Raw genomic sequence first — 144,179 nt, forward strand, 5'->3', positions numbered from 1 at the left:
GTTGCATTGCAGGTTGTTAGAGGACTCTGTTAAAAAGATCGGAAATAAAAAAAAGTAGGTAGTTGTAGGTTACAATGAACCATTATGTTTGGTCTAAGCTTAGTCATTGCCTCATGCGTCCTTGTCATTTGGCCTTGGATACATTCACTTTCTGAATTACTTGCCTTAAGTGAGGCAGTGATTTTTTTTCATTAATAACTCAGAAAAGAAGAGGAAGAAGAAGAAAGTGGGACTGTTATGTCATAAAAGAGCATAAATTGTCCTGATGTTTTCGTCTTCTAAGCTGCACACAGCCTTAAGAAAGATACAGCCAGCAGTTAATTAATAAACATTTAGTCGCTCACTCGCCTCCTTCCTCTTTTTCTTTTCCCTTCTTTTTTCCTTTTAAAAACACAATGGATTTTTACAGATGAATAAGGGACCAGCTCATTAACATTGTCTATGCCATGAGACAGTGAAACACACACAGACCCTTTGTCTAACCTTTTATTATTTTAGGTTTACATTGACATGAACTGGCTGCTCCTCTGTGAAAGAAGCACGTCCTCCTTCGGTGTTTCAGTGTTTGACATATCGAAGTTTTCATCCGGTGCTCTGTGGTTGTGTCTGAGTGTCGCGGTCTTGGTGCCAGACTCCTTTACCGTGTTGGTCAGAATGTAAACAAGCTCATGTTGAATTCAGAGTAAGTGGACTGACTCATAGAAGGTCAAACACTCTATGTGCCAGAGGAATGATGGTGTGCTGAGTGTATATGTGTGTGTATGTGTAGCTGATACTTACAGGCTCCATCAGATTAGATGTCTGTGAACTGACATCCTTAGGCGCCTGAGGCCTTTGGGGTCATAAGAGAGTTATCCTGATGTCTTTCCCCCACCGTGTATGCTTCAGGCCATTGTCAAGCCTGAATGTGAACTGCCAGCAGTGTCAGGAACTTCTCTGTGTATTACTGCATTGATCCTTTTATCACTCCATTCACTTATGCCTATGTAGTCAAGCGCCCCTCTGTGGTCTTATGGATAAGTGCATGTACAATTCCATGTCTTTCTGTCCTGATCAACAGGTCTAAACATCCATTTATTGAATGACTGTTGCAACATATAATGAGGATTTCGATGATAACCTGTGTTTGTTCTTCTGTTTCAAAATAAAAGCTCACAAAAATAAACTTTATATTGTACTGTGGAAGGATCTGCCTGCCCTGAGGCCATCTGACCTCATCACCCGTCAACAGACATCACAAATGCTTAATATGCTCAACAGAAAACAAGAGAAGTCAATGTAGGTGTCTACATACTTTTGACCATAGCAGGTACCTATCATTGGAGGTTTTCATCTTCATCATGTGCATAACCACGTGTATACGCTTTGTTGTACTGGAAGCACACATACACATACTTAGGCTGCATTAATAACACACAATATTGATCCCAAAGGCTACACAGTGTTTTCTCTCAGTCATTAAAAAGGGGCCATCTTTATGACACTGACATTTTTACATTTCTCCCTTTGGTTACTCTTGTAGTTGAACAACACAGCTATACAATGAGGTTGTGGTAGATGGACAGGTTGTCCACATATTTTTTCCATACAGTGTAAACACCTTTCATCAATGATTATTGTTAAAGGCGTGTGACCTTTTATCAAAGGGCACCAGCCTTATATATTGTGGTGCTTGTTTTATTTTAACAGTAGTTTTATTTCCTGTTTTATTTTGAAAAGTCACTTTCCTCATGTTTTCATGGTATTTTTTCCTCTGCCAAACCTGTCTGTTTCTGTTCCACTGTTGCTGTCCACAGTGTTTCTGTGTATATACTTTGGTCTATTCCAAGCTATGTGCACATTGTAAGCCCCCATCAGTTGACTGGTAGGGTGTCAGTTATTTAACTGACCAATCACCTAATTGGCTATATAGTTTCTGTGAGTTCTGAGGGTAGCTGTGGCTCAGGAGGTAAGAGGTTTCCCATTTACCTTGTGTCTGTGGGATTGCCACAGTAAAATTGCATTTGGAGGATTATAAAGTCAATAAAAAAATGTTTGAAATTCTCCTGATGTCTGTGCTAACTCATGCTCAGTTCAAATTTGAAAATTCTGGACAGTTTATTCAGCCACAGTGAGGTCTTCTAAGACTCTGCAGGATCACAATGATTGTTATGCTCTCCATATCTCTCTATAATAATCCCTTCCTCCTGAATAAAGTTCCACAGATGCACTGAGCCTGAAGCAGAAACCCTGGGTTAACAGAGAAAATTCATATCAGCTGTCATCTACTGATATCTCAGCTATTATAATATATCAGCTAAACCCATTAAACCTATTTCTGGTGCTGGAGAATAAGCTCTTAACATCAGTTTATTAAAACTCCTGTTCAAACACTGATCCTGGGTCAAGCCAAGTCTCTTAGTGCCCACAATACCATTGTGCATTAGGAAAATAACCAGTCCAGCTTCTTGTACATGAAATTAGTTTCACTTGACTTCATAAATCCTTGCTTTTTCTGGGCTGCATGCCTAGAACAGGCCGAAAGGGTCCTGCAGCGAGCTGCTGGTCTGGTGTCTCGTTTACTCTTCGAAATTCCGTGAGAGGAATTTCAAATTACAGTGTATGGAATCATTTGGATTGGATGTTTATTTATAACAGTGAGCTAGCATGTGATTCCCACTGGGTTTAATTACTACACACACAGAACTTTCACATTCACATAATCTTTCCCTCGTTCAAAGGTGTTAATTCTAAAGCGGGGACTTGCAGCTTCACACACATACAGTGGGAAGGATCCTTCATTTTATCTATTTGTAATTTGCACTGTTTGACTGCTCTCCTGATTTATATCAGTAGACAACATTATTCCCAATATTACCATGGCAACAAGTGCTTTCCTGATTGATGTATGCTATTTCCTGTTGCTGATAATTCGTGTAATATGTTGTGTGAAGGAGGAGGAGAAGGAGACCTGATGAAATAATTATTAGTATGATGTGATTAAATTAAAAGATAAAGCAAAACACCTTCTAACAAAGGGTTCCATGACCTTTATGTGTAGGTAAGATTAAAAAACCCTTTATTTCTCCCACAATGGGGAAGTTGCATAAAGGCACTGCTGGGATTCGAACCCAGGATCTCCTGTTTACTAGACAGGCGCTTTAACCAACTAAGCCACAGCGCCCTATGTTCAATGCTGGGATAGCATGCTGAGTTAGCACCATCTGGTGGTCCAAAGTGGGCTATAAAAAACCTTTGTTGAAAGATGCCACTAGTTAAAAAATCAAAAACATACTTAATATTTATTAATACACTACTCAAAAATAGGAAAACTAAAATAACACATCCTACATCACAATGAATGAAATATTCCAGTTGGAAATCTTTGATTACATAGTGGAATACGTTGAGAACAAAATAACATAAAAATGATCAATGTAAATCAAAATTATTCACCCATGGAGGCCTGGATTTGGAACCATACTCAAAATAAAAGTGGAAAATCACATTACAGGCTGATCCAACTTGAGCGGAAGTTCCTCAAGACAAGTCTGAATGAGGCTCAGTAGTGTGTGTGGCCTCCACGTGCCTGTATGACCCCCCTACAATGCTGGGCATGCTCCTGATGAGGTGGTGGATGTTCTCCTGAGGGATCTCCTCGCAGATCTGGATTAAAGCATCAGTCAACTCCTGGACAGTCTGACATCACAGGCATGATGTCCCAGATGTGCCAGATTGGATTCAGGTCTTGGGAACGGGCAGGCCAGTCCATAGCATCAATGCCTTCATCATGCAGGAACTGCTGACACACTTCAGCCACATGCGGCCTAGCATTGTCATGCATCAAAGGAACCCAGGGCCCACTGCACCAGCATATGGTCTCACAATGATTGTTATGCTCTCCATATCTCTCTATAATAATCCCTTCCTCCTGGATAAAGTTCCACAGATCCACTGAGCCTGAAGCAAAAACCCTGGGTTAAAAGAGAAAATTCATATCCGCTGTCTACTACTGATATCTCAGCTATTATAATATATCATATCATCATAAGTTTTTATCAGCTAAACCCATTTCTGATGCTGGAGAAGAAGCTCTTAACATCAGTTTATTTATTAAATACGTTTTTAACTTTAAGCCTTCATCAGTAAGCATGCGATCCAAAACGTCCTTCTCCTGTTTAAACACTGATCCTGGGTCAAAACAAGTCTCTTAGTGCCCACACTACCATTATGCATTATTTCTGGGCTGCATGCCGAGAACAGGCCGAAAGGGTCCTGCAGCGAGCTGCTGGTCTGGTGTCTCCTTTACTCTTCAAAATTCCATGAGCAGAATTTCAAATAAAGCATTACATGTGATTACAGTGTATGAAATCATTTGGAGTGGATGTTTATTTATAGAAGTGAGCTATCATGTGATTCGGGCCTCCACGTCTCCTGGTGTCTCCTCCATGCTCTGGACACTGTGCTGACAGACACAGCAAACCTTCTTGACACAGCTCTCATTGATGTGCTATCCTGGATGAGCTGCACTACCTGAGCAACTTGTATGGGTTGTAGACACTGCCTCATGCTACCTCTAGGGGTGAGAGCACTGACAAAATACAAAAGTGAGCAAAACATCAGGCAGAAAGGATGAGAGCAGAGAAATGGTCTGTGGTCAGCACCTGCAGAACTACTTCTGTTCTGTGTATTGTCTGCTCCACACTCATTAGTTTTACCTGTGTCTTGTTTTCCAGTTAGTTCAGCTTCATGTCAATTCTACACTCAACAAAAATATAAACGCAACACTTTTGTTTTTGCTCCCATGTTTCATGAGATGGACTTGAAGATCTAAACTTCATTCCAGATACACAATATTACCATTCCTCTCAAACATTGTTCACAATCTGTCTAAATGTGTGATAGTGAGCACTTCTGCTTTGCTGAGATAATCCATCCCACCTCACAGGTGTGCCACATCAAGATGCTGATCTGACATCATGATTAGTGCACAGGTGTACCTCAAACTGCCCACAATAAAAGGCCACCCTGAAATGTGCATTTTGTTTCTGCTTTATTGGCGGTCTGGGGACTCAGAACCAGTCAGTATCTGGTGTGACCACCATTTGCCTCATGCAGTGCAACACATCTTCTTCGCATAGAGTTTATCAGATTACCAGTTGAGAGGAATGGTAATATTGTGTATCTGGAATGAAGTTTAGATCTTCAAGTCCATCTCATGAAACATGGGAGCAAAAACAAAAGTGTTGCGTTTATATTTTTGTTGAGTGTAATAAGAGCTGTCCAAAAACGAAACTGAAGTTTTAAATTAGAGTTTTGGTCGTATCTCAGTACTTCTTCCACAAGTGACCTCAGCATTTTGTATGGTGGAAGCAGAAGTGAAAAAACACCTAATAATAATATTATGTATATACTGTATATATAATTACATTTTCAGTAGTTTGTGGTATTTATTTTTTTTGTACCTTCCCATCTTCATTTGCACACCCTTGTGTTTGTATTTCCTTTTAATTACTATAATTATGGTCTACTGTTAATGTAATTAGACATGATACTCTGTCATCCTTGTCATGTATTGTATGTGTTGATGATGTGCTTTGATAAAAATACACCAGTACATCGTGTCCCTCCTCTAATGGTTAGTGTTGTTTTCTGATGAGCGTCTGGGTTAATGATCCCCGTGTGCTTTATGAAACACGTCTGCAGCACAATACCTGGGGGAAAGACAGTTCTTCAGTGGTGACTGAACTGTAGTCATGGTAACACAATCCCCAGCATCTAGCCTTATTCAGCTGTACTGTGCTCCAGAGCAATGATCGACACAACAGGGGAGGAAATAACCAACGGTAACAATATCACAACCAGTTTGAACTTTGTCACCTTATTGACCTTATTCTTCATATCCTCTGTTTTTTATTTATTTGTTTATGTACGTTTTAAAAATTGTTTCCCTACAGTTGCATGACAGCCTTATTTATTCTGCTATATTTGAGGAAGAAGGAACTCAAAATATGTAAACACATTTGTGTGCGCTTAAACAATGGCCAGTTTTTTTTTGTATGTTGTCACACAGTAATAGAACAATGTGGACAAACTCTCTCACACACACAAATTAGTTTCCACTTCAGCTTTTAGAAAACACTTTGTTGTATCATTCCATAAAAACATCATTGATTTCAAGTCCATTGTTTCCATCTTTTGAAAAAACACAGTACCAAAAAACGAAATAATAAAAAAACACATGAATAAAAAAAACTAAAATCCATTTACAGAATGTTTTGAAATGCACAACTAGGATGACTGCATATATACATTCATGGGGAAACTCAGCTAAAGAGCGTTTTGGTCAGTCCATATACGTGACAATAACAATAACAACATACAGCAGGTTGTTTCACTATCACAAACACAAAGAGGGATTCGTGGCTTAAAGGGCAGCCAGGGCAATGTAACAATTGCACAATCAAATACAGGTGCTGAAACTTTATACATAAATAATTTGCATAAATACGGTCAACGATTAAAAAAATGAAAGTATAAGAGTTGTTAGGCAAAGCAGCTTTGGCACGTTTGCAGACTTACAGTACTGCGTTAGGTCCAAATGACAGTTCTGATTTCTTATACTGCGATGCATGCCCATTGTGCATCGCCCCTTGGCAGGCCTCTGTGTCAACCAGCGTTAAACACAACCAAGTATTATGTCCCTTCATTCCAATGAATCACTGCAAATATGTCATGGCAATTCTTCAAGTCGCCACTTGAGGGTGGTTCCAAAAATGAGTCCATAGACCTCTATGTTGTTTATGTAAATACAAGCTTAAATAGTTAAAGTGGTAGAGGGCGAGCAGCGCTAAGGTGCATTAGATCATAGATGTCCAAGGACTGAGACAGCCTCAAGTGGCCGCTAGAAGAACTGCATCAATTTAATTCTCATCCCTGGATGTTGCTGCTTTGTCCTCTGCTCATATGGTCTTCTGACTACATTTGTGTGTACAAATCTGGATTTCCCAGAGTTTAGGTGCACTCCAACTATGGCTGATATCACAGGGTGATCATCGATCTTTACATACAGTCATAACAATGAGTTGGACATATAGCACAGTTGGCCGATGAGCCTGTATCTAAGCTCCTAAAACTCTTGGATGTAACATTATATAATATGATCCCCATGACTGAGAGTCTTCACAGACCAATGATGTATGCACACAAAAGTGCCAGTGTTTTGTCCATTTGATTAAACCAACATACCTTTAAGGAAGGGTTAGGAATGATCACTGGTAAGAGGACCTTGAAAGTCTTTACTGACTGTTTTGTGACTGGGATACATTTTCTGCCTGTTGAACAACGCTTAAACTTGAAATGGACGAGCAAAAACCAGCTCAGATTTATGCAGCAGCTATGTAGGAAAAAACATCTAAAAATCCCGTTTGTATCAACAAATTATTTCTAAACCTCTTTAAAGTGCAGCAATGCAATGTCTACAGACAGGAAGCATCAGGTTACTAAAGACAGAGCAATTTGAATTCTGATTGTGATACTACCTTTAAGTATGTTTAGAAATATCTTGTACATTTGCCCAAGTCAAATATCAAAAAATACACATGTACTCTTCTTACTGGAAATACATTTGTGCTGCAGTGCTCGGACTAATACTTCACATTATAAGGACTCAAACCACTTCACTTTTTGCATTTATTTCTTTTAAATTGTGGATTTTAAATTTAACAGTAAAATTATGGTAGATGTCATCAATAATCTTAAACTGAAATCTTTGACTTTCCAGACAGGTGCTTCCTGTTTGTGTAATCACCTCCGATGAGGTAAAACTGGTTGATTGTGCCACGCCTCTGTGTGGTGAACAAAAACCATCAGAAATGTTGTGTCTGAAATCACCCACACACTCACTGATACCTGATCATGATATGAGGAGTTTGTTGTGGAGGTTGTTGTTGCGCAATTAAAATATGCTGCATAGTGACACCTATTGGCCAGACTGCATGATGGTACATGATGCTAAAATGCATTGACCCTTTTGTACACTTACTGGAAAGACTACACTCATTTCATTCAGATACAAAGGATCTGATGACCACCTATGGAAAATTTTGCATTTTTTTTAGAATAGAATATACATTATTAATCCCTTTGGGAAGGTCCCTCAGGAAAATTTGGGAAATTTTATCCTTCAAGACAAAATACTGTAGTAAATAAACACCAACATGTAGATTTCTTTTATTCTGGTGATATTCAAAGGTCATGTTCCTTCATTATCTTCGTCTTGCTGAACACAATATTAAATTTTTTTTTAGCAATCATGGAGAGCAGGGTGATGCTAATGTCGAGCTTGGCCTACAAAGATATCATTCCTTTAGCGAAGCATGGTGGTGGTAGCATCATGTTGGTTGATTGATTTATCCAAATGAAGACTTGATGTTTTCACTGATTTTCAATAAGTTAGGGGAAAAAGTACCATATGGCTTATTAGATGTAGATTGATGAGCTATAAAGGCCTATACTGTCCATTCGAATTTAAAATGTCTAAAATGTGAAGTTTGACCGGACTGTGAGTGCCTTTCTAGGCATGAAATTAAGATTTGGCTTTATTATTAATGGCCTCAAGATTTAGTACAGCATATTAGAGCATGGCTTTATTTGTGGGTGTTATATAAAGCAGGGTAGATGTCCCAGCGATGGGGAAGGAACAGAAGAAGAGGATGCATATAAATGCTTTTTTCTCTCTTATATACCACATACAATCAGATGTTCCACTGGCTTTTGAACGAAACTCACATTTCTTAAAAACCATATGATCCTTTATGAAAAACAAAACAAAACAAAAGAACTGTGGATTGGCACTGTCAATCAAACACACGTGCAGGATTTACGTCCAACAGAGCAGCATGTAAGAAGTCACCATGTGCTATAGAAAGTTGTGTGTTTAAATGTGCATAAAGGCATTCTGGGGCTGTCTGTCTCTCTCACACACACACACACACACAAATACACTCAGTGTTTATTGCGTGTCTGACGTCATAACCTGGCATGCTCATTGACGATGACGCCGTCTTCCGGCAGTTCTTTGATGGGAAGGTCACTCATGTGTCCTCCTCCGTGGTCGGTGCTTTCGCAGCTGCTTTGTGGTGACTCCGGTGGAGGCTGATACAGAATGCTGGCTAGCAGGAAGAAAATCGTCCCCAAAGCCTGAAACACAAGAGGACAGGGATACTTGGAACACATTTAAACCAAGATCTAGGGTCTAGTAGGGTCCCACAATGCTATTCTAGCTACAGCTACATCATTATGCTAGTAGCAGCTAAAACCACATGTTCCACAGGTATCTGGAACATGGATCTGCAATCAAAGCTCAGTGCCATTACCAGTACTTCCTGTTAGCTTTCCACATGCAAGAAGTGGATGTATTGAAAGTCTTGGAGGACTTGCACGTATATAGATCTTCTACTACCTAAATGTGATGTTTTAAATAGTGTTAGTTTATGTCATATCCCATGTGTTACCTTAAAGATGATTCCAGCCACTAGTGTGTACTGGCTCATGGCTGAGTTGTGATAGAGGTAGCAGGAGCCCTGCTCACCACACTGATCCTGCCACAGCAAGCAGGAGATGTCAATCACAGAGCCGAATGCTATGGGTCCTGGAATACCACCTGTGGGGAAAGACAGCCATGCAGATCAGTCAGAATAAAACACTTTGGTTTGGTCCAGAGTTTGAAAGTAATCTCAATGAAAGAACACCTACCAAGTGTGCGCACCACAATCCACTGGATGCCAAGTCCAAAGGATCTCTGGCTGTCTGGTACACACCTATGGAAGACAGTGATGGTCAAATATTCTGACTTTATTCCATGTGTTTGATGCTTTTATAAGCTCCACCTGTTGTGGTCTTTCCCTCCCTTGGCAACAATTTGCTGTTACAGACACTCTAATGAAGCTCTGTGTTTATCTATAGCAAATGGGCTTATAATCCACCATGAAAAGTTACAACAGGAACACCAGAGCAATGATTTGCTTGGTAAAGAGAATAAATTGTGTGTAGCGGTGTTTAACAGGGTGTAGGTGTAGGTGTAGTCTGCATTTTAGTGTTAAAGGTTTCATTGTGGCCACCCACCTGAGTGTGGCAGTGAGTGCTGGGATGCTACAAAGGAAGGTAAAGCAGATGATGACAAAGAACAAGGACAGGAAGACCGGCATGTGGTAGCAGGAACTGCCACACTTTCCTGCTATAGCGAAGCCCTCCTGGCCCCAGGACACATTACCCACCACACAGCTGCATCCCGAGTACACCTGAAACACACAGACACACACATATAATTCACAACTCAGAGCAGGACAGACTATTAATGCCATATCCTGAAATGTAAATCAACTGTAGTGGCCCTATTGTTAGAATAAAACGGCTGGAGGAGAGTGGGTGCAGTACCTGTTTGCCTGTGGAGGACTCAGTGTGGTTGATGGAGGTGCAGCCAGCGTGGCAGGGGGAATAATACATCACGCCGTCTGCCCCGCACACTGGGTTGTAGAACTCCCTGACACAACTACAGCGTGCATTACAGCCCACAATCAGATTCTCATCCAGAGCAGAGCTACAGACAAGGCAGAAGAAAAAAACAGATGCAGAGATGAAGATTGTTAAGGCATTTGTGTCACACTTCATCATAATTAACATAAGAATTCTGAAATATGAATGACACTGTAACAAAATCCATCATCTCCTCATTATGAACACATGTAGACCCATGCAGAAACGACTTCATCTCAAAGTTAGCCACAGTACAAAGCTGTAGCTACAACAGAGGCCCTCAAGGATGCTACGACATTTTTGTGTGCAGGTGCATATAACAAAAGTTATGTAATAATTAATTATCACTTGTGTAACACCACAATGTTTCACTTTCTCCCGATCATTGCCATCATTGCCTGTTTGGTCTATGGGTCGGTTCCAGATCCAGATTTCAGTAACTATTTATTAGGCTTAAAAAATTAATATTACTATAAAATACACTACCGTTCAAAAGTTGGGGTCACCAGACCAGTTCTACAGCTTCTCTGATCAGCATAACAGTTCAGCTGTGCTAACATAATGTCACAGGAGGTTTCTAATCATCAATTAGCCTTTTTAACATGATTAGCTAACACAATGTACCATTAGAACACAGGAGGGATGGTAGCCTTTGTATATATTCCATTAATCAGCCTTTTCTAACTAGAATAGTTATTTGCCACATTAACAGTGTCTAGACTGTATGTCTGATTACTTTAATGTTATCTTCATTGAAAATATTTAAAAAAGTCTGTTTCCAACTGACCCCAAACTTTTGAACAGTAGTGTATATTTAATTTATTTATTTTTTTTATGTATATGTATTAATAAACAAATGTCAGATGTTAGGTTGTACTGTACTAAATATTATATATATCATTTAAATTGTTGTGTGCCAACAACCCTTCAGTGGTGATGGGAAACTTTGAATTGCTATGACAATTTTTTTTTACAATTTTTTGGAAAGCAATTAATATGGCAAGTCAGCTCAAAATCTTTCCATAATACGTTATTTTTATTATAGCATGTTTACTTTTTGAACCTCAGCATTTCTAAAATCCTGGCTATGGCCTTGCCATAGTATAAACAAAAACAGTGAATATCATAGATTCATTATTTGATCATTGAACATTTTAAACTTGCAGCTTTGGTGGACTCGTTCTAAAGAGTGGTACCTTATAGGGGCGGTGAGAGTTTCTTTTTATTGCTTCATGATTACATTATTTCTAAGACAAGGTATATGACAATTCGACTAATCTGACAAACATTTCTGTTTCTGCTACTTGTAGCCTTTTTGCTGGTGTTGTGAGTATTTACAGTGTGTTGAGCTTTCTTAGCCACCATATAAATATCTCTAATATTTCTAATCTACAAGTGATCTGACAAGAGAATAAACTTCACATTCTCTACTCAAATGAACCACTTACATACCCGTTTCTAGGTTTGGGCCTGTCGTACAGTTGTCTGTACTGCTCCCTCTGCTTTCCGTCCAGCAGACCGTAATGGTATGGCGCCGTGACGCCGGCCATGGGTACGTTAGGACAGTGGATGAGGAAGATGAAGATGGCGAGGAGGCTGACCATGGCGCACATCATGCAGAAACGGATGATACCTCGACAGCGCAGGTTCAACCTCTTCACTATGTAGCCCCCCAGAAAGGTGCCCCCACCTCCTGCTGGTACCACCATGTATCCTTGGATGGAGGAGAACAATAGCACAAGTCAGGGCATGATTTTGAGTTTTTTTTATTATTAGTATCTTTGAAGTTGTTGTGGATGTTTTTTTAGTGATTTTTGTCTGTTTTGTGTCATTACTCACCAAACCACGTGGCAGCCTCTGACGCACTGAGACTGAACTGTGACTCTAAGAACTTAGGACCAAAAGTGGACATGCCAGCGATGAGGGTGGCCTCGGTAGCTCCGGCCAAACACAGAAAGAGGAAGGTGGGATTCTTTAAGAGAAGCAGCACAGACCTGCGTAGAGGGAGAGAGCGTGTGATGTTATTGCAACCTTTTCTTTTTCATTAAACACACTGATGTAATCTCAGCATTCCTAATAAGTTACAGATAAACACTGCAGCAGATCCAAAGGCATATCATCGCGTTACATAATGTGGCATATAATCCTCTGTAATCCCACAGAGTAAAAGATTACATCACACTGAGGCTGCTGAGAGCATAGTAAACACAGTAGTGAGCTGAACAGAGACATGGATTACCCAATACTCTGTTTATTTGAACTAAAATATAACAATAGCTCCACATGGTGGCACTCTCATTCTGGGATGTTTTGCAGCCGTGGTTTGGTCACACACACCTCATGATGACTTCATTCAAAAACACTTGTGAATGAATGTGTTCAAGTCTAATGAAAGAGAGTGCACTACCGTGGCATGTCTTTGACTGATTTGCCAAACTGAGGATCTGAGGCTGTAGTGTGGCTTCCATCCTTTAGCTGGTGAGCCTCAGACACCCGCATGGCTGCGTACTCCTGAGAGCCTGCAGGTAGACACAGATGAGCGATATTTTATATTCCTCTATCTAAAATAAATAAATGTGTGTGTGTGTGAGAGAGTGTGTACCTGGCAGCTGTCGTGGGTAGCCCAGTATAGGGAGCGCTATCAACAGAGCTGCTGCTCCTCCTGCTAGAAAACCGATCCACCAAGCTCCGACCCAGTGAGGGTTGTCTGGAGTCATCTCTGTCCTGTGACATCACACACACACACACACACACTGTTTGAACCACTTAACCCTCACAGATACTACCAACACATTTCACACTGTGGTGAGACAGCCTAGTTTTGTAGCCTAGTTTTGTTAATGTATGTTTAATTTTGTTTTAATAATCTGTAGATTGTTCATATGATTACAGTCCTGTTGTTTTTGACTTCCAGTTCTACCCTATTGAGTCAGTCCTACTGTTGTCAGTTTTGGTCTGCTATACTGTAGTCATTACTGTTCCAATCTCTTCTTTACAGTCAGTTCTTGTCTAATATATTAAATATCTCTTCTCTTCTAGTTGGTTCTACTCTTCTTAGCTCTATTCTACTATACTGTGCTGTCAGTTCTAGTGAGTTCTATTTCATTACACTATGATCAGTTTTATTCTATTATGTTTAGTCTCTAGTCAGTCCAATTCTATTATTCTGGGGTCAGTTCTATTTTAGTCAGGTCTTTTCTATTATGTTTTTCTCCATTCAGTCCTCCTGTTGTCAGTTCTGGTCCATCACATTCTATTTTTAATTGTTCCAGTGAGTCTACAGTTCTATTCAAGTCAGTATAATTCTATTCTGTTCCATTCCAGTCCATTCAGCTAGCCAAAAGGGACTCACTTCAGGTGGATCTCAGTGTAGATGTTGAGGAAGTATCCTCCCAGCAGGTAGCCTGCTGCTGGTCCCACAATGGCTGCTGTGTAGAAGATCCCTAGGGAGGGAGAGAGAGAGAGAGAGAGAGAGAGCCAGGGTGTGTGAGTCCAACGGCTGCTTCCTGCTTCCTATTCCTGTCCTACAGGTTAAAAGGGCCCCATTGTTCTTTATATGGGCTCTGTGTCTAGAAAGTTCACGTTTCATAAGAAAGAGGCAAGCGTGTGTGCATGTTGTGCTTTCTTAGATTGTGCTGCTCTCTGCTGCCATTTGAAACGGGCATGACTGAATGATGACAGGAGCCTAAGAGGGTCAAAATGATGCAGTTAAGACTAACAATAATGGCAGTAATCACTGCATGGATGTGTGAGAGGCAATTTGGTTAAACCAATAAGCTTCTTCATCTGTATTCAACTCAGTCTTAACTGTGCTACTAGGATTTCTAATTGGAGTCATCTCATTAGGCCATTATTGAATAATCACTTTATCTTATTCTAAAGGGAGCCATTACACTTAAACACAATTAAAAGAAGAAGAGGGCTGACAGAAGGTGATCAACATTTTGTCACTTTTGATGAACAAATGTCAATAAATATCTTCACAGTTGGTGAAAAACATCTAAGGAATCATTGTGAAAGTGTATGCGGCCCCCATGGTGACACACTGTAACGTAATGAATGGAAAATGTTTACAAGCTCTGAGACAAGCCTTATTTGCAATATATATGCATATCATACCAATGACTAAGCATGATTTAAAACTGAAGTAGCATCTGTCGATGCTGTTCCATATCCGACACTTGACCCGTGTAAAACAAAGCTTATGTAACTTGATAATGTTGACAGTACAATGAGGAACATCACATGTGACATGTTTGACCCCATTTAGTTCCTGCAACCAAAGTGCCCAAGAAGAAGCGGAACAGTGTATTGTTTGTGTAAACAACAAATGAAGAAGTGGATGACAACCCTGGCAAATTTCTTGCTAAGTAGTACTCTTGCATATCTATGATGACCATGAAAAGAATATTTCCAAGAAGAAACACATAAGTGATAATTACACGTGGCTCTAACACTGATCCTTGAGGATCCTCATAGCCTTTACACTTAATGTATACAGGAAACGTGGCTGATTTTGAGTTAGTGGAGTGTGCCAACAACGTCAGTGATTGCTACCTGCCCCAGCAATTCTTTGTCATCCAGAATCTGTCACCTTCAAACAGGCTGAGGAGGAGACCTAACAAGCTGCTGAGGATCTTTCAAAGTTAGCAAGTATTAGAAAGCATGTTGGTAGATGTTTTCATTTAAATGAAGTATCTTCATAAAAAGCAACAAGCTGTCAACATGTGCCTAAAACATTCATAGGACTGCCACAATTTCCTGTGAAAGTCATCACAGGAAAGGGTGTTTTATATTTTGGCTGATAGCATTCCTAGCTTGACAAACAAATCAGGTATGTTTTTGGATCATCTACAGCTTTAGTCATATGAGGTGTACAGGGGAACCACCTGGACTCCCTATTGACATCAACACAAGTCCAAATGACTGAGGACCCTTACAGTGTTTTGTAGCAAGATACCAGAGAGTGCAAAGAATGTGTACTGTACTCTAACATGTGACTTACCTATATAAACAGGCGCATAGTTGGAGTGGACATTCTCATCCAGGTATGTGACCCCTAATGTGTAGAGAGGTGTGGCACCAACGCCATGCAGAAACTGTCCCAGCATAAACACAAAGCGATAGTTGGAGAGTCCCCCACCTTCCCTGTCCCGACACGGGCTTGTGCTGTTGGTAGAACACATTCCTGTTTGCTTGGACAAACCGCCCTGGTAGGAGGGCGTGGTGAAGTGAGGCAAGGTGAACACCAGAGAACCCACCGCCATGATTAGCACCCCCCATCCCAGCCAGCGAGGTTTGTGTCCAGTTCCGCCGAAGTAACTGACAAAGGCAAGGCAGACGCAGGCGGCGATGTCGTAGGAGCTGGCGATGAGGCCGGCCTGGTAGCTGCGCAGGTCGAAGCGCCGCTCGATGGAGGTGACTACTGTGTTAATCAAGCCGTTGACAATCATCCCTTGGAGGAAAGAGGCCACGCAAAGAAAGAACAACACCCAGCGAGGGGTGTTGAAAAATTGGATGGCTTTTGGTGTCAGAGCCCCCCAACCACACAGCTGATCTGAGTCAGAACTTTGTGTCCCCATCAGAATCCCCGTATGAGCATGTGGGTCCCCCCCATGTATGTGCCCAGGGAGTGTTGATGCCCTGGTGAAAATGCTGTGCTGGATGGAGCCATCAGCAGCAAGGCTGCATGGGCTGCCGTGGCTTCCATGCCCGGAGCCTAAAGGGCTGTTTGCCGGGGAATCCACAGGACTAGGGGTGTCCAGTGAATGACCCCCATTGAGAGGGCAGTCCTGCAGGTCCAGGAGCTCCTGTTTGGAGCTGAAAGAGGCATCGGCATTTAGCAAGACAGGCATCGCCCCTGTTAGGGGCGCTGTGAGGAGGATTCTGCGTGAGTCAGGCTCTACAGGTTTACCACCAGTGAAGTAGTTAAAATGTAAATTAACAGAGATTCAAGGCGACCTTGTTGCCGGTGCTACTCTACTCTTGGGATGTATTGCACAGTTCATGAGTCCACGGTGCTGAATGTGTTAGGGCTCCTCAAGTGTCCCTGCTTATCTGCACATGGTTCCAACGGCAGTGAGTAATGGCATCCTGTGGAGAGAAAAGATAAAAAAAAATATTGATATTTAATTGATTTATAAAAATATTTTTAAGAAGCACCAAAGCTTTTAATAGTTACATGGATGATGCATTTTCCCCTCTGTCCTCACCCAGTGAGTGTAACCATAGGTATATTATTTACAGAGCACTAGGAAAATCCATCCATCCATGGATGTTTAAACCATGAGCCTTACGTTTAATGTGTAAACCTACCCAAGTAGGTTTAATGACTAAAGAGTACTTTTAATGCTTAAACCTAACCTAACAATTTTAATACACGGCAAAGCAAGAAAGTGGAAACTGATGCTTGTAACTTGGCTGGCCATGTTGTGGGAGAGGAACTGGACTCTCTGAGAGGAGGATGTTGTCCAAAATAAAGACTGCCGGACTGTCCCTCTCACCCTCTCTACAACATGGTGATCAACTACAGGAGTTCAGCAACAGACTCCGACTCCCACGATGCACCACTGAGAGACACAGGAAGTCATTCCTGTCTGTCGCATTCAAACTACTGAACTCTGAACTTTAATTGTCACACACATGGCAGCACAGCTAATATATACTTGTTCTGTATGTTCTTGTATACCATGCTCTTTACTATGTAAAGGTGTATACAGTGGTAAATGTTTCTTTTGGATAAAACCAAAGGATTGGGATGTTATTTAGATATTTAGATATTTTTTTATATTTTAATTCTATGCCATCATTCACTCCTTGTCTGTAACAAAAAAAAATTCCCCTCAGGTATATCGGGGATAAATAAAGGAAATCTGATCCTATGGATCGTAAAGGTGTGTTTACTTTTCCGGGAGAGTACTTCTCTACTTAACAGCCATTCACCAACTCAGAATGAAATGTTGTGTTTGGTCATTTACATAAATGTGTGTTTGCATGTTAGACAGATGGATGCAATAATCTAAACAACTTGACCTTTGCATTCCATTCCACAAATACATGTCTGTTGCAGCTTGTTACGCACACATGGCACACATTTTCTGTAAATAAGCAGAAAGGGAGAGTACTTCTCTCTGAACTGAGGGTTTTACACAATTTCAGCTTGAGCAGAGTAGCTTTGATAGCCCTTCACTTTCATTACATATCAGGTAATATCATACAATAACCCAGAAGTGAGCTTCATCGCAAACACATATATATTTACATAAAACTTTAGCTTCCTACCTCCATTTGTGTATCTGAGAACCAACAGTCCTGCTAACATTTAGACGTGCTGACAAATGAACCCTGGCGATGGACAGCACCAGACACAGAGTGAAATAAAGATGAAGCGTTACAGAGAGGTATCCATGCTGGGTCCTAAGCCCATCTCTCAAATCCTCTTATAGTTGAGCACTGAGGCAGCACATCAGCTGTTTTACAAACAGCCCCATACACACACACACACAAACACACACACACACTCTCACACAGACATCCCATGGCCTGCAGGGAGGGAGGTGTCTTACTGCAGAGGCTGTAGTCAGAACCGGTTTTGCTGGTTTTGTAAATTTGGAATCAAATTTTCATATTAAAATTTATATTTGTAATACTTCTATAAATGTAAAATTATATGTATAAGCATGTGTTTGTGTCACATTCGGTCATCATCCTCAACTGGGTGCAGCAAAGAAAAGCAAAGAACTATTAGGGAAAAATATTGCCATGGGCAACATACACGGCCCTAACGCTAATCTCTGAGGAATGCCATGCATAAGTATTAGCCCATATAGTTTATACTCAAGGGAATCTTTGCCGAAATTAAACCAGCTCTGTGTCACTACATCAGCATCTGTTATCCTGTTAACTGCCCCATTTGTTATCCAGGATTGCTATTAAAGTTTAGCCAAATGCTATTGCCTCTAACTGATAAGGATGAAGAATGCTTAGCCAGTAATTGAATGAACCATCTGTCAGTCACCGTCTTTCAGCTTCAACCAGTCAATAACAAGAAGACTGAAGAGGTAACTCAACAAGCTGCTTAGGATCTTTGAAAGTTAGCATATAGCACTTAGCATGTCAGTAAAATATGACAATATGCCCATAAAATGCACATGGTTCAACATAACCATGGGACTTTGTTACATCTAAAATATGGCCTATAACTAGAAATAGATTTGTGTGACCAGCTGCCATGAAAAGACCTTTTAAACAATAGAACAGCCCTTTAAATTTCACATACATATTGTCTTTAACAATGGACTTCAGCATATAAGTTAGATGTAATACCCATAGGCGTAGCTACCATTATATCAGAGGGGGACGTGTCCCCCCCACATTTTAAAATGGCCCGTTAGGAAAATCCACCTAACGCTGTTTCGATTGCTCATGAAAAAACGCTGTTCCACTTGGTTCATAAGAGAACAACCTCACCGCTGAAATCCACTACATGTTTTCCTGGTTACCACAGCGCTGCAATACCGTTACTATAGTAACGGAGCTAACAAAGCCAGTGGCTTTTTTCGGGCGAGCATAAAACTAACATAAGTACTAATGTACTTTTTTCACCACCCGCCCACAGAAGGTGCCCACCCCCCACATTTTTAATGCTTCCTACGCCACTGGTTAGACCTTTCAAAACACAAAATACAGTAGACCTGCTGCTGAACTGGTTCATTTCTGCAGTGGACCAAGCGGTAATGCAAACATTTACTATGGATGTGAAAGGGCATGCATTTTTTTTATTAGTAACTCATTACTCTGCAGAACAGTGAACACCAGAAGGTCCTTACAAGCAGACCTGTTTGCTGAACAACACATAATGAATAGGGCTATCCAACCATGCCGCTGTGAGCTATTGTCTGCTCAGCTGATCACTCATGACAAGTAGGAATAATAAGTTTTGGGATGGAAGCCAGGGTGTAAACCCAATTAAAGTCTTAATAATGTTTAACTGACGCTTTGAAATTAGGCTTCAGTTCTTGTCCTCAGTGGTCTGTGGTTAGAAGTGGTGGGGGAGGGATTTATGAGGCATTATCGTTGTCAGGTGAGTGTGGGATGACCCAATGTGGGAGTGTCTTAAAAGGGTTAAACCAGGCCACTCTGTTACACAATGCAGCAACACCTTCCTTTGCTGTTGGTTTGTTTTTCTGGGGCCAGAAAATAAAAAAAAAATAGTTCTCACAAAAAATCTTATTTCATTCCTGTCCAATTCTCCATCTCTTTTCATTTCTGTTTTCAAAGTGAGATCAGAAGGAGGAGCTGTAATATTAATAGGCAGTGGGCCCCCTACCTACCGGGTTCTTTATCTTCTAAGAGAGACTTATTTGCTTTGGAATGGAGAGTCTTTCCTCCTCTTTGGTACACAAAGGCTTTGATGTATCAAGAGGAAGGTCTGTCATGTGATTATTTAACTAGATACTTTTTTTTTTGCTGTGAGTTAGGTGTCACTATAATGGAAACAACACTCACAACCTCACCAAGTCAACTGTGAGAACGAGTATTTCAGAATTTTAGAGACGATGCAAAAATTCCAGGAACTAGCGGTTTGATTCCACCCACATAAATGAAGCTGCAGCGGCTTTGTGTGTGACGCTGGGCAGGTTTACAGGTTCATGTTACATTTGACCATTGTTTGGTATGATATTGTTGGGTGGCTCTGTTTTGTTCGTATCAATGCCTCAAACCACAGTCAGAGCTGGTCTCTTGTTTCAGCTTGATAAACCTGATTTTCATTCGCGCATGTTTGGCATATTAGCATAAATTAGCACTGTCATGAGGAAAACCAGCAGACAACAGCAGCAAGTATGTACATGCTGTTACCTCATCTGGGACTATCCCCGAAGAGGATCTAGTGTTGGGAAGTTCAACTTTTTTTTTACTGTCTCAGGCCTTTTACTCTCGAACAATAAATTGAACAAATCTTTTTGTGAGTCATTTAGTTCATTTTTACAGTAGGTGGCGCTGTATCCCTCACATGGTTTGCTTCAGCTGACAAAGTATAATACACAACTACCACAAGCAGTTCAAACCATGTGAAAACCTAGGACAGCAAATACACACCACAATAAAGTGACTTCTGTCCTGCATCCTCGCTGCCATTGTTGTTTAACAGCGCAACATAACAAATGAACAAAATGATCACCACACAGCCTGTGAACGAGAACGATGAACGAGAAGGAAAACTGCTTCTTACACAGCCTGAGTGGCGTGGCTGTCACATGACCAAAGAACGAAGAGTCGTGAAATAATCATTTCTGTTTTCTGTCCTGCCGACTGAGCTTATGCAGCCGCCTGCCGTGTGACGAGAGAACAAATCACTCACTGATATGACTCATTACTCCCGAGTCATATAAAAGATTAGTTCATATTGAACGAAATGTTCGCGGCCGACACATCACTGGATCAAACCATGATCTTTTCCTAAACCTAACCAGGGGCTCTCGGTAAAAAGACATTAAGTATAATTCAAACTAAATAAGCAGAAAAAGGTAATACAGTTAAGATTCAGTCTGTAACCTACTTTGAAACATAAAAAGAGAGATCAATAGACACTTTTGCATGGCCTTCATATATCAGCCCTGAAGTCTGCTGCTTGGGCTTGGCACTTCCTTCGTTCCTTCATTACCAATGAGTGATAATGGCCCTACTGAACCAACTAGTGACTAACCCTAACCCAGATTCATTTGTCCATGATGCTGCATCATCTGTTGATATGAGATACTCATTGATATAAAGTGTTCTTTACTAGAACTGACATGGTCCTTCACAGTGATCAGGATGTCCACAATGTCCATAGCAACAGTCTGCTTTACATAGCAACAGTCAGATATAACATTCCCATTCTCTCAATACGGTAGGCAGCCGTCTTACAACATGTAGGGTACTCTAACCAAGAGACCCAGTGTGGGGAATTAATAGGATGGGACAAAGTAGGCACTGACCCAATAATGCTCTTCTGCCTGGCTGCAGCTTACAGAGCAAACACCAAGCAGCCCCACAGGCAACAGACAGACAGCACTGCTCATTTACCCCTCACCTCGACAGCAGTCAAGCATCACTGCTGTCTGCTCCCTTTTCTACTCTAGAACTTGTGCTTAAAAAACAAAATAACATAAAAAAACAAGAATCCTTCTCCACACACCACCTTTTCTGTGATAGGAGGCAGAAAGGACATTTGGATTTGTTTAGAGTAAACATTCACTAGAGGAACTGTGGCAAAAATCAAAACAACCTGATATTGGTTGCCTGTGAAAAATAAGACATAAGAATAAATAAATTATTGACTGACACTGTCTTGTCTTAGACACACAAAAGTCCAAAAGCCAAAGTCAAAGTGAAGGGTTTAAACTGCAACAGCTGATTCTGCTGCTAATTTCACATATTTGAACATTGGCTGTGGCTCCTCCCCTTTTTACTATTTGGCCAAGATGGCAACTATAGAGAGTTAAGTGTCCACCATGCCAGGCTATGTCTTAGCAACATCCCCCCAAGTCAAAACATAGGTCACACACTGACTATTCCTTACTATAATGCACAATGGAGTATTGTTATACTAGAAAGGTGGTTGACAATTTGACAATATTAGCATTAGCATAGCATTTGACTAGGTGATTTTACCATAGCATTTATATACTTAGTGTGAACATGTCATGTATTTATAAAGGAGGTAATCCTTATTGAGCAACTCCTATATAGACACAAGTACAAAAGGTGATAGGGTGGTTGGTAGGGGCCCAGACCCTAATATGTCCCCTGGGCCTGTCCATGTGTGGCCCTGTTTTTAAAATGATATGTTTTATATATAGCTATTGGAATGTGGTGGAGCACAGTACATCAATAAATTAGATGTACTGTAACCTTCCAGTGTTATTACTGTGCAGTTGTTTCATGTTGGAATAAGTCATGTGGACACACACTCATCATCATATATGCATCAACCTCCTGGCCTACATCTCACAGATATACCAGCACATGTGTCCTTGCTGCCTCCTGTTGGTGGTAAAATCAACTGGAAGAAGTGACCTAGAGAGCCAGCCAATTGGGAGGGTGGGGCCTGACATTTCTGCATACTCTAAACAGGCCACAGCTGCCAGCAGCAGTGCTTTACAATGGCCCTGCAGTGAATCATGGGAGGGATGTGATTAGCTAAAAATGTGACAAAAACATAACTATCAACTCAAAACATAAGCACATGTTGTGAAGTGCAAAAAAAAGCTCTGTAGGCGGTTTGAAGGATGAAGGGTGGGGGGGGGCTCAATAAACCACGCAATTTCCATTAAACATGAGAACAAAATAACAGCAGTGTTACTGTTTTCACCTTGTTGAAACAATGGTTCTTTATCAGCATGATGTAATCTGCCACTTTCTTATTACAAATATATATAATATAATAATATATATAATATTAAATGAGCTTACAGGTGGAATTATCAAAGTCAAAGTCAGCTTTATTGTCAAATCTGCTATATGTGCTGGACATACAGAGAATCGAAATTGCATTACTCACCACTCCGCAACATATCACATATAACTATGGGATGGTATTTTTGAGGGGCCTGTGTCCAGCCTTTGACTGACACCACTTCAGATAGACAGGCAGTGGTGAGTGCCTACTGGGGTGGAACCGAACACAAAATCCATGTTTCAGTTTGCATCATGGTTCTGAGGTCATGGTTTTAGGTTCGGTCATTTCTGAGTCTGCATGTTCGTGGGTTTACAATTCACTACTGCTGCACACAGAGGCATGATGCGTGTGCACACAAACACACACAAGGTATTTTCCGCACGGAGGTACCACACTCCGCGAGACGTGTGTGTGGCCCTCCTACGCGCACGTCACACTAGGGCGACAACGCAGTTCTCTTTCATAGCATTCGTTTCGTGTCTCACTATGGGAGAACGCCCCCTGCGTGATCCCGACAGAAGCTTTAATTACACTACACCAGCCCTTGGGGCTGGTATCAGTGACGTCTATGGCTGTGTCCCAATTCAGGGTCTGCATCCTTCGGAGTGCGCATTTTAAGGCCGCTTACGTCACAAAGCTGCGCGAAGGCTGTCCCAATTCGCCAAAAGTCGAAGGGTCCTTCAAATGCGTCCTCCAAATGCGTCCTCCTTTTGCCTGAATTTGGAGGACGCATCGCTACCATCCTTCGTGGCCTTAAATATCCCACAATGCTTTGCGGACCTACTTTTTGTCCAATAGTACGATGACGGACCAAGCGAGCGGCAGCGGCAGCGGCAGGAGTGCCGAATTCACATTTAAATGTAAGTACAGAGCAGTAGTTCGAGAGTTTTAAAATGCTAGTAGTGATAGCGGCATTAAAAAAATGAGTTTTATATTTACAAACATGACGTCCTGTTGATACGAGGCGCTGTGAAGTAAACGCTTTGATTGAATGTTTCTGGACTGTTTACTATAGTATAAAGTATAGTTCACGTGAGGAGCAATATTATCGTTATTATATCAAACGGTCATTCTGCCTGTTGTCATTTTGTTGAAGGAGGAGCAGAGAGAAACAGAAGAAATCTGACAATTGATAACGGAGGAGATGAGACTGGAGAGGGAGGGAGAGAGAGAGAGAGAGAGAGGGGGAGAGAGAGAGAGAGAGAGAGAGAGAGAGAGAGAGAGAGAGAGGGAGAGAGAGGGGGAGAGCAGAGAAAGAACGGACAGACCTCAGCTCATTGAGAGGATGGTGGACAGCAGTGATTTTATGTTCTGTGTTATTTAAATGTTACTTATTAAATTAAAGGATGATATTAAATTGTTCTTGTCTCTGTGTTCTTAAACTCTTCTAACCTTGTTACATTATGTGTTTCATCACCTATTTATAATTGAAGTAAACTTTTGAACAACTTCTCAGTGACCACAGTAAATCATTTATTGTGTGTGTGTTGTGTTATGTACAATATTTACAAAGACACAGTTTGAACATTTCTAACTATTTACCAGTGGGCATTATGAAAATGTACAGTTTATTATTTATAAAGATCAGCAGAAAATACTATTCACAAAGAACATATATATAAATGTTTGGCTGAGCAGGAGTCCTTGGTGCTTCTGGACTGGATGATGCCACGATGAAGACCTTGGAGTCCTCTGGCTGTGAGTGGGACATCATCTGGGGGAGGGGGGTGCCTGTCTCCTCTGTCCACCACATCGTCCATCAGGGTTTGCAGAGCTGACGATCGGCGGCTGCCATGTTACTAAAGATGTTTTTAAAAAGGGCAAAAATAAAAATAATAACTTCCACAGAGCGGCTTCCAAAGCAGCTTAAAATATGAAAAGCTATAAAATATGTATCCTCACCTTCCAAAGGTGATGATGGTCAGTACACCTCCTCCAGGACAGACAGCTGGTCCTGCAGGGAGCCCCACTCTCCTCCACCCAGCAGTAATTCTCTGGTGCAGTGACAGACCTGATGCTTAATGACACATTAAAGCAGTGGTTTCAGGGTTATTTGCAGGGTTCTTACACATTTAGCTATTTATTTAAAGTATTAAAATTACAGACCCTGTATCAAGTCTTACGATTGAATCAAATATAAATTACATTTAATCATATTTGTCTATCTACTGGTTATATATCTAGCGTTTGCTCAGTAACCGGTATATTAATTATGATCAATAATATGGTTAAACAGCAGCTTACCGTCACCTCCCCACTGCGCTCTCCCAGCCTGAAGAAAATGAGCCGTCACCGGTTTTGCTGCTGCTGGAGCCGCCTCTCCTCTTCCTCCAACAACAAATAAATATATTAAAATATTCCAAATGTCTAAATCCACACTGTTGTCCCGTTTGTTGTGTAGTCCGTGTTGTGTCGCTGTCGCTGCTTTTGTTTTTCCCGGGGCAAAATTTATGACGTCGCGCCACAATCAGGAAGTGCTTTGAAGGCCAGACCGTCCCATTTACCAACGGTGGAGGATCCTCCGGAGGATCCTCAGGAGGACGCGGCCTCCTGAGACCGCGTAGGCTGCGTCCTCCGAAGGATGCAGACCCTGAATTGGGACACAGCCCGCGTCAGGAGGGACCGCCCTATGTCAGGAGGGACCGCCCTCCTCCTATATAATAGGCTGACATAGCTTCAGTCGCCATTCAAACACCTCTTCTCGCTTCTCACAGAAGCCTGATGACAACTGTGTTACTGGATGCCTAGCTAAACTGCCCACTGATTCGAGTGAAAACTCGGTCACCGGGCGCTTGGTCCCACACGACACGGTTGCTTCACAGCTGAAGAATAGTAGAAATACTATTCCACGCTATCGGTGAAAGTAGAAATACTCTTGCCTCAAGTAGCAATACTTGTCACAACCGAAGTAGCGATACTTCTGCTAACAGCGGGTGCGTTAGCATCGTCTGTAGGTAGCAATACCACTATACAGCTCACGCTAATAATACCCACAGCAGGTAGCGATACCTCACCACACGCTAGCCAGGAAAATAGCCATATTTCCCTGAACACAACCAGTAGCTGCACAAGCTAACGCTAGCGCCCTTGAACCCTATGCTAGTCATGGCCACGGCTAACAACCCCGCTGAAGACGGGAAAAGCCCAAAGCTTTGCCCCTGCGGCAATAAAATGTCTAGCTGGGACACTCACCCCGTGTGTGCAGCATGTCTGGGCGTACCTCACGCGCAGACGGCTGTGTCCTCCACGGACGATTGTATCCACTGCGCTGCTTTCCCACGCAAGTTGCTCCGCCGACGGCTAGCTCGCCAGGCTAGTTTGTCCGGCGGTGACCCACTGCTGTCGGAGACAGCCTCGCCGCAAGGCGGGGTGGATATGTCGGGTGGGGCGGCTGAAGCGCTGCCGCCCGGGCTGAGTTGGGCAGACGCAGTTCCCCAGGCTGCAGACTCCTGTTTCCCGTCAGAGGAGGGATGGGAGAGCCTTATCCGTGTCGACCCGAGACGAGACGCTGATGACGAGGAGGGAGAGTCTGCCGACTCCGAGCTCCTGTTATCAGACGGTGACGAAGAAGAAACTAACTTCAGCGTCACCGGCGGGGCTGCAAAGCCGGGCGTCGCGATGGGAGAAATCCCTTCGGCGCTTTCTCCCCTGGATCTCGACATGCAGGACATGTGCAAACGTGCCGCTGTAAGGCTCAACATCCCGTGGCCCACGGTTCAAGCCGAGGAAGTCAGGTCTCGCTTTGATGGCAAGAAGCTGCCCAAAGCAAAGAAGACGGGGAAACAAGTGCTGCCAATTTCCCCAGAGCTGCTTGATGAGATAGCGGCTACGTGGAAAGCTAAACCATACAGCGAGAAACACCCCATCTCGGGGAGCTCCCTGTTGGATTGCGAGGGGATGGAGGCTAACGGCATCCGCCAAATACCTCCCATTGAGCCGCTGGTAGCGACACACCTTCACCCGAAGACGTCCCTGTCCTCCTCGGTTTCATCTTTTCCCTCCAAGACAGACCGCTTTCAGTCCAGCCTCACTGACAAGTGTTATAAGGCGGCGGCTCTGTCGACCAGAGCTCTCAACGCCTCCTCTATCCTGACGGCCTACCAGGCGGAATTAGAGGAGGACATGACGGCTAAACCAGATAACTCCCTGTGGGAAGAAATCTGCGTCATTACGGACCACGTCCTTCGCCTCCACAAGGTGGCTATCCAAGCCACGGGAAGAGCCATGGGTCTTATGGTCCTGCAAGAGAGAGCGCGCTGGCTGGGGCTCACCAACCTCACGACTAAGGAGAAAGAGGAGCTCCTCGACACTCCGGTCGTCCCTCATGGGCTCTTCGGCTCGGCTGTTGCCTCCATGCAGAAGAGATGTGAGGAGAAAAAGAGAGATGATGAGGCGCTGAAACTTTGCCTGCCGAGGAGGGCTCCACCGGTTACTCCCGGCACTTCGCGTCAGTCATATGCTCAGGCTGTCTCTCACCCGGCTCCTGCTTATCGGATCCCCAAGGTGTCCAAGACGCAGGCAGCCCCTCCAGCCCCTAAAAGCGCCGGCAACCCATGGGCTAGGAAGCAGTCTCCCCATGCTCGGCAAGCCGCTCCACCACCTCAACCCGCTACCGCGACGGTGAGGAAGAAGAAGCGGCTGGCCTGACCGCTTCTCCCCAGGTGGAGGGCCGACCCAGGCTGCCCCCCCAACGGGTCGCCCTGCCCTTCTCCAGCTCAGTTCCAGAGCGGGTTCTGCGGGACGTTGCCCGCATAGAGTGCAGCACTTGGGCCGGTGTTCATGTTCGAGTGCCCAACAAACACAGACAGCATTCTCAGTGTTGCACAAGCACTTCTGTCTTGCACTCTGTAATAAAACAGTCCAATGCGCATCCAGGCAGAGAGCCGAGGGCGCTGTTGACTATGACAAAAAAAAAAAATGCAGAAAAAAGATATGTTAAGACACACAACTATCTTCTCTGCTATAACACAGCCCGCGGGGACCAACATCCCCGCGGCTGTGACGCAGACCGCCCGGGCACCTCCATGCAGCAGGCAGGAGTCACCGGGGCGGATGGGCGTTGGGTGTTACGCACCTCGACCTCAAGAGGGCGCCAACGTACCACATATGACAGAGTTGCCGGTCAGCCCGCTTTCTCTGCACACAGAGAATTGGGCGGCCTGCACACGGTCAGAATGGGTGTTGAGAACCGTTCAGAAGGGTTACAGACTTCAATTCAGAGCCGTTCCACCTCATTTCAAAGGGATGATTTTTTTCTCATGCTCAGGGAGAATCCGCAAACATTCTCCTAGAGGAAATTTCCACTCTGAGGGAGAAAGGAGCAATAAGAGTTGTCCCGCCCGAGGAGGCCCACAGCGGGTTCTACTCGAGGTATTTCCTGGTTCCAAAAAAGGGGGGGCAGGGGATGAGGGCCATCCTGGACCTCAGAGCCCTGAACCACTATTTAAGGAAATACAAATTCAGGATGCTGACACACGCCTCTCTGCTGCGTTTCGTGCGGGCAGGCGATTGGTTCACATCTGTCGACCTGAGGGATGCATATTTCCACATTCCAGTGTATCCTCCACACTGGAAGTTTCTCAGGTTTGCCTTCCGAGGGACAGCATACGAGTTCATGGTGCTGCCGTTCGGCCTGTCATTGAGTCCCAGAGTGTTTGTGAAATGCACAGAGGCAGCTGTAGCCCCACTCAGGGAGAGAGGCATCCGCATGGCCACTTACATAGACGACTGGCTTGTCGCAGCCTCTACACCCCGAGAGGCGGCCCACCATACAGATGTTCTCAGGGAACATCTGGTGAGTTTGGGGTTTCGCCTGAATATGGAAAAAAGCATGTTGACACCTTCTCAGTGCATCACCTTCATAGGCCTGACTTTGGACTCTCTCCAAGGCAGAGTTTTCCTGTCTCAGGACAGGGTGGTGGCAATGAAAGGATGCCTTGCACTGTTTCACAGGGGCAACACAGTCACACTCAGACAGTGTCAGAGGCTGTTAGGCCTGATGGCCTCGTCTGTGGTGGTGATACCCCTGGGACGCCTGTACATGAGAGGGCCTCAGCGTTGGGTAGCCTCCCTTGGCCTAGATCCTCTCCGAGATGGTCATCGACGGGTGAGGGTTGCTCTTCCACTGGCTCTGCGCCAGTGGAAGAGCCCAGGGTTTCTGACCCAGGGGGCTACCATGGGAACTGTTTCGGCCAGGAAGGTGATCTCTACAGATGCCTCTCTCACAGGCTGGGGTGCTACACATGAAGGGAGGACAGTGAACGGGAAGTGGGGCCCTCACATGCGCTTCACCCACATAAACTGTCTGGAGCTGATTGCTGTTCATTTGGCTCTGAAACATTTCCTCCCCTGGCTGCGGGGACACCATGTCCTAGTGAGGACAGACAACTCCACCGTGGTAGCCTACATCAACAGGCAGGGAGGCTTGAGATCTCTGCGGTTGCATGCGCTGGCACACAGACTGATAGTCTGGAGCAATGTGCACTTTCAGTCACTGAGAGCGACTCATGTTCCAGGCGTACTGAATTGCGGGGCGGACCTACTCTCCAGGGGGATCCCTCTATATGCAGACTGGAGACTTCACCCAGAAGTGGTGAAGCAGATTTGGCTGCGGTATGGACGGGCGGCAGTGGACCTTTACGCGTCAGCGGAGAATGCCCAGTGTCCGCTGTTCTTCTCCTTGCACGACCGAGTGGCTCCGCTGGGGATCGATGCACTGGCACACGAGTGGCCACGTGCTCTCCTGTATGCTTTTCCCCCAGTGGCTCTCATCTCTCCAACTCTGGCCAGAGTGAGGGAGAAGGGGCTGGTCGTAATCCTGGTGGCTCCGCACTGGCCAGCGAAACACTGGATGGCGGAGATTTACCAGCTTCTGGCGGGCACGCCTTGGCAGCTGCCATTACGCAGGGACCTGCTATCCCAGGCACGAGGGGAAATATTTCACCCTCACCCAGAGAGGCTGGCTCTGTGGGCCTGGCCCGTGAGTGGTTTAACCTGAACTCAACAGGACTCCCAAACAGTGTCATTGAGACTATTCAATGTGCTAGGGCCTCATCGGCTAGGATGTTGTATGGGCTTAAGTGGCAAGTGTTTGAGAGCTGGTGCTCGGAGTCCCAGGCCATTCCTTTTCAGTGTTCTGTGGGGGTGATTTTATCCTTTCTGCAGGACCTCATTGAGAAGGGAAAATCTTTTTCAACCATCAAGGTGTACCTGGCGGCAATCTCTGCTTGCCATGTTGGTTTTGATGGTAAATCTGTGGGTCGACACCCTCTGGTGTGTCAGTTCATGAAAGGTGCACGACGTAAATTGCCGGTATCTAGGTCTCTTACGCCGTCATGGGACCTGCCCACGGTGCTGGATGCTCTTTCTGGTCCACCTTTTGAACCACTGGATCAGGTGGACTTGAAGGTGGTATCTCTTAAGACAGCGCTGCTCCTGGCCTTGGCCTCGGCTAAGCGCGTCGGTGATGTTCATGCCCTGTCTGTGCACGAGGCTTGTACCCATTTTTCACCAGGGGGCGAGAGGGTCAGTATGCAGCCTAACCCAGCCTTTATCCCAAAGGTGGTTGGGTCTCTCTCCCCAATAGAGCTGGTTGCTTTTTATCCACCGCCTTACTCCTCTGAGGAGCATCGGCGTCTGCATACGCTGTGTCCGGTCCGTGCACTTACTACCTATCTGGACAGGACTCAGGGTGCTAGGCAGAGTGACCAGTTGTTTGTGTCCTGGGCTAAGCCATGTGTGGGCAAGCCAGTCTCAAAACAGCGGTTTTCCCACTGGATTGTGGAGGCTATTGCTCTGGCTTACACGACCAAAGGTCTTCCGCCTCCTGCTGGTCTGCGTGCGCACTCCACTAGGGGCCTTGCTGCTTCCTGGGCTCTCTTTAAGGGGGTTTCAGCCCAGGAAATTTGTGCAGCTGCAAGTTGGGCTTCACCCCACACTTTTGCTAGGTTTTACAAGTTGGATGTTACGGTTCCAACCCTGGCACATTCAGTTCTTGGGGTAGGGTTTTCACGGGGTACAACCCACTCTTCGTGAGGCCCCTCTGGGACAGTTGTCATTTTTACAGGCATGTCTGGCAATCCGGGAGTCAGTATTTCTCCCATAGTGAGACACGAAACGAATGCTATGAAAGAGAACTGGAGGTTATGGCTATAACCATGGTTCTCTGATTAGCATGAGTGAGTGTCTCACCAGACCACCCTCCTTGCTATGGAAGCGAGGAAGAGGTGAGCTTGTTTGAATGGCGACTGAAGCTATGTCAGCCTATTATATAGGAGGAGGGCGGTCCCTCCTGACATAGACGTCACTGATACCAGCCCCAAGGGCTGGTGTAGTGTAATTAAAGCTTCTGTCGGGATCACGCAGGGGGCGTTCTCCCATAGTGAGACACTCACTCATGCTAATCAGAGAACCATGGTTATAGCCATAACCTCCAGTTGTGTTGTAAATTGTGTGCACAGTCCTGGCCTAACGAGCTGATAATGTTCAGGGAAGAGGGCGCACAGCATGACAATAGATAGAAGATCAGTGTAGCTGACTGTAGCAGACCTCTGGTCTGTGTGAGTTTAACTCTGTGAACGTGTGGATGACTGTCTGCAATAATACATCCCGTCTCCCGGTGTTTAATGTGCGCGAGAAGAACACTGCTGCGCTTCAGAGAACCAGATCTGAGATGGTATTTAGTTTCTGAGCGGTGTAGGCACGAGCCAACAGTTTGGTGCCGTCTACATTTATCATTTTTAATGTTTCAATCAGAAAAACTTGGCAGCGGAAATCATGACCGGCAGGTTTTCAGTTTACCGGACAAGTGTTTTTTTTTTTACCATGCGTAACTTCTAACATAAATACTGCACAAGGCTCTTAACATGATAAAATTACAGAAACAAACAGAAACACATCGGCACGGGCTCATACCAGTTTAATACCGCGGTGTGCTGCCAGCATGAAATTTAAAAAAAGTCCGTTCACTATATGCGTTTATAAATGGCCTCAATAAAAACTAAAAAAGATCGCTTGTCATGTTTCAGGCAGTTTATAATGCGTTTTACCTGCCGTGAATTGTAGGCTACAGCAGCTGAATTCAAATTAGACATGCGCGGTGTCTCTGCAACTTGCAATGCGTATATGTGCTGTTTTGATGGGGCTCTGCAGACACCCCCCCTCTCTCTCTCTCAATGGAAGTTCAAGCCAAGTCCGGGAGAAGTGATGGCAAATTGCGCACTTGTGGCATCTATGAGCGGGGCTGTAGCTGCAGCGCACTTGTCTTTGCCTGTAATGTATTTGGATACCGCCCAACCCTACTACTCATGCTCAATCTTTCTGTCATTCATATCCCATAGTGTGCTTAGTAGTGCAGCAGAGCCAGATTAAGCTGCAGGTCAGTAAATCTGTCAGCCAGTTAGATTATGAGATTTGAGACATTCTAAATTGTACAGTAGTCAGTGAACTGTGGTGTGTTACCTTATCTCAAAGCAGCTTAAATATTTTCTCTCTAAGCATTGCACCATAACATACTTATGGCTCTGCAAAGACAAAAAAAGAAATGTGACTAACATAAAGAAAAGAGAACCATGCAGATTTAAAACGAAGTAAATGTATCCAGAAAATGAACTTAGACGACATGTGTGTCTTGAAGAATTTTTTTTCCACATTTCACAAACAGATAAGCTGCAGTAATTATCGGCCATCTAGAGAAACATGTCATAGTGTGCAATAGTTTGTAGGTTTAATATTACAAAGGTTGAATTTAAGCTTGTCAGCATGCAGTGAACCCATCTCAGACAGGAGTGGGTTGGGATTTTTCTACCAATATCTCATCTAAAACAAGACAAACACTGATAATAAAGGTCAGGAAAATCATGGCAATTTGTCCATTTGTCACACACAATGTCTGAATGTTATTAGAGATATGTAAAAGTTCCCTTTGACAAAATACAAAGATCCAATTCATGTGAGGTCAATCTGAATATTACGCAGGCTGTAAGTGGGAGGCATCCAACTGTTATGCCCTGGAACAGTGAATAACAGGCCCATAGAGGGGCCAAGTCCTCTGCTCTGTTTAGCCAGTGTCCAGGCAGGACCTGTGCAGCACAACAGGCTGCTGTGGACAACACCAGTGTTATATAACACACATAAAAAACCAATGTCTGCTATACAGATATTAGAACAGTTAGGTGTAATGATGTCCAAACCGTGTTTCACAATATTCATAACTTTCCATTAAGAAGCATTTGCTGGTATTTATTTACGTCAGTGCGTTGGCTTTGGTGTGGTAACAAAGGCGACCGATTATTCCCTGTTCCCTGGATGTTAGCCATTTTGTCTGCTTTAGCCCTGTGAGGCAGAAAGTATCCACAAGATAAAACATCCCAGTATTCAAACATGCACTAGCTCAATGCCAGGGCAAGCTTGATGGGTCTTTCCTCTGGAGTTATTACATGGAGTGGGTAGAGATCTTTGAATGACTGCCTTTATCTTACACAGAGGATCCTAGTGGGTTTTTTGAGTGCAGCCAAATTATACATTCTCCTATATGAAGACAGCCTTGCTGTCTGTGGGGATCATTTTCAAGGAGAAAACACCATGCTGAACTCTCTTTCCTGAGGCCCATGTGATTTATGTACCTTGACTTTTGTCACCGTGTTTCCACACGCACACATTCTTCTTCAAAGTTGGATTAGTCCATCCTTGCTTTAATTTACATCTGTACGCTCATGTGAGCAGCTGTGCCCTCTGTGGGGCTCTGCAGACATACCCCTCTCTCTCTCTCAATGGAAGTTCAAGCCAAGTCCGGGAGAAGTGATGGCAAATTGTTGCGCACTTGTGGCATCTATGAGCGGGGCTGTAGCTGCAGCGCACTTGTCTTTGCCTGTAATTTATTTGACCGTCGGCTCACCGTTGATGACAGTTGAATAGCCTGGACTTCATTGATTACACCAAGCTAAGCTAACAGTATGGATGCTTTTTTGGATTTGCTATTGAAATATGCTATTTACATCTCGCTCTGTAAGCTATGATAGGACCAGCGGCAGCTTTGCACATGGCTGGACACACTGACCGCCTGTGAGTGCTTTGGGGTGGCTCCTCTAGGTTACTAACATCCTCAACCAGGTCTAGTATGCCTATAAAAACTAGATCCTAAATCAATCACTAATGTTCTCAAAAAGTCTCTCAAAAGTTATACTGTAAGTTATAAAAACCACAAATGAATATTGAAATATTTTGAATTTCTGTGCACTTGAAGAGCATCACTATTGGAAACTAATTGTACTTATGTACTGTTGCAGTCCTCCAAACAAAACCAGGCTGTATAGTTATCCCCATAATACTGCGCTATAATTATTTTCAATACAGCCCCTTTATTATTGTCTCTTCAACACCTCTAAACGAGGCTCATATAACAGTCCTGGTGAGTTGGCAGATTAAATAATGAGACCTTATGGCTTAAAAGTTACATAACTCAAGTGCCACTTTACTGCATGCAGACAGAGAGCTTTCATTCTACTGCGACCCCATCTGTTTCTGTTAACTGGGTCGGACAATCTCTTCAAATTAAACTGCATTAGTTCTGCACAGTGCTTATCTCCGGGGGAGGCTGAAGCTCCCTGTGAAATCACCGCGCCATCATTAAGAGAAATGTGTTCTTCCACGTTAGGCACACCCATCGATTTTTACAATGTGCTTATTCACACTTTTACTTAAGCCAGGTGCTAATTAGCCCAGCTTAGCACACAAATTGGAAACATGGGTAAATAGCTAGCCTAGCACATGTGAAAAGAAAATATCTATATAATATCTGTTTTTTTGTACCAGACTGTTGGACATTTTAGCATGAAGGTCTTCAGGGACTAAGTTGCATTTGGAACCAGAAGTGCTCGCTCGAAAAACTGCATCTTCTAGTGTCATAATAATATATGCAAGTGCAAAAAGGTGAGGAGACTTAGAAGACTGACCTTGGAGAGGACATGACAGAGGATCCCTTCTCCCTCTGTTCCAGGCGCAGCTTGATACAACACTAAACAGTTTTGAGAGCTCATCGGACCACGGAGGACAAGATACAGATCCCATATGCCATTGCTGTAAAGGTCAAAGGGTCGACTACACCCTCTGATCCTGCCCCAAACTTCCAGTTCCTTCTCTAGAAACCCTTCCCTTACTTGTCTTCTGTAAAAACTCACAGACTTGGAGTCTTATCACTACCTCTGTGATTGCCAGGCGTCTCATTCAGACACCTCTGGGCTTCACAAAGTTGATTATGGATTTCTGAAATTTGAGAAAATTACCCTTAAATGCTCTCAGCAAAACATTCAAATGATCTGAACCCTTTTGTTAGTATAAAAGCCCATTGGCTTCAGTATAGAATAGAACAGTATGATACAACTAGAAAAGCAATTCCTGAAGAAAATGCAAGTTTGGTTGCTGCAGCTGAAGCATTGCTTTGAACGCTGGTGTGAAGGATTGCTCTGAATTGCTGGAGAATCTGTAATCTGAATTTAATTTGCTGAAACACGCTTAAGAATTTAGAAAGATGAAGCTCTTATTTTGAAAAGTAGAAAATATTTTAATATTATGAAGATATGAAAAAGAAACAGCTGAAGACAAGAACAGTATGAAGTCATGACCTTAAAGACAGCCTGTGAATATAACATATGAAAGGTCTGAGGCTGGAATAATACCATAAGATTATAAGAAGCACAGGCTGTGTAATTTTAATGTGGAAAAGCTTCTTGTGTGTCAGCCTGTCATGATTCTAACAGCCCTGCCTGCCTGCATCCATGGCAACCTGAATGTTTATCACTGCCCCTAACTGCAGCTCTCTCTGTCCCCCTCCTAATGCGTTTCCAATGTAAAAACACCCTCTAAACAACTTCTGTTTAAGTCCAAACCGAAGCCTTCAGACAAAAAAGTATGGCCACCGTCAGAATCACAAGATGTTGCTCTACAACACAGTATAATTTCGATGTCTATGATGTCAAACATACAGAAGTAAATGCTTATTTTCCAATTCTGGTATCAGATCTACTAAATCCAGCCTGTAACCCTTCTCCTTATGTCCATCACAGATATGGCAAACAACAGATCATCAGCCAAATAATACCATCTACTGTAACTTTAAGTAGACAATAGCTTCCACCCAGCGTTTTCTTTGAGTCTAACATCAATTTAACGTCACCAAGAGCTCTACCGTCTCTACAGTCCCTGGGTTTACATGGAGTTTGGCGCAATACGCGCAGACACAGACACACTTAAACACACACGGCATGTTCGTAAATACGCACGACTCTCTCTCCCTCTCTCTCTTTGAATTAATGCGATGAAGTTGCATTTATCACTCACTACTGTTGGTACTCACCACGAATTTGACTGTATGAAGAAATATGCTGTTAAGATGTTAGCCTCTTCTGCAGCTGTGTTTCTCGTTCATTATTGCTCAGATCAAAGATCAAAGGTATACCTTTGATCTTTGAAAATAACTTCCTGTGTCGTCTGTCACCATGGTAACCGCCCTGCCTGCCTGCCTGTCTAATTACCCTGGAGACTCAGGTGTGTCAGCCCCCTTTCACTCCTCTCATGGCAGATCCCATGTATTTTAATGGGGGTTGCACCCTCTGAACAACTTCTCTTTTTGTCCAAACCGAAGCCTTCAGACAAAAAAATAAGGACACCGTTAGAATCACAAGAAGTTGCTCTACAACAGTATAATTTTTATGTCTATGATGTCAAACATGTGGAGATGGCGGTGAGTTTGCTTCTCTGTTTTTGGTTTTACATTATGTCTTAATGGAAGAATGACCGGCACTCTCCCCAAACAGCTGGCTGTCAGGGCAAAAACGGTTTGGTGTTCAGTTCTAAGAGTCACACCGTCAGAAAGCTAACAAGTGTTCCTTCAAACTGATATAAAAATGATCCCAGTTAGATGGAAGGTGCAGGCCTGAGTGCAGGTTAGAGAGATTTTTTTAGGCATCTCCTCAGCCTCTCTCCACTCTGAGTGATGACATCATCCACTCTGGCTCCCAACATTCCGTGCAATACACACTAATGTTAAACTCAGAGGAGACCTCAAAAACCACTCCAACTTTGAGAGCCTGGTGTGCGCAAATGATTCAGAATTAAAATTAAAAGAAAATTCTGAATACAAGTTTGATAGAGCAGCATCTTGTGAGCGTTTTAAGACTAAAATGGATTGAAAATTTTTGAAATTGAAATTTGTAGGAGAGGTTACAGTTGGCAGATGACCCTCGTTGAAGGGCTCTCTCATAGATGTTAAATGGCTTTTGAATTTTTATTAATATTTTAAAAACGAAACATATTTGAACAAATCCAAATACAAGTTTATTAGCCCTTGAAGAGCTGAACAGAATGATGTTTGAACGGTTTCTGTAGCTGAAAGCATGTGGAAGTAGTTACATGTCAAAGTTAAAGGCGGTTTTGAAGGCTCTTCCATGTATTCCTATGAGAAAAAAAAAATCAGAAAATGATATTTTGAATATTATAATATTTAAAAGAAAAAAGAAATGACCCGGAATGTCCTCAATAAGCTGAACATTTTAATATTTGAATGGCTGAAATCGTAACATTATTATATATAACAAATTTAGCCAAAGAATTTATTGTTGTTTTTTTTTTAAAAAAAAAAAAATGTTTTAACCTGATAAATGAAGAGTGTGTCTATAGTTATTATTAATCGATGGATTCGATTAATTATTAATTAATTGTAATTGTCACATTAATTATTAATAGTTAATTTAAATTAACATCTCAAAATAGTGTTTTCATACAGCGCATTCTATGATCGTGCTGCAAAGAAACACACCATGCATGTTTCTCTAACACTCTCCCTCTCTCACACACACACACACACACACACACACACACACACAAAACCCGCGTGTAGTTCGGTTTCTCTGATCGGGGAGTGCCCCTTGAGAAACATTTCCGCATCACGTAGTATACGGCTCTCGGGCGCAGGTGTGGGCGTCTGGCCGCAGCGACGCGCATTGATCGAATGGCTCATTATGTATTTATATGATAGGAAACAAAGCGCGCGGCGGGAGGTTAGTGCTGATGAGATGACGCGTATAGGACGGTGCTGCGGTTTTTGCACATGCTGACACATATATCAAGCAGCAACAACGCAACACGCTTCTTCTCAGAAAAGAAAGGGTCCAGCCCACTATGGACATGATAACCCAACACTGCTCCTTTGGGGGTTTCCTCTGTGTGCCAGTATAGCCCACTGTATCCAGAACAATAGACCAGAATCGAGCAGTTTGACTCTAAACAAATTAAATGCGTAGCCGCAACTGCGTTATATGATTTTTATGAATGAAATAAAAACATATTAATCAACCATAATTGTGAACTATAGCCCGCATGGGCGTAGAATCCTCTGTGAATGGCATCACTGGCCTCAGTGCGGTGTACTGTATGGCTGCACATGGATTACAGTGTGCAGGATCATTGCCAGAGATGCGGCTGATGAACAAGCCTTTTGTTCATATTTGCCTCTGAAACGCATTAAAGACATCCACATGATGGAGAAAGAGAGAGAGAGAGGGAGAGAGAGAAGTGATGTCTCTATGACCAAACATTCATTTCCTGCACGGAGCTGCAGATCACACGCTGAATGCGGGCGATCACTCTCAGTCCAGACATGTGGATACATGGATGTCCACGCTGCTGATGCTGCTGAGCGCACAGCATCCTCCCTCCACAGTGTGACCGCCATATAAAGGAAAAAGAATAGAAACAGGCTTACCTCGAGCTCGTCAGTCCGCTTTCTCTCACATAGCCTCATGTTCTGTCACTGGAAGTGGGGGAAACGCTGCAAAATGTTTGAAACGCCACCGCATCTATGGAGGGAGCGGGTTAACGCAGTGTAGCCGGTTTGTATGGAGGATAAATGATGCCACTACAACACACGTCTCTTTAGGAGCTGGAGGGAGGGGGATGATTTTAAAGGCTTTGTATAGCCCTAAAGAGACTCAGCCTATTCTGGCCTCTTCTGATTTTGTCTGCATATACCACATTGAAAATGTTTACCATACATATGTTTTTTTTTTAGCACAACCTCACCTATATGATCTTTTGATGATGATTTTTAACTTTAACCTACTTTTTTAACATATTAAAAAAATCACAAAAATGCTTAACTGCTTTGGAAAAAGTAAACATAGGTAGCAAATATGAACAATGAAAGGTAAAATTCAACAACAAATATTTATCATAAAACATGTATTTACAGGCGTTTTTAAAGAATTCAGAATCAGAATCTGCACTTTCCAATGATGTGATCAGCAGCACTTAAGATGGCGTAGTTTCTTGTTACAGCGTGTTGAAAATGTCACGTGATCTGATCATGCCGGAGTGAGATAGAGGTGTCATACTCGCAAACTATACTTTTTTTCTTCAGTGGTGATTCAAGAGCCTGTTAGGGCCTTGGGCAAACATTTATTAATTATGTCACAAATAAGCTGACACCAGAGGCTGTACACCTTTGTAACTGTATACACTTATATAAAAGGTGGCTGTTAATCACCTTGTAACCATTTATATGGAAGGTAATTGATGCCACTAGAAGAAATCAAGTAGCACATTAACAGACAAATTGTGTAAATAAAAATAAAAATGATACTATCGATAGGCTGGGAGCAAAGAAGAAGACTAACTTTTCTGGTTGAACCTTTTTAAGGTTTTCTATACTGACAGACCACTACCACTATAAAAGCTAACAAAATGTCTTGCCTGCTACTTATTTACAGACTTTAAATGCAGTTTATTTAGGAAAAATAGCCAAAACAAAATCATTAAAAACAACAACAAACAGCAACAACAACAGGTTAGAGAGTGAACCATCTTGAGATCCATCCATTATGAATTAATCCACTCTATCCTGCAGTGCAGGGTCATGGGGGGCTGGAGCCTATCCAGCTAACTACAGGTGAGAGGCGGGGTACACCCTGGACAGGTCCCCCATGCAAACAACCATTCACACTCACACCTATGGAGAACATGCAAACTCCACACAGAAAGGCTTCAGACAGGTGACATCAATCCCTCAGTGAGGAAAAGGAGCCAAGACCAACCTGGAGAGAAGCAGAAAGCAAACAAGCTTATGATGCATAATTGTATTCTTTGCTTTAATAACATATGAACACTGTAAGGCACCATGCTGCTTCATTTTGGGCCACTTTATTTATTTCTCTGAAGCACTGGACCAAATCAGGAAACAATATTCCAAATGTGACATAACTAAGGCATTTAAAAGGTGTTTAATTACACTGGGTGAAGAGCTTTGAGTAACACTGAGTAGATAGAAATGTGCTATATAATGCTACATGATGCAACCATATCCCACTCACAGCCAAGTATCTGTTTAAAATATAGACAAAGGCACACTTACAGTGAATATACTGTTAACAAATATTAAGGTGGTTGATTCTCCCATATACCTCATCCATATAAAACCAAATTACAATATGTTAAATTGCATGTGTTTTCCTAGCACTAATCACCTTCTATACTTAGGATTCAATTCATTCAGAGGAGATTCTCTTATCCAATGACGTGTGAGGCCTGTGGCGCTATCAGCTCTGGACCAATTGCTGAGCTGAGCAGTCAGGCTGAGCCAGCAGTCCTTAGACAGGCTACCACTATGACTGGTGTGTGGCTTTGTGGCTTAGCCGTGACCTTAAAACAGTACATGATTCATATTGTGTCACAGGCGTACAGTAATAATACTACAGCGGTTCATACAGAGTGGGGAACATAAGATTATTTAATAATAATAATTTCATTTAATACGGTCTCCACCATCACGTATTTTCACCTTGAAGGATAATTTGTCGGCATTGTGTAGATATAAAGTGTGTGGTTATTAAGATAAACACAGATTTTTTTAACACTTAAAGCATGGAGTTAAATCAGAACTTAGGTACTGTTGATTATTGTGTATTAAAAACACACACAAAAAATAAATGAACACTGGCATGGGTCTGACAGCAAATAACTGCAGATGTAAATGCTGTAAATGACTGAACACAAATTAAATCAACACAAAAAGCACAATCCATGGGTTTATTTAGTATTGCTTAGCATTTCACTTCCTTTGTGTGTTTCTCCTTTGTGATTGGCTGCACCATCCTCATTGTTGTCACCTGTTTCTTGTTAATGTCATGGGTATCCTGTGTCTTTCCACTGTTAATTGTGTCATTGTAGTTAAAATGTGCACAATACGGACAGGTGCGTCCATTTCTACTGATCATCCTTCAGATGATCCTTGATAAGGAAAGACACACACCTGTCTGGCTGGCTGTGTCTGGTGTGTCTAATGACTGGCTAACGACTATGAGCCTGCCGGAGAGGGACTGGTGACGGCCCTTTGTTCTTGCTGTGATTATGTAGCTTGGAGTAAAACTTCTCGGGAATGGATGGAAGCTGCATTGTATGTGGTAGAAAGATGATATCTGAGGCCACCACCTCTGTTAAGGGAAGGTTTTTCCAGCTTAACATACACTCAACAAAAATATAAACGCAACACTTTTGTTTTTGCTCCCATGTTTCATGAGATGGACTTGAAGATCTAAACTTCATTCCAGATACACAATATTACCATTCCTCTCAAACATTGTTCACAAATCTGTCTAAATGTGTGATAGTGAGCACTTCTGCTTTGCTGAGGTAATCCATCCCACCTCACAGGTGTGCCACATCAAGATGCTGATCTGACATCATGATTAGTGCACAGGTGTACCTCAAACTGCCCACAATAAAAGGCCACCCTGAAATGTGCATTTTGTTTCTGCTTTATTGGCGGTCTGGGGACTCAGAACCAGTCAGTATCTGGTGTGACCACCATTTGCCTCATGCAGTGCAACACATCTTCTTCGCATAGAGTTTATCAGATTGTCTATTGTGGCCTGTGGAATGTTGGTCCACTCCTCTTCAATGGCTGTGCGAAGTTGCTGGATATTAGTGGGAACTGGTGCACGCTGTCGTATACGCCGGTCAAGCACATCCCAAACATGTTCAATGGGTGACATGTCCGGTGAGTATGCTGGCCATGCAAGAACTGGGACATTTTCAGCTTCCAAGAATTGTGTACAGATCCTTGCAACATGGGGCCGTGCATTATCTTGCTGAAACATGAGGTGATGTTCATGGATGTATGGCACAACAATGGGCCTCAGGATCTCATCACGGTATCTCTGTGCATTCAAAATGCCATCAATAAAATGCACCTGTGTTCTTCGTCCATAACAGATGCCTGCCCATACCATGACCCCACCACCACCATGGGCCACTCGATCCACAACATTGACATCAGCAAAGCGCTCACCCACACGATGCCACACACGCTGTCTGCCATCTGCCCTGAACAATGTAAACCGAGATTCATCCGTGAAGAGAACACCTCTCCAACGTGCTAGACGCCATCGAATGTGAGCATTTGCCCACTCAAGTCTGTTACGGCGACGATCTGGAGTCAGGTTAAGACCCCGATGAGGACGACGAGCATGCAGTTGAGCTTCCCTGAGACGGTTTCTGACAGTTTGTGCAGAAATTGTTTGGTTATGCAAACCAATTGTTTCAGCAGCTGTCTGAGTGGCTGGTCTCAGACGATCTCGGAGGTGAACCTGCTGGATGTGGAGGTCCTGGGCTGGTGTGGTTACTCGTGGTCTGCGGTTGTGAGGCCGGTTGGATGTACTGCCATATTCTCTGAAACGCCTTTGGAGACGGCTTATGGTGGAGAAATGAACATTCAATGCACGAGCAACAGATCTGGTTGACATTCCTGCTGTCAGCATGCCAATTGCACGCTCCCTCAATGCTTGTGGCATCTGTGGCATTTTGCTGTGAGACAAAACTGCACATTTCAGGGTGGCCTTTTATTGTGGGCAGTTTGAGGTACACCTGTGCACTAATCATGATGTCAGATCAGCATCTTGATGTGGCACACCTGTGAGGTGGGATGGATTATCTCAGCAAAGCAGAAGTGCTCACTATCACACATTTAGACAGATTTGTGAACAATGTTTGAGAGGAATGGTAATATTGTGTATCTGGAATGAAGTTTAGATCTTCAAGTCCATCTCATGAAACATGGGAGCAAAAACAAAAGTGTTGCGTTTATATTTTTGTTGAGTGTAGATGGCTTCCTTGCCTCCTCTTCCAACCATCCTTCAAGCTGTGAACATGTTGTCCTCAATAGTGTCCTTTTTCTTTCAGGTAAAGATGAACAACTAAGACCCAAGAGCCGTCATGACTATGCCAGGCCTGTGGGTGGCAGTGTAGGAAGAAGGAGAAAGCTGTGCAAGCCAATCAGAAGCCTCCTTGATGCATTCTGGCTCTTTGTGTCAGAAGTTGTTCCAAAATTGCTGAAACTTGAGACCTAACATGTCTCTGCTCCTCTGCACAGTAAGAGGAGCTGTATTTGCAAATGCAAACATGTAAAATGTGCTTACACCAACAGAAATGCAAACGCTACCTGGGATGCTTCCATTACTAGACTACAGCCTGCTCTGGCAGCCGTACTACACAAAAAAGGTCTCAGTTTTTACAGTTCACATTGAACAGCGTTTTCCAAAAAGTTTTTAGAAAGATTCGTTTTCAGATAATAAGTCCCCTTCTAGTGTCAATTGTACAGGGGTGAATTTTTTTTATAACTCGTGTAGACGTCACAGTTTGGTTGTAGTCAAAGTGGCTCAGCTGCCTGTTATTCCAGCTTCTGAAGTGAAAATCAAAGAAAATGTCAACTCACTGACAGTTGCTATGGTAACCAGATAATCAGTCGTATTTATTCCACCTGTGATTTAACCTGCACATAAAGTGTACACTTTTTAAAAGGATCAATAATATAACTTAACAACATTATCACACATATTAGGCAGCAGTGCTTTAAAAAACTTTTCTTAAACAGCAAAAGGTTGTTTAGAAAACAATTATGATTTAACAATCAGAAACTGTAGTCACTATCATCATAACCATATTTCAACCACTCAGCTGGGTGCAGGAGAAGTTGTCCTTCCACACTCTGAAGTTCCCATGAATGAATGAATCGTTCCAAGTACAGTGCTCTTAGGGTGAGGTTCCCATTTATTGTTAACCGTCATTAATAAGCATGTTTGACGAAGCCATGATTCCTAAACAAACAAACAGGTCAGTGGTAAAAACCTGTCTGAATCACCTGAATCACCTGTGTCAGACGGTTGTTGTCCTTCTTCTTGTTGTTAGGGGGTCTTGTTTTTGTGGCTTTGGTAAGTGCCCACTTGGGGTAGCCACAGGTTTGCAGGGCCTTCCTGATGTGGTGTTGCTCCTTCTTCTTCCCCTCTGAGCTGGTTGGTACAGTTTGTGCTCTGTGTAACAGGGTCCTGATGACTCCCAGCTTATGTTCCAGTGGGTGGTGAGAATCAAACCGTAAGTACTTGTCTGTGTGTGTGGGTTTCCTGTACACCTCCAGATAGAAGCACGGCTGTGCTATGGGATCACCTGTGTCTCCAACTGTGGCCAACTTCTACACCCCCACCCACTGAAAACTCCAGCAGAACAACATGAGGGAGGTCTGGAGGGCGATGAGGACCATCACTAGCAGAGGAGGTGATGATAGCGTGGAAAGGGCAGATGAATTAAACCTATTCTTTAACAGACCGGGACCAGTCCCGGTCCTTGCTGACTCTCCTGTGGGCTGTTATATTATACTTGCTTGTGGTATTCCAGTTATATATGACCACCATTTTTTACTTGACGTTTTGTTATTGTTTAGAATTTTAATTTATTTTATTTACTTGAATATTTATATATTTGACAGCAAATATTAAACAAACTTCAGTTTCAGTTTTGCACTTAACTAGATTAAATGGGTATAAATAATGTGGGGTTTCAGGTAATCCAGAGATAAATAAATAACATCATAAATAACATCAATGTTTTAATCAGCCGTTTGAAGTACACTGTTGGAGTCAGTGAAGTGGCACTAGAATGGTTCACCTCATACCTGTCAAACAGGTCCTTTTCTGTGATACTGGGTAACACATCCTCAGTGTCCGCCCCCCTGTCATGTGGTGTGCCCCAGGGATCCATACTGGGTCCTCTTCTCTTCACTATCTACATGCTACCCCTCAGTGATATCCTGCACAGACACAATATTAACTTCCACTGCTATGCTGATGACATCCAACTCAATATACCACTCACACCCGGTAGCTCTGACGGCTCACATATCCTGTCCTGTTTAACAGAAATTAAGAAGTGGATGTCCAGCAATTTCCTACAGTTAAACGATGCTAAATCAGAAATTATTATCATTACACCTTCCACCCCCAACCCCAGCTATGTTGCCCACCTTTCCACCTGTCTTGGCACCTGGTCTAAAAATATATGCACTGAGGCCCGCAACCTGGGTATCATCTTTGACTCCAGACTTTCTTATGACACTCAAGTTACCAAGGTTGTTCAATCCTGTTTCGCACAGCTAAGGCAATTAAGAAAAATTCGACAATTCCTCTCCCCACCTCTGTTTGAAACAGTTATACATGCACTAATCTCCTCCAGGCTAGACTACTGCAACGCCCTCTACTCTGGTATTGGTAAACATAACATTCACAGACTACAATTAATACAGAATGCCGCTGCAAGGCTTCTCACTCATACAAGGAGAAGTGACCATATAACACCAGTTCTAGCTGCCCTTCACTGGCTCCCTGTGAGTTTTAGAATTGATTTTAAGATTTTACTGATGGTTTTTAAAGCAATAAATGGCCTCGCCCCCTCCTATATGCAGGAACTTTTAACCCCTCACGAGCCTGAACTCCGCCTGAGATCCTCTGGAAAACTCCTCCTATCAGTCCCCAAAACCCGGCTAATTACAAAAGGCATTTGCTGCATATGCGCCCAAAATCTGGAACTCCTTGCCAGAGGATATCAGGCAGGCAAACTCAGTGACCTCTTTTAAATCTCTTCTTAAAACTCACTTTTATTGTTTAGCGTTTTCATAAACTGGTTCATTTATCCATTCATTTATTGTTTTACTTTATTGGTTTTTAATTGTTTTTATGCTTTATTCTTATTTTTATCATTATTTTGTATTTTATTCTACTTTTAATATTTTAAATTGTTTTATGTCTTATTATTGGTATTGGTATTGGTATTTTAACCAAGTTCTGCTGTTCCTGCTTGGATTTTATTGTACAGCACTTTGAAGCTGAGTGTTTAAAAAAGTGCTTTATAAATAAAGTTATTATTATTATTATTATTATTATTATAACTGCAGCTTCAGCATTTGACCACAAGAGTGTACTGTTACACTAACTATTATGTGTTCCTTTGGCAAAGTTTTAAAACACACCACATGTGTTCTAGTCAGTGTTCATAAACACTCTTTGTTCCTGTTTCACAGTAGTGAGTGTAAATCATTTTGAGGGAACTAAAGTGTTATTTAGGCAAATGTTAACCCATAAAAACAAGGACTGGCTCACAAATGCATGACACACAGGGGCGTGGCTTTTCAAGGGAGGTTAATTGTGCAGAGTCAGTGTGGCTGGCAGAGCAGCAAGCAGGCAGAAAGATAAACAGCAGCCATGGCGTCTGCTAGTTATGAAGACCTGACTTGTTCGGTTTGCCTGACGCTCTTCACAGACCCAGTGACTCTTCTCTGTGGACATGCTTTGTGCAGACAGTGTATTACAGAGGTGCTGCGCTCACAGCATGAGTGTCCACTGTGTAAGACTTCTGTTTCAGCAGAGGCCACGAGCCTTCCGACCAGCCTGATTCTAAAAAACCTTGTTGAAAAGGCCAAAGGAGCAGAGAAGATAAAGTCTCAGGTAAGCACTATGCAGTCATACTTATTTTGTTTACTTATTCATTAATTAAACCAGACAAAGGCCTGTACAGTAAATGAGCCAGGGGTGTGTCCCAGTTTGTGTTTACTCTGTATGAGTACAATACAGAAGTCCATTAGGGCCAAAAAATATAAAAGGGTTCTTAACCTTGAACTCAGAAATCTGACTTTAAAAGACCAGAAAGACTTTTTCTGATTTTAATCTCTTTCTATGACTATAGTAAGGACACAATCTAGATACATTTACAAGTAGTTACATGCTATCTTTTTGTAGCTACACATATTGTAATTAATTTGCAAAAAATATTTGCAAAATATTAGTTTTGTGCGATTCCAGGATGCTAATAAGCAAATGCTAACAAGCTGTACTGATGACATGACTGGCTGTTATATTTATTAATAGATTACACATTTTCTTACAGAAGGCTGAGTTGTGCCCTGAACATGAGGAAAAGCTGAAATTATTCTGCGTAACCGACCGGCAGTTAGCTTGCATCATATGCAGAGATGGGGAGAAGCATGAAGGACACAAGTTTAAACCGATCAAAGAAGCAGCTGTGTCACTGAGGAAGGAGTTGGACACTTTTGTGCAACATGTTTCCGGTCATATTAAGGCCACAGAGAGGCAGTCCGATGCTCAGAGTAAAGAAATAACTAAGAGCAAAGTGAGGTCTCAGCAGCTGATGGCACAGATCAGCAGCCAGTTTAAACAGATGCACTTGTTCCTGAGAAAGAGAGAAAAAGAGATAAAGAATGAGCTGAAGCTCAAAAGGGAAGATGACGTTAAAAGAATGAGCGAGATGCAAAATGCTATAGAAGCAGCTTTGTCCGAGAGCAGAGAGCTGGAGGACAAAGCAACCACAGTCCTGAAAATGACAGACCCAGAGAGGTTTTTAAAGAGCTGGACTGAAGGTAACACCGCAAAGACCCCAGTAGATTCACTGAGGCTCAGATTAAATGAGCTCCAAGTGGTGGAGACCTCCCTGTCTTTGGAGCCTTATGAAAGCCACCTGCAGTTCTTTGTGTGGAAGGAGATGCTTCAGGTGATCCAGCCACGAGAAGACCGGATCTCACTGAAAAGCAACAGTGAAGGTGTAATAATACTGTCTAATGATGGGCGAAGTTTGATCTGTAATCCACAAATCAGCCAACCTCCATCAAATCCTTTTGGAACTAAAATGAAGTATACATATGGTACATATAAAAGCTATGATGGTTCCATTATTGATGCATTCAGTGTCAATGAGCTCACTTCAGGGCAGCATTACTGGGAAATAGAGGTTGGAAGCAGAGACTACTGGAAACTTGGGGTAAAAGATAATTTCCTTACATATAATGATCAAACATATTTTGCCAATGGTGCAGTTGTACCAACAGATCTTGAAAAGAGGCTGCAAAAGGTTGGCATCTACCTAAACTGCTCTTCCAAGAATCTGTCCTTCTATGATGCTGACAACATGACACTCATCCACACTATGAACTGTGATCACATGACTGGGCCCGTGTCAGCGTACATTAGCATTCAATACAATCAGTCAGATCGCAACCCTGTGACAGTGTGCTGGTACTGATCCAGCAATACTTTATGTTATATTTTCCAGATCTTGATATTAAATCAAGGCAACTGAAACGTTCTCAGTTTTTTTCTGAAAATAGTCCTAAATTCTTGGATGTATGTTGAGACGCAGCTAAAATACATGCCACATTTTAGAAGTTTAGAATGTTGACAGAAAATATACCTTATGATGTCATAATGGAACATGAATATCTTACACTTTCAAAATAAGAAAGAATGCTTCCATCAGTGTTTAGATGTTTTTAGTTGCCACAAAAATTGCCACCCCTTTGACCACGTCGATGTAAATAATGTATTTCTATTATGGAAAGTAACAAGTCTTACCATAGGTACGTAACAGAAAACTCATTTCTCAAGTCTCTCAAGCAGAGCAAACAATAGATAAGACATATTTCTTTAGTTTTTGCAAATGTATTCAATTAAATAGAGCTCAGCTCCTTATAAGCATAAAAAGTATATGTATTTTTTCTTCATTGTGTCATTGGTTTTTAATTTCCTTTTTTTCTTTATAAGTGTGAATGTTGTTTATCATTATAGTGTCATTCTTTTTCATATAAATCATTAAAAATAGCTAAGAAAGTAAATTGGGGTAATTATGGGGCTTTAAAAGTAGCAAATTCTTTTTATCAGCTGTATGACATCACACACAACTGACCAATCAGTATCAGGATTGTATTGCCAAAATTGAGGTATAATCCATACTGTATTTGGCAAAACATGAATAAAATAATAGGGAGTGAGAGAGCCCTCTGGATATGTTTCAGAAACTCACTTTACACTGACAGGAAGTGGGCAGAAATCAGTCCAAAACAACAAACAGGTGGAGAGTAGGTTAAGATGTATAGTTGTTATTATTGGGAAGATTATCTATATAAAGCGTTTATTTCCGCTGTAAAGAGTTTTTTATATGTCATCCTTGTTTTTTAATAATGTGTTTTTGTGACAGTGAGTTTATCATTTGTGATTCTGTGAGTCTACAGGAGATATTCCTCCACTGCACTTGGTGTGAAGCACTTGCATTGTGGCTGAAATAAACTATATAAATAAACTTTCCTTTTCCTTGTTGATAGACAAGGTGAATGTCTATAGAGTTATGCAGTAACTTGGATTTTGGGGAATAATGTAGTAAATCTAAATAATGTCAGTTATTGTTGTTAATGTGTTTTAATCAGACACTAAGAAAAAATACGTTGAAAAAATGTCAACAAATTATTTCATTACAAACTTAAGTGATTAAAACATTTAAGTCACAGATGCTGCTTGAAGACAGAAATACCTGGAGAATGCATGCATTTGATTAAATTCGACCATGTGTTCACACACACACACACACACCTTATCCACGTGAGAATCAATGGAACAGATCATTTTCTTCTGTTTCTTGTGTAGACATTTGGTTGTAGTTAAAGTGGCTCAGCTGCACATAAAGTATACACTTTTTAAAAGGATCAATAATATAACTTACAACAAGAATAAATCACACATATTAGGCAGCACTGTTGTGAAATGACTTTTCTTAAACCAGCAAAAGGGTGTTTAGAAAAAGACATAAATGACCATGTTGGATACCCCCAGTACACAATGATGATATTTCAACCACTCAGCTGGGTGCAGGAGAAGTTGTCCTTCCACACTCTGAAGTTCCCAGAATGAATCGTTCCAAGTACAGTGCTCTTAGGGAGAGGTTCCCATTTATTGTTAACAGTCATTAATAAGCATGTTTGATGAAGCCATGATTCCTAAACAAACAAACAGGTCAGTCGTAAAAACCTGTCTGAATCACCCGAATCACTTGTGTCCATTTAAACCCTACCCAACCACACTGCTCAAAAAATAAAAGGAACACTTAAAGAACACAATGTAAGTCCAGGTCAGTCACTCTTCTGTGAAATCAGTCTGTCCAGTTAGGAAGCAACACTGATTGTGAATCAGTTGCAGCTGCTGTTGTGCAAATGGAACAGACAACAGGTGAAAATGAGAGGCAGTGATCAAGAAAACCCCTATAAAGGAGAGGTTCTGCAGGTGCTGACCACAGCCCTCCATGTGCTAGCCAGAGGGACCCTCACTGCCATTAGGTACCAGGATGAGATCCTCAGACCCATTGTGAGACCATATGCTGGTGCAGTGGGCCCTGGGTTCCTTCTGATGATGACAATGCTAGGCCGCATGTGGCTGAAGTGTGTCAGCAGTTCCTGCATGATGAAGGCATTGATGCTATGGACTGGCCTGACCGTTCCCCAGACCTGAATCCAATCCAGCACATCTGGGACATCATGTCTCTGATGCTTTAATCCAGGTCTGGGAGGAGGTCCCTCAGGAGAACATCCACCGCCTCATCAGGAGCATGTCCAGGCGTTGTAGGGAGGTCATACAGGCACGTGGAGGTCACACACACTACTGAGCCTCATTCTGACTTGTCTTGAGGAACTTCACACAAGTTGGATCAGCCTGTAATGTGATTTTCCACTTTCATTTTGAGTATGGTTGCAAATCCAGACAAACTTCAGTTTCAGTTTTGCACTTAATTAGATTACATGGGTATAAATAATGTGGGGTTTCAGGTTTCCCCACTTGGTAATCTAGAGATAAATAGTTTTTTTCAGTCGCTAACAAGCATTTGTCCAAACAATTGTCACATTTTCAGAACTCTTAATACAACGTGCACAGCATCGGTGTGTTGTGACCATACCCTTCACAAATTTCATGTCGTTTTCACACAATATGCAGTCTGTAAACACATTTCTACAATGCTTAAATTTTCCTTACAGAGCCTCTTTGTTGTTTTGTGTTTGCATATTCAGAATGCTCTTTCATGTTTCATGAATATTTGGTTCACTCTAAGCAATAAAACTTTTTCTTTTCTATCATAAACAATATGACCATCACCAACCACATATGTGTTCTAGTCAGTGTTAATAAATAAACACTCTTTGTTCCTGTTTCACAGTGGTGAGTGTAAATCATTTTGAGGGAACTAAAGTGTTATTTAGGCAAATGTTAACCCTTAAAAACAAGGACTGGCTCAAAAATGCATGACACACAGGGGCGTGGCTTTTCAAGGGAGGTTAATTGTGCAGAGTCAGTGTGGCTGGCAGAGCAGCAAGCAGGCGGAAAGATAAACAGCAGCCATGGCGTCTGCTAGTTATGAAGATCTTACTTGTTCGGTTTGCCTGACGCTCTTCACAGACCCAGTGACTCTTCTCTGTGGACATGCTTTCTGCAGACAGTGTATTACAGAGGTGCTGCGCTCACAGCATGAGTGTCCACTGTGTAAGACTTCTGTTTCAGCAGAGGCCACGAGCCTTCCGACCTGCCTGATTCTAAAAAACCTTGTTGAAAAGGCCAAAGGAGCAGAGAAGATAAAGTCTCAGGTAAGCACTATGCAGTCATACTTATTTTGTTTACTTATTCATTAATTAAACCAGACAAAGGCCTGTACAGTAAATGAGCCAGGGGTGTGTCCCAGTTTGTGTTTACTCTGTACGAGTAAAATACAGAAGTCCATTAGGGCCAAAATATATAAAAGGGTTCTTAACCTTGAACTCAGAAATCTGACTTTAAAAGACCAGAAAGACTTTTTCTGATTTTAATCTCTTTCTATGACTATAGTAAGGACACAATCTAGATACATTTACATGTAGTTACATGCTATCTTTTTGTAGCTACACATATTGTAATTAATTTGCAAAAAATATTTGCAAAATATTAGTTTTGTGCCATTCCAGGATGCTAATAAGCAAATGCTAACAAGCTGTACTGATGACGTGACTGGCTGTTATATTTATTAATAGATTACACATTTTCTTACAGAAGGCTGAGTTGTGCCCTGAACATGAGGAAAAGCTGAAATTATTCTGCGTCACCGACCAGCAGTTAGCTTGCATCATATGCAGAGATGGGGAGAAGCATGAAGGACACAAGTTTAAACCGATCAAAGAAGCAGCTGCGTCACTGAGGAAGGAGTTGGACACTTTTGTGCAACATGTTTCAGACTATATCCAGGTCATTGAGAGCCAGGCCGATGCTCAGAGTAAAGAAATAACTAAGAGCAAAGTGAGGTCTCAGCAGCTGATGGCACAGATCAGCAGCCAGTTTGAAGAGATGCACTTGTTCCTGAGAAAGAGAGAAGAAGAGATAAAGAATGATCTGAAGCTCAAAAGGGAAGATGACGTTAAAAGAATGAGCGAGATGCAAAATGCTATAGAAGCAGCTTTGTCAGAGAGCAGAGAGCTGGAGGACAAAGCAACCACAGTCCTGGAAATGACAGACCCAGAGAGGTTTTTAAAGAGCTGGACTGAAGGTAACACCCCGAAGACCCCAGTAGATTCACTGAGGCTCAGATTAAATGAGCTCCAAGTGGTGGAGACCTCCCTGTCTTTGGAGCCTTATGAAAGCCACCTGCAGTTCTTTGTGTGGAAGGAGATGCTTCAGGTGATCCAGCCACGAGAAGACCGGATCTCACTGAAAAGCAACAGTGAAGGTGTAATAATACTGTCTAATGATGGGCGAAGTTTGATCTGTAATCCACAAATTAGGCAAGATCGATTTCCTGACCAAGGGCCTATATTTGGCTCAGGATCTCAGTATTTTGGTTATAATCCAGTCAGTGTCTATGTAAAAACTATTGATGCATTCAGTGTCAATGAGCTCACTTCAGGGCAGCATTACTGGGAAATAGAGGTTGGAAGCAGAGACTATTGGAAACTTGGGGTAAAAGATAATTTCCTTACATATAATGATCAAACATATTTTGCCAATGGTGCAGTTGTACCAACAGATCTTGAAAAGAGGCTGCAAAAGGTTGGCATCTACCTAAACTGCTCTTCCAAGAATCTGTCCTTCTATGATGCTGACAACATGACACTCATCCACACTATGAACTGTGATCACATGACTGGGCCCGTGTCAGCCTACATTAGCATTCAATACAATCAGTCAGATCGCAACCCTGTGACAGTGTGCTGGTACTGATCCAGCAATACTTTATGTTATATTTTCCAGATCTTGATATTAAATCAAGGCAACTGAAACGTTCTCAGTTTTTTTCTGAAAATAGTCCTAAATTCTTGGATGTATGTTGAGACGCAGCTAAAATACATGCCACATTTTAGAAGGAATGTTGACAGAAAATATACCTTATGATGTCATAATGGAACATGAATATCTTACACTTTCAAAATAAGAAAGAATGCTTCCATCAGTGTTTAGATGTTTTTAGTTGCCACAAAAATTGCTGCCTCTTTGACCACCTTGATGTAAATAATGTATTTCTATTATGGAAAGTAACAAGTCTTACCATAGGTACGTAACAGAAAACTCATTTCTCAAGTCTCTCAAGCAGAGCAAACAATAGATAAGACATATTTCTTTAGTTTTTGCAAATGTATTCAATTAAATAGAGCTCAGCTCCTTATAAGCGTAAAAAGTATATGTATTTTTTCTTCATTGTGTCATTGGTTTTTAATTTCCTTTTTTTCTTTATAAGTGTGAATGTTGTTTATCATTATAGTGTCATTCTTTTTCATATAAATCATTAAAAATAGCTAAGAAAGTAAATTGGGGTAATTATGGGGCTTTAAAAGTAGCAAATTCTTTGTATCAGCTGTATGACATCACACACAACTGACCAATCAGTATCAGGATTGTATTGCCAAAATTGAGGTGTAATCCATACTGTATTTGGCAAAACAAGAATAAAATAATAGGGAGTGAGAGAGCCCTCTGGATATGTTTCAGAAACTCACTTTACACTGACAGGAAGTGGGCAGAAATCAGTCCAAAACAACAAACAGGTGGAGAGTAGGTTAAGATGTATAGTATAGTATATTTCCGCTGTAAACTGTTTTTTATATGTCATCCTTGTTTTTTAATAATGTGTTTTCGTGACAGTGAGTTTATCATTTGTGATTCTGTGAGTCTACAGGAGATATTCCTCCACTGCACTTGGTGTGAAGCACTTGCATTGTGGCTGAAATAAACCATATAAATAAGCTTTCCTTTTCCTTGTTGATAGACAAGGTGAATGTCTATAAAGTTATGTGGTAACTTGGATTTTGGGGAATATTGTAGTAAATCTAAATAATGTGAGTTATTGTTGTTAATGTGTTTTAATCAGACACGAATAAATCCATTGAAAAATGTCAACAAATTGTTTTATTACAAACTTAAGTGATAAAAACATTTAAGTCACAGATGCTGCTTGAAGACAGAGATCCCTGGAGAATGCATGCATTTGATTATATTCTACCATGTGTTCACACACACGCACACACACACACACACACACACACACACACCTTATCCACATGATGTTAAAGAATCAATGGACCAGATCATTTTCTTCTATTTCTTGTGTAGACGTCACAGTTTCGTTGTTTCGCTGTAGTCAAAGTGCCTCAGCTGCTGGTTATTCCAGCTTCTGAAGTGAAAATCAAAGAAAATGTCAACTCTCTGACAGTTGCTATGGTAACCAGATAATCAGTTGTATTTATTCCACCTGTGATTTAACCTTCACATAAAGTATACACTTTTTAAAAGGATCAATAATATAACTTAACAACAATAAATCACACATATTAGGCAGCACTGTTGTGAAACAACTTTTCTTAAACCAGCAAAAGGGTGTTTAGAAAAAGAAATAAATGACCATGTTGGATACCCCCAGTACACAATGATGAACTGTAGTCACTATCATCATAACCATATTTCAACCACTCAGCTGGGTGCAGGAGAAGTTGTCCTTCCACACTCTGAAGTTCCCAGAATGAATAGTTCCAAGTACAGTGCTCTTAGCATGAGGTTCCCATTTATTGTTAACAGTCATTAATAAGCATGATGAAGCCATGATTCCTAAACAAACAAACAGGTCAGTGGTAAAAACCTGCCTGAATCACTTGTGTGCATTTAAACCCTACCAACCACACTGCTCAAAAAATAAAAGGAACACTTAAAGAACACAATGTAAGTCCAAGTCAGTCACACTTCTGTGAAACCAGCCTGTCCAGTTAGGATCAACACTGATTGTGAATCAGTTTCAGCTGCTGTTGTGCAAATGGAACAGTCAACAGGTGGAAATGAGAGCCAGTTATCAAGACAAGCCCTATAAAGGAGAGGTTCTGCAGGTGCTGACCACAGACCATTTCTCTGCTCTCATCCTTTCTGCCTTATGTTTGATCACTTTTGCATTTTGTCAGTGCTCTGACCCCTAGAGGTAGCATGAGGCGGTGTCTACAACCCACACAAGTTGCTCAGGTAGTGCAGCTCATCCAGGATGGCACAGCAATGAGAGCTGTGGCCTCAGACCCATTGTGAGACCATATTCTGGTGCAGTGGTCCCTGGGTTCCTTCTGGTGCATGACAATGCTAGGCCTCATGTGGCTGAAGTGTGTCAGCAGTTCCTGCATGATGAAGGCATTGTTGCTTCATGCATTGTTGCATCTATTGATTAGTTTTATAATGTTGCCTTGCTAATTTTAATGACTAGTGTACACTGTTGCCTTGCTGATTTTATGTAGCACTTTGAGATTTGCTCGCAAATGTAAAGTGCATTACAAATAAAATGTATTATTATTATTGTTGCTATGGACTGGCCTGGTCCTAGCGAAGACGTTGGGTATGCTGGTGTAGAAGTCTGGCAGAAGCTGGCATTGGACCTGTTACTTTACTGATGCACTGCTGCTAAATGCTAACAACTCATTGAGTCTGTACACCTCATCTGAAGGTGGAGAGACGATGGAGTCATTGTCAAAGCTGTCACTGCTTGTTAGCCTATACCAGCTGTTGTCAATGCCAATCAAACCAGTGATATCACAGTCTCTACTAAACCAAGATAGTACTCTATAGCCTTGTCTGTTTTGAAATGTGTAAATAAAATTGTGAATATTTTAGTCCACTGACAGTGTTAAACCTTTTGTTATTTTTTATATGGATAACATATCTTTTAATTGTGCTAACTGCAGTCAGAGTGACTGTTAGTCAAGATGGCGGCACGCAAGGATGCAGCGGCTTACGGCTCTCCATTTTAATGCTCTTTTCATTTTCTTTTTTGTTGTTTTTCTTCCTTTTGTGCATGACCGGTACTATGAGCATCCAGTACAACCACCAGCTGCTTTTGGATATCGGGAACCAACCCCAGATATCTGTTTCGAGTGACTTTGACCACACGCACAACATTGTAGTGTAGCTCCAGGCCCACCACAAAAACTGTCACAACCTTATTTGAACATCAGGAGCTGAAGACACTCACAGGAATGGTACTGCAGTTCTGCATCGGGAATGTGACTGTGGACAAAACTATCCAGGCTTTCCCTAACCAGAAACCCTGGATGACCAGCCATGTCCGCACACTCCTCAGAGCCCTCGACACTGCCTTCAGGCCAGGGGATACAGCACTGTACCGAGCTGCTCGAGCTGACCTCAAAAGAGGCATAAAAAGAACCAAGGCTGACCACAGGATGCCACAGGAGTCCCACCTGTCCAGCAACAACTCTCGGGAGGTGTGGCAGGCTGACATACTGCATCACAGTTTGGTACGGCAGCTGCAATCTAGCAGACAGGGAGAGGTTAGAAAGTGTTGTTAAGACAGCACAGAAGACCATCAGAATCAGAAATTACTTTATTTATCCCCGAGGGGAAATTCTTGATCGGCTGCCCCTCCCTGATGGACATTTACACCTCCCGCTGCCTCAGCAGAGCCAAAAACTTCATCAAGGACAGTTCCCACCCTGGCTCTGATCTGTTTGCCCTGCTACCCTCTGGGAGGAGCTACAGGTTGCATCAGGACAAAGACAAACAGATTCAAAAACAGCTTCTTTCCAAAAGCTGTAACCACCCTGAACTCTCACATACAGTTTTAATGTGCAATTTTACATATCCAGATGGACAATACACAACATGTGCAATATATTTATAATTCTACAATGTATATCATGTGCAATATCTTCATACTTGAATACTATATTGTAAATATTTTTTTAAATATCTTTTTAATATCTTTGAGATATCTCTTATCAATATATTGCTTTTTTGCACTGAAATTGGGTGACAGCTTTAATCTCATTGTAGTTGGGTATAGTGACAATAAAAAGCATTCTATTCTATTCTATTCTCTTCAAAGAAGAGCTAAATACTGGAGCTTTTGTATCTGCATTCCATACTACAACACTCAAACCAGAATTTGACAGCAAATATTATAAATATACACTTCACTTTCAGTTTTGCACGTATGTAATTGCACCATGTAATTAGATTACATGGGTATAAATAATGTTGGGTTTAGTTTATCAGGTTTTAAAACACACCACATGTGTTCTAGTCAGTGTTCATAAACACTCTTTGTTCCTGTTTCGCAGTAGTGAGTGTAAATCATTTTGAGGGAACTAAAATGTTGTTTAGGCAAAGGTTAAGGTTAAGGTTAACCCATAAAAACAAGGACTGACTCACAAATGCATGACACACAGGGGTGTGGCTTTTCAATGAAAGTGAAACTTATGAATTGTGCAGAGTCAGTGTGGCTGGCAGAGCAGCAAGCAGGCAGAAAGATAAACAGCAGCCATGGCGTCTGCTATTTATGAAGATCTTACTTGTTCGGTTTGCCTGACGCTCTTCACAGACCCAGTGACTCTTCTCTGTGGACATGCTTTCTGCAGACAGTGTATTACAGAGGTGCTGCGCTCACAGCATGAGTGTCCACTGTGTAAGACTTCTGTTTCAGCAGAGGCCACGAGCCTTCCGACCAGCCTGATTCTAAAAAACCTTGTTGAAAAGGCCAAAGGAGCAGAGAAGATAAAGTCTCAGGTAAGCACTATGCAGTCATACTTATTTTGTTTACTTATTCATTAATTAAACCAGACAAAGGCCTGTACAGTAAATGAGCCAGGGGTGTGTCCCAGTTTGTGTTTACTCTGTACGAGTAAAATACAGAAGTCCATTAGGGCCAAAATATATAAAAGGGTTCTTAACCTTGAACTCAGAAATCTGACTTTAAAAGACCAGAAAGACTTTTTCTGATTTTAATCTCTTTCTATGACTATAGTAAGGACACAATCTAGATACATTTACATGTAGTTACATGCTATCTTTTTGTAGCTACACATATTGTAATTAATTTGCAAAAAATATTTGCAAAATATTAGTTTTGTGCCATTCCAGGATGCTAATAAGCAAATGCTAACAAGCTGTACTGATGACGTGACTGGCTGTTATATTTATTAATAGATTACACATTTTCTTACAGAAGGCTGAGTTGTGCCCTGAACATGACGAAAAGCTGAAATTATTCTGCGTCACCGACCAGCAGTTAGCTTGCATCATATGCAGAGATGGGGAGAAGCATGAAGGACACAAGTTTAAACCGATCAAAGAAGCAGCTGCGTCACTGAGGAAGGAGTTGGACACTTTTGTGCAACATGTTTCAGACTATATCCAGGTCATTGAGAGCCAGGCCGATGCTCAGAGTAAAGAAATAACTAAGAGCAAAGTGAGGTCTCAGCAGCTGATGGCACAGATCAGCAGCCAGTTTGAAGAGATGCACTTGTTCCTGAGAAAGAGAGAAGAAGAGATAAAGAATGAGCTGAAGCTCAAAAGGGAAGATGACGTTAAAAGAATGAGCGAGATGCAAAATGCTATAGAAGCAGCTTTGTCAGAGAGCAGAGAGCTGGAGGACAAAGCAACCATAGTCCTGAAAATGACAGACCCAGAGAGGTTTTTAAAGAGCTGGACTGAAGGTAACACCGCAAAGACCCCAGTAGATTCACTGAGGCTCAGATTAAATGAGCTCCAAGTGGTGGAGACCTCCCTGTTTTTGGAGCCTTATGAAAGCCACCTGCAGTTCTTTGTGTGGAAGGAGATGCTTCAGGTGATCCAGCCACGAGAAGACCGGATCTCACTCTCTAGCAGAAGTCGGGATGTACTAGTGTCTAATGATGGGCGAAGTTTGATCTGTAATCCACAAATCAGCCAACCTCCATCAAATGCTTTTGGAACTAAAATGAAGTATACATATGGTACATATAAAAGCTATGATGGTTCCATTATTGATGCATTCAGTGTCAATGAGCTCACTTCAGGGCAGCATTACTGGGAAATAGAGGTTGGAAGCAGAAACTACTGGAAACTTGGGGTAAAGGATAATTTCCTTACATATAATGATCAAACATATTTTGCCAATGGTGCAGTTCTACCAACAGATCTTGAAAAGAGGCTGCAAAAGGTTGGCATCTACCTAAACTGCTCTTCCAAGAATCTGTCCTTCTATGATGCTGACACCATGACACTCATCCACACTATGAGCTGTGATCACATGACTGGGCCCGTGTCAGCGTACGTTAGCATTCAATACAATCAGTCAGATCGCAACCCTGTGACAGTGTGCTGGTACTGATCCAGCAATACTTTATGTTATATTTTCCAGGTCTTGATATTAAATCAAGGCAACTGAAACGTTCTCAGTTTTTTTCTGAAAATAGTCCTAAATTCTTGGATGTATGTTGAGACGCAGCTAAAATACATGCCACATTTTAGAAGTTTAGAATGTTGACAGAAAATATACCTTATGATGTCATAATGGAACATGAATATCTTACATTTTCAAAATAAAAACAAGAAAGAATGCTTCCATCAGTGTTTAGATGTTTTTAGTTGCCACAAAAATTGCTGCCTCTTTGACCACCTCGATGTAAATAATGTATTTCTATTATGGAAAGTAACAAGTCTTACCATAGGTACGTAACAGAAAACTCATTTCTCAAGTCTCTCAAGCAGAGCAAACAATAGATAAGACATATTTCTTTAGTTTTTGCAAATGTATTCAATTAAATAGAGCTCAGCTCCTTATAAGCGTAAAAAGTATATGTATTTTTTCTTCATTGTGTCATTGGTTTTTAATTTCCTTTTTTTCTTTATAAGTGTGAATGTTGTTTATCATTATAGTGTCATTCTTTTTCATATAAATCATTAAAAATAGCTAAGAAAGTAAATTGGGGTAATTATGGGGCTTTAAAAGTAGCAAATTCTTTGTATCAGCTGTATGACATCACACACAACTGACAAATCAGTATCAGGATTGTATTGCCAAAATTGAGGTGTAATCCATACTGTATTTGGCAAAACAAGAATAAAATAATAGGGAGTGAGAGAGCCCTCTGGATATGTTTCAGAAACTCACTTTACACTGACAGGAAGTGGGCAGAAATCAGTCCAAAACAACAAACAGGTGGAGAGTAGGTTAAGATGTATAGTATAGTATATTTCCGCTGTAAACTGTTTTTTATATGTCATCCTTGTTTTTTAATAATGTGTTTTCGTGACAGTGAGTTTATCATTTGTGATTCTGTGAGTCTACAGGAGATATTCCTCCACTGCACTTGGTGTGAAGCACTTGCATTGTGGCTGAAATAAACCATATAAACAAGCTTTCCTTTTCCTTGTTGATAGACAAGGTGAATGTCTATAGAGTTATGTGGTAACTTGGATTTTGGGGAATATTGTAGTAAATCTAAATAATGTGAGTTATTGTTGTTAATGTGTTTTAATCAGACACTAAGAAAAAAATATGTTGAAAAAATGTCAACAAATTATTTCATTACAAACTTAAGTGATTAAAACATTTAAGTCACAGATGCTGCTTGAAGACAGAGATCCCTGGAGAATGCATGCATTTGATTATATTCTACCATGTGTTCACACACACGCACACACACTCAGTTGTATTTATTCCACCTGTGATTTAACCTGCACATAAAGTATACACTTTTTAAAAGGATAATAATATAACTTAACAACAATAAATCACACATATTAGGCAGCACTGTTGTGCTGCAGAATGAATAGTTCCAAGTACAGTGCTCTTAGCATGAGGTTCCCATTTATTGTTAACAGTCATTAATAAGCATGATGAAGCCATGATTCCTAAACAAACAAACAGGTCAGTGGTAAAAACCTGCCTGAATCACTTGTGTCCATTTAAACCCTACCAACCACACTGCTCAAAAAATAAAAGGAACACTTAAAGAACATGTAAAGTCAGTCACTCTTCTGTGAAACCAGCCTGTCCAGTTAGGATCAACACTGACTGTGAATCAGTTTCAGCTGCTGTTGTGCAAATGGAACAGACAACAGGTGGAAATGAGTCAGTTATCAAGACAAGCCCTATAAAGGAGAGGTTCTGCAGGTGCTGACCACAGACCATTTCTCTGCTCTCATCCTTTCTGCCTGATGTTTGATCACTTTTGCATTTTGTCAGTGCTCTCAGCCTTAGAGGTAGCATGAGGCGGTGTCTACAACCCACACAAGTTGCTCAGGTAGTGCAGCTCCTCCAGGATGGCACAGCAATGAGAGCTGTGGCCTCAGACCCATTGTGAGACCATATTCTGGTGCAGTGGTCCTTGGGTTCCTTCTGGTGCATGACAATGCTAGGCCTCATGTGGCTGAAGTGTGTCAGCAGTTCCTGCATGATGAAGGCATTGATGCATGATGAAGGAAAGCTTGTTTATATGGTTTATTTCAGTTTATTTTATGGTTTATTTCAGCCACAATGCAAGTGCTTCACACCAAGTGCAGTGGAAGAATATCTCCTGTAGACTCACAGAATCACAAATGATAAACTCACTGTCACGAAAACACATTATTAAAAAACAAGGATGACATATAAAAAACAGTTTACAGCGGAAATATACTATACTATACATCTTAACCTACTCTCCACCTGTTTGTTGTTTTGGACTGATTTCTGCCCACTTCCTGTCAGTGTAAAGTGAGTTTCTGAAACATATCCAGAGGGCTCTCTCACTCCCTATTATTTTATTCTTGTTTTGCCAAATACAGTATGGATTACACCTCAATTTTGGCAATACAATCCTGATACTGATTTGTCAGTTGTGTGTGATGTCATACAGCTGATACAAAGAATTTGCTACATTTAAAGCCCCATAATTACCCCAATTTACTTTCTTAGCTATTTTTAATGATTTATATGAAAAAGAATGACACTATAATGATAAACAACATTCACACTTATAAAGAAAAAAAGGAAATTAAAAACCAATGACACAATGAAGAAAAAATACATATACTTTTTACGCTTATAAGGAGCTGAGCTCTATTTAATTGAATACATTTGCAAAAACTAAAGAAATATGTCTTATCTATTGTTTGCTCTGCTTGAGAGACTTGAGAAATGAGTTTTCTGTTACGTACCTATGGTAAGACTTGTTACTTTCCATAATAGAAATACATTATTTACATCGACGTGGTCAAAGAGGCAGCAATTTTTGTGGCAACTAAAAACATCTAAACACTGATGGAAGCATTCTTTCTTGTTTTTATTTTGAAAATGTAAGATATTCATGTTCCATTATGACATCATAAGGTATATTTTCTGTCAACATTCTAAACTTCTAAAATGTGGCATGTATTTTAGCTGCGTCTCAACATACATCCAAGAATTTAGGACTATTTTCTGGCCTGGTCCTAGCGAAGACGTTGGGTATGCTGGTGTAGAAGTCTGGCAGAAGCTGGCATTGGACCTGTTACTTTACTGATGCCCTGCTGCTAAATGCTAACAACTCATTGAGTCTGTACAACTCATCTGAAGGTGGAGAGACGATGGAGTCATTGTCAAAGCTGTCACTGCTTGTTAGCCTATGCCAGCTGTTGTCAATGCCAATCAAACCAGTGATATCACAGTCTCTACTAAACCAAGATAGTACTCTATAGCCTTGTCTGTTTTGAAATGTGTAAATAAAATTGTGAATATTTTAGTCCACTGACAGTGTTAAACCTTTTGTTATTTTTTATATGGATAACATATATTTTAATTGTGCTAACTGCAGTCAGAGTGACTGTTAGTCAAGATGGCGGCACGCAAGGATGCAGCGGCTTACGGCTCTCCATTTTAATGCTCTTTTCATTTTCTTTTTTGTTGTTTTTCTTCCTTTTGTGCACGACCGGTACTATGAGCATCCAGTACAACCACCAGCTGCTTTTGGATATCGGGAACCAACCCCAGATATCTGTTTCGAGTGACTTTGACCACACGCACAACATTGTAGTGTAGCTCCAGGCCCACCACAAAAACTGTCACAACCTTATTTGAACATCAGGAGCTGAAGACACTCACAGGAATGGTACTGCAGTTCTGCATCGGGAATGTGACTGTGGACAAAACTATCCAGGCTTTCCCTAACCAGAAACCCTGGATGACCAGCCATGTCCGCACACTCCTCAGAGCCCTCGACACTGCCTTCAGGCCAGGGGATACAGCACTGTACCGAGCTGCTCGAGCTGACCTCAAAAGAGGCATAAAAAGAACCAAGGCTGACCACAGGATGCCACAGGAGTCCCACCTGTCCAGCAACAACTCTCGGGAGGTGTGGCAGGCTGACATACTGCATCACAGTTTGGTACAGCAGCTGCAATCTAGCAGACAGGGAGAGGTTAGAAAGAGTTGTTAAGACAGCACAGAAGACCATCAGAATCAGAAATTACTTTATTTATCCCCGAGGGGAAATTCTTGATCGGCTGCCCCTCCCTGATGGACATTTACACCTCCCGCTGCCTAAGCAGAGCCAAAAACATCATCAAGGACAGTTCCCACCCTGGCTCTGATCTGTTTGCCCTGCTACCCTCTGGGAGGAGCTACAGGTTGCATCAGGACAAAGACAAACAGATTCAAAAACAGCTTCTTTCCAAAGGCTGTAACCACCCTGAACTCTCACATACACTGTTTTAATGTGCAATTTTACATATCCAGATGGACAATACACAACATGTGCAATATCTTCATACTTGAATACTATATTGTAAATATTTTTTTAAATATCTTTTAATATCTTTTAGATATTTCTTTCAATATATTGCTTTTTTGCACTGAAATTGGGTGACAGCTTTAATCTCATTGTACTTGTGTATAGTGACAATAAAAAGCATTCTATTCTATTCTATTCTATTCTATTCTATTCTATTAAAAGAAGAGCTAAATACTGGAGCTTTTGTATCTGCATTCCATACTACAACACTCGAACCAAAATGTGACAGCAAATGTTATAAATATACACTTCACTTTCAGTTTTGCACCATGTAATTAGATTACATGGGTATAAATAATGTTGGGTTTAGTTTATCAGGTTTTAACACACCACATGTGTTCTAGTCAGTGTTCATAAACACTCTTTGTTCCTGTTTCGCAGTAGTGAGTGTAAATCATTTTGAGGGAACTAAAATGTTGTTTAGGCAAATGTTAACCCATGAAAACAAGGACTGACTCACAAATGCATGACACACAGGGGCGTGGCTTTTCAATGAAAGTGAAACTTATGAATTGTGCAGAGTCAGTGTGGCTGGCAGAGCAGCAAGCAGGCAGAAAGATAAACAGCAGCCATGGCGTCTGCTAGTTATGAAGATCTTACTTGTTCGGTTTGCCTGGCGCTCTTCACAGACCCAGTGACTCTTCTCTGTGGACATGCTTTCTGCAGACAGTGTATTACAGAGGTGCTGCGCTCACAGCATGAGTGTCCACTGTGTTTTTCATCTGTTTCAGCAGAGGCCACGAGCCTTTCAACCAGCCTGATTCTAAAAAACCTTGTTGAAAAGGCCAAAGGAGCAAAGAAGATAAAGAAAGAACATAACGAGGAAACACAGGTAAGAACTATGCAGTGATACTTATTTTGTTTGCTTATACTTCATTATTTAAACCAGACAAAGGCCTGTACAGTAAATGAGTGATTCAGGGGTGTGTCCCAGTTTGTGTTTACTCTGTATGAGTACAATACAGAAGTCCATTAGGGCCAAAAAATATAAAAGTGTTCTTAACTAACTCAGAAATCTGGCTTTAAAAGACTTTTTCTGACTTTAATCTCTTTCTATGACTATAGTAAGGACACAATCTAGATACATTTATATTTAGTTACATGCTATCTTTTTGTATCTTTTTGTTTAGTGCCATTCTAGGATGCTAATAAGCAAATGCTAACAATCTGTACTGATGACGTGACTGGCTGTTATATTTACTAATAGATAACACATTTTCTTACAGAAGGCTGAGTTGTGCCCTGAACATGAGGAAAAGCTGAAATTATTCTGCGTCACCGACCAGCAGTTAACTTGCATCATATGCAGAGATGGGGAGAAGCATGAAGGACACAAGTTTAAACCGATCAAAGAAGCAGCTGCGTCACTGAGGAAGGAGTTGGACACTTTTGTGCAACATGTTTCCGATCATATTAAGGCCACAGAGAGCCAGGCCGATGATCAGAGTAAAGAAATAACAAAGAGCAAAGTGAGGTCTCAGCAGCTGATGGCACAGATCAGCAGCCAGTTTGAAGAGATGCACTTGTTCCTGAGAAAGAGAGAAGAAGAGATAAAGAATGATCTGAAGCTCAAAGGGGAAGATGACGTTAAAAGAATGAGCGAGATGCAAAAAGCTATAGAAGCAGCTTTGTCAGAGAGCAGGGAGCTGGAGGACAAAGCAACCACAGTCCTGAAAATGACAGACCCAGAGAGGTTTTTGAAGAGCTGGACTGAAGGTAACACCCCGAAGACCCCAGTAGATTCACTGAGGCTCAGATTAAATGAGCTCCAAGTGGTGGAGACCTCCCTGTCTTTGGAGCCTTATGAAAGCCACCTGCAGTTCTTTGTGTGGAAGGAGATGCTTCAGGTGATCCAGCCACGAGAAGACCGGATCTCACTGAAAAGCAACAGTGAAGGTGTAATAATACTGTCTAATGATGGGCGAAGTTTGATCTGTAATCCACAAATCAGGCAAGATCGATTTCCTTACCAAGAGCCTATGTTTGGCTCAGGATCTCAGGATTTTGGTTATAATCCAGTCAGTGTCTATGTAAAAACTAGTGATGCATTCAGCGTCAATGAGTTCACTTCAGGGCAGCATTACTGGGAAATAGAGGTTGGAAGCAGAGACTATTGGAAACTTGGGGTAAAAGATAATTTCCTTACATATAATAAGAAAAAATATTCTGCCAATGGCCGACAAAAAACACAGCTTGCACATATAAAAAAGCTGCAAAAGGTTGGCATCTACCTAAACTGCTCTTCCAAGAATCTGTCCTTCTATGATGCTGACACCATGACGCTCATCCACACTATGAGCTGTAAACACATGCCCGTGTCAGCGTACGTTAGCATTAAATACAATCAGTCAGATTGCAACCCTGTGACAGTGTGCTGGTACTGATCCAGCAATACTTTATGTTATATTTTCCAGATCTTGAAAAAAGTTTTTTCTGAAAACAGTCCTAAATTCTTGGATGTATGTTGTGACGGACAGCTAAAATACATGCCACATTCTAGAAGGGAAATTTACAGAAAATATAATATCTTATTATGTCATATAATGGAACATGGATATCTGTATTCAATTAAATAGAGCTCATCTCCTTATAACCCCTTCCACCCCAAGCCCATTTTAAGGCATCAGCTTGAAAATGGCATGCCCAAAATGAATTGAGTATATCTCAGGAACCACTAGGTGTTTTTGGATACTTTTGGTGTCATAATAAATGGGACACCTGGGGGATTAGCACGGTTGTGTAAGTATTAATTTGTATGCCTCTGGATCTTTGTAAATTAGGATAGCACAAAGCAGAAATGATAGAAAATGTCCTTGTCTGTTGAAAATTTACACTTTTACAATGAATATCTCCTTACAAATGATGTAGATGAAGCGATCTAGTTATCTCAATCTGTAGCTAAGTTTGTGGACATTATGTCTGCCAAGTTTTTATTTCATTCTAATTAAGGAAACATGTGCGGCCATCTTGGAAATTTTTAAAGGTCTTGAAATTTAATGAACCAAACTATATATTTCATTTTAAAGTCACTATTGTCTTTCATCACTTCTATTTACATCAGTTTTTACTTGTATACATACATTATTACACATCTATAGGTTATAATAGATGTATAAAGCAGATAGGCCACGCCCACCTAATGCTAAGCTAATACCTTGACAAATATGCAGGCTCATAACTTCGCAATGGACGGGTTGATTAGGGTGATTGACACCTCTATCAAAAGGTGAGAACCATAATGTAGGTCATAGTGATATTAGTGCTAGACTCACCAATGACCAGCCACATGGAAGAAAATGCATTTTATGCGAAAGGACCGTTGCCACCCCCCCCCCCCCCCCCAAAACAAAAGTCCTCCACAAACATAATAAATGTCTAATCCTAATATTTTTAGTCTTGAGTAAACACAGACATGTTGGTCTTTCTGAACCAAGCATTTGTTGCCCTCAAATATGACTGATTATTGCAAATTTACAGAAGAAAGACAGAATTTTTTGTTACTCACTCTAAACTAGTGATTTTTTATTTTTATATTCTTTAGATTCTAATTTACCAAATGTTTATAATATAGCAAAACAACTGTAACAGTGTCAATTGGTAAAGTCTCAGCTTTCATATAACACCTTGTTTGTTTGTGTGACTTGAAGTATCACAGAGCTAGCAATAACCATGTGGTGCTGAAGTTATGTTTGATGTGTGTAAATATGGCTTATAAGTGCTTGTAGTAAAGTTTCTCCTGTTTAATTTGATATGCAATATGATTATTTTTTTACATGGTTAGTACAGTGTTATATGGCTTTTATTTTTTAGGTGCATGAAAAAGCCCCCAAAATTGGGGGCCATGGGGAAGATAGGGTGCACAAAAACTACATGTATTTTTTCTTCATTTTGTGATAAAAAAAAAAAGTAAAAATGGGGGTAATTATGTAGCAAATTCTTTGTATCAGCTGTATGACATCACACACAACTGACCAATCAGTATCGGGATTGTATTGCCAAATTTGAGGCATAATCCATACTGTATTTGGCAAAATGTGGTAATAGGGAGTGAGAGAGCCCTCTGGATGTGTTTTAGAAATGTACGATACACTGACGGGAAGTGGGCAGACTGATTTCACTCAAATCAGATTTGGGTAATCCAAAACAACAAACAGGTGGAGGGTTTTACGCTTACTACTTTACCTTATTTTATATTTCTAACCTGTCTTTTTTGAATATACATGGAGCGCCTGGAATGAAAGCAATTTCCCCCTGGGATCAATAAAGTATTTCTGATTGTGATTCTGGTAGGTTAAGATGTATAGTTGTTATTATTGGGAAGATTATCTATATAAAGTGTTTATTTCCGCTGTAAAGTTGCATATTACATGTTTTTATGTGCCATCCTTGTTTTTTAATAATGTGTTTTTGTGACAGTGAGTTTGTGAGTTGTGAGTTTATCATTTGTGATTCTGTGAGTCTACAGGAGATATTCCTCCACTGCACTTGACGTGAAGCACTTGCATCGTAGCTGAAACAAACTATATAAATAAACTTTCCTTTTCCTTGTTGATATACATTGTGAATGTCTATAGAGTTATGTGTTAACTTGGATTTTGGGGAATAATGTAGTAAATGTAAACATTGTGAGTTTGTCTATTGTTGTTAATGTGTTAATCAGACACAAAGAAAAGATCTGTTGAAAAATGTCAACAAATTGTTTCATTACAAACTTAAGTGATTAAAACATTTAAGTCACAGATGCTGCTTCAAGACAGAAATCCCTGGAGAATGCATGCATTTAGTTAAATTCTACTATGTGTTCACACACACACACACACACACACCTTATCCACATAATGTTAAAGAATCAATGGACCAGATCATTTTCTTCTATTTCTTGTGTAGACGTCACAGTTTGGTTGTAGTCAAAGTGGCTCAGCTGCCTGTTATTTCAGCCTCTGGAATGAAATTTCAAAGAAAATGTCAACTCTCTGACAGTTGCTATGGTAACCAGATAATCAGTTGTATTTATTCCACCTGTGATTTAACCTTCACATAAAGTATACACTTTTTAAAAGGATCAATAATATAACTTAACAACAATAAATCACATGTATTAGGCAGCACTGTTGTGAAACAACTTTTCTTAAACAGCAAAAGGGTGTTTAGAAAAAGAAATAAATGACCATGTTGGATACCCCCAGTACACAATGATGATTTAACAATCACAAACTGTAGTCACTATCATCATAACCATATTTCAACCACTCAGCTGGGTGCAGGAGAAGTTGTCCTTCCACACTCTGAAGTTCCCAGAATGAATCGTTCCCAGTACAGGGTGAGGTTCCCATTTATTGTTAACAGTCATTAATAAGCTAAGTTTGATGAAGCCATGATTCACCTGTGTGAATCACCTGTGTCCATTTAAACCCTACCAACCACACTGCTCAAAAAAATAAAGGGAACACTTAAAGAACACAATGTAGCTCCAAGGCAGTCACACTTCTGTGAAATCAGCCTGTCCAGTTAGGATCAACACTGACTGTGAATCAGTTTCAGCTGCTGTTGTGCAAATGGAACAGACAACAGGTGGAAATGAGTGGCGATTATCAAGACAGCCCTATAAAGGAGAGGTTCTGCAGGTGCTGACCACAGACCATTTCTCTGCTCTCATCCTTTCTGCCTGATGTTTGATCACTTTTGCATTTTGTCAGTGCTCTCACCCCTAGAGGTAGCATGAGGCGGTGTCTACAACCCACACAAGTTGCTCAGATAGCAGCTCATCCAGGATGGCACATCAATAAGAGATGTGGCAAGAAGGTTTGCTGTGTCTTTCAGCAGAGTGTCCAGAGCATGGAGGAGATACCAGGAGACAGGCCAGTACACCAGGAGATGTGGGGGGGGGGGCGTAGGAGGGCAACAACCCAGCAGCAGGACTGCTACCTCCTCCTTTGTGCAACAAGGAACAGGAGGACCACTGCCAGAGCCCTGCAACATGACCTCCAGCAGACAACTAATATGCATGTTTCTGCTCAAACTGTCAGAAACAGACTCCATGAGGGTGGTATGAGGGCCTGATGTCAAGAAGTGGGGCTTGTGCTTACAGCCCAACACCGTGCAGGGTAATTGGCATTTGCAAGAGAACACATTAAGATTGGTAGATTCACCATTGGCGCCCTGTGCTCTTCACAGATGAGAGCGGGTTCACACTCAGCACATGTGAAAGACGTGACAGTCTGGAGACACCGTGGAGGACGTTCTGCTGCCCTTGACATCCTCCAGCATGACCAGTTTGGTGGTGGGTCAGTAATGGTGTGGGGAGACATTTCTTTGGAGGGCTGCACAGCTCTCCATGTGCTAGCCAGAGGTACCCTGACTGCCATTAGGTACTGGGATGAGATCCTCAGACCCATTGTGAGACCATATGCTGGTGCAGTGGGCCCTGGGTTACTTCTGATGCATGACAATGCTAGGCCTCATGTGGATGAAGTGTGTCAACAGTTCCTGCATGATGAAGGCATTGATGCTATGGACTAGCCTGAACATTCCCCAGACCGGAATCCAATCCAGCACATCTGGGACATCATGTCTCATTCCATCCACCAACACCACGTTGCACCACAGACTGTCCAGGAGTTGACTGATGCTTTAAAGGAGATCCCTCAGGAGAACATCCACCGCCTCATCAGGAGCACGCCCAGGCGTTGTAGGGAGGTCATACAGGCACGTGGAGGCCACACACACTACTGAGCCTCATTCTGACTTGTTTTGAGGAATTTCCACTCAAGTTGGATCAGCCTGTAATGTGATTTTTCACTTTTATTTTGGGTATGGTTTAAAATCCAGACCTCCATGGGTTAATAATTTTGATTTACATTGATCATTTCTATGTTATTTTGTTCTCAACATTTTCCACTATGTAATGAATGAAGATTTTCAACTGGAATATTTCATTCAGTAAGATCTAGAAGGTGTTATTTTAGTGTTCCCTTTGTTTTTTGAGCAGTGTATTATGTCGCCATGTAACGATAAACAAAAGTGATGACATCAACTTAATTGGCTCCTACAGGAAAATTGTTTCATTTATGAGATGTCATGGTTTTACATTTCAATCAATTTTGCAAAATGTTGTAATTTGACTTTCATAGTTACTTTCACTTTAAAGTAGAAATCAAACACTGACTGCAGTTAGCATTAAGATGGATTATCCACGTAAAAACAATGACAGGTAACACTGTCATTGAAAATAAAAACAAATAGAAGTTTATATTTGGACTTTTTCATCATCGTACCATCTGGTCCTAGCGAAGACGTTGGGTATGCTGGTGTAGAAGTCTGGCAGAAGCTGGCATTGGACCTGTTACCTTACTGATGCCCTACTGCTAAATGCTAACAACTCATTGAGTCTGTACACCTCATCTGAAGGTGGAGAGACGATGGAGTCATTGTCAAAGCTGTCACTGCTTGTTAGCTTATGCCAGCTGTTGTCAATGCCAATCAAACCAGTGATATCACAGTCTCTACTAAACCAAGATAGTACTCTATAGCCTTGTCTGTTTTGAAATGTGTAAATAAAATTGTGAATATTTTAGTCCACTGACAGTGTTAAACCTTTTGTTATATGGATGATATATCTTTGATTTGTGGTAACTGCAGTCAGAGAGACTGTTAGTCAAGATGGCGGCATGCATGGATGCAACGACTTACGGCTCCATTTCAGTGCTCTTTTCATTTTCTTTTTTTTCGTCGTTTCTCTTCCTTTTGTGCACGACCAGTACTGTGAACATCCAGTACACCCGCCAGTTGCTTTTGGATATCAGGAACCAACACCAGATATCTGTTTTGAGTGACTTTCACCACTTGTACAACATTCCAGACGACATAGCGAGACTGCCAGGCTCTCCGTGGATTGTTATCGGGTCTGGGAGGTGGCGCAGACAGATTAGGGAGAGGAAGCAGCCGGTCCGGTCCGGCGCTAGGCTAAGGCTAAGAAAACAACCGTACAAGTCACCTCTACCGAGCCTGTTTCTCTCCAACGGCAGATACCTGTTGCTGTAGCTCTCCACTCTTTGAATAAAGCTGCCTACAGGGAGGAGATCCTGAAGCTGGCAGCCTGGTGTTCTGAGAATAACCTCACTCTCAACACCAAGAAAACCAGAGAGATTATCATCAACTTCAACAAGCACAGCACCGATCCAGTCCCCCTTTACATCAACGGAGATTGTGTGGAGAGGGTCCACACCATCAGGTTTCTTGGCGTCCTCATCTCAGCGGACATCTCCTGGTCAGAGAACATCACATCAACCGTCAAGAAGGCTCAGCAGCGGCTACAATTCCTAAGAGTCCTCAGGAAGCACAACCTAAACCTTGCCCGGCTGACATAATGCATCACAGTTTGGTACGGCAGCTGCACTAGCAGACAGGGAGAGGTTATGGAGAGTTGTAAAGACAGCACAGAAGACCATCGGCTGCCCTCTCCCCTCCCTGATGGACATTTACACCTCCCGCTGCCTCAGTGGAGCCAAAACATATACATGTGCAATATTTTTGTTCCATACTTGAATACTGTATATAGACCATATTTATATTCTCAGCACTTTTATGTTGTGTTTTAATATCGGTTTTTAAATATCTTTTATACATCTGTTTTTATACATTGCTTTTTTCACTGAAACTGATTGACGGCTTTAATCTCATTGTACTTGTGTATAGTGACAATAAAAGGCATTCTATTCTATTCTATTCAAAGAAGAGCTAAATGTACTGGAGCTTTTTTATCTGCGTTCCATACTACAATACTCAAACCAAAACTTGACAGCAAATATTAAACAAACTTCAGTTTCAGTTTTGCACTTAATTAGATTACATGGGTATAAATAATATGTTTCTCAGGTTAACATCCCAACTGCATTTTCAGCATCTGACCACAAGAGTGTGCTGTTACACTAACTATTATGTGTTCCTTTGGCAAGTTTTAAAACACACCACATGTGTTCTAGTCAGTGTTCATAAACACTCTTTGTTCCTGTTTCGCAGTAGTGAGTGTAAATCATTTTGAGGGAGCTAAAATGTTGTTTGGGCAAATGTTAACCCATAAAAACAAGGACTGACTCACAAATGCATGACACACAGGGGTGTGGCTTTGCAAGGGAAGTGAAACTTATGAATTGTGCAGAGTCAGTGTGGCTGGCAGAGCAGCAAGCAGGCAGAAAGACAAACAGGAGCCATGGCGTCTGCTAGTTATGAAGAACTGACTTGTTCAGTTTGCCTGACGCTCTTCACAGACCCAGTGACTCTTCTCTGTGGACATGATTTCTGCAGACAGTGTATTACAGAGGTGCTGAACACACAGCATCAGTGTCCACTGTGTAAGTCTTCTGTTTCAGCAGAGGCCACGAGCCTTCCGACCAGCCTGACACTGAAGAACCTTGTCGAAAAGGCCAAAGAAGGAAAGATAAAGAAAGAACATGACGAGGAAACTCAGGTATGAATTACACAATCTTACTCATTTTATTTGCCTTAAACTCATTAGTTAAATCAGATACAGGCCTGCACACTAAATGGCTTATTCTGAGCCTGGAGCAGGGCTCTATGCTAACTTTTTCCCCAAGAGCATGAGTAAAAAATCTGAGAGCACAATTCGTTTTTTTGTTGTTTTTTTGTTTTGTTTTGAGGATTACTTTAGTAGTAGTAGTAGTAGTATGGAAAATTAAATTCCGAAACAAGTCAAATTTTGTACACTAGATTCCTGCTTTGTAATTTGGGCGTCATACCCTCTTCCCAGCATGAATGAGCCCACTGCGGAGATTCATTATTATTCATACAGCCAGGTTCATGGTGAGTACCAATAATAGTGAATGATAACTGCAACTTCAAATCCAGTACATCCTGTTTAGGACTACTTTTCGGGGTTTATTTAAAGAGAGAGCGAGCAATTATATGTACATGGCACAGCAGCGTAACCACTGAAACTGTGGTCCCTTCTGCCAGTCAAAAACCACTGGCCTGTCCCCACCACCACAGGGAATCATTTTTACTAGAGAGCTAGTAAAAACTGTTACATTGTAAGTGGGATTTTTTTCATGGACTGAGCATCATGTTAGCAGCAGGCTGTGTAGAGAAAAGTCACTCACACAAGTGCTACTATTTTTTCCCCCAGTAGCAGAGCAAAATATTCATATTCGTATATGCAACCAAAACAGGTGCACTGTAGAGCTCCGTATTACTGTCTTATAGAAGACCACGAGAGCTGAAAAATATAAAGGATAAACTCTGACTATAATCTCTAGTCACAACTATCTTTTTCTAGCTACACTTATTTGCCAGTGAAATTGATATGCAAAGCATAGGAAGCCAAGTGTTAGTCCAGTGCCATTCCAAGATGCTAATAAGCAAATGCTAACAACCTATACTGACTGGTTGCTATATTTATTAATAGATAACACATTTTCTTACAGAAGGCTGAGTTGTGCCCTGAACATGAGGAAAAGCTGAAATTATTCTGCGTCACCGACCAGCAGTTAGCTTGCATCATATGCAGAGATGGGGAGAAGCATGAAGGACACAAGTTTAAACCGATCAAAGAAGCAGCTGCGTCACTGAGGAAGGAGTTGGACACCTTTGTGCAACATGTTTCCAATCATATTAAGGCCACAGAGAGGCAGTCCGATGCTCAGAGTAAAGAAATAACTAAGAGCAAAGTGAGGTCTCAGCAGCTGATGGCACAGATCAGCAGCCAGTTTGAAGAGATGCACTTGTTCCTGAGAAAGAGAGAAGAAGAGATAAAGAATGAGCTGAAGCTCAAAGGGGAAGATGACGTTAAAAGAATGAGCGAGATGCAAAATGCTATAGAAGCAGCTTTGTCAGAGAGCAGGGAGCTGGAGGACAAAGCAACCACAGTCCTGAAAATGACAGACCCAGAGAGGTTTTTAAAGAGCTGGACTGAAGGTAACACCCCGAAGACCCCAGTAGATTCACTGAAGAGGCTCAGATCAAACAAGCTCCAAGTGGTGGAGACCTCCCTGTCTTTGGAGCCTTATGAAAGCCACCTGCAGTTCTTTGTGTGGAAGGAGATGCTTCAGGTGATCCAGCCACGAGAAGACCGGATCTCACTCTCTAGTAGAAGTCGGGATGTACTAGTGTCTAATGATGGGCGAAGTTTGATCTGTAATTCACAAATCAGGCAACCTCAAATGGATTATTCATATACATCATTTGATACATATGATACATATGATTATAATGGTTCCACTATTGATGCTTTCGGTCTACAAATTAGGCAAGATCGATTTCCTGACCAAGGGCCTATATTTGGCTCAGGATCTCAGGATTTTGGTTATAATCCAGTCAGTGTCTATGTAAAAACTATTGATGCATTCAGTGTCAAAGAGTTCACTTCAGGGCAGCATTACTGGGAAATAGAGTTTGGAAGCAGAGACTATTGGAAACTTGGGGTAAAAGATAATTTCCTTACATATAACAATGAAAAATATTCTGCCAATGGCCCACCAATAACGCAGCTTGCACATATAAAAAAGCTGCAAAAGGTTGGCATCTACCTAAACTGCTCTTCCAAGAATCTGTCCTTCTATGATGCTGACACCATGACACTCATCCACACTATGATCTGTAAACACATGCCCGTGTCAGCGTACGTTAGCATTAAATACAATCAGTCAGATTGCAACCCTGTGACAGTGTGCTGGTACTGATCCAGCAGCAGATTAGGGATACATGCATGTTGTCTGGGTTTTTATTTTTATAAATAAAATGTGATTATTTACAGAATACACAGAGAGAGAGAGTTTGCTGATCTATATAAGGTGTTTGTTTCAGCTATAAAGTCATGTATTTCTTGGGTTTTTGTGTACGTTTCCTTAATTTTTAATAATGTGTTTTTGTGACTTTGTCATCTATGAGTTGTGATTTGTGAAGTCTGGAGGACATATTCTATGCTGCTTTGCCTCCACTAGAGGGCGGTGTTATCCAGACTATGTTGTATGTACCCACACTTTTTAAAGCTTGGATTAATGGGTAAACATAGCTAATAACGTAGTTGTTAAATGTAGTTTTAAGAAAACTGAATTGTCTAGATCCAAACCTGTTTAACATTTTTCTATGGATTTTTCTCTTTCTTTCATTGAGTTTAAGCTTTGTTCTTCTTTTTCCTTGAATTATTCTATTATTAATCATATACACGTTTTTTTATCTTCCTCTGTCATTAATTTTCACATATGTGGTTGTTGTTTTTCAATGATTAGGTGTGTAAATATTCTTTAATTGTGTGTTTTTGTTGCATTCTTGCCTGTTTGTTGAGATAAACCATACAAATAAACTTTCGCTTTCCTTGTTGAGATACAGTGTGAATATCTATGTGTGGGGAATAATGTAATAAATATAGATAACCTGATTTTCTCTATTGTCGTTACTGTGTTAATTAGACACTTAATAACTTTGTTGGAAAAAAGTCAACGGTCTCAAAGCAGCATCAGCCCTCTATAAACATGATGGCAGGAGTTATGACCCTTCTGCTGGTGGCTGTGGAAGGAAAAAAAGACCTTCATTTCGGCTGTTAAGCAGCCAGAGGGGGAAGCAGGTCACAATGTGTGTTTAACCCTCAGACAGCACCTCTGGTCACAGTGCAAGCACATGGTGAAAAATTCTATTTATATATGTAAAAGTACCTCACAAGTTAATAATAATCTGTCATTTCTGTCATTATGATGACATCAATTGTTTTTTTTCTTAATGAAAAACAAACAATGCATATACTTCTCACAACTAAATATTAGATAAATTAAGGGTATCCACTACTATTATTGACTACTAACTAACTAATTAACTAAGTAAATAACAACTACTAAGGCATGAATATAAAGTGCATAGGTGGACTAAGGGATTAGCAGTTTGGCTGAATGGTTGTATTGCTATGCTTCTGCAATTTTGTTGTTAGTATCAAGTCAAAATGAGCATATGTTTGCAAGAACTAAATTAATAAATACAATAACATCCCACCTTCTGGCAAAAAATATGTCATTCTAACATTAGCAAATGCAGAACTGCTAGAAACTGCAATTCCTCAAATGGCCACTTGGGGCAGGCTCTTATAGTGAGTCAATCCTGAAAATGAAACATTTTCAACTATAAAACAAAAATAAAGATGTTGGAGATGAATAAAACTACCTGAACTTCCTCAAAGGACACTTATTGGTCCAGACCTATAGTTTGGTCACATACTCAGCTATGGTTGCAAGTGCATTACAAGGAACTAAAAACCATAAATATATACATATTTAGATCTGTACAACAACCTCTTAACTGTTTCTGTGTAAAGATAAATGAAATTATGTTTGGACGGGTTAAGTCACTGTTTACCTCCATGCTGCCATGAAAAAAGGGATGCGATAAAGATTAATGATATGTTTTGAATGAGCCTGCAGACTCAGTGAAAATAATAACAAACAAATCAAAAAACTTACCAGCCAACAAGGTGAGAACAGCACAGCAAAGTGTAATTACACCCGCTTCACAAGCTCACCTTGTGCACTGTGCAGTCTCATTGAATAAACATATGCAGGTATGTGTGTAGGTGGTCTGATTGTACCCTTAAGTCCAACAATAAGCTACTTCATTTGTCCTGTAAGAAACTGCTGCCTGGTTAAACATAATTAATACCCGCCGAAGAGTTATCTGCTGTTTGGGCTGCGAGGCGCCAGGTCTACTGTTGTGAACCAGCACGGTATCTTCATTAATCAAAGCGGGAGCTGCTGTCTAGTTAGCATTCATCATGGACTGTATTATGATATTCAAATGATTCAGTGTGGAGGAGTGTGTGTGTGTGCTGAGCTGGCCTGGACAGAGAGGGAGCGAGGGTTGAATGGGCCGTAGAAATCAATGCGTGCGGCTGGAAAGGCTGTTCTCAGCAGTAAGGGGTCCGGAGCTCAGTAATCGAGTCTTTCTCTCCAGAATTAATGAGAGGGGGATTTAAAAAAAAAAAAAAAAAATGCCGCACAGGCCTCTGAAATCTGTCGACTTCCACTCCGATGCTGGCCTAACAATGGAGGACACGGTGATGTAGGGCCAGGGACGCGATAAAAGGCCAGACAAAGGAAGCAGAGCAGCATGACGCCGCTCACACACAGGTACACACAAACATCTGACTGAAAGAGGCGCTCATCCACATAACACAGGCGAGCAGCATGTACCCTGTCCCGACAAAACAAAACAGGATGCGCAAACTGAAAGCAGCCATGTTGTTTGCAGACATTTGTGGTGTCTTTGAGGCAGAGCTGGCCTAAAGCATAAGTGAACAAAGCCTCTTGCTTAAGGTCCTCTGGCCTCTAGGGGGCCCCCAAGAGTGGAAAATATAGCAGCAATGAGGTGGCCAATCAGCGACAGAGGCTGAAGTAACCACAGTGTAGTTAAGTCTGAGAAAAGGTCTTTAGCACTCCAAGGATTCACAACACGATTACATCGCCCTCTAGTGGCCAAACTGCACCAAATTTGTTGTGACACCCATGGGAAGGGGTCAAGGATCATGCGACCAAGTTTGGGTATGATACAGAAAAGCGCTGCACAGAAATGAACTGACTTCCTGTCTTCGCCATAAAATTTGATTGGCTGTGATGGCTGAATGCTTTGGCAGATAAAAAAGTTTTATCAGCAATGGTCTGAAGAACATTTGTGCAAAGTTTCGTGACAATTGGGTAAAATATGTGGCCTGTAAAAAATGTGTTTATGTTTTGACAAAATGCAACATGGCGGCCAAATCATTACACTGACATGATAAGCTGGCAGGAATCATCAATGGGACTATGAACAGTATGAGGAGAACTTCAGTTTCTAACATGAAAATTAAGCCAAAACACATTTTTGTAATTATAGCGTCACCTAGTGGTCGAATTGCGCCAAGTTTGTTGACCCACAGTGAAGGGGTCAGGAGTCACAGGGCCAAGTTTGGATACAATATGTCAAGCAGAGACTTGATTGGCCGTGGCGAGCGCTCAGCTGAAGTTAAAGTAGTAGGTGTGTAAATGATCAAAAACCAGTATTATTGGCAGTAATAGAGGGCCCCAAAGTCAAATTTGGACTTTCTTAGGGTCCCATGGAGGCTTGTTTGTACTGTTTTTGTGTCTTTCGGCAGTTAATTTGTTTCTGGGCATAACCTTGTTTATACTAGTATGCTTGCTTGCAAATTTTTCACAATAAAAGCCTACAATAAAGATTAATCTACAGAAATACAAAAGGAGATGTGCTTTTAATTTAAAACAGTTGCAGGAATTGATCAAATAAATAAATAATATACATTTAATAATAGACGTTTTGTCAATGCAGCATATAAGCAGCAACACATTTAAAATGATCACATTAAAAACAAACAAATACAATAAAATAAACAATCCTAGCAAATACTTAAGTAAAGGATAAGGATTTTTTTTCCCCACTACAGGCAAACACACACACACACACTCTAGAAATCAGTCATCAAACAGCTCTCTTTAATGCCCCTCTGCTTTATTGTAACAGTCGGAAGTCCACTCAGGTTATTGCTCTATCTGTATAAAGAGGAGCTGGAGGAGGCCTGGGGAATCTTTACAGTATTTCTTTATGAGGAGCAGGCACTCATGTGCATTACATGGCGTTGATAATGTGCCATGTAAAAGTGAAGGATTGCTTACAGTTGAGTGATGTAATGCCCCACAAATAATCCTGCTCCGTTCCTCTGATGAATACCACAGACTGAATCCATCCATCTGCTTTATTGGGCAGCTGTTGGTACAGTAGAGCAGCATGATGATATTTACAGTATTAAAAGTGAGAGCAATATTTTTAGAGGCAAAGTAGGAGAAGAAAAAAAAAGTCACTTTTACAGGATGACTCTCTCGTGCTACGGTGGTCCTGATTGCATTTGATGCCCGGGCATCTTTCACTTTGATAGGGGAGGATTCAGGTAACACTGCACGTTGACCACTAGAGGGCCTACTCTGCTCTCTGTACCATCTCTTCCAGTATTAGATATTAGTTGCGCCCCCTGCAAATTGCCAACCATTTCCCCTTGTTCTTTGTAATTAAAAGGCTATTACTCAGAGGAGATGGAGGATGCTGTATGTATTTGTGTGAGCTGTTTGTATCACTGTTATACACACTTCCTGACTGTTAACTGGGAGGTGAGTATTATTGCTTTTACATTGATCCCAGTGACAGATAACAGAGATGGAATTGTAAATGGAGGAGGGAACTGAAGACAATTAGCCGGGCTTGTTGTGGCTTCAGGATGTACAAAGGTTTTTAAAGAAGAAACATGAAGCTGCACATTTGCTTCTGTCTGTGGAAAACCGTAATAAACATTTAAAGGCGCACCCCAAATCCTTTACACCGTTATCAACTACAGCAGTGGCTAATTTTTGAAACTAAAGCATGCAGCGTTCTTGAAAATTTAGAGAGCAGTCAAATGTGGCCCCTGTATTTTTAGCTTTACACTAGTGATAAAGATCTTACATTCTGCTCTGGAGCCTTTTATACACTCACAGGGCCAGTAATAAGTACCTACGTTCTCTTATTTAAATGTTCTAAATGATTTAAAAAGGGGTGGACAGATTTAGGAGCCTATGGGAACATGCACACCAAAAAAATGAAAGACAGGTCGGCCACATCCCTTTGGCACTGCTGCAAAGCGATGAACAAAAGCAACGTTAGTGAAAAAAATACTTCATTCAGTTGTTCAATCTAGAAAAATCCCCCTGTAACACATAAGAATTAGTGAAGTTAAAAACACGGCCTTTTGTGGACACAGTCCTTTGAAGGACACAACATTTGTAGCCATGGGCTTTGAGGATACAATCTTTTAAAGGACAAAGCGTTTAAAGGCACAGCCTTTGACATGGCCTTTGACAACGTGGCCTTCAAAGACACAGCCTTTGGTGGACATAGCCCCTTTGAAGGTCAAATTATTTGGATGTGTGGGCTTTTAAGGATCAAAATGTCAAAATACACAGCTTGTGGGGGACACAGCTTTTTGAAGGACAAAGTCATTGAAGGACACAGACTGTAACAGCGGGGCTTTGAAGGACTTTGAAGTGCACAGCATTTTAAGGTGAGGAATTGAAAGACCGAATTTTGAAGGAGCCCTTGACGGTGTGGTCTTTTAAGGACACAGCCTTTCACAGTGTGGTCTTTGAAGGACACAGCTTTTATAGGTGTGGCCTCTGAAAGACACAGCCTTTAAAGGAAACAGCCTTTGACAGTGTGGTCTTTGAAGGACACAGCCTTTGACAGTGTGGTCTTTGAAGGACACAGCTTTTATAGGTGTGGCCTCTGAAAGACACAGCCTTTAAAGGAAACAGCCTTTGACAGTGTGGTCTTTGAAAGACACAGCCTTTAAAGGTGTGGCCTCTAAAGGACCAACCTTTAAAGGACACAGCCTTTAAAGGTGTGGTCTTTGAAGGACACAGTCTTTTGCTATGCTGTTAGCATGGCATAGGAAGAATTAAGCCAATAGCTAGCAGAAACGACTCAATGCAGTCAATAGCAGTAAAATAAGTTAATAGACATGCATTCATATGGAACCTTTAAATAGCTGCATACTTCCTTGCATTAAACACTGTACAGCCTCTGCATGTTTCAGATCATCCCAGCAGCCTGACACATTAACCGAGCTCTGTCCTTCATTTCTCCTTCACCTCCTCCTCCTCTCTTTGGTCCGTGTGGAGGTGGGACTCGGTCTGACCTCCCCTAAGCCTCGGCAGACACTCACCGCCAGACATTTGGTCACGGTGTTGCTTGGCTGCAGCCAGCGACTCTGACAATGATCTGGTGGGAGGGAGAAAGAGGCCACCAATAGGTTGTCGGTTCGATCAGCATACTCGCAGCCATCTTTATGTGTCCTTCCTAAGAGAGAGAAAGACACTCCAATCCATTCCAAGTGCGGGTAAGAGTGCCAGCCAACTTCCTTTAATGTAAAATGTAAGCTATTTGACAGCCCGGTATCAGACTGATGGATCAGAGGTTTAACAGGCTTTATTGTCGACTTGCTGCAAGTGAGATCTGGCAACTGACTTCTAATGAAGACGTCCTGGGATGAGTCCGCTGAGACAGAGCCCGCTGAGACGACATTGATCAGAACCACCAGACTGAAGAGACACATTTACAGAGAAGGAAAAGGGATAAAAAGGAGGAATTCAATCGCTTGATTCAATCCAATGACTTCATTCAGTTTGTACAATATCTGTGTATCTGTGCGTGTGATAATCTGTCTCTCCCTTCTCTGTGTTTGGTCTGTGTGTGTGGCAGAAAGGAGGAGGTTATCCTTAAACTTATTAGAGCAGGTGCAGTGCATTGAAAATCCATTCAGTGTTGCTGTCACAGCGATTCTCTTCCATTGAATTAAGAGGGGTCAATCCCACAAATCAAGAGATTACGCTCCAGGGAGATAGAGGACTCAATGGTGTACATACAACACACACAAACGCAGTCTCAGTGATACTCTTGGATTGCTATCATATTAGCGTGATATTAAATTCAAATAATAAAAAAGTACCAAAATTAGAAAAAAATGGCATAGACTTGGCCACACACACACAAACACACACACTATAAACCTCTTCTTGCGTGACCATGCGGTGCTTGCTAGTTCTGGCAGGAAGAGAGGTGGTTGTGATTGTGCTGAGTTGAACGATCTTGAGTTTGGGGACCTTGGCATTCATCACACACACTCTCGCTCTCTCTCTCTCTCTCTCTCACACACACACATATATACACACTGCAGTGGCCCTGCGGCTCGGCCTGCTTTAATTATTACACGGCCAGCTAATCAATAGCAAAGAGGCTAATCCTATTTCATCCTTTCATATTCATTTACACTGGTGTCAGATTGAAACTACCGAGCGCTGTGATTCCCATCATACTGTACATAACCATGGAGGAGCACTTTTCTGCATACACTACACAAGTTCATTCCATATACTTCTATTAGCACACATTATTCATGTAGTGCTAATCTACAAGGGCTAGCGATAGCTGCTAAATCTTGCAGTCGCAACTCATTAATGTTACGTCCCAGCTCGGCTAGGGAAAGGGGACGTAAAGTAGAACCAGATGTATCAGTTAAACAAGATGTTTAATGTCAAAAATAAAACAATACAATCAACAAAACACAGACAATTACCCGAAATAAAAATAACAGGGTTCATGGAATAACAGAAACTAAATGCAATATAGCCACCTCGAAGAACCGCCGGCGTCTTCTTTAAAAACTACCGGTCCTCCCGCTGATTGGCACAGTCGTCCTTGACGCAGTTGTTGATGTTTCAATAGAGGGGGCACCGGGGACGCTCATCATCACAACGCGGACGTAAAGGGAAGGGTCCACTAAAAACACACAGGGGTGCAAACTAAACCCTCAAAATAACCAAAGGCCTGCGGCCAGAACATTAACCCATCACTCCGTTTTCAGAAGCAGTTTTGTCCTGTACTGCAGGGTCACAGGGGCTACTGGAACCTATACCCAAACAACAATAACAATAACAATACCCAAAGTGGGTGTGCAAGGCCCTAACCAGATTCAAACCAGTTGGTTATTAGACAACTGCTCCTCCACCTGAGCAGCAGTCCACATTTTATTTTTTTATTTTTATTTTAGATACTGTATTAATCCCAGAGGGAAATTCGTTACGGCTGCTGCACAAGCATGTCATACAATGACTAGCAAGGCGCGCCACAGGCTAGGGTGAAGTGTCTTGCCCAAGAACACACAACAGTGACTAGGGAGGAGTTGGGATCGAACCAGCATTATTAGGTCAGTGATCACTTTTAAGTGTTACACAGTTAATAACGTAACACCAGACTGATTAAAGGGACCATAACGTGTTTAATAAGCTTTATCTTCTGGTTGAGGGCATAGTGTTAGCCTGAAAAGACCTTCATTAGGTCAGGGCAGGCAGGGGCACAACTGATGGCAGGTCACAGTTAGCAATTGATCAATAACAAAGCTATTAGCTGATGTAGACATTTAAACATGGAGGACTATGGAGATCAACTCACTTTCAGAGCAACCCTCAAGTGGCCATTTGAGGATGTGCAGTTTCATAGTTTTCATAGAACAAGAAAGCTCAACAATTATTACACAACTGGCTGTTCATATTATCATCAGGCACAATCAATATTTACCACAAAATATAGTGCACAATTAAGCTGGGATACAGGTCATAACTTAATTACAAAATCTGTCACCATATTTTTTGTTACTAGGTACTATGCCTAAAGGACAGCGGCATGATGGGAGAACTTTACAGTACATGACATTGTGACTGCCCCAGCCTGTGCACAGCACTACAGCACTGTAGGCACAGGCTGTACTGTATGTACTGTAACATACACACACACACACACACACACTCCTTTAGTTGACTCTGCAATTGAACTCAATTACAGAATGCAGCCGCTGTTCCAGACTGCAGCATCTCAGAGGACCCTCGGCACCGTCTGCTTCACTGCTTCCCAGAATATTCCTGCAGCTACGTCACATTCAGTTTCAATTTACTGTGCGGGCCTGACCCAACCATTGTAATGAAACACTGTGCTCAGCTGTCAACGTGGGAATTCTAATCTCGAGTAGCTTTGTCATAGATTTTCTCTGTGGGTTTTTGAGTATGAAATTGAATTGCTGTCATCACTGCAGGCAGGGTGCTAACTACAGAGGCAGTAATGAATGTTTAAACCACTCATCCCTCTCCTTTCACTCACTGTGTTTGTTGTACACTGAGTGTAATCATTTCTGCATTTGCCAGGGACCTCTGACCCTCTTTGTGAGCTTCTTCCATTATGAATATGCTTTCTTATGAGTCTGCAAAGTCAGGTTAGTATCTGTTCTGACAGCATCCTGCTGATCTTGTCCCCATCTAGAAACAAAAGGATCTTTAAACCCCATGACCGCTACACTAAGACCTCTCAGAGGTGAATCTATCTCAAATGTGGCTCAGGTCTGAACGCAAATCCATCTAGCGAATCCCGCTAGCGACGTGATACTTCTGGTTCACAGGGACAGTGTCCGGGTTACGTACAAAAGCCGTATGTAAACAACCACCGAACTACGACAGCTTTTCCCTGAGTTTATTTTTGACAGGGCAACAAAAGAATAAACTGCTTTTTAAACCACAAAATAAAAACGAAGGAGCGAGCGACATGGGACAAAAAAAAAACCTTCAAAATAAGGGCACAACAAAAACAAAGAGAATCACTGACCTCTATATTAAATGTTACAGCTGACATACACATGTTCGCATTGTAGACTGTGAATAAAGATGTATGAAGCAGCTCTAATTGTTAAAAAGACGACATCTTGAAACCTGAGGTGAAGCCGCAAGATGGCTGTTCCATGAGCCAAAGATTATTTGAGAAGTAATTCAAGTTTTTAATTGGGTCTGTGTCCCTTCAATTACCATGGAGGATGCAGGGTTTATGACCTAACGTAGGAGGAAACGTAGATAATACAAAATCAAATGTTTTGGTCTCAATTTTGGGGAGCTGTCATGTCGTCCATCTTTATATACAGGCTATGGTTTACAGCCTGCTTCAATGACAGTCTCTACATAATACTCAGTGATCACAGTTTGCTAGCTGTCTCCCGCAGCTAATTTTTGGCCAGACCTAAAGGCATGAGTCAGTTTATGTTTATGTATGGTTTGATGATTTGGCATCATTCATCTTGTTTAATAGATTTAAGCACGTGTGTGATGGTGTGAGTGTTGTCTTTGTTTTTGTTGCTTGTCTAGACCGATAAACTGATCTCACTTTGAGTGTAATAAAGAGCTCACAGTGAAAGTTATGAAGGACTCCATCACAAACAAACACAATCCAAATGGAGACAGGAGGAGGAGGAGGAGGTGGAGAGTGATGTGGACCACAGCCAAAATCAGTCTGACTCTTTAAGTGTTTCCAAGATTAGAAAGCGGCTACTCATTTTTCCCTCAGACTGCTCAGTCTCCTCTGGTTCATTTGCCTGTCATCAGAAAAAGACACGTGCTCTGTCGGCCTTCTTCTTCTTCAGTTTGCACACAAACACACAGAATGAAACTAGGTGTTGTCGCTTGATAATTGCTGCTTTGCAAATCATGTGAAATATTGCAAACTAAAGCGGCTGATGTATAGTACCAAACACAGAGGCTCGGTAAATAAAAGCTCAGGAAGGCCTTGGAGTGAGGTCGCTTTGTGACTGTCGCTGTGTGTTTTACAACACCGCCTGGTGCCAGAATAAACTTGTTAAACACCAGAAGACAAAGGGTGAAGAAGCTGTATGTAGATTATGGAGACATTTAAAGAGCAGGTAAGGAAATGAGGAAACTAATTCTCTGTGTTCTTATATGGCATCTGTGTGTGTGTGTGTGACCTGCAGTCAGCGGGTGGGATGTAGAGTAGATAACAGCCCAACCGGTAGTTGAGGAATTAAAGATAGTGTCCAACCCCAAGGGCCTTTAAATAGACCACACTCATCACTGACCATATCTCTGCTGGCCTCTCTACAAAGTCTGACCCCCCTCCCTCCCCTCAACCAACATCTGTAAAATTCCTCCCCCCCAGACACACACACACCCGGGGCCACCCCCTTCTTTGTCCACAATGTGATAAGTGGAGCCTGCAGGCTGTGAGTATACCATTAAATACAGCATGTTTTATAGCAGAGGTTATTCAACTTTTCAGCCTGTGACCCAAATAAGAAAATGATTGTCTGGCCCCCAGGTCTCAGCCTCATTAAAATATATTGGTTTTCTTGACATCCAGGGACCCACCGCCCGCTATAGGCCTGTGTGACCTGTTTTGGTTCCTGATGTAAAATTTCAGAAATTAAGTTTAACGAGATACTTGACTTGGCTATTATTACAGTATACAGTACATTACAATGCAATAAATTGTTGTTTTATTAGATCATGATGGGGTCAGATCGGAATGACAATGAAGGTGTGCAGGATTTTTAAATGACAGTAGCTGGAGCTGCCAAAATCTGAGAATCTGGTTTACTTTAGAAATAAAACAATACTGGATTCTGGCTTAAAGAGGGCTGGGGTGCGCTCCTCTTCTGTAACTCTTCTGCGGGACCTGAAGTCACACCGAGGACGAAACAAAAACCATTCACCAGATCACAGCACAAACGGGCCCAGTGGGACCCCGGCTTTAATGTGCATAAATCTAAATTTCTAACTCTTAGAATTAGATTTATGATCTAAGGCAGGGTGGTGAGAACTGAGGAAATAATCTTTGATGCCTCCCTGCTGCGCCTACAGGATGTCCACACTGAGTGGAAACAACGTCAGAATGGATCCCACTCATGCTTCTGATCTCTCAGTCACACTCCTGCAGTCCACGTGGAGATACAGAAGCGTCAGATCAGGTGTGATCAAACCGCATTATTTGCTCTAAACTTCTGTTTCAGAAAAAGGTTGCTGCTGTGTGCTAATGAGACCAAACCTCCCCTTTACAAATGAGCCGTTTACACAGCCAGGTCGCAGCCTTCCTAACCCACACTGAAATGAGGATTCAGGGAGGAAGGCAGGGAACTGAGAGTTAGTTAACATGAAGCCATCTGATCTGTGACCTTTAGCGATACTCTGACATTTATATATGATGTATCTTCATCATCAGTCTTTGCTCACCCTTTATGACAATATACCTTTAAACTTAAGCTGTGAAGAGTTCACTGGCACTTTAGCCGGATGGAAATAGCGATAATGTTCTAACCAATGCTAGTACTAATTAGCAGCAGAAAGAGTTGTATTCCTTAAGTACAGCCACTCCGTATACAGCATTGTAAAGGACATCAGCAGTATAGTCTGTATCTAAAGTTAGTATCTTGTGGTTGTATACATTATTATTAGGAAGTCATCTGAGCCACCCCAAGTCCACCTTCCACTGGGGGACTTGGTGTGTCTCAGATGTCGGTGGTTGCCTGCTAGACATGTAAGACAGACAATGAGGAGGAGTGCAGATTCTTGAATGGGAGGTGATGTAATGAGATGGCAGATCAGACACTGTGATTGGATGAATGAAAGACAGAGGAGAGGTGGGACCAAAAAGGACCATTATTTAGAAAAATGGTTAAATTGTTGTGTTATGGGGGAGCTTGGACCCAAATGCAGACACAAAGGCTGAGGTGAACTAAAAGTGAGCTTTTAATAAAGCCAAAAAGGTCAAAAACATAAAATCCCAGAACACAAAGTACAAATCAAAGGAGTAAAAAGCAACTAACTAATCCAACAAGAACAAACTAGTAGAAAACAAACTAAACCTAATGGAGATCCAAAAGGGGGATGGCAAGACACACACAGGAACACGCCATGGATAAACGGACGGACTAACAAGAACAAAGGGGAGCACAGGACTTAAATACAGAAGGGTAACAAGACACAGGTGAGACACATCAAGGCAGGGCAAGCAATCCTAAAGGCGGGAAACACAAGGAAGTAAAACACACAGGAACACAATGGGAAACATGGACTATCAAAATAAAACAGTAAACACAAGACACAACTGCAAACACACAGATCACAGACTCAGGGCAGGAATGAAAACTAAACAGAAAACAAATCAAGAAACACAGAATCCTAACACAAATATTACATATCCATGAGTGCCACATTGGATAATCGTAATGCTTATGATGCTGGCTATTTGCTAAAGTGCATCTGGCTAAACTAGAGGAATGCTGGGAAAATGTCTTTGTGAACAGATGAGACCAACATTCAGAATTGTTTTTGGTTTAAATGTTAGAGAAAGAATACTAACATAAGAGCATTACCCCATCAACGAAGCATGGTGGTGGTAGTGTAATGGTTTGATATTTTTTGCTACATCTGGGCCTGTAGGGTTTCCCGGCATCGATTGAACAATGAATTCCAAATTACACAAGTGAATACTGAAGGAAAATGTTACAAGAGTGGAATTGTGCTTCCCAAATGTAGGGGGAGACCCACAGTTGTTCCCCATCAGACACCATTGTGTTGCTGTGGACAAGTATTCAAATATAGACCCTATTGTAGATTTAATTTTGATAGCAAAAAGTGACTAATTGCACAGTGATATAGTGATGTTAGCCTGTTGGTATCACTGTAGGCCAAACTTACTATTATATTTATGATTGTATGTCGCAGTGATGCTGCTACCAAGTCTGTAAATGTACCACACCTTTCCAAAGTGACAAGAAGTGCACAGAGTTGTTCTGCAGTGACTTTGAGAAAAATGTGCTGGCATCATTAGCTTGGTGCTAATACAGAGGAGGCTGGTGCTGAGCTATTGAGTGCTGCATAATTTATTAGATTTCACGATGGTGATTATTTCAGATTGAAATAGATGTGATCCTGAATTGTTCTGCACCATTGCTTGGCGTTGAAATGAGTAATGAGCCTGCAGACTAGGGGTGGAGCTGGCTGGACAGACGGACCGGAGATATAAAAGCGAGAAGGCATAGCACAGGACACTGGTGCGTTGAATATGTGCTTTAACTTGGCATCAAAAGTGCTGAGTTCTTCAGTCACAAACAACGTTTCCACCACTGAAAGGTTAAATCACAAAGTTAGAATGTGTCCCGTCAGACAATAATTTGAATGTGTTCCTCATCCTCTGTTCTGCCTCGAGGATGCACACACCTTGCGCAAACATAAATGTACTGATGTGAATGGGGCAGATGTGCAGCCCACCGCTGCTGCAGTCTTGTCACAAGACACACAGGGAGAAAAGAAGGGGAAACAGGGAAAGTAATGGGTGCAGATTCTTCAATTTAACTCCCTATCGATTTCTCTTGTCTCCACCTCGCCGGTGTGCTGGTCCGTCTCCCGCAGTAGACCTGACAGACAGAGAGGAACTGTGTCTCAGCTGTAGCATCAGGAGGAAAGGGGTTAGTAAGAGACGGAAAGTCTGTGTCAGCCTCTGTGCCCGACTTCAATCTCCTGCTGGATAGTTGCCATACTATTACGAGAAGTTAAAGAAAAACTGGAAAAAAGCAATCTTATTCAATTTTATTCATTTCCTTTTATAGACAGACAGAATATGCTACATGTGCATTTTTATCGTGGATTTTTGGAGGAGGTAAGAATTAGGGATGTCCTGATCAGGTGTTTTTGCCCCCGAGGTATTTGATTTTGAGTATCTGCCGATACCGAGTCCCGATCCGATACTTTTAGGGTTCTCTACAAAGGCGAATGGAAGGTCACTCATTGCACCAACTACCCATTTCCATGGGCCCAATACTTTAAACTACTCAATACTCCATCCATCCCCCAAACTGGGGGAAACGGAAACGGCTCATCCGAGTCTTGAACGCAGGACCTCTTGCACCCAAAGCGATGATCATACCTATACACAACCCTCCAGAGAGCCATTGCTAGCCCTGATACGTGTATCTTAGTGCTGATAGGTAATGTCCAATTCCGATCAAGTCTGAAACCTCATAATCAGGCCCGATTTCCGGAATTAAGGGAATTGTAAAGCATAAAAAGATTTCGAAAAGATTGAAAACATTGAAGTTATAGTGGCCCAGTGGGCCAAACCCACAACACACATGCAAATGCCGACAATGGAAGGTAGTCACAACAGAAGTTACCTCCAAAACAGATGTTGTTGAGACTCATGTGAGAGTGAAAGTCTTCTTACGCAATAACTTTACTTTCTCTCCATGTTTACATAACCTAATGCTAACATTGCTATGAAGTTAGCTTTATAATAGCCAGATGTTAGATGGCAAAGAGTACCTATAAATATAAAACAATTATATAACAATTACAGTTATAAACGTTGTTTATTTGTGACACATGGTGACAGCAACAGTTGTAGTGCTAGTGAATCTGTCACTCTTATCCTCCTCACTCAGTTTAGTAGGCTAACATCAGTTTTGTCAACAACAGTGTTTGCATTTGTGTGTCCTATAGCCATTGATCTTGCACAGTGTGTTAACTTGCTACACATTTGTGTTTTTTACCAAACAACACATCCTCATTTGTCAAACTCCCACAGGTTCTTAAACACAGACAAAAGTCAGATCCTCCTTCCCTGAAGATCAATTTCCAAATGTGCAGACTGGACATCTCCCTCTTTTTTTTAATGTTGTGATGCCAGGCTGATTCCTCAGTTGCCATGGTGAGACAGGTGTCAGGAAACACAAGCCGCAGTGGGAAGTCTTGGCACTGGCCAGCAGATTTAATCTGAGAGTTGGCAATGGGTAAAGTCTCATCAGCTGCACAGCAAAGGCCTGCCAACTGTGGAATACCTCCTGATCCTTTTTCCATTTGATCTACCTTCCTCATCAGTTGCTTTGCTAACACTTTGTCCCAGGGCAGGTTTAGGTTTGTTCATCCTGTCCATGTCTGCTGATACAACCAAGGATGTACTTGGTGTAACAGGCTTGGTAAGTTGTCACACAGTCCAATTTGACAGGCTTCCATCTATGCGCCTGTGGTGAACCATGTGTTGTTTGGACCAATAAGATTCTCTGGCGTAGTACTTGCAGCTATGGCCCATGCAAATGACAGAAAGAAGTGACTTTTTGTCGACCAACATGCTAGCTAGCTTTCAAAAATCCTCATTGGCTTATTAAGTTCTTTGAAAATGAAGGTAGAGTCTGCCTACCCAGACACTTCCTCTCTGTCTCATCTAATTTCCCACCATCCTCATTGAGGCTTTGCCCACCAATCAGCTCTGTTAATTGCAGTGCAGCAGTTAAGGACCCCGGATGGCTCACATTATCTTTATTTACCGGCCTAATTGTCACACTGATGGCAGCCTTGAATGGAGCCATGCGGCACTGAAGACCGATGATTCACTCAGCGGAAACACAAGACACCAGGGACACACTAATATACACAGGACAGGGTTAAGAAGGGTGTGAAGGAGGAGAAGGTGGAAACAGAAAAGGTGATTCTGGTGGTGACTTTAGAAGTTTTTGTGGTACTGCAGTAGTAGTAGCAGGAAGTATTTGGAGTCATGGAGATGTGGTGGGATGCTGAAACTGATACAAAGAAAAGAAACGAGAGCGGAAAGCAAGAGACAGTGAAGAAAAGGCAGCCAGGAGCCTCCACTGAAGGCTTAAATATTAATCTTCCCCGGCAGCAGTAGTGAGGTGGCTATGCATATTAGCCCTCTGAACAGCAGCACAGCAGGCCTACAGGTCCCAATAGTACCGCACACACAAATGTTAAGACATGCACAGAAGCACATGCCCGTGTAGTGAGAGTACCATTGATTCTAGTCCTTCTTCCCCCTGCTAATCTAAAGGTACTTTGTCTTCTTCTTCAGGCTGATTAGTGTCTGGCAGCCTGGCATTGGGCCTGGCTACCTTTTGCTCTTTTGGCAGCCATGAACCAACTTTGGCACATGCACCTAGATATGCCTTATATGTCTCTTTCTCACTAGAAACCAACCCACCATATCGTTGCACATCTGAAAAAAGCTATGCATCCACTTGCTTTGATTTAAACTCTTGGACATGCACCCAGATGTTTAGATTCTTATCATCATGCACTGCCAACAAGGAAGATGTCTCATCAGTCTGTATGAGACAACCAGACCAAACAAAAAGACAACCACACAATACATCCTGCAACATCATTTTTTTAAATTAAAGTGAGTGGCTAATTACAGTTCATCTTCTCTCACAGCAAACCTAATGAACAACTTGTAAAGGGACATTATTAGACAATTTATTTATATTGTCAGAGAGCCAATCAGAGTGCTGCTTTGGTCCCAGCAGAGGGGGAAGTATCTGTGACTACAGCTGGTATAGTGTACAGTTTACTGCAGTGACCCTTTTCACACTTCATACTTGATTCTCCTTTTAGCTGCAGTGCATTGACTAAGAGCATTTCCCACAATCTGCACTATACCCACGCTCACATTTGTAACAATTACACAGTTATGTCAGCGGCTGTGTTCCTCTCCTGCTACCTTCCTAGGTTGTCTCTTCATATCTCCTCCTGTCCTATAACAAGCTGCGCTAGCGCCCATTATTCTGCTAACTGGCTCCTCGGAGGAGGCCCAGCATAGCAGACACATGCTCGGTAGTTTATACCACTCAGTGCCTCCGAGTGTGTGTGAGTGTGAGTGTGTGTCTGACCGAAAGGTCGGTGCTGCATAGTGACACCGCCAACTCTCCCATGTGTCCCACTAACATCCTCTTTTACCAGCAGCAGAAAAATCCTCTTTGCACCCCCCCCTCTCCTCCTCTTCGTCCTCCTCCTCTGTCCTTGCTAAATGCACCTATGAGCATTACTGTTGTTGTGGCTTTCTTGAAGGTGGATGTTTTCCTTTGGTTTGAGTGTCAGAAACAGTGACAACCACTCTGGGGGTTTTCGCACTTATGAAAAGACACACACACATCAGAGTAGTGTGTGACGGAGCTGTCTGCTCCCTCCTGTCGCCTCATTTGTTTCTGCATCAGGCTGCTCTCAGAGGAGGCCTCGCTTCTGCCCTTGTCAGCAAACATCAGCTCGTTCTTTTTACTCCTCTCACTCTCCCCCTCCACCTTCATTCTTTCACTTTCTTCTGCGCCCCTTTATTTTCCCGCTCTCCATCCCCCCCCCCCCCCCCTCACATCCCTCCTTGCTCCCTTCAGTCCATCTTGTCGCCGTGGCAATACGTTAAATCTCTCTCTTTATTAATCTCTTCACTCTCGCTATCTCGCCTCCTCTTCTTGCCTTTGTGTTTGAGAGTGTCAAAGTCGGTGACAGACAGATGATTTGGACAAAACTCGAGTGCGACTTGAGGGGCTGGGATTTTTCATCTCAGAGTACTGCTTGTTATGTTGTGTACGGTGTGTGTTTGACTGAGTGCTGTAGGTTCTTTCGCCACGGCAGAGCAGTTCAAGTGTGAAGGAGGGTCAAGTCAGAGGAGAGTGGCTAGTAAGGTATAAGTGTGTGTGTGTGTGTGTTTAGGATGGGGCGATCGCTCGGGGAAACATACAGGCAAGAAGGAGAAGTGAAATTTACCGCTTCATCAAGTCGTTCAGTTGACGCCCAGCGCACAATCACTCACACACACACATACATACATGCGCCACACTCAGTGGGCACATACACTACCTGCCCTAACTATCCATCTAAGTACTTTATTTTATAGCCTTTACAGAGAGTACTGCTCCTACACGTTTCAAGCCCTCCCTAGTTTCCTGCTCCGCCATGCACAGAGTGGAAAGACGGGTCAGCCATATCTCTTTTCCTCAAAGAACTCATTCATCATCATTATTATACCTCAAAGTTGATTTATCATCATAGCTCACTTTTTTTACTGACTGGTCATCCGAAACAGAGGAGATGACATTTGCTCTGAGTCCTTTGGCGAGTTGTGTTTGTTCCTGAAAAGAGGATTATAAAGGGAGGCCTAGAAGCACAGGTGAAGTATAGGAGCCATTTCAGGATGTATTCAGGGATGGTGTTGAGTCACTACCTGAAAATAAGATCTTTTTTACTTTTAAATATCTTGTCATGTTTTCAAATTGGGAGCTATTAACTGTATTCATGAATCATTGTTCCCCTGAAGTAACCCGTCTATGTGTGTGTGTGTGTCCAAATGTTGTTGAGATCCGCCGTCAGCTGATCTAGTAAAGTATCAGATCGTGCACTCAAATCAGATCATGTCATCACTCAAGCGTCAGCTTGTGAATTCTCCCGGTTTGTGACCACTTTACTTGCTCCTCACATGTGCCAGTAGCTCTGCCTTACTGCAGGGAGGCTTTCTTGTTTTGTGATGCAAGTTCCTACAAGGCATACAAAAATGAGTCTGAGACTTGGCACGGGCAAAGTTACTTTACCATTGTTATGATTTTCTGGGTGACAGTTAAAAAGTAAATTAAAAACACTGGAGCTGTTTGTGGTCATTCTTGTTGTGTAATATTTTCTTAGCTGTGATCAAGGATCATAAATCACCAAAAATTTAATCTTAACCCAAACTAGTCAGAAATTAGCTCTCTGGATTAGCTAAAAAGTACCTAAAGTTAGTTTTTCAATATTTGACAGACCAAGATTGTTTAGTATCAGGCTGTAAACATGTTTATTTCTGCTGTTAACATGGTGGTTTAAATGGATTGACACACTTTTGGAGGCACCCTCAAGTGGCCATTTGAGGAATTGCACGTGTTGTCAAGGTTGTGCTGTCTTCCTATTTCTGCTCTTATTAAAAAATAAAATGTATTCCCTGGATGCATTAAGTAGCATGTATTTGAATTTATTTGACGTACCTGGCAGAGTATTTGGAATAAATTCTTACCAGGAATTCAACACGACTTTGTGTAGTCTTACTCTAATGTTGTGAAAAACAACGATGTGATAATGTCACGATGGTACACTGCACTACAAAACATGCAGGTAGGACATTGCATCATCATTGTGATGTCAATGAGTGTACCTCAAGCCTTAACTATGTCCCTTTCCAGCCACGTTGTCCGGTGCCCCTGCTGCATGCTTTGGTGCAGGTGCCGAGAGGCTGGCGTGCTTTGATCCAGCTGAAGGTCACAGTCTCAATATATGGATGGATGTCAGGGCCGGTGCAGCAGACGGTCAGCAAGTTCAGCCCCATATGTATATGAATGTGTGCGGGTAATGGAGAGGGAGGTGATTAGAGGTTGGGGGGGGTTGGGGAGAGGTAGTCTTTCCATAACACCACATCGTGTGAGAGTACTGTACAGCCTTTCTCTCATTCTCTCTCTCTCTCTTTCTGCCTGTCTCTCGCTGTGGCTCTCGCTCTCCAGGATAGATAGAGGGCATTCATTATCTGCCGGCCCACTGGGACTTCCCTCCTCTTTAGGATGCATCCAGCAGTTTAAACCAGGCCAATCAGAGCACAGGGTTAGAGGAGGAGGAGGAGGAGGTTGAGGTGTGAGTGTGTGTGTATGTGTGTGCACAGTATGTGCTTTGGGGTTGGACTGCACACACTTAACCTGCCATCCGGTCCATCTACTGTAACCATAGCAATCCGCTCACATGATAGGATGGCACAGTGGTGCACTGTATTTAGGTTTCTGTACAACATGGACGCATTGCAGAGGTGCAGCGAGACAGAACAACACATCACAGACAGTTCATGACAGTTAGTCTGTAATACACACACACACACACACACACTGTACTGTGTGTATTATGACTGCCTTACTTTAAAACCAGACAACTGAAGTCATCTGGATATATCGGACATGTGCTTTATTTATAGCCACCAGACTCCATTGATAAAAAAAAAGCAAACGGTACAAAACCAGTCTAAGCCAATCTGACTAGATCCACGTCCGAGAGGTGGATTGAAAACTACCCGGATATATCCAGATACGGCCTGAATCCCGCTTTAGCCGGATTAATTTTCCCAGTGTGAACTGGGTCTAAAAGAACAAAGTTCTGCAATATTAAACCGGCAACACAGTCAGCAAAGTTACACTATTTGTCAATGTAGTCTGATAGTTGAAAAACCATTGCGACCACTTCCACAGCAATTTGTTGCTTGACTTCAGCCATGCTAATGAAGCTCTTAGCGCAAGTTCAATCAGGAAGACTATCTTCACACTTTCTACACTTCTTCCAACCACCTCTCCCTCGCCTTCCTCCTCGCACTTATCTCTCCTTCTCCCTCGCCCCTTTTCTCTCTCTCTGCCTCTCAGTTAATCAGCTGGTTAATATAGAGCAACTGCCCCACCAATCAGCGGCCGAGCCGTCCCTCTCCTGCCCAATCACTGCTCAGCAAATCATTTAAAATTTCTCCGTCTCCTCTCCAGCTGTCTTTCAGATCGATTTCGGCAACCCTCCTCCACCCCAAGCACCACCAGTTCCTCATCAGGGCAAGGCCTCTTATCTCCTGCTCTTCTGCTCCTTCACCACCACCAGGTCTAGACCCGGGGGATTCCTGTCTAAGCGGCCTCATCTCATGTCCTTTCCCACATCGGATGTCGGTCCGCTCATGTACTTCAATAAATACTTTCTCATCTAAACATCTAGTCTCTCCTGACTGAACTGCTGTTGTCAAGAACAGTGTACTGTTTGGACTGTTGGAAATGAGCAAGAACCTTAAAGTACAAACTGGGACAAACAGTTCATGTACTCTTACAGCAGATCACAATATGATTTGGATACATAAACCTGGTTGCCTAATACTTACAAGGACAACTTCAAAGTCAAACTGTGTATCTGATTCCAATCCCACTTGTTTATTTTGCACACAGGCTCTGTGGTAGCTTAACCTGGCATGATGATTACCCCTTGGAAATTTTAATTGCATCCATATTTTGAAGGTCACATAACTCAAGCCAGTATTAGAGAAAATGGTTCCAAAAAAAATTACCATCTTAGATTATTAAATATAATGCACATAACTCAATATAGCTGATTTGTGTTGATATTTCTTCTTTTGGTGAGAATACATTGCTGTTGCGCCACAGTCATTTTTTCTTTTACTGAAAAGTGTGTTATGTTAGAGGTCAGCTTGAAGGAGGACCTAAATGCTAAATCGATCAACAAAAAGGGAGCTTTATTAACAAAAAGCCAATCATCCCCAAAGGATGAAAAAAAGGAAAAAAAAACACTTTCCACACATTGAACAAAACACAACAGAAATGAGGAACTCAAGAGAAAACACTGGAAACACTAGAGACAGGGTTGACCTAAACCCCATTAACACATACATGGGTATCTGTAAAAACTAAGATTTTTCCCTTCGTTTTTTTTCCGCCTCTGAAAATGATAATTTCTAAAAACTTAAGTGGAGATTTGGGAAAACCCTGCATTCGCGTTTGAATATAACCTGACAAAATCGCAGAAAAACTTTTTTTTAGCAATGATAAGTGTGATTTTTTTCTGTAGTACGCCTGCCAGAGCAGCTGCAGTCTAGTAATAGAAGCATTCCCGGTAGTGTTTGCATTTCTGCTGGTGTCAGCACTTTTTACGTGTTTGCATTTGATACAGCTCCTCTTACTGTGTAGAGGAGCAGAGACATGTTAGGTCTCCAGGTTCAGCAACTTTGGAACAACTTGACTCAAAGAGCCAGACTGTGTCGATCTGATTGGCTTGCACAGCTTTCTCCTTCTGCCTACACTGCCACCCACAGGCCTGGCGTAGTCATTATCGCTCTTGGGAGCGAATTTATAGGGTTAATGTAAACAGAAACCTTTTTGAAAACAATGATGTGTGCACAACGTTATTTTGAAAAACAGAGGGAAGGAAATATTTGTTTTTCAAAATACCTGGGAATGTGTAAATGCTGTCTCAAATACACAAGGAAGGGGTAATATGAGATGGGTGAAAACCATTGGGAAGGAGAAAGCAATCACAACGGAGGAAAAACACTAGGAAGTAAAACAGACAAGGAGACACAAGGAAGACAAGACTTTAAAAATAAAACAGAAGCAGAACAAAAACAGGGCAAAATAAATCCTTTAGATGAATGAAGTCATTGTTGGCTTCAAATGAGTAAGTAACGTTACAATCAGCAGCCAATGGAACAAATGCACAAAAAGCTAACGGAGGGTGGTTGTTTGGGTGGATCAGCAGCTGTGTGATATTTATCCATCCTTATTTAAAGTCTATGTATTTACCATGTGGTTTTATTATTATCTTTCATATAAATTTAGTACTGCATTTTTCTCCTAATAAAAGATGTTTACACACAATAAATTAAATGTTGTTTTACATTAATTGAAATTATCATTGAAACAGACAGACACGCCGCAGTCTGCAATCAGTCATTTGTCCAACTACATTTCCCTACTGAATAAGACCTCAGCAGAGACTCTCCCTTCCCACGTGTTAGCATGTGTGCGTGCTTATGCATTCCCGGTGTCACATCCATGTTAACAACACATTCATTCTGATTGTACACAGTAATGACTGATTAATTATTCCCTGCTCCAATTATCATTCCATTACTGCCACACACACACACACAAATGTAGAAAACACCCGCATGTCATGAGGAATAGGTGCCAGCAGTGGTTGTATGCTGCTTTCTGGGGGCTAATTGAGGTTAATGAATGTAAATGGTAAGTAAAAACACATTAACGAGAATAATTAAGAGTAGCATTGGTGTTAGCGTAAAGTTCGCTGGAAACACGGCAGGAAATTTCACAACCTATCAAACATGATTTCACCCCATCCTCCATCCACCCTTCTCGTTCATTCACAGACTGAAATATGTGTCTTGATTGAGAATTTATACCGGACCATAAAAATGAAGCACCTTTCAGTTTATCTATTTGTTTTAGCACCTGACAGATAATGACGGTCAGGCTTGGCAGCGAATGAGCAGAAGGATAGAAAGATGGATGGAAGGGAAGAAAAGTGAGACACACACACACACACACAAAGGACAGGACAAGACAGAGAAGCAGCAACAGTGTTAGATAAACAGACAGGAGACAGGTGAGACACAGGTTAGTCAGGGTAAGAGTGAGGGTGGGGTAGAGTGGGGGTGAGGGGGTACTGCTCATCATCTTGCATAAGGACTCCCAAACTTGGCACTCACACACTGCGCGCTATACCTGGAGACAGACTGAGAAAGATAGATAGAGGAGGCTGACATCACATCCATTCAGATAAGGGAGCGCTGGAGGAGATAATAAGCTGGTCTGGTGTGATAGACTAGACTCCTCACATCAACGGGATCCACATAGAGAGAGAGAGAGAGAGAGAGAGACATGCTTCATTTCAATTATTCTGAAACATCTGATTTACAAATGAAAATGAGTTTGTTATCACAGATGTTATTTTAGCAACTGATAATCTTATCATACATCCTTTCTTTTCAAATAGTGTATCTCTGCTGTCCTGTTAAATGGAAATAACACCAAATATTAATAATTCATATTTTTCTTGTAATATGCAAAGATTAAATTAAAGAGTCCTGCACTGAAATGGACTGTGAGGCTGCAAACCAACTGCAAGAAAAGACACCTCCAAGCCAGACTGAAGTATACGTGGAGACAGATTACACAGACTGGAAGTGTGTCATGTGTGTGTATGTAAAAGTGTATTTTTGTTTTTTACAAATTACTCCTTTAATGTACTTTGTAATGGAAATCCTGTCACTGAGTTAAAAACAGCACTGTATATTGTGTCAGCAGACTCTACTGGAAACATTACTTCCATTGATCAACATATTTGTCCCCATAGGCATTTGTATGCCTCTGTGTCGTGGATTTGTGTGTGTAGCAGTCTGTGTGTGTGTGTGTGTGAGAGAGACCTCCCGGCTGCTCTCCCATTGACTTTCACTTTGGCTGATACAGGATGTCAGTTTATCAGTCGATTGAATATCTACCAGCCCTTTATTTATGACACGCTGGATGAAGTGTTGCTGCTCGCCTTTTCTTCTTCTCTGAAGAAGCATGGGGAGAGACAAGTGTGAGTGTGTGTGTGTGTATTGGGGGGCAAGAGAGGCAGAAATCAATATATTTTTACTGAAAGCTCTTGTGTAGCAGGAACAGAGACAGGAAGGAAGGAAGGACGCAGGACGGGGAAAGGAGGGGAAGGAAGGAGGGAGGAAGAGGAGAGGGCTCTTTTTCATGTCTTGTCTGTCTCTCGTCTCTGGGCTGCCTGTGCTGTTACTGGTGTCTGCGCGGACTGCAGTGGTTCTGCTGTAGTCTTATGTAGTGAGGCTTACATTGCCAAAAAATCCCCATGACAAACAGAAATAGGTGCCAGTGAGACACTTTCAGAGCAGAGCACTAAGATGCACGTTGTAAAAACTGCTTCCCTACACTCGTCACCCGAGCGTAGGCAAAACTTAGGGCTACTTAGAAAAGGGTCGGAAGCCATATTCCAGTAATGTATTTCTGTTAAAATCAAGGAATCAAGGTTTGTTTTTTTTTAATGTTCTAGTATTAACTGTGTCATACACACAATAAAAATACAATTGTTTGCACCTCCTATATTCTAAGTGAAATATTGCCAAAGACAGTGTGGGCCTAGGAGGGTTAAACCTAATGCAAATTAAAGATGTAAGTGTTAAAACTTCAGGTCCTAAGGGTGGATCCAAAAGTGAGTCAACCCCCAGAGACCTCCATGTTAAAAATGTCCATCAAAACAGCATGTTTGCCTTAAATGACTTTTTGTCTTCTTACGTTACGTTAAAACCCAACAAGACCACCAAAACAAGTGTTTTGTTGTATGTTCCTGGAAACACACAGTGAGTATTTCTATGGTGCATCATTTAATATCATTAAATTGTAGAAAAGGCTGAAATGTATATGAAAAAATTGTTTTTTAAAACTGAACTGTCCCTTTACGAGCCTGTAGCACACCTTTTTATATTGTAGCATCTAAAACTTAATGACAGGTATTGTGTGAGCACATATTAGATCCAAAATGAAGCTAACTTAACATGCACATAGTTTCAGTGTGTGTGTGAATATACACTGCAGAGATTGACTTTGTTACATTTAAGATAAAATGCAGATGTTGCAGGCGCTTGTAATATTTCTAAACAGATTTCTAAGCAGTCAGTAATTCAGCATGGCAGGATGTTTCTTCTTCTGTATTCTGAGTCTAATTTAGCTCCAAAGAACGCCTCCCATGTACACATAAACACTCAACACACCCTTAGCCTGATGCTTCTTCCAGTGCATCACAGCACAACTACTTTACGGAATTCTCTTCTGTTATTCAATGAAAACATATTACTGTCATTTTTCATTTAAAGAGGAACGCGATCCACAGTAAAAAAACAAAAAACAAAGTTCCTTTCCCATTAATTTCTCTTTGCAGAATCTGCTCTCCCCCTCGAGAAATGGGAAAATAAGGCTGATAAACAATTTAGACAGATGCTCCATCAGAGCATAGCCGAGGAATCCCGCTCCTTATTCAGATCAGCTTTTTACTTGTACTGCTAAAGTGGATGTGGAAGCATTCGATGACAGGATGTTGTGTAAAGGCTATTAATCTTCCCTGAGATATGTCCACTAGGGGGCTTCTTATTGTGGATTAAGATCATGTAAAGAGACCTCAGAATTAATGTCAGTAACAATTACACAAATGAACATGATAGCAACGCTAACATGTTAATGAATGGCACCTTTTTAAAAGATTTACATGACGTATTGTACACTACATCCTGCTATTGTCCAGCATGTCGGGGATTATAACAATAAGCAGAAAAATCTAGGTACACACAACTGTAATTCTAGTGTCACATGACCAGTGGATCATCCCTTGATTGGCTGATTGTTGGATTTTATTTCTCAGGTTTTTTCATTCAAGTCAAAAATACAGTTGTCCTGGGCCAAAAGGAAGTCTTCAGTTTTCACACCTGGTCCCTTTCACCCCTTTCAACAAACTCAGATCGATGACATTTTTTGTGCATATCTGAACACTCCAACCGTACCCAGACCCCTTTAAAATGAACCGCTAAAAAGTGTGCAGTACAGTTCACCTTATCAGTGCATTGTGAACACAAAGTGCACTGAATGTGCACTAATTTTAACCAGAAAGCACAGTGAGGAGGCAAGCATAGCAGCAGACATTTTGCTTCAAGGTAAAACTACCCAGAATTCACTGCAGTTAGGGTCTGACAGCACTAGAGGACCTGGTGTGAACAGAAAGGGGACCGAGGCCCCAACAAGTCTAACCTGGACCAGAAAGAGAAGCCGGTCCACTTAGTAATAAACTCACAGTGTGAACAAAAACTGAGACCTTTTTTTCTGCTGGTCCACCTATCTTTGTTTTTTACTCCAATGTCAGCCTTAGATACGTGCATGTTTTATTGCTGTTGTTTAAATAAGTTATAATATTCATTTTATCCCGTGTGACCCTGCACTGCAGGACAAAGCGGGTTTGGATGATGGATGGATGGATTATCATTTTATCGTTTTGTTATTGTATTGTTTTTATCACAGTTTTTGTACCTTGCTACTACTAGCTGCAGAACAAGTTTCCCTCTCCAGTGATAATAACGTTCACCTTGACCTTAACCTTAAACTCTAGACTGCAGAAAACTATAAAAAACAAAAACAAAAAACATCTTTGCTAAAGTTCAGACTCTGGGACAGTGGGGTGAAACCATATTAAAACAAGTTAGTATAACAATTCACCCCCTGTACAATTGACACTAGAAGAGAACTTATCATTAGAGACCAGAGCGGTTTTTACCAGGCTGTAAACATGTTCATTTCTGCTGTGGAGTTGGCCATTTTAACATAGGAGTCTATGGGAAATGACTCGCTTCTGGAGCCAGCCCCCAGTGGTGGTGGCATTTTGACACTTCCGCATGGGCTTCAAGTCTGAGCCCTGGAAGTTGCAGCTTGCGTGGGTATGTTATACCATTCTACCATTCTATTTTACAAGTAATCAGAGGATTACAGTGGATCAAACATAGAGCCTTGGGGTACACCAGTGGAAAGCATCACGTAATATTTTTCACTTCCATTGACTGAGGGTCCACTGAAACTATCTGAGACCCCTTTGTGGAGGCCCTTTGGATGCCTCAGCTGTAGATAATAAAAGTATAAATTAAAAATAAAATAATTAGCTTTAGCTGTTCTTACTTTATTGTATTGTGACCATTAGGGGTAGAATGGTTTACAAAATCCACGGTTTGGCTTGTATCGTGGTTCTGATGTCACAGTTTTTGGTTCGGTTTACATTGTTGAGGTTTTTTCTACTTTTTGAACACTCTGGAAATACCATAGATCAGCATAAAATATATATCCTGATTATAAAACATTTAACATATTGAGGAATCAGTTATTGCTTTGCCCCTCTGAAGTTTCTATTCTGTCACTGCTTGAGTACTCCAGTGTCGCCAACTCCTCAGTAACAGAAGTAGCTATTGGCTGTCCCACTAAATGACATCATCGCATAATTTGCAAAAAGACGCAGAAAGAGACATGGTGGTAGAAAAAAAAAACAGCACCAGGACACAGAGGACAGACACAGTCAACAGGACAGAGAGGATAAAAGTTGAAGAAAGGAAGCCCTCCCTTTTTTAGGGAGTCATGTCAGCCTATGATGATGAAAGTGGTCAAACATCAATACAGTGTGAATGATGAGGCCTGGCACCGCACACACACACACACACACAGTTACAGAACACAGACATATGCGAACGTACCCCTCCTTTTTTGATCCCTTTAACCTCCATTTCAATTTCTATATTAAAATGTCTCCCATTGTTTTATGTGACTTGGCACATTGCTCCTTTGCTCTTCAATGTCAGTGGGCTGATAAATAAATCGATGTACAGTAAAGGGCAGCGTTATCATGTGCAGCGATGGGACGCCGCACGCTCAGGAGCAGCTCGATCCTCAGTCATTGCAAAGCTGTGTCAAGTTCTCCTCTGTGAAATGTGTGTGAAGCTGAACTGAATGTTGCACTTGTTTTTGTAGTTAGTATGGACAAATAATTACGTACATTCAGTGTAGGGCAACAGTGCAGGGCATAGTGTTTTATGAGTTTCAGTCCCTTAAGTCAAGGCGGTTTGAAAATGAAAGGACCTCACAGCGGCTTGAAGACTTACAGGTAATGGTGACTGGTAGGTAATTCTGATATGTGTCTGGTATGTGTAAACAGTTATCCTTGGTTTGTCCCTTTTGGTTACGTACTTCATACATATTCACATAACATGAGGTTGATATTTCCGTCGTTGAAAATAGAACATATGTTTATATTTGTCCAACCAGAGGGGGCAGGGAGTTGTCGGAATGCTGGCCACAAGTGGTGACTTCGGATAGTGTCGGTACTTTGCTATGAATTGTATGTTTTAGGATGAGTTTGATCCAACCCTTCTATCGTCTTTTTAATGTCTCACTGCAATTAAAAAAATACAACAACACAAGTCACCCCCCCCCCCCCAATCTCAAGCCTACATCCTAACACAGACCATTGCAACTGTATCTTCACAACTGTTTGCCAAAATTAATGTATTATTTTACTAACAAATTACAGCTCAACAGACTGAGCAAAAATGGAGAAAGTTAGCACTTTAGCATGTCATTATGATAACATGCTGCAGTCAATCAGAAATAATTATCCCAGGGGGAAACTGCTTACATGCCAGGTGCTCCATGCATGAACAGAAATAATAACAGGTTAGTATTATAAAATATGGTAAGGTAAACTAGCAAGTGAAATAAAATAAAAATTCTAAATAACAATAAAAAAAACTCGCTCAGTGGCGCTCTGTAAAAAAAAAATGGCAGAAATACATAGAGACATCTCTAATAAGGATATAGTGCAGTTCGCTGATAATTCTTTAATTTGAGACTTTTTACAGGACAGTCATTTAGGACGTTAGTGCATAACTAGAAAGTGCACTTCCTGAAGAAACTGCTAGTGTGATTGCAAAAGCACCATTTGCCTTGTTTATAAAGACAGCTGGGAACTATGTTCATAGTTTTAAAGGACGCGTCAGGTCCACTGACAATGCCAGGTAGAGAAAAGCGGCAACGTTGTGTTGGTACTACATAGACATGTATGCTATAAGGTGTATGTATAAGTACTTGTGCAGCCACAGTAATAAAGAGGTGCAATATGTAGAGTGACTGATTAATGAGAGAAAAACAACAATGGGCCTAAAGCAGAACCTTGAGGAACACCACAATTTCATCAGTTCTGATTGTAATAAATAAATATTCCCGCTGAATATTTCCTTTGCAGCTCCATCATGTTTCATTACCATCAGTGAGCTACTTGTTGTTCAGCAGAGTAAACTGTATTGAAAGAAATTACATACTGGAAATATTTTTTCAAAGTATCTCAGAGAAGGTGTGTGCTGATTTCAAACAAATCACATTGTGTTTCTCTAATGCATGGCTGCTCTACAGGTTGAGGTAAGCTGCCATGATGGATCGCTCCTGCCCTTTTTGGTGTTTTTCTTTTTTTTCTTTACTTGCTCGAGAAGATGTAATGCCACTGATTTTCAATAATCCCACAGATTTAACGGGTTGTAAACACACCGAGGTTTAATCAAAACCGCTGTCGGTTTGTTTGTTTATTTGAGAGTTTATTTGTAACGTGCATGTTCTGCTTGATTTCTCCATTTCTGCAACGGCGCTCCCAGTCTTGACAAGCACTGTTTCATCCCAGTGTAATTGCATATACAACAACCACCCCCACCCCCACCTCCCCTTCCTATAATTACTCACTTGCTCATCACACCCAGGACATGAAAAACTGAAAATGACCACATCTACCATTTGCAGCAGTGTGTGTCATCTTCATCGTGTCTTCCCCCCTCCTCCTCCTCCTCTTCTTCCCACCTCCACAGCCTCTGTAATGCCTTCCACTATATCCCATTCGTTAGCATAGCGTCTCCTCTCCGCTGAGCCTCGGCCTCCCATCTATCATGGCGGACCAAGGCAAATGGAGCTTTCAGCTGAGTGGTGATAAGGAATCGCAGCCACATTAAAACATCTGTCACAGCTCCAAAGCCACGCACAGCGGGTGATACAGCGGCCCGAAGAAGAAGAAAGAAAGTTGGGGGAACAGGAAGTGTAGAATGATTCATTAGGAAATGATAGAATTTTGTCTTCTTTATTACAATTGTTTTATCATTATTATTCTAAATTATTTTATTCCCTTCATACCTCATTCCAATACACACAACAACAAAGATATCGACAATAATGTAGCTATCCTATGACGCAGAGGATCAATGAAATGTAATATGTTTATATTGTGTTTTATATATTTTTTTGTTAAACTGAGTTCTTCCTTAGCACCGTTGTATGAAGGCCAAATTCAATAACAGTTTACATTTAAAGGCATGGATTGTGTTATCTGTAATAATAGTTTTAAAGGTAGATAGAACATAAAAAACACTTGAAAACAAATAGAATTGGCATCCAAACTAGAGGTCTTCCTGCCTCAAATTTGTTAGCAAAGATAATATATATGTATATATATTATAAGAGACATTGCATCATACTGCTGCCTGTGATCTGCTTTTTTTGATGTTCATCATTTCATCTATAATCTTAATTTTTGGACAGGTCCACAACCTTAAGGTAGTCACGTCACTGTCACTGTAGCAGTCAGGTTTAAATAAGCATAAACCTCTGCCTACAGTAAAGGTTCCTGAATTTGTAAAAGAAAATAAGAGAAGGTTGTGTTTTATGATGACTGTGAAAAGTTTACATTTTCTGTCCAAATTAATTTCTGTGCAAAATAAAATCGACATGGATCAAAAAAAAAAGACAAATCCTTCTTGCCATGTAGGTTTTGTTCATGTGCATACTGTAAAAATATATATTTAGGGATATACAATATGTGGTTTTGATCATTACAAAATATTAACATGAAAGTAAATAATAATATATAAAAATAAAAAATATAAGCTATAAGATTGACTTATGTGTATAATTACATATTTGACAGACTATTTTAATAAAAACTAATAAAATAATAGGAGTTCAATTATATACTGTTAGATTCAGAATACTAACGAATCCCAAAAGTAAACTTTCATTAGGATTAAGTGGAGAAGTTCAGCACTTGGATAGCAACAACAACAACAAATGAACTGCTGACTGTTGTGTTACATGCTTGTCCGTAATAAGCAAAGATTATTCTAACCCAAAAACCAACATATACCCAGTATGCACATCCTCCAAGTAAGTCTAAGCACGAAAGCAAAAACCACTTCAGGAGTTCATATCAGCTTCTGTATGAGGCTTTATTGATCAGACAGTGACAAACATGCACACACACACATACTACAAAAGAACAATAAAAAGGTCTCCAAAGTACAATGCAATTACAGCGGTACACAACACAAGTCCAACTTCACCAACATCTATAATGACTTACCTGCCTTGTTTTATTCAGATTAAGCAAATGACTTCAGTGTCTTGTGGGTAATCTGTGTGATAGAGATAAATCCGTGCACGTTTTGTATTATCCACAGACGTCTCAGTCCAATAGCATCACTTTAGATCAGTTTTCTGCTGAGATTCCTGTCCACTTTTCTGTTTGTTTTGTTTGTTTGTTTGTTTGTTTGTTTGTTTGTTTTTTGGTCCCTCTGTCCGGAGCGATCAATGCACAGCTACAGCTGGTTGAAGGGGACCAAATCCATTGAACAGTTGATTTGGTTCCATTTTACCAGCTTTAGCAAAGCATTTTGGGGGGTTGTGGGGGGTGCTGTGGGAAAGGTGACAGAGGTAGAGGACACCTGAAAGAGAGCAGAGGACGGAGGCTGATAAGAAAAAGAGACACTTTACACACGAGTAGCATCAACATAAACACATCAGGACGCTCTGAAAGAGTGTGTGTTCCTGCAAATATGTACAAAAAATTAGCATAGAAAGGAAGAAAATAGTGTGAGACACAAAGGAGAATAACAGTGTGATGAAAAACAGGGAGCAGGGCCCTAAGAGATAAGAGAGGAGTGCATATAAACGATGGCTGCAGACAAACTTGAGAAAACAATGAATTCATCACCTGACTGCCAATAGTGCTAATGAAGCCAGCGAATAGGACAGCAGGAAAATTAACTCTCATTGACCTCCAGCACTATGTGGAACATCTCTTCCCCTCTCTCTCTCTCTCTCTCTCACACACACACACACTGATGCTGCTGCTCTCTGTGTTTTGCTCTTCTCACTTGTATCCCATGTTTTTTCAGGCCTGTGGTTCGGGCTGTGCCACCACACAGAGATGATGTACTCAGCAGTCTTTCCTGCTAACTGCACTGCTCTGCTCTGCTCGTCCTTGGAGCAACTCACTCATTTCCTGGTTCAATTAGCCTAGCTAATCATTTAATCATTAGGAAATAAACTGTTTGAGCAGAGTCTTGGCCCTGGAATCCCAGCTATTGATATTTCCTGCCTGTTTTTTTTTCTTTCTCCTGCCTGATAATTGTTTTAATATACAAAACCAAGCACATCCATCAGATTAATGTCCTCAAAGGATTGAAAAAAAGCAAATGTGGAAATATTTGATTTGGTTGTGATTGTGAAGTTCTGCTCAGCTCTGAGAAGAGTTTTAGTGTCTCTCATCTCATTATTATTTTTTGTTTTGTTTTATGGCCTGAAACACTGTTTGGATTCAGAAGCTGACGCATGCAGTTACACTAACTGTCTTCTGACATCCCCAGGACCAAAGCAGCTATAGCTAAACATCTCAGAGCCCGGTCAACAGGGAGGTGGAGACAACATGCTCAACAAAACCGCAAAGACCCACTACAACACCTGGCTTTTATCTTGGGGAAGGGCCAGATCTCTCCTATAGTCGGACTCCAGGGGGGCTTACAGCTCCAGCAAACATGACACACAGCCTCATAACTGTTCTAACATCCTCTTTGTGTTCTCAGTGTCACATTCCTCCCCTACATTCAAGTGAATTTCAAGCCAGATTCAAGACAGATTCTCTAATCCCACATTTCTGACCTGTCCCAGAATTCTCAATTATTTCTTTACGATTCAATATGACTTTAATATTAAAATTCTAACTTTAATCCCAGAATTCTTTTTTTATACTTCCTTAACCCCAGAATTCTTTTTATACTTCCTTAATCCCAGAATTCTTTGTTTATACTTCCTTAATCCCAGAATTCCTTTTTTATACTTCCTTAATCCCAGAATTCTTTTTATATACTTCCTTAGCCCAGAATACTTTTTCCTCCTCCTAACTTTAATCCAGAATTTTAATTTAACTAATCTTTTATGTCCTATGTTTTTAAATAAATCTTCACGTTGTGTATCAAAGCCTGCTGTGCATTAGAACTCCATTACTGTCAAAAAATAAACTATTAAAAACACGCAGTCAGCCATACTGTCCCACTGCTTGACATGTTTCTTCGTGTTCATCAACACACACACACTCATGCACATACACCATGCTGCTTCTGCTGCTGTTTAGCAGAAAACATGGATGAATCCACCACCGAAAACAGTCCTAATCAAATGCACTATTTCCTCCACGGTGAGTAGCATTTGTTAAAAACTACAGTCAAAAGTCACAGCTTGCTGCGTAAGAGTGCATGTGTGTGAGAGATTACACTGTCAGTCCTGTATTAAAGCTGTCCACCCTTTACTAGATCACAAATACATCAGCCTCACTGCACACAAATCATTTAAAGAAGAAGAAGAAGAAGCTTAAATACTGGCATGTTCACTCTTTCTTTCACTCTCCCTCCATCTCTCTTGTGTTTAATAAACGTGTCACCCAAGAGACTGGCAAATTGATGAGGAGGATGCATCCTTGAGTGAGAAATTTTAAAAAAAAAAACAGAAGAGAAAGAGAGAGGAAGAGTAAGAAAGCTGGAAGTAGCACAGGAGGAGAGGGTGAGCGTGTATGGCCTGAATTTTCCACATGTCCCAGAGCTGCAGTTGTTACCTCTGCAACATGCAGCACTGCAGCGAGCATGTGTGTGCGCCGGGCTCTGCGCTTCCAAGCATGTAACCTGTATGGACGTTCTCCTCTATTTTTGATCTCACAGGCGCCAGCCCATGTACCACTTCTAATGATCTACGACTGTAAGACGGGCAGCGCAGAGCACAGGTGTGAGCTTCTGTGTGTGTTCAAGCGCGAATATCAACTTCAAGAGGAAGGAAGCGCTGCAATCCTTTTCATAGCAGGATTTTCAGTAGATTAGGGGAAGAGGATCCCTTTGCTACGCTGTCTTGCGCTTTATTCTGGCAAATCTGTGGCCTCACACACACACACACACAGTCATCAAACAGGCAAACCTCCTTCACCCCTGCTCACCTCCACTCAGATCCCACATCAAACAGAATCATTACACCCATAGCGTTTTATCATTAACCTCGCTCAGATGCCTGCTGAAGGCTTCAGCGCTGCTTTCAGGTGTCAAGATCACAATAAGTGTTGTGCATTTGTATGTCTTTTTATCTGTGTGTTATGTGGGTCGGCTGCTGCATCTGTGTGTGTGTGTGCACTCATGCTGCTATTGTAGGTGCCCTCTATCAGGCTGACTGCATGGCTGGAGATAGGCCGGCTACTTGTCTATTCTGGGACTGTGCTGCCCGCTGCATTCCTGCCCTTATATTGGAGACCAAAAGAGGGGGGGGGGGGTGAGGGTTAGGGACAGCTGGACGCTGGTGGAAAAGGGAGAGAGAGAGAGAGCGAGTCATGGTGGGGAAGGTCAGCAGGGGTGCGCGCCGTCCCAAGGGAGACTTACACAGTACAGGTGGTGTTACGGAGCAGCTGCCAAAACCCACCACTCTGTACGCTGGAGGAGTGACACTTTGAAACCAGTCCCGCGGCGGACTCTGTCACTCTTGCTCACCGTGATATTTTCATTTCAGATGTACGGCCTGACACCCGAGACCGCATTAATACGACCTGCTCCCATCACTCTCTGACCACGCTCTCTTTCTCTCTCCTTATCGGGAGAGAAGTGGCTCTGAGCGACTGCCGGGCCACGGGTCTCCGTCCATCCACTAACCAGAGCCTCACTTCCTGTAACGTCCTGACACACTGCGACTGACAGTTCTGAGGGCCAACATCACAAAATAACCATTCAAATCCTCCTAATCTTCTTTAACATGGCATTTAAATGGCGCGGATATAGACAAAGCATCCTAATGAAAGACTGAGTGGATGTCTGATGAAGATGTTTGCGAGTAGGTAATTAGCCTAATGCAAGGCACGGTATAGTAATGAAACAAGCTGACCTGTGATCAGGCTGTAAACTTTATCTTCTGTGGCTTTATTTCTGCTAATTACAGACTGACTAGAGGCACAAGGAGGAGTGTACATTATCTAAGTGAGCTCTGCAGGTGTTTAGAGCGAACCCGTAAAATAAAAGTCCATCAGAAAACCTGATGGACTTATAGGAGGGCCTCATCTGTGGGGCCATGTGCCCCCCGTTTGCCATGAGGTTAACAGTGCTAATGCTGCTGCAGTCCACTGCAGACACTGGCTGGCTGAATGACTGGTTGGCTGAATGGCTGGCTGGCTGGCTGGCTCCCTCTTTTCCAACCCCATCCTACGCCCTCCCCCTTCCCTCCCTCCCCTGCATCCCGCATTTGGACGTGAGCAGCACCCAACGGCTGACTCAGCACTATTCCTGCGCCTGATTGGTTGATCAGAGGAGGAGACAGCAGTGTAACAGGACCCTTTATCCCCCTGCTGCTCAACCACTTCCTCCCTCTCTTACCCTCCCTGAAGATAAAACACATCTGTCGGATATTAAAAAAAAAAAAGACTTCCTGACCTTGCGCCGGTGCTCGGTTCAGGTGCCGCACCTTTCTTTATCAGCCCGCTCGGGGTAACCGCGGCCTGCGCTTGATGATTCTATCTCATAAGGCTTACATCCTAACTGTAGTTGATAATGTGCCGTGACTTTGACAGTATCTCTGCGGACACAAACAGCACTGCTTGACCTTGTGTCATCCTTCGGGCCTCCGCAATGGATAAAATGCTGTGGTCACTGTTGGCTCTGGCCCTCCAGTGTGTTACTTCACGTCACACACACGTCTCATGCTTTGTGATTATTGCCGTGTTTATCCTCCCCCTTTCTTGATTTTACCTCAGGATGATTTAATCCTCAAAGCGGTTTTATTTCTTAACCTTTTAATCTAACGGCAACACCCTTAAGGCGATCAATAGGGCTGGGTATTACCATCAATTTCCTAGATCGATTCGATTTCGATTCTTAGGGTTTTAAATTGATTAATCACGATTCAATTCGATTCGATTCGATTCAATCTGAATCGATTCAATCTGCTCTTAAATAATGAAAATATACAATACGTTGCAAAATACACGTCTTTATTTTGTAAATTTGACAGTTCACATGTAACTGTAAACAAAACTGTCTTATCCTACTGTATTAAAAAAAGTGCAAATGTAAAAAGTGCTCATATGAATGTTGCAGAAAATTGCACTTTTTACATGAAAAAATTTTAAAAAAGTATTAAATATTAACAATCGTAGAAACTTAAGCGTAAACTTAAACTGTCACACAGAGATCCTTGTTGAGGAAAAGGAGCTCATTGACATTTGCTGACTGTATTTTCATTCGTGTCACATCTTTCACAGATGTATACATCACGGGGATCACAGTTTCATTCAGATGTTTACGCTGCACCATAACGTAGTGTGGTTCGAGCACCTGAATGAGCTGCCGGAATCCTTCAGTTTCCACTGCCGAGTATGGGCGTAAATCTCTGCAAACAAAAGTTGCGATGGCCTCTGTTGTCTTTATGGGCCACGGAGACTCTGACGGTAATGCTGGCAGGTCCTTCAGTTTCTTTTGTTTTGCTCCGGGCGGTGTACTGTCGGAAGCTAAGTTTAGCGTAGTGTGGTACCTTTTCAGGTGGTTTCTGAGGTTTGTAGTAATCCTACAATAACTGAGCTCTGATTGGCATATCTTGCAAACTACCTTGGTTTTATCAAGCTCTTCGTCCTTTGTCCTTTTAAACTTGAAATGATTCCACACTTCGGATTTCATTTGGGATGGCTTGCCGAGCGGTGTTTTCCCTGCCTTAGCCATTTTGGCTGCGTGCCTGAATGACGCGACGTACGACTGCGCAGCTGCGTCATCACGCACCAGAGCGCTGAGGGAGGAAATCACACAACACAAAAAAACTCGATCTCATGCCCTGTGAATCGATAGTGCAAAATTTAAATGGAATCGATCCGAAATCGATTAAATCGATTTTTTTACCCAGCCCTAGCGATCAATACCTATTTAGATGATATATTTAATTACGGGCTTACACACACTCGCCCTCCCCTTGCATTTCTTCAATCCAACATGTAAACAGTGTTTTTGAACACTTATATAATATCACTTGAGGAGTGAGAATATGCATGTTAAACCTCGGCATACGTGTTGTCTAACAAGCCTTCCAGCACCACACAGACCTATCAGGTGCCAGGGTGCAGCAAAGATATCCTCCCAGCCAATCAGATTTTTATGTGTTGGAAAAAATGCTGAGATGTGGTTTCACAGCTGAAGTGGAAGTGATGTCTAAAGATAGCAAATAGCTGTAATTATCTGCCCATAAAGCTCCAAACTTCTTGGCAACATGGTGCAGAAAGAAGCTTCTGTTTTACCAAGTGAGGATGAAAAAGAGTGAAGGGCAGCGCAGAAGTTAACAGAAAGAATTGTGCATCTTTGACAAAAAAGGAAAAAAAAAAGAATTGTGTACAGCGGAGAAGACGTCATCCGCTTTTGTCCGCGGGAATGATGTCATGATCCATATGCAGTGGCTGCCAAAACCGCAGCAGACCTGCCTCCTGTCTTCACCTTTCTTTCTCCCTCTCTACCTATGCAGGCTTATTCTCACTCCGAGCACGCTCCAACCCCCCTCCTCCTCCACCTCTTACCCCTCCTCATCCTCAGCCCTCCCTTTTTAACAAACCACCGCCGCCACTTAGGTATTTTAGCCATGCATTCATTAGAGGCCGCAGCAGGGGCCGCGGCAGGGGCCACAAAGGAGCACTTGATATACGCTCTGTCATGAAACAAAAAAAAAAATCCAATGCGGTTAAAGTCAGAAAAGGGTACTCGGGCGTAAAGATAGCCCCGACTGAGATGCTTTTCTATTGTGAGTGGGACACTCTGAGCATGAAAAGTGCACAGAGAGTGAAAGGCTTCATTACAACTGCTCTGTTTTAACTTGGGACAATAGGAACTGAGAGAGGTCCCGGCTAGTTAGAGCCATCTAGATTAGAATCTGTGGCAGATCAGCCGCTTGGTTGCTTGGGTTGGGACGGGTAATTGTGATTAGAGTGAGTCAGCAAAGCTTGATACTGCTTTTCTTATAAGACAATTTTCACTTTTCTGCACAACAGACCCCTGCTACATTCAACACAGACACATGAAGACACTTCTGATCGCTCATCCAGAGCAAAAAGTAGTCCTCGAAACTTAATTCAGATTTATTTTTTGGATGAAATGATTGATTTCTTAGCCTGCTTATACTGACAATTATCACATAAAGTCTGTGGTTCCTCTAAGCTATGAGGATCTTTCTAGCATATTAAGGTGTTTTGATTTTACTTCACTGTTTTAGTTCTCTCACTATTCTGTTCTAAATAGACATTGTTTGCTTCCCATGCTGCCTCCAAACAGCTGACAGACACAATTAGCGACTAGCTTGTGAGCATCCATCCAAGCTAAAAGTGAATGTCGGACATATTTATCATATGGAGAGAAACAGGACACCAAATAAATGCTAATTTTGCTCCGCTGGATGTGTAAATGTGTCACCGTTTGCTAACATATTCACTACATCAACTTAAAGTGTGTTACTACATGCTGTATTCTGTTATGCTTCACATCAAAATGTCATTTGTTGCTTGCACTATTACAGGACATGTACCAGTAGCATACACTGTGTTTTTTACAGTGTATTGAGGGATGAAGTCAACTTGAAAAAAAATGTGTGTAAAAATGGCACATTTTGAAAATTATTTAAAAAAAAGAAAAGAAAAAAAGACTGATCTCATTGACTATGGGACTTTTTTCTGTCATCTCTTTATGTCCACTCTTCTCCTCTCCTCCTTCAGGGATCTTTGCGGTTGCCCTGCAGCTTTTAATGTTCCACAAGAACCCTTCCTCTTGCTTTAACTTTCCATCTCTGCCTTGCCACGGCTATGACCTGGCTTCAGAGTAAGTCCTCTCAGTTGTGTGTCTGGCCACAGGCTGACCGCTGGAGACAAATAAAAGGATCACATCTAACAGATACATTGCCATAATGCAACCTTGGGGAGTGTATTACATTACTGTATGTGACATGCAGCTTCCAGGTTAGCAAATGTTAGCACATGTAGCGCTAAAAACATTTCCTTAATCCATATACTTCCTGTTTCAATGCTATCCCTTTTCTATCACATACAGATTGTGCACTGTGACCATAGTAGCCTGGTAGGCAAAGAGGTGGAACGCAAGTGGAGTGAAGGTAGATGGAAAGTCGTGGAAGGAGGATATTGGTGCTGTGAGTCCCCCTCAAGACCACCATGTTAGATCTAGAAAGCTTGAAAACCACCCCCTTCTGCTGATATGATGGTGCATCAACACAAGTTATTGGAAACTAAACGGACATGAAATGATATGTAAAATGGTAAAAATGCATAATAATAATAATAAGGTATAACTCAGCATAAATGACCTCAGAAACTAGCATGCATATTAAATGCCTTTTGGTGATACCAGGCTGGCTTGCCTTTGTATGTCTATTAGGTACAAAGTCATACCCACTGTGGAGGAAGGCTTGCTTTGTACTCCTCTGACCTAAAACAATATTTGACGGCATCAAGGTGATGTGTTGATGCCCGTGGATCTGACAGAAGCTGGATGTTTTCACTCCATCAAGTGAAATCCTTTGAAAGGAGACCATAACTACTACAATAGCCCCGGGCTAACACACAGCCCCACTCACACCACTCACTAAACCTATAGTTTCCACAGTAGCCCTGCTGCTGCTGATACAGCACTACTTGTGCTGTGTAAAGCCCACTGTTACAGATGGTAATCCAGCTATCATATACTGTAATAGTCTCAGTGCAACAAAATGGAAGCAATTATCTCAAAGCACACAACGATCGGTGGAACAGATCACAACGCATAACTCTTTATGGGTTGGGGAGATTTACTTTCTGAGGTTGACTCCCTCTCTCTGTGTAATTCATGTTCTTTACGATCACCCTCTCCTCTCTTTTGTTTCTCTTTTTCCGCTCACTATTGATCATTTCTTCCTTGGCTTTCTTGTTAGCCATGACCCCCCCCCCCCCCCCCCACCCACCTTCCATATGCATTTCACAGATCTGATGTAGCCTTTGTGCCACCGCTCCTGTCCTCCACCTCCCTTCCTTTTTTCCCTTCCTCAATAACACAAGTTGTGAGCAGTGAGGGCGATGACAGAGGAATGCTAACTAGCCTTGTCCTGATGCTGCACTCTCCTCCCCTTAGATATATATGCACTTACAGGAGGGAGGAGAGGACCGACTCTGTGCTCCCCTGTTTGACTGACAGACTCCCTGACTGACACGGTCATTTTAAAAGCTGACAGGCCGCCACTGACTCACTGTTTTTGCTGCCTTGCAGGCTGCTCCACTAATCTTCCTCCTCTATCGTCCTGTATCGTCTAGGCTGGCTTGCTGACTCCCTGACACTCTACACTCCTGCGTGCTGCTCCCAATTATACGCCTCCTCCGGTAGTCTGGAGGGAGATGGATGCACAAGGCCTCTACAGACAGCAGGCACGTTAGCATACGCGAGGCTGGGGTTGTTGTACACACAAACCACACGCAGTTAAACAAATACGGGTTCCACTCTAGATTCCAATGCACATCCATGAAGCTAGTACCAGACATTTTGGATTAATCTTTCGACAGGAAAGACCATGCTAAAAGCTCTTTGTGGCGCTTTTAGCTTTGAGTATAAAAGCTTTAAAAGAAATCACATCACTGTCATTGCATTTAAAACAAACATCAAGCTAACAGTGATGCTGAAAGACACAAGTTGCACCAAAGTCAGTACGATGTATACTACTAGGAGTCAGCTCCGACACAACTCTGAACACACAGTTATGGATAGACACAAGATTACATCCAAGAGAGTAGTCTATGCGTCAGTGGACTTCTGAGGACCAGACCTTTACATGACACAGACAGTGACTCTAATAGATGCAAGACTGTCCCCATGCAGAAGCAAGAGACAACATGAGGATATGAGGACAGGGTTCACAGAGAGGCCAGACAGATGGAAATACGGAAGGACCAACATTACACCCTGCATGACTGTCATCATGGTGTATGAGGAACAGTAATTTGATGATAAGCTTTTATAACAAAGCTAATACACAAAAATGCACATTTGTAAGTAACATTCGAAACTTCGCAACACAATTTCATCCCATTACACGCCACGTAATGTAGCGCTTCGTGCACAAATCCTTCACTTGTTTTGTAAAACTGTGAATCAACCATTTTACAGCATAAAATGACTGTGTATGGCTCCTACTTGCAATGGAACTTAACCCAGAAGTGCTGGGTTAATTTGTGTCACTGTGCAGGAGTCAAGATTCAACATGAAATGAATCTATGGGACGACACTGGGCTGATCGCTGATCTATCACTAGCAGACAGCCACTATGCTAGCAGACATCATCTTCCAAAGCTGCCACACCACAGACATTTTTGTTCCTTTCATACACAGTCTAACACAATGACATCATTTTATAATACAGACAAAGTCACTTTTAGTCCATGTCAGAACCGAAATCTCCATTTTGACGGCTGACGGTCGCTCACATGCAGCTACCAATATCTTGCCGATAACACTGTACATTCCCATATTTTTTTTTTAACACAAAATCAGCTGTCAGTGGTTTGAGCGGGTTGCTGTTAAACAAATCTGATCGGCAGATTATCTGTATTTTAACAGATAAACCAGAAGAAATCTTTTCAACTTTGCAAGAATCAGATCCTCCTGTCCCTGTCCCACTTCATGGGCCCCCAACCCCCCAAAAAAAAAAAAACCCTCACACACACTCTTCATTCACTGCTCTCATAACCAATAATGGAAATAACAATGTGCCCTGGAATGCATTATATTCCCAGCTATACCTTATGAGATACATCACTGAAACTCTGCATTATATTTCCCTGAGATGCCTCTCCAGGCAATATATTTTTGAAATACTGCAGGAGATGGATGTGCTCTGAGCCTGGGGTGGGGGGTGTATTATAAAAGATAGTGGAATGTATATTCTAATATCCCAAATGCATTTTTGAACTAATTAGAGAAAAATGTGTTTATTCTGGGGAGAGTGATAGTGTCCGACGTGTGTTGTCATGAGAAGAAATTAGAGGGTGGGTGGGGGGGAAAAAAGACTTTTTCTCATTTTTTGGTCAACTGACAATTACTGTGTTGTAAAATTGTAAATGTTATGACCTTATAAACACAGACAGAGTGTAATTAGAGTATTAGGATGACTGTAAACTCTGGCAGTAATTACGGGGAGGGGTGGGAACGTGCGTGTGAAAACGCTTAATCTCTGGCGAGCAGTCGCAAAAAGAGGGGGACATTAGAGGAGGAGGAGGAGGTGGAGGAGGAGGATGCGGCCCACCGCCGCCGCCACCACCAACGCCACCACGGTGCCCTTGTTCCTTTAATTACTTCCCTCTGCTTCACAGCTTCACTGCATAACAATTATCCCGTGTGTTCATTTGAAAGGGAGCGACCCTCTCCCCTCATATCGTACAGTAATGGACAGGCTCCGGTGTCAGCAACATCACTTGATGTAGCCGTTAAATTAGACTCCAGCTAATACAACTGTCTTCTTCCTCCTCCTCCTCCTCCTCTACTGCACCATAAACAATAAACAAGAGCAGAAGTAGCCCGTAGCATTGCTCAGTCCAGATGTGAAGTTTTTCCTTTACCTCCCTGCGTCACATCTTTAAGAGGCCTCAAACGTGCATGGCAACAAGTAAAAACAGGAGAAGAAGTGGAAATAAAGCACAACCATATACAAATCCAGCTGGTGTCCTGCGACTGTTACAATCTACAATAGAGTTTTTATTGGTTTTTTTTTTTTTGCACTGTGATCTTACTATTTGTGCACACACACACTCATACACACAGTGGGTAGGAAAGGGGCTGGGTCTCTTTGCAGTCTATTGGAGTCTAATTCAAGCAGATGTCTGTTTAATTGATCGAAACAAATTACCTCAACATTGATCCCTGTCCCGGTGTAAGGGACTGATCGGATTTTTTGGAGGTGCACTGCATGTGTGTGTGTGTGTGTGCCTGGAGCAGGAAGATGCTGTCTGACCACTCATACAGAATGTACAGCTTAATTGCTAAATGATAAATTTGCTTTCAGATTATGTTGTGTTTTCTTAATCGATGGCGTTAGAACCGATGCCCCATTATTCTCACATTAAAATGGCGGGCCAATTAACTGATTGACTTTTAAGGCCCTTAATTATGAGCAATTTATTAGATATCATAAGTCATTTATTATCTGGGCCTTGTCTTCTTTCTTTAAGCTGTTGTCATTTAGTCACTTTTCTTTTCATATAATGTGTCTGCCATCATTTTAATGACACGTGGGACCTCTTCCTGCCATGTAAAGGAGAAAGCATGCAACTATTTTTCCTTTCATGTTATTACTGTAACATTCTTGATTTAAATAATTATCTTTTAAAGTGTAATTTTTAGGATTAGCATTAAGATTAGATTTAGGATTAGGATAGTCTATGTGGTGTAGTAATATTCAGATTATTATTATTTTTAATGAAAACATAGTATTTACTGACGAAAGTTACACTTTTGTGCTATAAAAATTCTCAATATTTCCGAGAAAAAGAAAATGGCTCCTCTCTACTTTGCAAGGCAGGGTCAACCTCAATACAACTTCACTACATGACACCACTGAATGCCACATACATCACAACCAGTGCAAAAGTATAGAAACATGGCTGCCAGTCAGAGAATATGTTGATTTTAGGCTAAAATCACTGGTGTTGAATGAAAAGAAAGGAAAAAAAGAGAAAGAGAAAGAGAAAGAGAGAGAGAGAGAGAGAGAGAGAGAGAAAGAAAAAGTAGCAGGAAGAAACAACGGAAAAGTAAAAAAGAGAAAGCAAGAAAACAAAACAGAGAGAAAAAGAAAAAAGAACGAGAAAGAAATAATAAATAAAAGCAGCTTCTACATCTGAGGAAACAAATCAGCGAGCTGCTGCCCTCGGTGTAGATGCATTACATCCATGTAATGTGCACATATGAGAGAAAATAACATAAACAGCCAGATAAATCAATACTGCAGCTGCTGGTGATGCTACATATGTCCTATTGCAAAATTGCCAAGTATCTGTGTCCATATGCATTTTATTTACAGCGGCACATGTGACATATTTGTGTGTGTGTGTCTGCCCCATTGTTTGAGGAATGACTTTGTGGTGGGTTCAGATGTACATTTCCCCAGAGATTCACTTTAGAGACATAAACATAGAATGGGATATAATAGGCTGCGTCTGTGTCCTTGTATCAGGACGAGACGACACATACATTACCACTCCACTGCATCTGTTTCAACTTCCATTACTCTTTACCCCTATTATATTCTGCGGATTGCTGGCGATGCACACTTACTATAAACATGATTAAAAGAGAGAGAGAGAGAGAGAGAGAGAGAGAGAAAATCCTGGCAATAAACTCTGACACTTAATATAAAAGGGCTGACTTCACAGTCTCATCTCCACCATGCTCCTCTGGTAGATGTACATACAGCAGACAGACGTATACAGTGGCACAGGTGCATATTTAAGAAACCCATCCAGCCCCATTACTACACAATCGACACTTTCATTTTCAAATATTGTTATCAACTGCAAACTTGCTCTACTATTTATAACAGGTTTACTTACTGGTATGCACACAACATCAATATGCATGATACACACTGTGTATAATAGTCACATGTAGGGATGTATGATGGTCAGTATAAATTAAATAAATGTGTGTATAAACATATTATGATATATTTTTAGACATTTACACACTTAAGGGCCTCAGTTGTTGTGACGGTGACACCAGAGGTTTATCTGACAGCCAATCAACTCAAAAATAAATAAAATAAATACTGCAGTAAAATATTTTATACAACCATTCACCCTGTAAGATAAAGAGGAGGATTCATGCCACTTCTTTTTAAAAATTAAGAATGTGAGAATTATGAGGCATGAATCTCAGCATTTAAGAAGTTCATCCTGATTTTGGAGAAAAAAAGGTTAAAAAAAGGGAAAAGTGAGAATCTCTAAACATCAACAGGGGTCAGATATAGGGCAAAAATCCAATATTTTATCTCTAATCTCATGTAAGAGTGTTTCTCTGTATGGCACATTCAGTACACTTCATCCTCTGATCTTCTCATTGACAGCTCTGATGAGTAGTATCGAGATCTTATACGTAGGCTGTGCCTGCATCATATAATAAAACGTCGTTCATACAGCTCTCATAAATCTGGAAAATGCACATGTGGCTACATTTAGGACCCACATTCCCACTCATAATCTCAGTCGGATTAGTTGACAGAGCGCGCTGAATGCAACTTTCCTGCACACATACTGTACATACAGTCAGCTGCACTGTAGGTCATGCATTAAACTCCCACATTCACAGAGGCAGATTTTGTTCAGTTGTGACAGTCAACGTTCCACATGACTGATCTGTATGTAACCGCCTCTAATCCCTCACTGGGCCCGTGGATTACTAGCTTCTGCCTTTGCCCTCGCGTGGAGTCCAGAACCGGTGGACCAGGCAGCCAGCTTTACCGGTCAAGCTCAAAAAGAAGGGTTGGAGAGGGGGGGTATGGGAGCCCTGAGAAGAAGGTTTTAAGGTGTGTTTGTGCGTGGATAGATGGCTGCCTAGCGCGTTGCCGTCGGTTTACTTTTAGCGGGGCCCCCCCGGTCGTCCGGCTTTGGCTGTCTCAGCACGGTGCCGCAGTCAGCATTGTTGCATATTTAATGTCCTGATGAGAGCTTCCACCTGCTGACACAGGCAAAGTGACAGAACAATACCCGCCCAACCTCCCACCCCCCACCCAACTCACACCCATACACACACATGCACAGAGGCCCTGAACACCATCATCAATCCACTCTCTCTCTCTGCCTCTTTCGCCTCGCCTCATCTCACACGCTCACTCGCCACAACTCCCTCCGCTCCGATCCCACTTCAGTCTACGCTGCTCTCTCGTTTCCCTTTTGTCACCCCCCCCCCCACCCTCTCCTCTCCCCCCTCCTCACCCTCACCACTGTGTGCCCTTCTATCTTTGAATTCTCCCACAGTACAACGACCTTTCCCTCTGGTTCTTACAAATCACTGCAATAAATCCCTCCAACATAAAAACACATACACGCTTGTGCTTACAAATACACTCACACACACTCATGTTCTGTGCTCAGTTGTGTTTCACACATTTCTGGACTTTGACGTCCTCTTCCTTGCTAAGATTTGAGCTGTCTTTCATATTGATGGCTAATTAGTTTTGTAACACACTGCGCGCATTGTAACATTAAACAATCCTTCTTGGCACAAAGCGGCTCTTCTCCTTCATGATCCTTTATTAACATGTTTTTTTTTCTCTCTCCTTGTAAAATAAGATTGGCAGGAGGTGCAATCTACCCTCCCATTCCACCTGATGAAGGCCATATTACCGCACTGAAACTGGCCCAAATAACACCTAAACAGGGACAGGTAAACCCTAACTAGGTCACATACAGTATTTATATACAAAGTAGGCCAAAATACATACACTAAAAACCTGACAAGATTGTTATGCCTGCTCCCAAACCACACCCGGATTGTTACAGCACCCACACACACACACACGCTGCACCATACCTGATCAGAGATAAAGAATTAAAAACAACAAAACTTGGCAGGCTCAGCAGGCTGAAACAGATATCATGTAGTCTGACATTGTGGTTTAGGCATGTCATGTTTTTTGTCACCTTCCCCTCTCTCTTAGCTAATGCCATTAAAAAAAATCAAATCTAAGGCCTTTGCAACTGAGGCCAGATCCAGACAGTGTGACTACAACACAGGCGTCTGAGCGCCGTAATCTGCTGGAGAGGCCTGTAGCCAGGCTCTGCTCCTTCCTCTTTCGGACCATTCTCTCTGACCCATACTATCCATTAGCAAGCATTTAATCACTGCACCATTTACTGGAAACTGCTGTCTGTCTGTGGAGTGTGTATGTCTCTGAGTGTGTGAGTGTGTGTGTGTGTAGTATTAGCAAATTCATACAAAGCAAAGATCTTCTTGACATCTCCGCCCAAAATAAAACTCCACAAAAGAGAGTGAAAGAGATATCAAAAAAAAATTCTATTGCAGGGAAAAACGGAAACTGCTGACCAGAGTTGTTGCAGCTGCATCCACACTTTTTCTACTGTATGCATCTCTCTGCAGCACCAAGCTGACTGGACTCAACTGGGCCACAAAGTACACCACATATGAACTGAAAGCATGTCCTCCGCTGTGTTTTTTTTTTTTGTGTGTAAGTGTAAACATTTCTTTCAGATGCGGCGCTGTAATGTATCCCAACCTGGGATACATACTTCTTTACATTCCATAGTTGCTCTTGTTCATATGGGCATATAAAGAAGTATGTCCCCCAAGCAGGCCACTGTCCTTGGTGGCGCATCAGGGCCCCCAACCCCCTCCCCGACCTACCCACCCACAACACACACTCAACGGGGAGGAAAAAATGTTGAATCAGGATCCACACACACACACACACACCGCTGAGTTGCACACCTCCAAGCTCCTTCAGGGTCCCCCCCACCACCTTCCATAAGCATCAATAAGCATCAATAAGTTCATACAAATGTGCACAAAAATGACAACTTTTCTGGCAGCTTTGCTTCTTGTTCCACATTAAATACCCACTTTTCTCTCTTTAAACTGCATTACTACACCTTGTCCAGCGACCATGTGTCCGCTCAGCTTTGACATACTGTACGTTATGAAGCAGTTTTTCCCTCTCTATATCACTCACACACACACTACACAGGCACCCCGGCATGCGATTCACCTTGAGTGTCATGCTTTAGAGGTGCAGCTGCAGCTGAGGTGATGGGTAGGAGGGAAGGCTGGGAGGGAGGGAGGGGTAGGGTGGGCTAGAGAATGAAGGGAAATGAGGGAGATGTTGCACTTACCTACAGGCAGATGTTGGCTAGAAATCTCTCTCTCTCTCTCTTTCTCTGCCCTCCTCCTCCTTCCTCCCCCCACCACCTCCTCCTCCTCCTCCTCTTTGCTTCAGCCGGGCTGATGCGCCAAAGAGAAGAAGCAATAAAGCAAGAGCAGGAGAAGAAAAAGGGAGAAGAAGAAGAAGTGCTCCGCTCTCTCTCTCTCTCTCTTCTCTCAGTCTGTGTCCCAGGTGCTGCCTCTGCAGTCTCTGTTTCGCCACACACACACTCTCTCTCTCTTTCTCTCTCCCTCTCTCACACACACACACATTCTCTCTCTCGTTCTCTCTCCTTAATCTCCCCCCTCTTCCTCACACTGAAAACTTTTAGTCCGGCACACAGCTGCTCTTCCCACCGGTCCTCCACCACTGAGAGCAATTCCTCTTTTTTTCTCCTCTCCCTCACCTCATTCATCTCCTCTCTCTCTCCCACATACACACACTGTCCCATGCAGTCTATAGGCTGCCATACTATGCAGTCGCCCCCTCACTGCCCACTCCCCTCTATATAGCATGTGCTCCTATTCTCCCTCTCTTTCTTTCTCTCTCTCTCTGTCCTGCTCTCACACACACACACACTCTCTCTCTCTCTCTCCTTCTACAGTAGCGGTCCCATGCTGAGTGGACAGTGGTGATGAGGCACACACAGTAGACTAAAGGAATGTCAATATACGCTGTGTGTCAATCTGTAAATGTATGTCAGCATGTGTATGTGTGTGTGTGTTCAATTGCCCTTGTTGCATTGGTGAATCCCATTCACCTGAGACCCCAACCCCACCCCCACCCATTAGCCTTAGCCCCTGATCTGCAAGCAACCCCCCCACCACCACCACCACCACCTCAACATATACATACCTCCTCACCCTCCCCCCTTCTGTCTTCCCCCCTCCCTTCTGTCCTCTTACAGATCAATACCAATTTACAGGCAAATGCACAAAGGCTGAGTCGCGCTTTTAATGAATTGAACCATTGCTAGCGTCAGGCATCTAATGAAGGCTCTGAGAGAGGCGTTAAGAAAACCTATGGCGGGAGCAGCATAGAGAGGGGGGTTATTGAGAGTGTGTGTATTTCTGGAGCTTTGTGCAGTTTTGTGTGTGTGTGTACTGTTACAGTACTTTCCTGTTAGCATTCTACTAATATCAGGCTACTTAGTTAAGCAGGGATACAGCAGTTAAATACAGAGATGTCCCAGCATGCACTGCTCTCAAAGTCTTTCTGCACCTTTGGACAGTCAAACTCTCACCTTGAATGACAATTACAGCTAATCAAATCTCCATGAAAGCTCACGTTTAGGTTGACACAGCACAATACTGTCTCCATAATCTACATCCTTGTACATGCAAATACACATTTGTGCATTTTTGTCAAGCTCTGTGCACATATTACACAATTGTGTCTCATCCTGAACCCAATTTGTGTAGCCACAACGTGAATATGTCATCTTCCGTACCCCCACCCGATAGCCCTTTTGTGTGTTCCTACCACTGTGTAACCAGTGCCATAGGGGCTGCGCACATCAGCCCAGCCCGCCCAGTAATTAAACTAAAAGTCTCTTCCATAAATCACACTCGTCCTCTCTCACATTCCTCCCATCTTTTTCTCTTGCAGCGATGGAACGAAAGGTTTTGTAAATCACTAGCCTGGGCTGGTAAACGAGGGGGACTTCACACACACACACACACTCCAAGCCTGGCTTTGAACACAGACATATTACAAAGAATTAAGCTGCCTATCCACTCCGGCCTCTGTTGCTTTCACAATATCCCAGGTAGGAATTATCCATGGACCACATTGCATGAGAAGGACAGTGTGTAAAATGCACCTGCAGGAATTGTACGGCATGACTTCTGTAATCCTTCCCTTTTCATCCCTCCTCTTTCTGTACACTCAGCTGCAGCAAAGTTTCACACCCGGCATGGGATCAATTGCTCGACTAAAAGACAGACAGATTCCCTTCAGACAGCTGCGTGTCTACTATAACAGCTACAAACCGCGCTTGGCGGTGTCCTACAGGGCTGGGCTGGGATACCCGACACTTCGCCACGTCGGGCAATTCACCGTGAAACCTGTCAGGGCTCTGGATTGCTTGACAGACAGCTGACCACTGCTGATCTCCCTGGTATCTGCTAACTGGGTAAAATTAGCCTGGACAGGACAGCAGGAAAAGAGAGATAGAGAGAGAGAGAGAGGGAGGGAGTAGATACAGAAGGATAGGAGCAAATGCAAGACACTTTTAGAAGCTTGCTTCCACTTTAAACCTCTCTCTCACTCTCTCTGGAGAGCGACACATGTCCCGTCTATAGATAGAGCTGAGGCCCTGTTTGGACACTGGGGCACATTAGAACACACCGATAAAGCTCACCTGTCCTGTAGGCAGATATATTACAGCATGGTATGTTCTGCTGCCATATGGAATGCTGTTATATTTAGAAATGAGGGTGCTGCTTAAAATTAAAACGGAATATGTACAAAGGAATATTTTGGATGTAGTGTGTAACAGTGGAGGATGAATATAACTGAATTCTACACACAAGTTTCATAAACACATGAAATGCATGTAACCACTTCAATATGGCTGAACTACCTGCTTAAAAAACACTCAACACACAGTGTGAGTGCAGCACCTCAGGGTTAACCTTTGACCTTTTAACCCTATGCGAATGACTACAGACAATTTTTTCCCATCATGCCGCAGCTGTCTTCGTTTTCTTTGCCATAAAAAAAGTTACAATTTCTCTCTACCAGAAGCTAAGAAAGAAGCGTGTGTAAAAAAAAATGCTTACACACACATTCACAAAAAGATGCAATGAGTGGGCACAAAATAAAACAAAAATACACACACACACACACACAGAGAAACACTTCCACACCTACCGTAGTAAAGGTGATCCAGATAGGGATGGTGGCCCATGCAGAGTGGAGCAGTCACTGCAGGCGGAGTCTCTCTCCTCCCTGGGAGCTGAATCAGCGATGGAGAGTTTAAGGATGCGGAGAATAGAGGAGGAGGAGGAGGAGGAGGAAGAGGGAGAAGAGGAGGAGTGAAAAGAGAAAAGAAAAAGAAGAAGAGGAGGGTCACAGGACTTGTACTTCTCTCTCACTGGATAAAAGCGAGGAAAAAAAAACAGGTGGGAATAAAAAAAAATATATACATCACAGACCCCCCATGCATGTAGAAAAGAGAGCAAAAAAAGCAGAGTGTGTGTGTGAGAGAGAGGATTCGATTTAGAAGTGATGACTGAGCGGTGAAATGCGTCAGCCGGCAGCTGCCCGTCCCTTCACACACCACACACCAGGCCATGTAAAGTTAGAAGGAAGACAGCTGATCAGACTGCCAGAGAAGGAGATGGAGCGAGATAGTGAGTGCTGACAGAGCTGAAGGACAAATCGGGAAGAGGGACGGAGAGGAGGAAGGGAGGGAGGGAGGGAGAGAGGGAGGGAGGGAGAGAGGGAGGGGTGGAGAGAATGAAAGAGTGAGTGAACAGAGACAGCGGTGAAGAAAACAGGAAAAATAATGTAAAGAAAAAAAGGCAGCAATAAGAAACACTGTGTAGAAAAAGGGTGATGGATGGGAGAAAGGACAGAGCATGGTGGCAGGGGGTAAAGTTTAAGCAAAAAGAAAAAGTAAAAGGAGGTTAAAAAAAAGAGAGAGAACAAATAGTGAGCTGTTAAAAGTAAACTCTTACTGTTTTGTCTTTCTTGTCCTTTGCTCCCATATTCAACTCCACTTCCAAGAAATCCAGATCAGTGAAAACAATTCCTCCCAAAAGAATGGTTAAACAAGCAAAAACATTTAGCATTAAAAAAGAGAGAAAAGGTCACCTCATACCGCTCACAGGTAGTGTTTATACTTTTTTCAATTTGACTGTCAAAAAAAAGCAAGTCAGAATGAAACGACATCATGGGGAGGGGTAGCGAGCGAGAGCTTGAGCGTAAATCGGAGGAAACCCCCACTGTCCGAGGGTTTTTATACCAAGGTAAGAACCGGAGACGCGCACCCCTCCACCACTCCACCCCACACGGCCATGCTCCACGGCCTTATTTAGTGAAGCATGGCAAAAAATAGCCTCTGCTAAAGGGGTGGGGGGGGGGGGGTGTCTTGGTAAAGTGGATGGGTGGGAGGGGACAGGGGGCGAGGGAAGACTAGGAGGTGAGGAAGGATGGGCGGGTGTCATGAAGGGTCCGGTTGGGTGGAGGTGGAGTTCACTTTTAATCATTCTGTCTGCTCTTTGACTAGTCTGGCCTGACTTGCCTATCTATGTTTTTCCTGTTGTCACCTCTCAGTGAGTTGTGTTGCTGTCCAACAGATTCCAGTGCACAACACTAGTTTTGGCATGCTGGGGTTCTGAAGGCTAGTTTTTTTCTAATCAGAGACCTGATTATTGAGGAGCCTATCAATGTCAAGGGGTTGGACCACCAGCGGCTGAAGTAGTAGTAAGGGTAATAACAGCATATTTTCCACTCAGTCAGTTCTTGGGCGCCTTAACCAAGTCAGAGTTAGCCCCAGTAAGGGTTTCCACTCACATATTTAATGGGTTCAATAAACTCTGGGATAGAAATTCATGTTTTTAAAATAAATCCTTACTCGAACGGTTACATCAATCATCATTGTCACATTGACATTTCACATGTCACATTGTCCGGTATGCACAGATATTGTATGCTATAAAAATGGGCCAAGGACTACAAGACCTCTGAAGGTGTCTTGTGGCAGCTGACAACAAGAAGTTAGAAGTAAAACAGTCAAGCTCATCCCTCAACACCTCTTATCACTTCATGGTTTGTCCCTATCTGTAGGTTCTCACCAGTACCTTGCATTGTTACGCCAAAGTGTGACACATGTACTGGACCTTACTGTTTCCTAAGTCCACAGTAGACAAGCCTGTCACATCAAAAACAATCCCAGGCTTTGGCCAAGCATCTTTCCTTCACTGATGCAGTCAAGTCAGGATCGGGTTAGGGTAAGGGTTGACTGTAAACTAACCCATTTTGATGCTGATAAATATTATTGTCTTAGTCCTACAATCAAACAATGATTCAACGCCCCCACAAATATACCGCAACCTAATTTGAAAGCTAGGTGCTAGGCGTGGTCGTTCTGATGCATGGTCTAGAGGCTCCCAATTATATGTGTTTTAATCCTCAGCACTAAAGGGAGCATTTCAGAAGCAAAGTTCTTCCAAACGTCTGGATGATGTTCTATCGTGAAATTGACAGGATTCTCTATGCCATTCCAGTGTCTGACTTCCTGCCTGCTCCATTTGCAGACTGACATGGCTCGGCTGTGGCTGAATGCCAAAAAAAGACTGCATATATTTTTTAACAAAGCAAAGCGGAAGGCTGCTTTTGAAGCAGCATTCGGTGTGTCTGGTGGGACTGATGTACACTGACTACTACCCACGATCAACTATTGTTTGAGATGAATGAAACCGCAGGATCGCTGTGCAAATTCACCCGGTGGGGTCCATTCTTACATAGTTTTCATGAATTTTCCAAGGACAGGAATGGACTGTGACAAACAGATGTGACTAAGCAAAAATGTAAATGCATATCCTTCAAAGTCTTGCCCTTCAAAGTTGACAAATTTTCAGAATTTGGACTTGCCAATGCGTCCTGAAGCACCAATGTGTTTATCCCCCAGTCGCCACCCACTGCTGAATGGCCCTGCTGTATTTTTAGCCCTGCCAAATAAGAGGCACAAGGCCTGCCACCACCAAACACCCGTCCAAAGTATCACTCACACCCTCCCCCACACTGATCTGATCCTCAACACCTGGGACTGCATCACATTTGGAGACACCTTGAGGTGGTGCGACATATGTATGGACTAAAGATGAGGACAGAAAGGGAACCTCATATAGACAAGCAGGGCGAGAGGTGTTCACTTTGCGTGTGTCTTCAAGCTGATGAAGAGTCTCAGGTGAGCTGAATATATCTGGTGAAGAAGTGGTTGAGAGACATGGCAAGAAGGTGGGAGAGAGGGAAAGAGAGAGAGAGGGTGAGGGGGCTTGGGAATTGAGAGGACAGGAGAAGGGGAGGAGAGATGGGGAAAGAAAGGATATTGATTTCCACCTTAAAGAGGCAATCTCCGCTTCTCAGCAGCTCCAGGGACTAAGTGTGTATCTGCGCTTGTGTGTGTTGTGTGTACGATCTGTCCTGGGATCACAGCAGAGACACTGATACACACACACACACACACACACTGTTGTGGAATGTTAATGATGTTAAAAAACTGAGATAGTGTGCAGAGCAAAGGAGAAAATAACACCTTTAAACTATTCATTTTTGTCCATGAACCTTCTTTGTAGCTATTCCACTGCTCCATTTAGTTCTATTACCCCTAATCTTTTATTTTCTACTTCCTTACATTCTTTTTTTGTCTAATTTCCTGTATATGTGTTTTTTTCACTTTCATCTCTGCTTTTGTTTTTTAATCGAAGAAGTACTTTACTCAACGATGTAATGTGGAGCATTCTGACTTGACAAAGGGACATTTTAGCAGTGCACTGACCACTGCGATGATATGTGCAACTAGGCTGCAGCATTTTAACAGTTCTCTAACAACAATTTGAAAAAATTTAATTGTATTAAACTATTTTTATAATCAATATGTAAACAGGTATGAGCGCCACAGCAGGCTAGCTAAAAAAAAGGTTAAAGGTTGCGTTAACACAGCGCTCATGCTTTGGACAAAGTTCAGGGCAGAGGCTATGAAATGATAATCAGGCAACTTCATAACACTTAACTCATTTTTGTCATTATATCAATAATTATATAAAATCATGCAAAGCCTACTTGCAGTTCATGTCAACAACCACAGGTGTCACAATTAAAATATGTGCATATTCTCACATAAAAAATGTATTAGTGTGAATGTATGAGAATTTCAAAATAAAAGTCCAAACTAGTCATCATATAGGCCGTGGTGACATATGCCTACATCAATATTAACATATAAGAGTTATATTTGCAGTATCAAGTAAATTAGTAAAACGTAAATAATTCCAATTAATTGGGTGGCGTGTTAATTTGTAGGGGCTGTTCCCACAGTAGAGGAAGTGAAGTGTTCCTCTACTGTGAAGTGTTTGTCTTTGTGATTGGGTCAGTGTGAGACACTGTGTTGAATTAGATTACATCTTTAATTTCTGAATACACACATACTGACTGACTGAAGTGTTTGCCTGTTGTGTGTGTGTGTTTAATTTACGCTGGTCTGCTCTGTACCTGCAGTGCTGCCTGCGTGTGCTGATCTGTGTGTTTGTGAGTCCCACAGTGTCAATGGGCACTTTTAGATTCTGTACACTCATCTGATCCGGCTTGGTGAGCAGACAGAATAATAAGGTTGTGTTGTAGGACAAAAAAAAAAAAAATCAAAACAATAAGCTCCTTCAAACTCTCTCATCTCTGTGTGACAGGGCAGTCCCAACTGAGACAAACCGCAACCGGCGAGACAAAACACCAAAATATTTTCTTGTTTTCCCCCCTCCTGTTTTCCTCACTTCCTCCTCCTCTCTGTATGATGCAGTTAAAGTTCCCGGGGGACCATTACTTTAGCTGGCATGTGAAATGGCCAAGGAGATGAATGCTTTTTCTGCATTACCTGGTGGCAGGGGAGAAGCAATGGATACAGTGCACTGATCCTGCAGACACTTTTTAATCTGGGAGAGAGATCCGAGCTAGCGGTGGGAATGGAAGAAAAAAAAAAAAAGTAAATGTGAAATGAAAGGGGAGGTGCCACAAACACAGAAAGAAGGCGTATGGTGACAAAGAGAGTCTGATGTGTGATTGTAATTTTAATTAGCACAACCAGAGAGCAAAGTTAAATATATGACTTTGGATAATACGTCACCACAGGGGAGGTTTTCAATCTAATGAAAAAGACTTTCGATTTGGCTCTAATGCTAATTGTCTGCATGGGCCTTCCACACGCACTTCACAAACAACGGGGACAGATCTGCAGGTGCCCCCCACCCTCCCCTCCATGTCCATAAACGACAATTAGCTCACAGTTCATGTCCACGCTGTGGAGCCGGAGCCAGAGTAAGCAGATGCTCTCAGAGGTCAATAAGCAACTCAATTGGTAAAGTAGCAAAATGCAAATAAAATACCAAATAGATTAATGGATCCAGCTCTTACTGTCTATTGTAGCTGCTGAAGAGCAGCCAGTGACCTTGTGCTTTTTAAGGTTAAAGCTAAATTAGAACTTTTGTTTATTGAAGTAAAAAAAAAACCCTTTCAAAAGAGATATCGCTTTAGCTTTCAATCCAATGACAGCACAGGACAGCGTCTAATTAATATTCAATGTTAGGAGGAGCTGCATCAGCAAACAGACACTGTTACAAGTGGAGGTTTCGAGGTGAAGCTATAAACACTTTCAACTTTTTAGTCGGTGGCACCACAGACTTTTTCACTGGAGTTAAACGGCTGAGGAGAATATACAACTTGAGCAGGTTTGGCATAAAGCACTTTGGAGGTAGGTGAGTGTTCCAAGCCTAAACTGTACTCTATCACCACAAAAAAAAATGTTTTGTTGTTTTAGTTTTTCCATTGATTGTTGGTCTGTGTTTTTTGGGGTTCATGTCAAAAATGTATCCACTGATGTTGTTATGCTCACTGTATAAACTAATGCCTCTTTCTACCACAGATTGTTTAGCATGCCACCTGAACTCCCAGAGCACAAGAGGGCAGGACACCCACCTGTCATTCAAATAACAAGACAATGTCACAGTGGCCTACATAAGTTGGTTAGCATGATTATATTTACCAGTATAGGAAAATCCTACCATTTGGAAATAAAGCTCCTGGGAATAAACTACACCTCCTCAGGACAAAAGAAATCCAAATCCACTCATAATTCAGTACATCTTGTGTCCTGGTCACCTCTTTGCACCTAATAAAAACAGCACATTAATAAGGTAGCTAGCAGCTAGCAGAGATGCTATCTACATCACTGTTGGCCATGGTTCAGATACACATTTTAACCAGCTTTGGAAGCCATTTTCCACATTTCTTGTGTTACAGAAATTTCAAGGATGACACTGCACTTGTAGAGGTCCAACTTCACACTGAGAGGACCCAGCTTGTTCACCTCCCGCCCTGGAGCCAGCCTAGGACTCGCTGGAGGGATTATATCTCTCTGGGAATTCCCCATGAGGTGTTAAAAACTACAGTTTAGAGAATCATGATCATGATGGCTATTAAAAACACACTAACAACAACAACAACAACAACTGTAACTTTAAGAAAAGTTTAGAAAGTAATGTGAACCAGAAGCATGGTGGGTCTGGATGGCGGAACAAGAGGGCAGGTAGACACAGAAAGAAGAGACAATACAAGCAGTATTCAACATCTTGCATAGGTGTGTTGGAAGGTCTTCAGTTTCATGCACCTCTTCTTTTTTGTCTAAATTTGTCAAAGCTGGATCAGAATAATCCTGCTCCCCCTCTTCTCTGTTTTACTATAGCGTTGGACTGTGCAGTACAGCCACTTGTCTCTGTGATCCAGAGGTTTATGTCTGATACAATGTATGAAATGCCACCCATCTGTTCCCATATCAGTTTTATGTTTATGGGCCTGTTTGATGAACCTACTATAAAAATTCAATGAATTTGCCATTACAGTGTGGGCTTGGTGAGCTGTGAATGGACACTACAGACTGCTGTGCCTACAAGTTATGGTAATGCAGTAAGTCTGTTGTACTGTTCACAGTGGATGGGGAAGGACAAAGAAACTTTTAGCAGAAAGCAGTAAATATAACTGAATCCAATATTCATATTTAATTTAGGAGATTCCATCTGACAGGAACAAAAGGAGAGTAAGAGCCGACCCCCAGTGAACCACACTTAATCACAATTCGTGCCAACCTCGAGAAAATCAAAAATAGAATGGAACGAACATGTGAGGAGTATCCTTGTGTTTCAATAGTATTGAAAGAAAGTTTCTTATATTTCCATACTGCGTTATAATCCATTGTTTCTAGTTTAAACTTAAACTTATTAGGTCCACTTTGCTGGTAAGTGGGTTGGACCCATATTTTTCAATCAGAACTGCAGATATTCTGTGTGGCACAAATGCAATGAATGCAAAATGCAAAAATCCAACAGAGATTTTCTGTGGAACTGAGTTCTGTGACTGGAGGACATTTAAATACAGTGAATCCATATTCATGTTCGAGATGATCTGAGCTTTGTGACATGGTGTGTTATCCTGCTGAAGCATCCATCAGAAGAGGTCTGTGCTCATACATGGATGGACCCCACCTGCAACCCCGCAGGGTGGCTGGGCACTCCCTTAGAGATAGGGTGAGGAGCTTGGTCACCCAGGACAAGCTTGAAGTAGACCCCACATCCAGGGGAGTCAGCTAAGGTGGCTCGGGCATCTGTTTCCTGCTCACCCCCCATTCTTGGCATGTTTCATTCGGAGGAGTCCGCGGGGAAGACCTGGGACATGGGGATGTCTGGGAGAAGACCTGGGATGGAGAGGCCATGTCTCAGATTCCCCCGGGAGAGCTGAAGGAAGTGTCTGGAGAGAGGGAAGTTTGGCCGTCCCGGCTTAGACTGGTATGCTCATGCCCAGCAGTTGCAAGATGGAAGGATGGACAGTTGGTACTAAGGAGCCCAAAGTGTGAAGAAAATCTTCCCCACACCATTACAGCAGCAGCCTAGCCTGCTGATACAAGGTATGATGGATCCATGCTTTTGTTGCCACCAAATTCTGGGCCGACCATCTGAATGTGGCAGAAATGGTGATTCATCAGAGCAGGCAGCTTTTTATTAGTCTTCTATTGTCCAATATTGGTGAGTCTGTGTGAATTGCATCCTCAGTTTGCTGTTCGTAGCTGACAGGAGTAGCAATAAGTGTGCTCTTCTGCTGTATGTATGAGTTGTTCTTCTGCAGCCCTCTGTTGGAACCAGTGCTTCTTGAGTTCCTGTTGTGTTTGTATCAGCTCCAACCAGTCTGACCATACTCCAATGACCTCTGACATCAACAGAGAACTGCTGCTCGCTGACCAGGTTTAAAGTTACTTCTGATGCTCACTTTAACCTTGAGGTCCTCTTTACCACATCTACATAAATACATGCACTGAGTTTCTGTCATCTGATTGGCTGATCAGATTTTGCATTAACAGGAGTTAAACGGGTGGATCTAATTAAGTAGAACAAACATCGAACAAACTGCTGCTTCTGCCATTGTTCAGCAGCGAAACGTCTTCAAAACCTGTGTGTGTGTGTGTGTGTGCACGCGATATGCCGTATGAGGCGTATGAGGATCTCTACAAAGTATTTTTATTTTATTTTTTTTACAAGGGGACATCACAGAAAAATAATAACAGAATTAACCGACATGAGTAAGATTACGCCGGTTAGAGGGTCTAGCTGTCGGTTTCGATATATATTCGGTTAATTGCCCAGCCCTACACCAACAAGAGGCTAAATGCGCTCAGCTTCATTTCCACCTGGGAAAACAACAAGGTAATACTGCATTGTGGGTTTAAGAGCTAAGAACTCACTGAACTGCATCACTAGAAAACAAAAATGAGGGTCCAGTGGCAGACCCACTGAGGTCAGCTGAGTGTATCTCTCAGCTGACCTTCAGTATCCCCCTGGACAAGTTGGAGGAGGCGCTGGAGAGACGGAAGTCTAGATTTCCTTGTTTAGGCTGTTACCTCAACCACCCGGCTCCAGCTAAGCGGAAGAAAATGGATGGATGGATTGACTCACTTCTGGAGCCAGACCCTAGAGGTTTTTTGTCACACTACATTTCCCAGCACTGTATGCTGCTTGACACGATCGCAGGTAAATTCTTAGTATCACATTACACATTAACACACCAGTTGTACAAAGCTGTACAAAACATGGAAACAGCCTGTGGCTAGCAGGTTAGCATGCTAACATAATTCTTGGCACTGGTTACTATTGAAGCCTTTATTTAAACTAGATTTATGATAAAATGGACCTTAGATTATTGAAGATTTGTACTCCAGGTGCATCTCCTTGATGCAACATTTTGAAAGTAGTAATAGGATCTTGCCATGTAGTGTGTGAATACTTCACTCCACTGGTGAAATATTACTATGATGACACACAGCTTAACCACAGAGTACATCTCTACTTCATCCCCTCCTTTACAAATAACACTTCAATTTCCCACAGGTGACATCACTCCCTAGCACATGTGCATTCAGAAATCATTCATAAGTCTGTTTCTGTCCTCTCGCTCTGTTCCCCCGGCTGTGTGATTTAGTGGCGGCAGGATTTGGCCAATCTTCGTGGCACAGGCTGAGTTATGGGCCGCAGACAGCCCCAGTGTAGTGTGTCAGCTGCGAATCGATGAACACATCTAAATATAAACTTGTCTCATGTAACACTGACAAAATCATCCCCATTTTATTTTTCAATAAAAATCCAGCCATCGGATGAGAGCATCCACGTGTGTGTGTGGAGACAATGAGCGTTCTTGATGTTACTGCACTGCTGAGCTTTGACTGAGCTATCACTCAACGGTGGAGAAAAAGGGAATCTCCCAGTCTTGCTGTCTCTCTATACACAGACAGACACACACATACTAGAAGAAGGGCTTGACCAGAGCTCTCTGTAGCATGAGGTGTTTTTGTGTCTACTTGCACTTCTTCCTCAGGCTGAGAATAGCATTGACTTGCCCTTTGTTTCACACAGATATATAACTGTCTCAATGGCAAGGTCATGTGACAGTTTCACACACACTCTCTCCTCCTCCTCCCCCTCCTCTCTTGATCCCAGATATGGCGTTGCATTACAGCGAGACAACAACCAATGAGAACGATGTTAAATCAAGGCGAGTTTCAATTATCCTTATTGTCAGCGAAAGCGTGCCTTGTCTTGCTACTGTTCTCCGCCATGCTAATGCGCCGCCAGTCAGTGGGCCGGAGAAGGGCCAGAGGAGGATGAGGATGAGGAGGTGGGCCCCTCGAAGGGGGACTTGGGGAATGAGCCAGTGACACATTGATGGATCTGATTCCTGCTTCGCATAATCATTCTCCTGGCCACTCGAGGACAGAGAGAAAGGGAGGAAGAGAGACAAAGAGACAAACAGAGGAAAGAGAGGGGGGAATTAGAGAATGAAAACTGTACAAGGGGAGAACCAGAATGCCGAGCGGTGCATTATTTGAGGAAGGGAAAAGAGCAGAGAGAGCTGAGCGATGCAAAGCACTCGGATGGAGGAATGGTGAAGAAGGCGAGAGAGGGGATGGAGTCAGAGGGTGGGGTTGGGGGGATATGGTGTGGGGTGGGTGTGTTGGGTGGGTGTGTTGGGTGGATGGGGCGGGCCGTGTAAAGAAGGGCCAAGGGAGCTGTGCATGGTGAGGGGTTGGGGAGGAGATCAGAGCTGCAGCTGCGGCTGGCGATAGCGGCTCATGTGTGTTAACACGCTACCCCGCTCCCCTCGTACATCTGTTCATTCATTCCCCTTTCGCTCTGAGCCGGGCGCCGCCAGGTGATCATTTTCTCTGTGAATTAGGACTCCCGGCAGAGTACAGTCCATTAGGGCGGATCGCTGTGTATCAGTGTCTCACGCAACCAATTGAGCATGAGAGAGCAAGCACACACAAGAAGCGGCTGTCGCTACGAGCCGGCACAGCATGGTACAAATGTGACACTTGTTTTATCAGGTGTTGCCCCTGCAGTTTTGTACTGATTTCAAATGGAATATGGTACCGTTTTGTTTGTTCTTCTGTTATTGCTCTCAGATATTGTAACCGTTTTAAAACAAATGGACACTCTTGGCTAAACTAATCACACACAAACCCTAATTTCCCTCACATCCGCCTGCGTCAGCTGTAACTGATTTCACAGTGCTGCTGAGGCTTCATAATCTTAAACAAAAAAGAAATACTAGAGCAAGTGCAATGACAGTGGTATTAAACAAACTACGTATGGATCCCTTTTTTACTTTAAATTTAGGTTTAAGTGCATGCTGGATGAAGAATCTTTTCACAGCTGAAGAATTGTGAGCTAACTTTGGTGAACAACAACATGTATTCCCCTCTTACAGCTTCCATAGGATGTAATAGTGTGAGCTGCAGCAGGTGCTGCTGTTCATCAGTCCTTGATGAATTGTCCGGTATATAAGAGTTTTTGCTGTGATTATTGTATTTATCCTTTTAAAATGCTGCTACTACAACTCAATTTCCCCACAGGGATTAATAAAGTAAATCTTAATCTTAATCTTAATCGATCATCAGCTGGTGTACAGACCTCTATAAAAACAGATGTTTTGACAGTTTGCTGCTCTGGAACATTCAGGTGTGTGTTAACACAATGACAAGAGAGAAAGACATAAACAATGGTGTAAGAGAAGCAGCTGTTGCTGCACATCAATCTGAAAGCCATTTCATCATTTTATCAACCAACTATTTGGAGTTCAATAATGTACAATGAGAGATTATTCACAAGTGAAAACATTAAAGACAGCTGTCAATCTTCACAGGAGTGGAAGTCTCAGCTAATTCAGTCCAAGGTCAGAGAACCCAAGAGCTACATGTGAGAGCCTACAGACCTCACTGAGCATGCTCAGTGTTAATGTGAGAGCACAATTAGAAGAAGACCAGAGAACCAGTACAGTTTGTTTGAAGGGTTACCAGAATCAGAATCAGAATCAGAATTAAGTTTATTGCCATGTAAGTGAGGAATCACATTACTAGGAATATGCCTTGCCGTGTTTAGCGCAAGAGTGCACTAAAAGCACCAGGGCGACCATTCAAGGCGCCCTTTTGGCTCTCAAAAATAAGTTTGCAGATTGTGATACATACAAACAACACAGATGCTCAGTGTTAATGTGAGAGCACAATTAGAAAAGACCAGAGAACCAGTACAGTTAGTTTAAAGGGTTGCCAGGTGAAAGACTCTTCTGTCTAAAAAACACATGGAAGAACAACACTTGTGGAACAATGTCCTATGGACACATGAGACCAAAGTAGAGTTGTTTGTTCACCACCATGTCTGCTAATAACCAAACACAGCATTTCAGCAGAAACACCTCATACACACTGTCAAGCATGGTGGTGGAGGGCTGATGATTTGGGCTTGTTTTGCAGCTACAGGACCTGGACACCTTGCAGTCATAGAATACTCTGTATACCAAAGTCTTTTAGGGGCATATATGAAGCCATCTGTCTGACAGTTAAAGCTTGGTCCAAATTGGGTCATTAGCCAGTCAGCAGTCGGTATAGCAACATCACCTAGTTCTCTGTATTGTACAATATTGCACAAAGGTCCACAGACTTTCACATGTATATCAGTGCAATTTCATTATATTCATCAAGGATGTGTTGTCAAAATGTCGAACTAAAAAATACCCTAAAAATGGTGTTCTAACTGTCATACGGTGGCCATGCAATGCAGACACACAAAAATGGGTCCAGCAGCTTTTAGTTGGTTCAGAATCACCTCAGTTTGAATACAAGATCACATAATACTCTCATCTTGTTTCATGCTTTTGTCTTTACGTGGCTCCCCCACAGTGGTATGGACCAATCAGAGTTCTTTGAGTAAAGTGTTTTAGTTGTGACTGGTTGTGACTGACGCAGCCAGTGTTATTCAAACAACTACCAGGTACTTGTAGAAACATACAGGAACTCTTTTTTGGACAAATGTTTCTCATTATTGTGACATGGCTGTTTAAGAATTAGCTTCTAAACTCAAAAAAATGTACAAATGACAGGTTGATGCTCCACTCAGAATCTCTCAAAAAGGTGGAGAATGACCTGAAAAGGAGTCTCTGCACAACATATGAAGAGAGTTTAAAATCCATCCTCTGTTGAAACACAGTACCTCCACAGGGGGCAAGGTATATCTGTTATTTATGAAGGCTGTTAGTATTTATTTAACTTTCTGTAAACCGCATTAACAAGTCCCAATGATCTGCTGTAACAATCTGTTGTTGTCTCTTAACCCAAAGTCATCTGGAGTCAGCTGTTGGGGTCTTAACTAAATAAATACAATTAAATGAAAAAAAGTGTTAAATTAACCTATATGTAATATATAAATAGATAAATGTTATAATCATTGTGACTGGACCCTAGCTCTGTAAACAATCATTTCACCAAGTTCCAGATGGGATGGGGATGGTGGTGTCATCTTAAAATATAAGTAAATGTCCAACTACGTCAACGGCAAAAGTGCATCCTTTAATTTAAATGTCAATGTAACAGGCATTGGAAGAGGGGCGTAAGAATTACATACGTGTGTGTGTGTGTGTGTGTGTGTGTGTGTGTGGTGAGTAAAAGAAAGAGAGACAGAGAAAGAGAGATGAATAAAAGTAGAGCGCTAATCCAGTGATGAATCTGTGTGTATTTTGGTGCTGGCAGCTCTGATTTATCACCAACACTTTATTCAAGGTCCTGAAATTAGTAAGTCGCTCCACAAGATGGACCCCCCCCCACCCCCCGGACTTCAACGATGGTGACAAACTGTGTGTCTGCAGCTGTGTGTGTGTGTGCTAAGGTAACTGCGTCTGCATGCATTTAATGTGTTTGGGTTTCATGTGATGATCTGTGTGTTGGACACACTTTCTCTCCCAGGCTAAGTCAGGCGGCAGCTGTGAGCAGACCTCATAGAAACACTGTTACCTTCGGGACAAAAGTTTCTTCAAGGTGCACATCCACCTCCTGGAGGATGAACAAAATATTTGCTGAATGATAGAGCGCAGCAGGACGAGGCTATTATAAAGGAGAAAGGTGGGGGCGCAGGGGGCTCCTGAGGACATTATGAGAAGCGGCACTCCGGCTGATGATGAAAAGGCTGAAGGGTCTGGCTGGGAGAATTTGTTGAGATATAGGTGTGATATGGCGGGTCCTGGGCCCACAGCGGACGCTGCCGGGGCTAAGGCACTGAGATAATATAAAGTGCCTTTCTACAGCATTAACTGCTCTCTCTCCCCCGCTTCTTCACTCTGTCTCACTGTCTCTCTCTCTCTCTCTCTCTCTCTCTCTCTCTCTCTCTCTCACCTGTTGGACAATAAAGATTACTGTGTAGAGCTTCTCCCCTCCTTTCCTACTTCCACTAATGAAAGACGCATTTTTGTTTTAAAACTAACGCAAATGACTTATTGAGCAAATTAGTGCTATGCTTTTACATACCAACATCACTCAATCTTAGATAAACAGTGGAGGTTTAGAGTATATCTGAGCAAACAGTGCTGATGATGCATCCTATTCCACCAATAAATCCTCTAAGCTTGCTGACTTCTGCTGGCTGAGCCTCAGAGACCATTAGTAATTGGCTGTTAGCCATTTTGGAGGTCATGTGACAGCTCTAAACATGTGAGCAAGCAATAATTTTACTACACCTAGCTAGGACTTTCACTATATCAAACTCATCTGTATTTCCTAAATACTAGCATTAGCTACATTTGCTGGTGACATGCTAAACTCAAAAGTCCTCAAAAGTTACTTTGACATGTCAGGTATTTCAGACAAAATAAGCTTTCCTAAAAAGTGGATTAAAAACTAATTTAGTTGCTCCAGCTGTCTGTGTGAAACCGTTTTTGGTATTCTTGCCTGTATTATATATTTCTTTGCCTTCTTCTTGTGACTAAGGGCTGCTAATTGTGTAGGAAGGTCAATGTCAGCTTACTTTGTGTGCGGTCATCATCCTTGGGACCAACGTGTCCTAGGACCTTTATAGCCTCAGATAGTCTTGTTTTTCAGATGGTACAATCCATATTGGTAGCTAGAGCTATAACTTTCAACTATCAACTATAGTCGTGAGTTGTATTCCTTTGCCACCCCTCAACTCATCAACGTATCAAGTTGATCACAGCAAAGCAACCATCATGGTTAAAGGCAGCACAAGCCTTGACGGAAAGGCTATCTGAGGGTGTTGCTCTTTGCTGATGTGGCCAATATATACCCAAAATCTGAGCCACTGCAACAAACCTAAATTGACTTTTGAAGTGTTTTCAAATATCTCAGAAAACTAAATTTTTACATCTACAAGTCGTCAACTTGGCCAAAGAGGTAGAGGTGGAGTGTGACTTGAGTGTGTGGTGTTGCTTTGACAAACAGCTCCTGAGCTCTTGGAACACGCACCTGCCATTAAAAGCAGCCATACCGATAACTATGCATTGTTATAGATGAGAGATGAAAATACATTTTGAACCAGATTGAGAACATGTTAGATTCTGTTTCAAAAATTGTCAATTTAACATCGAAACCACATCGATTGTTGTTGTTAAACAGATGTTTGTGTTGCCTGAAATCTACATGCACACGTGCTAACATGCTAACTTCGACAGCTCTTGTTCTCAGAACAGATTAAGTAGCTGAATCAGGACCTCAGTGTTTTCTACCTCCAGAGCAGATTGACGTTCCAGCTCTAGATGGATGTGCACTGGACAGGCAAAGGAATGCCTTATATCTCTGCTTGACTGCGAGAGAGCGGCAAGAATTGAAGACGCTGACGAAGAGAGTAATGGATATTGGAAGCGGTGCGCGGCAGCAGGAGGATGTGAGCGAGGACGACCGGTGCGGATGGAGGAAGAAGGAGGGGAGAGGGAGTGGGGGGGGTGAGTCCGGATATCAGAGATTGCAGGTCTGTAAAGAGATGGATTGGCGCTGGCTGGGACCGCGTGTACTCGATATCAGTTCTACGTGGGGCGAAGAGGGGAGAGAAAAAAATGGACGAAAGGAGGTGCATGATTGGAGAGACAATGAAAGTCGAGGGAAGAAGAGTAGAGGAGGGTTAGAGGACAAGGAGAGCAATGGGAGGGGATAATCCAGGGTGATAAAGGGGAGGATGAAAATGGAAGAAAAGGTTAAAAAAAGAGAGAGAAAGGTGGTAGAAAAGCAAAGATGAGGAAGAAGCTAGGATTAGAGGAGGAGAAAAGTAGAAGATTGGGGAGGTTTGAAATAATAAAAATCCAGCTCTGGCCAAGTGAGTTTCCACATATCCTCCGCTGTTTTCCTTCTCTCTTGTTCCTTATGATTTATGAGCACAAGGCTCCAAAAACACTCTCAGACACTGTCTTCCACAGCTCCGTTGACGACAGCGGATATTTATACACACACACACACACACTACTATTTCTTCCTACAAGTGCATCTGTATGTGTGTGTATGTGTTTGTTTGCGTGCATCATAGATTTCTCTTGACTTAACCCAATTTCTTTGTCCTCAAAATGTAGCACAATGACTTTGACAACATCAGCCTTGGCAAAAGGTGCACACACACACACACACACACACACACAGAGTCAGACACTAAGGATTACTGTGAAAGTTCTGTATTTATCCCGAGGCCATAATGGTTTTGGCTTGCCACTTGACAGCTTTAAACACAAGGGCTTAGCGGTGGGACAGTATCAGCGGAGGAGGAAAACAACATTCATTAACAACCTTTGACCTATTCATAGACTCTCTGTTTCCAGTGAGGGGGAACGCATAGTTCTCCTCTTAGCAC

At 42.1% G+C, this 144,179-nt stretch overlaps 5 protein-coding genes, 1 long non-coding RNA gene and 1 other non-coding gene across 9 annotated transcripts; 4 read left to right on the forward strand and 3 right to left on the reverse strand.

Moving 5' to 3' along the window:
- Positions 1-3,089: 3,089 nt before the first annotated feature.
- trnat-agu (transfer RNA threonine (anticodon AGU)) lies at positions 3,090-3,163 on the reverse strand. Its single transcript has one exon. It is a non-coding gene; the product is annotated as a tRNA-Thr (tRNA).
- A 4,949-nt stretch (positions 3,164-8,112) lies between these two features.
- Positions 8,113-38,773, reverse strand: slco4a1 (solute carrier organic anion transporter family, member 4A1). The gene is made up of 12 exons (XM_028410959.1): positions 38,715-38,773; positions 15,521-16,608; positions 13,868-13,958; positions 13,118-13,239; positions 12,923-13,034; positions 12,355-12,509; positions 11,968-12,229; positions 10,417-10,579; positions 10,105-10,280; positions 9,736-9,800; positions 9,495-9,643; positions 8,113-9,180 (listed from the first exon to the last, which is right to left on the reverse strand). Exons 2-12 carry the CDS (start codon positions 16,368-16,370, stop codon positions 9,010-9,012), a joined length of 2,316 nt encoding a protein of 771 aa, XP_028266760.1. The 5' UTR covers positions 16,371-16,608; positions 38,715-38,773; the 3' UTR covers positions 8,113-9,009.
- A 7,713-nt stretch (positions 38,774-46,486) lies between these two features.
- LOC114437988 (nuclear factor 7, ovary-like) lies at positions 46,487-67,751 on the forward strand. Of its 2 annotated transcripts, none has more exons than XM_028408983.1 (3): positions 46,487-46,773; positions 47,213-47,932; positions 66,116-67,751. In XM_028408983.1, the coding sequence occupies exons 1-3, from the start codon at positions 46,531-46,533 to the stop codon at positions 66,551-66,553; spliced, it is 1,401 nt and encodes a 466-aa protein (XP_028264784.1). In that variant the 5' UTR covers positions 46,487-46,530; the 3' UTR covers positions 66,554-67,751. The 2 variants fall into 2 exon arrangements, with proteins under 2 accessions (XP_028264784.1, XP_028264786.1); XM_028408985.1 differs by lacking the exon at positions 66,116-67,751 and adding an exon at positions 54,170-54,507 and having other exon boundaries at positions 47,213-49,197.
- LOC114437987 (nuclear factor 7, ovary-like) lies at positions 51,444-54,507 on the forward strand. The gene is made up of 2 exons (XM_028408982.1): positions 51,444-51,737; positions 52,177-54,507. Exons 1-2 carry the CDS (start codon positions 51,495-51,497, stop codon positions 53,335-53,337), a joined length of 1,404 nt encoding a protein of 467 aa, XP_028264783.1. The 5' UTR covers positions 51,444-51,494; the 3' UTR covers positions 53,338-54,507.
- On the forward strand, positions 57,861-68,908 carry LOC114437989 (nuclear factor 7, ovary-like). Its single transcript, XM_028408986.1, has 4 exons — positions 57,861-58,161; positions 58,601-60,366; positions 60,584-60,588; positions 68,100-68,908. The coding sequence occupies exons 1-2, from the start codon at positions 57,919-57,921 to the stop codon at positions 59,744-59,746; spliced, it is 1,389 nt and encodes a 462-aa protein (XP_028264787.1). The 5' UTR covers positions 57,861-57,918; the 3' UTR covers positions 59,747-60,366; positions 60,584-60,588; positions 68,100-68,908.
- LOC114437985 (nuclear factor 7, ovary-like) lies at positions 64,690-76,560 on the forward strand. Of its 2 annotated transcripts, XM_028408981.1 has the most exons (3): positions 64,690-65,001; positions 65,396-66,120; positions 75,430-76,560. In XM_028408981.1, exons 1-3 carry the CDS (start codon positions 64,741-64,743, stop codon positions 75,860-75,862), a joined length of 1,419 nt encoding a protein of 472 aa, XP_028264782.1. In that variant the 5' UTR covers positions 64,690-64,740; the 3' UTR covers positions 75,863-76,560. The 2 variants fall into 2 exon arrangements, with proteins under 2 accessions (XP_028264782.1, XP_028264781.1); XM_028408980.1 differs by lacking the exons at positions 64,690-65,001; positions 65,396-66,120 and adding an exon at positions 73,311-73,635 and having other exon boundaries at positions 74,609-76,560.
- Positions 76,561-107,737: 31,177 nt separating this feature from the next.
- LOC114438835 (uncharacterized) lies at positions 107,738-128,667 on the reverse strand. Its single transcript, XR_003670994.1, has 3 exons — positions 128,433-128,667; positions 127,624-127,708; positions 107,738-108,251 (listed from the first exon to the last, which is right to left on the reverse strand). It is a non-coding gene; the product is annotated as an uncharacterized LOC114438835 (long non-coding RNA).
- Positions 128,668-144,179: the final 15,512 nt, after the last annotated feature.

Source organism: Parambassis ranga, chromosome 7 (genome assembly GCF_900634625.1).
Source record: "Parambassis ranga chromosome 7, fParRan2.1, whole genome shotgun sequence".
Taxonomy (NCBI): Eukaryota; Metazoa; Chordata; class Actinopteri; family Ambassidae; genus Parambassis; species Parambassis ranga.

Bases quoted from the DNA above. Each gene is read 5' to 3' on its own strand.
- LOC114437989 (XM_028408986.1), top strand. From the start codon at position 57,919: ATGGCGTCTGCTATTTATGAAGATCTTACTTGTTCGGTTTGCCTGACG. The intron at 58,162-58,600 runs GTAAGCACTATG...ATTTTCTTACAG, and splicing joins CAGAGAAGATAAAGTCTCAG to AAGGCTGAGTTGTGCCCTGA.
- LOC114437985 (XM_028408980.1), top strand. From the start codon at position 73,378: ATGGCGTCTGCTAGTTATGAAGAACTGACTTGTTCAGTTTGCCTGACG. The intron at 73,636-74,608 runs GTATGAATTACA...ATTTTCTTACAG, and splicing joins AACATGACGAGGAAACTCAG to AAGGCTGAGTTGTGCCCTGA.
- slco4a1 (XM_028410959.1), bottom strand. From the start codon at position 16,370: ATGCCTGTCTTGCTAAATGCCGATGCCTCTTTCAGCTCCAAACAGGAG. The intron at 13,035-13,117 runs GTACACACTCTC...GTCTACCTGCAG, and splicing joins CTACCCACGACAGCTGCCAG to GCTCTCAGGAGTACGCAGCC. The intron at 9,181-9,494 runs GTAACACATGGG...CTTGTGTTTCAG, and splicing joins TGGCTGGAATCATCTTTAAG to GCTTTGGGGACGATTTTCTT.
- LOC114437987 (XM_028408982.1), top strand. From the start codon at position 51,495: ATGGCGTCTGCTAGTTATGAAGATCTTACTTGTTCGGTTTGCCTGACG. The intron at 51,738-52,176 runs GTAAGCACTATG...ATTTTCTTACAG, and splicing joins CAGAGAAGATAAAGTCTCAG to AAGGCTGAGTTGTGCCCTGA.
- LOC114437988 (XM_028408983.1), top strand. From the start codon at position 46,531: ATGGCGTCTGCTAGTTATGAAGACCTGACTTGTTCGGTTTGCCTGACG. The intron at 46,774-47,212 runs GTAAGCACTATG...ATTTTCTTACAG, and splicing joins CAGAGAAGATAAAGTCTCAG to AAGGCTGAGTTGTGCCCTGA. The intron at 47,933-66,115 runs ATCAGCCAACCT...TGTAATCCACAA, and splicing joins GTTTGATCTGTAATCCACAA to ATCAGGCAAGATCGATTTCC.